The sequence below is a fragment of the Gasterosteus aculeatus genome, chromosome 17 (genome assembly GCF_964276395.1).
Source record: "Gasterosteus aculeatus chromosome 17, fGasAcu3.hap1.1, whole genome shotgun sequence".
NCBI lineage: Eukaryota > Metazoa > Chordata > Actinopteri > Perciformes > Gasterosteidae > Gasterosteus > Gasterosteus aculeatus.
In genome coordinates this window covers 19,743,416-19,851,187 of record NC_135705.1, presented here as the reverse complement: position 1 = coordinate 19,851,187, position 107,772 = coordinate 19,743,416, and the positions used below count along the sequence as shown (strand labels likewise).

The 107,772-nt window shown below is 44.2% G+C and overlaps 2 protein-coding genes across 20 annotated transcripts; one reads left to right on the top strand and one right to left on the bottom strand.

Moving 5' to 3' along the window:
* Nucleotides 1-6,252: 6,252 nt before the first annotated feature.
* Nucleotides 6,253-92,565, bottom strand: cadpsa (Ca2+-dependent activator protein for secretion a). Of its 19 annotated transcripts, none has more exons than XM_078092329.1 (31): nucleotides 90,485-92,565; nucleotides 80,585-80,698; nucleotides 79,006-79,338; nucleotides 68,830-68,910; nucleotides 68,143-68,379; nucleotides 67,288-67,409; nucleotides 66,156-66,267; nucleotides 65,933-66,072; nucleotides 64,505-64,571; nucleotides 57,941-58,049; nucleotides 56,992-57,204; nucleotides 51,132-51,268; nucleotides 50,336-50,535; nucleotides 49,833-50,003; nucleotides 45,978-46,079; nucleotides 45,840-45,903; nucleotides 45,486-45,609; nucleotides 43,104-43,172; nucleotides 40,647-40,753; nucleotides 37,293-37,449; nucleotides 33,822-33,963; nucleotides 33,221-33,355; nucleotides 30,347-30,502; nucleotides 29,904-30,051; nucleotides 29,665-29,679; nucleotides 28,909-28,983; nucleotides 28,314-28,397; nucleotides 27,755-27,787; nucleotides 26,397-26,504; nucleotides 9,463-9,567; nucleotides 6,253-8,832 (listed from the first exon to the last, which is right to left on the bottom strand). In XM_078092329.1, exons 1-31 carry the CDS (start codon nucleotides 90,875-90,877, stop codon nucleotides 8,662-8,664), a joined length of 4,224 nt encoding a protein of 1,407 aa, XP_077948455.1. In that variant the 5' UTR covers nucleotides 90,878-92,565; the 3' UTR covers nucleotides 6,253-8,661. The 19 variants fall into 19 exon arrangements, with proteins under 19 accessions (XP_077948455.1, XP_077948456.1, XP_077948457.1 ...); XM_078092330.1 differs by having other exon boundaries at nucleotides 50,348-50,535; XM_078092331.1 differs by lacking the exon at nucleotides 29,665-29,679.
* Nucleotides 92,566-93,490: 925 nt separating this feature from the next.
* Nucleotides 93,491-105,839, top strand: nampt2 (nicotinamide phosphoribosyltransferase 2). Its single transcript, XM_040203147.2, has 11 exons — nucleotides 93,491-93,836; nucleotides 95,565-95,700; nucleotides 95,881-95,984; nucleotides 96,063-96,191; nucleotides 97,179-97,337; nucleotides 98,585-98,715; nucleotides 98,795-99,020; nucleotides 99,927-100,046; nucleotides 100,468-100,608; nucleotides 101,710-101,835; nucleotides 102,617-105,839. The coding sequence occupies exons 1-11, from the start codon at nucleotides 93,789-93,791 to the stop codon at nucleotides 102,776-102,778; spliced, it is 1,482 nt and encodes a 493-aa protein (XP_040059081.2). The 5' UTR covers nucleotides 93,491-93,788; the 3' UTR covers nucleotides 102,779-105,839.
* The last annotated feature ends 1,933 nt before the right edge of the window (nucleotides 105,840-107,772 follow it).

The following is a 107,772-nucleotide window of genomic DNA, read 5'->3' as shown; positions in this document are numbered from 1 at the left end:
TCGAGCATTGATTTAAGGGACTCTTGCTTCTCGCCTGCAGGCATGCAGCAGTCACAAACCTTTCCCTCACAATGTAAGGACTCCTTTTCTTTCCCAATCTATTATACAGTACCTATACAGTCATTTGGTGATTTTATGACCATGTGAATCTTCATTGAGTCACAGACGTCCTGTTTCTGTCACACTTGTATAGATTCTTTAAAAACTCTTGTCCTTTTCAGGGTGACAAGAAACCACAGTCCGCGCAGAAATAAAGGGTATGTTAGCATTTCATTTATAAAACGCTGTAATCAGCAGGTTTTTTTTTTTTTTCTAAGAGGATGAAGAAAGCTGCTCTTATTGTGAAAATCCTTCAGTTAACCTAAACAATGGATGCCGTTAAAAGCCATTCGACAAACACGTCTGATGTGTTAACACGTGACCTGTTCGTGGGAACATTTACGTTTAATCACGTTTCCATTTTTATCAATACTAATTAAACATTGCAGACATTTTACTCTTGGAATGTAAACACTTGGATGTGTAAAAGAAAATAAAGCACAGTAGTTAAAACTGTCATTTTGCAAAGAGGGCTGCAACGTGCCTCCATAAAGCGTGTCAACCCCTCTGGGGACCACGATGGCTTCTTAACAGTTAACATTCACACTTATTCAGGCATTTAGTCCCGGTGGAACGATTTCCCTGATAAACAAATAGACGTTCACGCGAGACATTTTAACAATTATAAATAACAAATTATGATGGATTCCATTAAGCTGCTTCGCTTTGTAGGGTCCTGGTTTTGTGCGTGCTGCCTCACACTCGACTTGATGGTACCACGGGTCATGTCGGATTATTTGTTACTGTCTTTTAAAGTCAAGCTGCCTGTTGTTCGGAGTAACGGCTCGCGGTTTGTAACAGATATTGTCATTGATTTGAGAAGTTGGATTCGTGGACGTGTGTTAATGGTCAAACTGATGATGGGACTCTGTGGAAGTGGATGTTTGGAGAAACGGGCAGTCAGCGTTTCACCCCTCAGACTTCTTTCAGTACCGTAATATTGAAATGAATACCCATCCAAGCGTCTCCAGTCCCGGTCACCTTTAAAGACATCAAATCTCTCCATGTATCCCTCGATAAGTGCAGTCGGCGTCTGCGTGGAGCTCCTGCCGGTGACATAACGTGCTGATTATGTCCCCCACACATTTCAGCACAGGAAATCACAGACAGTTGTCCTCACACTTTCCCATCGTGGTGACAACTTTCACTGATGTTAAACCTGAGGAAATGAGACGGGACGTGTGACGAGGGAGGGAATTCTCCCACGGAGGCCGCTCATTTCATCTTGCAAGGGTTGCATTGGATTCACCGAGCGTTTTAGGGGGAAATTGTGAAAACTATTTGTAAGGTTAGATGTTATTCTGCAGGCCTGTCTGATTATTATTCCGCCGTGCACATAAATTGTGTTGGTGGACTTTCATTTTGCAATTTTAATTCCGCAAAGGCATCGTTCATCAGGCGAATCTGTTTGAATGAAAAACGACTCTGTTCTAATTCACGTTAAACGTTCATTCATTTTAAAGTTTAATTTTTAAAGCCCAAATGTGTGTAACGAGCAACAATTGCAATGGGTTGCTCACTTAGGAAAACAAAGCAAATTTGAGTAGGATATCATACAAAGGAGAGTAAACCACAGCACTGAGAGGTTTGACTAAAGGTTGATGAAGCAGAAATCAGGAATCAGGAAATTTATTGCCAAAATATGTTAGACTTTATTCCTATGTTAGGAATTTGTCATGGCGGTTGGTGCACGACATCGGACAGTAATACAATCAGACAACAAGACAAATAACTAATACCTCACACGGACGGGCGGACTGTCGAAGTGTGACATGTCACATTTGAAAGAATCAGTTAAACCCACATATTAAGCGCTTTCATATCAAATCAAACGTATTAATTATATGCAAACCAGCAGCAGAAGCTGTACGTGCTGCTTTCATCAGCAGCACACGCTGTCAGCACGCTTCCTTCCTCTGTTCTGAAGTTTTTGGCGACAAAGAGTAAAACCTGTGTGTGTCGAGGCGATGTGGCGTGTTGGTGCTGGGAACAGCACAACTGACTGTTTGACTGGAGTCTTTTTGTCAGCCCGACCTTCCGTCCTGAAGCGCCGTGGAGGTTTTTTTCAGCCTGTCATGTCTCCACCTGGTCTCCTGAACCCCCCCCCCCCATCGCCCCACAGCTGCCATGTGGTCCGTCACAAAGTCTGACCTCACCACCCTCATGCACATCGTATTTCATCTATTTTATTATTTGCATGTTACCTTACTCTAAGCCTCAATTTATCGTTAATTTATTCCAAAGAAAAGTACGATTGTTTCTTTAATAAAACACCTGCACATTCAGTCATTCAACTGTGCAGAGTAGCATTGTATCATGAGCTTTTAGCATCACATCATTAAGATAATGGATTTTATGTCTACGTGTGTCCACATTTAGTGAATCCAGTGAATTGCCTCCTTGGATCATCTACCCTTGGATACACGTGGATACTTTCTAACAATGACTGTAGCTCAGAGGTTACAGGGACAAAAGCCTCACAGCTACAGTCTGAATATCCCACCGTGTCAATGAAGCTTAACAGTTCCCCTGTTTTTCTTCTGATTTATTATGTCAATTTAACCAAACAAACATCTTGACATCAGCTTGTCAGATGTAATGTTTTGAGAAAAATAGGAGACTTTTAGGCCGTTTGAGAATTTTCTGCCGGAGGGAATTTAGTTTGAATATTTACGATTGCAACCCATTTTATTCATTTCTGCATCAGTGGCGGATTGAAGCAGCTCCCCGTGATTTATTTAGCTGTATACAGTTCTTACAGGTTAACATAGGTGTGTGTGTGTGTGTGTGTGTGTGTGTGCATCCTCTGGCTCAACAGTCACTCAGCGCAGACATGCCTTACTGAGGAGTCCTTGGGCAGTAGTGAGGGACAGAAGACATCCTTGGAGCATTAGTGCATAAAGCCAGCAGTTTACTGGCTTCATGCACTAATGCTGAATTCTGGGGCGGGTTCAAAGGTTCTGGCTGCAAAGAAATATCTTTTACAAGGATTAGGGAAGTATTGTGTTTGTTAGAGAATATGCAGATGATTCAATCCTGTACAAGTTCATTCTAATGTAACAAGGCAAATCTATTGAAGGGATCGGCAAAGGTCTCTCCTGAGCCCCAAAGCTGTCATTATTCTCTGAGCAGGTATCGTTGGGCCTGCATACGATGCAGGCAGAGATGGAAGCAGATAGGTGTATAGAAAGGGGTCCGGCATGGTCTTTGGTTGATTGATAGCAGGCTGGGAATTAGGGGGGTTTGAGCTGTCGTGATGCACCAAAGTAAAAAGCCTCGCAGCCAAAGAGAATCCTCCCCTGAGCCAACCTCCGATCATCCGTTCTACTCCGCACTAGGAGCTCTATTCCAATTCCCATGCAAGCATGTGAGGGAATGGACGAAGCCAAAGGTTCGTCTTCAAACAACTGTCCTGGCTCCATGAACATGGACATGGTTTGTAGTGTCAGTGCAGTGACTACTGAACATGAATCCAGACACTAGATGAGGCAACAAGTTCAAATTCAGTGATTTAATGCAGATATTCTTGTCTAAATAAAGAACAAGGTCCAGGTTATATTATATATTATATTTAAAAAGCATTGGAAAAAGGGGGGAAATATCCTTCCAGAAGAAAGGTGTGAAGAATCCAATGTGCTTGGTTGGGGAGATTACCTCCTGACATCCATCTAATAATAACAGTGGCCTCAGCAGTCCCACTTTAAGACTGTGATATTGTTGATCCCATATTGGCTTATACTGTACGTGGCCATGAAACAGGACTAACAGTTCCGTGTAATATTCATCTCGGAGGTAAACCCCAATCTGTCCTCGTGTCTTGCCTGCACACTGAGTGAGATTGCTTTAAACTGTAAGCTTTTCAAGGAAAAGATCTAAAATTAATCAGTGGGCTTGTTGTCCCCTCCTAAGGCCACCATAAGAAGGTTTTGGTGCACGGGGAGTAAAAAATAAGAGGCTTTGGGCGCCGCTTCTATTAGATGGATCTGACATCTACCTGCCCCTTTCAAACGGTGGGCGATTTTGACACTTCTGGCATGCAACGCATCCACAGGAAAACAAGCACGTCTCTTGGCCTGCAGGCCTCCTCTGTTCTGATGTCGGTTACCTTAAAGGACGACGTGAGACACATTTTGAATTGAAATGCCTCTTTACACGGACCAATTCATTTGGCGGCTTGAATGTCTACACACGGGCTGATTCCTCCCTTCATCTTTTCATTCCCCTGTTGTCATTTTCCACACGTATCATGTCGGAGACGGCTGGATGGACTCAATGTGTGGAAACGGCTTGTTCTCACATCCGCGTCACGGCAGGACTCCCCATACCGCAGCGGCGGCCCTTCATTGCTGAAACTCGGGGCCCAGTTCTCACTGTGACGGTCAGTTGGATATTCTTTTTATTTTGATACATCTATCATGTCCTATTTCCCCTCCTGATTGAGGCTTTAGAGGCGAAGCAGATCAGATCGTGCCGGCGTAAATCTCCAGGCCCATTAATCCGTCCTGGTGTCGTCGCTCGCACAGAACCGCCCAATCATTGTCTGCTTGTTCATGCGGAAATTAAATGAACGATACTCCGAGGCAGCTCACCGACTCCGCAGATTGGATGTTAAAAGAGGAGGGGTGCTTTGATTGTTCTCATATGCGTAGGATATGAGGGAATGGCCTCTGTGGAGACGCAATGTGAGGTCTCTGGCACATCACCTCCACTGGCACATTCTTTTGTTCCATCCTGCCTCTCCCTCCCCAGACATGTTGGAGACATCTTTATTTAGAGAAATGGCACTGAATGCTTAGCGGGTCAGAGACCGATAATGACCACAGAGATGTGGGGGAATTTAACTATATTATTCAAAGGAAAACTACATTTCATTGACATACAGTTTCATGCCGAGGAATTAAACAACCCCTCTCCTGTCTGATGTCGAGTTACGTGAGGATTTGGGTCTCGGAGTGGAGCGTCGCGATGAGAGTGTCGGGCGTAAAACGGGTGAGAGCCGCTCCCTCAAACAGAAGTGTGGTGGTTTGATACCTGGCTTCTTGGCTCAGTGATCTGGGCAGAGACTTCACATCATGCTTAAGGTTGTTTTATTTTTGTTTTATTTTTTAATGTCTAGAATCAGTTCAGCTTAGAACAAAACCTCCTGGCCAAGAAGTGACCGCGTTGCAGTTGTTGTCAGTAGGTTTGGTCCCTTTTGAATGAGCGACCAGCCGGGGGATGAATGCTGTGTTTCACCGTATTCTATGTTACTGTTTACATTTGATTTAGTTCGTTCAGCCACGATGTTCTTCATAAACAAACGCATGTGAGCATTTTGTGGACTAACTTTCACCTTAAAATGAAAATGTTACGAGAAAAGCTTCCAACCTCCAAAGTCATCATATTGCTCATACAAAATCTCCACCGTCTAACGGAGCCTGCTGGGAACGTATCACTGAGCAAACGTTTCACCATAGGCTTTGCCAGTGAAAACTAAATGTGTGAATTTGAAAAACTATTGCGACTCAATGGTGCGAGTGACTCTGAGTGGAGGAAAGCAAAGCGCATCTTTCTTGTGTTCATCACCAGCAGAGATCAAAACATTTATCGATAAAGGGAAAAACGATCGCTAAATTCTAATTTAATTATCATGCTGAATAATATACAGAATTGTGGGTTTGTCACTGTGTAACCGTAGCATTTCCATCAATCTTCAGTGGCAGTTGGATTGACCTCATTTCTATTTTCCTCTATTCTTCTGAGAAGGATTTGTTTCCCCCTTCTATGACATAATTAAAATATATCCCCTCTCCTTTTAATTTGGACTATATTATATCTCCCATTAATCCTCCCGACTTTAGTCTTAGTTTCCATCTTGGGGTCTTGATTTGATTTCTGATTTGATCTCTGGCAATATCAACTCTTAAGATGACTGATGCTTTAATCTACAGCATTAATCTGACTCCTTTCCTCAAGGAAAGGCTTCTGTGGGGGACGGAAGGAGGCCACGGATTATCAATATGTATTCATTCTGCAGTCTGACACAACCTCGTTAGCAGAGATGTTCTATCTCTGTAGAACAAACCCAAAGGCTTTGGACATGTTTGGACATTTCGCAGCTGATTTCACATTCAATCAATCCCCGACATCAAGAATGAACGAGCGGACACAGTGTTTCTGCACATTTGCCATTCCCCTTTATTGGTCCTCTAGGAGGTAGAAACATGATGAACCCAGCGGCAACGTCACACAAGGAGCGAACAACGGTGAATACTGGGGACATGTAGTACCTGCACGACGGGCGACACACAGCTCAGGCCTACAGTGCAGAAAAGAGAGGGAAAGCATGCGCACACTTCACCTCCCGTCATCCACTGGAAAAATGTGGATGGGACCCGTCACACACCCTGGGGTGAAGTGCAGGGCACAGAAAAGAACTGATGGCAACGGATCTTTTGTTCAACTGATATTTTGACTCCAATAGAGGATTTGTTTTAAATAGAAAATGTTGAAAACTATTTATCACTGTGATAAAAACCAAACTGTAAAGACGGCAGAATTTCAAAGGTTAGATCGATGTGGGAATGAAAGTGCCAACATTTGCAGAGGCCTGCGTTGCCATCGAGAGATTCATATGCAATGGTTTGACAAATATTCTTCAGTTAGTAACACAGTATAACCGTCTTGCTTGAGGATTCACACAGCTTTCTCACTCTCTAATGGAAGAACAAGTGGCATTTACACAAGCGAGTAATATGTATAGTCAGAGACCGAAACTGCTGCTTTAAGATTCTTAAAATCCCTGCTTTCAATTTCACTGCACAAAACATTTTTCACTTTTTTTTTTATACCTTCGCCTGATGTACTGCGCACAATTTCCCCTCATGAAAGTAATCGTGATGTGCTTACGGGTTAATGAGAGCACGTCTTTGTGTTCCTTATTCAGGCATTACGTTAGTGAATCCACTGTTAGGGACCATATTCGGCAGACTGATCAAAAACATTTAGCTGCGGGCAAAATTAACCTCTCGCTATAATGAATTGTCGCTTTACTTTACTGACCTCGCAGACTCGCAACTGAGTGCATTTACCTGAAACAATTTAGCTAAGCGTTAGTTGTGCCTCAATACTGCAGATCGACTTTAAAGAATCCATGTAAAGTAAAGATCAAGAGCAGTGACAAAGGGAGACATATCAGATGTTGCTTCCATCACACGTGATCATTAAATCCAACCTTCTTTGTGTTGCTGTACCTTGTGGGAAGGCCAATACGGACAGACGGTATTTGGGGCATCAACAGCAACTTGCAACCCCAGACTGGAGTCAAGAGACGATCACGACGAGACTGTTTAAAAAGAAGCCAATTTACAGGCCCGGGAGTCTGTGGGTTCCCAGAATGCTTTTCAGCCTCTGCGTTCCGCCCCCGTTGCTCTCCACACAGGCCGCTGAGCCGCTGGGATGGAAAGCAGAACGCTTCCGTTCTTCTGCGATGATCTGCTCATGGAGGTGAGCTACTGACAAACAACACGCCAACACCGAGAACTATTCAGACGGCCTCGCGCTAATTCAAAGAGTTTACAGCTGACAGGCGACCGATCTGTACGATCTCCTGGTAAACATTGGCTGAATCACTTTCTCACCTTTGTCACTATTTAAGCAGAATGACTCAATAGTTGACGATGCCTCGGATTTCATCCGACTGTTGTTGTGACGGTTTGAGAAACGCGCCTGAGAACGTACAAAAAACGTCACTATCACGTCATATCACAGCACATCATTTTAAGCATTCGGTTCAGGCACGATGCAAAAAAAAAGTAATAATAGACAATATGCACATCTTTTACAGCCAGTAACTTCACATTGTTTAGCACAACACAAAGAAATAGCCACGCCCAGTTGAGTTGAGAACTAAAGTCAACCATATTGCTTGAGAACATTCCGGGGCAATTTTGGAAATGCGGATAATAATATTATTTGTTGATATCTTAACTCTGTTGTTTGTAGCGACCATTTGGATCAATCACAATGGGACTTCAGCAGTGAAATGTTCATCAGGCATTTGTTGGCTGGCTTAAAAACAACGACATCTACATCATTTCAAGATTTCACTTCACACTTCATGCGAGTTACAGGAAATCTCCTGAAATTCAATAATGTTTTTTTATGCCTTGAAAAGACGACATCCATGTAGATGCGACCTCCTGCCTGTTTTTAACTTCTTGGTTCATCTAATTTTGCAGGGTGTTCACATTCACATGTCTGCACTCCTGTCACATTTTAGCTTCTTTTGGACATTCAGTTATTTGTTGATGTTTCGGTTTTAGGTGGTCGATGAGTCGACGTGGAGACCTTCGGTTTGAATAGCGTGGATAACAAGCCCTGCAATATTGAAGCTGATAACAGACACACAATGCACTTCATCCTCAATTCTGACAGAATGTGGACCCGCAACAGGAGTGAAAAAGGGAAAGAGCAGATAATGAAGGGATGGAGTTGAATGATGTCTTTTGACTCTCAGAAAGGCTGCGTGGGATTTCAGGCAGTGTTCCGCTGCAACGTCCTTGTAGTTTCAGGCTCTTTGATCTAGTTATCGTCATCTTCGTCACTGTCCCTCATGGAAATGCCTTGCAACCCTCCTTCCCTCACTGAGGCCGTGGCTTCTTCCAACGTCAGCCGGTTTCTCACCGTCTCGTACATCTTACTGTTCAACGTAGAGTCCAAAACCCCTTGAAGGCGGAAGTCACGGTACTTTTTCTATAAGACACAAACCAAATGGATGAATTAAGGTTTACTGCGTCAGTGACATTTTTTATTTTTTATTAAACTCAACCGACCCTAATACAATAATTTGTAATATATATGTATAATTCACTCCTCATTTTGTGCGTTTTCCTACCAGTCCAGCACCTCATTTGTCTTTTCCACTTAATTCATAAATTTAGTCTTTTAAAAAAAACTTCTTTTTGCAACAAAACTACTGCTACAATTAGTTTTGTTAAAAATTTGACACAAATAAATCAACACGGCATCCTTGTTTCACTCAGGGAAGATTCCTGTGTGTTGTCATCTGTACTTTGTGAAGTGTTTAGGTGTCAATCACAGGGTACGTGTTGGCAGCACAGAGGCTCAGTAGTTGGCTTTGTGTCTTACTTTTAGTATAAGAGGCCTTCCTGATGAAGAACAGTGTCCAACCCCAAAAACCTCACACAGCGTATTAATAGTGGAGGCATTTCCACTATAACGACAACAAATACCAAATCCAATAGGAAGCAGCAGTTAGATGTTGTGAACCTGTCAGTCAAGTCATGTTAGTGATTATTGACGATGTTAATGATCATACATTCTTCACGCATTTAGCCGAGTGGTATAGAAAGCCGTTCTCACCTTGACAACCCTGATGAGAATCTTGAGCTGATGGAGGTGGAGCTGCAGGTCCATTCGGTCTGTCAGCCATGTTCCTAGAAGGTTCATAGTGCTGGTGTACCATTGCTGGAGAAACACAAGAATACAGTGCGTTCAGTTTGTGAGTTTGAAAACACTCTTTTTCCACTCTGGAGTCTGGAGCGTCGACCACAGGGAGATCCTGTAGGCAATGAGGCCTCTGATCCCAATAAGTCAGCAGGTGTGTGATGATCGTGGTGCACAGCACCATGTTCAGTCATGAGCACTGGTCAAAGTTTATGATAGCAATGCTTTAGGTGTCACTTCATCTCCCAAGCCCTGTTGCCTTTGAGCATTGCAGTTTCTATTAGTGCGCGTCTCTGGAAATGGAAAAAGTCTTGTGACTAAGTGAGTAAAAAAAGGTGATGATGACCCATCCCAAAGTACATGAAAGGAGTGTTTGTATTCTCAGTTGAAAACACTTCTGCACTGTACGTGCACTGTTTCACCTGCGCTACATTTCAGCTCACTGAAACCCTCAGCTTTCTTCCCCTTTTCCCCCATCCAAGGGTTTTTTGGGGGAGCTTTACCTGTGTCAATGTGAGGGTTTCGGGACAGAGGGTGTTGCATGTGACTGTTTGGACAAATTTGGGATCTGGGCTTTTGGGCTATACAAAATAAAACGAATTGAATTGAGTAATAATTGCACAGTTTTTTTTATTTGGTTGCGTTTTCTCACTTTACGGCTCTTTTCTGTATTTATTTGTATTTACTGCTACATTTAGCACATTTTTGAAAATGTCTACTGTCTAGATTCACCATTCATTGCTATGTTTTTGCACTTGTCTGTTTTGGGGCTTTGTGAGCTAAGGAGCACAAGTCAGTCAGTACTCATGAGGTACTGAGGTACTGTCATCTCTGCTCCTGATACTTTTACACAGGTGCTAGAAGCCTTAACTTTGACATCTGCTTTATTTAGACAAGCCCTCTAAACAGGATGCTCTGCAAGGCACAGCGAGCTCAGAGCACAGAACCCTGCCGAAACACAGCCGAAAGGGTACAGATGTTTCTCTAAGGACGCTGACTGTTGCCTGACTAATTGATGGATAATGACGAGCGGCTATGATACTAATCGAAGCCGACTGACTTTCAACAGTGAGGGTCAATGCAGAATGGATGTGGGCTAGGGAAGAATGTGAGGAGAAAAGAAGGGGGAGATTGTTGCGGTGTTGTTTGCCTATGTTTGTGAGGCATAGGATGCTCAGGGCTTAGTTGTACAAGAATAATTGTATCCTTGAAAGTTTTTGATCATAATGAATTAATATGAGCTCCAATGTCCGTCCAAATTTTAAAATGAAATGCATATTCTGCTCATCAGTTACAGGATTTTAGATGAAGAAATGTTCAAGGAATAACAGAATAACAAGCAGCCTCTGTGTTTGATACGGAGATAAAACACGGACAAGGTACAGAAACAATGACAAAGTCATACGGCAGCCTTTCACTCAATCTGAACTAACCTTGTAGTTTATGATTGCAGAATTGTGAATTTAGCATAAATGAAAAACCTGAACTACTCACAAACTCTTCCGCTGGTCATAAAATGTGTTCGGGAAGCGATGTTATAAATTACAGTAAATCTGCTGTTTTTCTAACAAATTTATGCAAATGTATACGTATTCACGTCAGCACATATTTGTTCCCTGATTGGTTAAAGGTTGAAACTGCTGTGCATATAAACCGACTGTGTGACACTGATCCCACAGTATCTAGCCCTAAATCCTTCATGTAGTGTGATGATATCAGTCTGTGTAACACAACCTTCTCATTCAGGCACTGAGGCCACAAGAAGAGCACATCTAGATGCACAGTCAGGTCCATATATATTTGGTTTTCCCATTTGCCTCCCTACACAACCATAAAGTATTTGAAATGAAACAATCAATATGTGCTTGTTGACTTTCAGGTTCAATTTATGGGTATTTACATTTACACGACAAATTATATACATGGTCTCCCCCTTTTGAAGGGTTCAAAAGTAATTGGACAAACCAACTTAATCATGAATCAAACCGTCACTGTTATTATTTGATTGCAAATCCTTTGATGCATTCAATGACAGCCAGGAGTGTAGAACCCATAGACATCACCAGGTTCCTTTTCAGCAAGTGAATGATGGATTCAGGTCAGGTGATTGACACGTTCATTGCAGCACACTCCATTTCTTTGCCAATGATGAGGTGGTATGCTTTGGATCCTGAGCGGTTCCTTCTCCTCTCCACACTCTTCTCTTTCCATCATTCTGGTACAAGTGCACCTTTGTATCATCTGATCAAACTCTAATCTGTTCCTGTTATTGAGGCTCTCCAATGGTTTACATCTTATGGTGAACCCTCTGGGAAGTCTTCTCTTGATAGTTGACTTAGACACTTAAACGTCTCCCTCCTGGATAGTGTTCTTCACCTGGCCCACTGATGTGAAGGCTTTTTCTTTACCTGTTGAATAACTCGTTGGTGTTTTCCGTGGTCTTCCAGATGGTTTGGTGTCGCTGAGCTCATTAAGGCCTTCTTTCTACTTTCTACGCCCCAAAAAGTGGATTTGTCCACACCACCTTCTTGCTTCTTGTTCTTCTGGGTTTGTATCCTCATGGTTGAAATGCACTTCTTGCAAGTCGCTTTGGATAAAAGCGTCAGCTGAATGACATGTAATGTAAAATAACAATACGATTTGAAGCGGTGTCTGCACTCTGAGCACAGCCCGATTGTCTCATTCCAAATGGTTATGGATGTGTACTGAGCCAAATTGAGGAAAATGGTGTCAAAGACCAAATAATGATGAACCTGCCTGTGGGTCAAGTTGCGTCAGTGGAACATGGGTGAGGGAGAGAAAGTGGCAGTGCCGGAGCGGTGCTGTGGTGAATCAGCGAGGCGACCTGGTGCCAGCAGCTTCCTATCTGTCGCTGTGTGCCTGTGAAGGCTTCGGCGTGGCAGCAGGCCTGTGATCTCGCCCCGAGCACAACCCCCCGCTGAGAGGCCAGGCCTGGAGTGACTGATCCGCTGACTGGCTGCTCTCCCTCTTTCCATCGTTCACTCCTCCCTCGCTTCTATTTTTCTTAAGACGTTGCGCTGCCCCACAGCTCCCATCTGCGGCCATTTTTGCAGCAGCCATTTTGTGTCCTGTTCTGCTTTACTCCTCTTCGCTTTATACCGAAAAGAGGCTCTGACAGCTATTTCACAAGTCTTCTTGCTGCCACGACTGGCATTTTGGAGGTCTGTCAGGGACATCTTGTGTACACATAATGCCTGTGATATTCACCAACTTTAAGATCTGTTTAATGCCAATTTGAATGCAATGTCAGTTTCCTCATGAAAAAAAAGTGTCTGTTGATCCATCCGAAGTTCTACATGGCTACTTTCAGTTGTCACACAAAGAACAGGACTTAGAGACATTAAGCTTTGCCTGAGTTCAGGAAATCATTCTTCATTGGCTTCTAGAATAGAAAGGGGTCTGTGTTGTATGGATTGGGAAGCCTTTAGCCACAAATGAATCAAAATTCAGTTTTAATGAACTGTCGTGTGAATTGAACCTATTGTACATATTTTCCGTTGTTCATTCTGTACACATGACATCCGTTGTTCCTCCTCTGCCTTCTCTTTCTTCCTTTCTTCTCCACATTGAAGGTTTTTTCTGTGCTGTTGTGAGGATTTTGTTACAGAGGATGTCGAAGACCTCTGAGGCAAATATTTAATTTGTGATTTTGAGCTGTACAAAATTAAATGAATTATCAATTAACAACCATTGCCTCACATTGTTTCATCTTTCTATGATTCTTTGGTTATTTCCTGCCTGTCCACTGTTCTGCACATCTCACATTTTACGTGAACATTTCTTGAGTTCCTCTATCATCTTTTTACTTTAACTTTCTGTTGTCCTGACTTTTTTCCTCCTACGTTCCAAATAGTAATCTCAACCATTTCAGGGAAGGATTAAGATTAAGGTTTCCACTTGTTGAAGTTTGTCAAGCTGGTTAAAAATGAAGAGTGATGGTCCTCCTGCTTTGTTCCTCTTGGCAGGTATTAGCCAAATAAATTCATCAGAACAGTCAAATTCACCCAAGCCCTCTTATTCGGGGCTGCACGGGGGATCAGCAGGGGGCTAGCGCTTGTTGACAGCCAAAACAAGCGTAATATTGCTCTGAATACATAATGCCATAACCCGATGGGGATCAAATCTGTGACATTCTAACGACTTCCATTCGAAGGAAATTCTTTGATTCTTTCAACAGGGTTATCTGTGTGTGTGTGTGTGTGTGTGTGTGCATTTGTGTGTGTTTTGTCACCTCACGACATGCTGATGAACCCCTACCTATACACAGGCGACATGCACGCCCCGCACAACACAACACACACACACACACACTCCCACGTACACACATGTGCATCTGCCGGTCCATCCCCCCTTCAAGCGAGAGTTGGGAGACGAAGCGACCTCCTGCCCCCATCTGACACCAACCCACCCATCCCAGCGACGCCCCCCCCTACACACACGCACACACACGCACACAACCTTGCATCAGAGCCAGTGTTCACACCCGGATCTTCACATGGCGCTTGGCAGGGGGGGCTTGCCACCAGCAGGATGTGATACAAAAAATGGCACACCTCTCTTCTTCGCATTCCCATCCACCTACTCACCTCTGTCATGACCCTTTTGCATACATCTTCTGTGGAGGGTAATGGGAGGGAAGTGTCCTTGTTTGGTTCAGAAGGGCAAAGAAGAATGCTTTAAGTTTAAGAGGAGCGTTTACCATCTGAGGAGACAACCGCGGAATGGGGAGCAGAAACACGCATCAGAATGGATTCATTCAATCGGTCACCTGGATTTGGGAGGAACATAGTGGATCTGTCACGGTTTGGGTTTGTTTCCTGTCTTACTTTGTAGTTTTCTGCCTCTTGTGTCCATTGGTAACTTCACTTCCTGCCTTGTCCTGTCACCCCCTGTGATTGTCTGATTGTTTCCACCTGTATCCAATCACCTGCACCTTTCCAGTGTATTTAAGCCGTGTGTGTCTCTTGTCCCTGGTTGCGTCATTGTTGAATGTCTGGATGTCCATGCTAGAGTGTTCCTTGTTCTTGTGTTTTCGCCCCTTGGCCTTTTGCTTTTGGAAGTTTGACTATTAAAGTCTTTTTGTTTCTCGAAACTTGTGCGTTTGAGTCCTGCCTTCCCCGTCTCCCTGACAGAGTCCTAAATGCAAACTGGACGAATGTCCCCTTCTGACATTTGGTTCCAGCTACTAATAAACCGCAGAAACTAAGGTCGGAACCCAAAATCCATTTTAGCATTTGTACTGTCCTGAGAGTCCATGTAGGGTGGGTAGACAAATCCATTAAAGGAATAGCAACCATCCATGGGGAATATATGCTGAGGTCATAAACATGCGCCCTTCAGTGGTGACACGGAAAATCCAAAGAGAGGGGAGAAGTTTAATGGGGGGGCCGGATTAGCGTGAATGTTAGAAGAGGGAAACAATACACAACCATGAGCAGGGTACATCCTAGAGTGAGCGGACACTTGAAGGGTTTATTAAAAATGAACAAAGTCATGGGTTTTGCATGCAATGGAAATGAGAGACTCTTGGTTAAAGGTAGGACAAAACTGTCATTACGTTTGTGAAAGGGGCTAATAGGGCATGCAAGCACACACACACACACACACACACACACACACACACACACACACACACACACACACACACACACACACACACACACACACACACACACATACCCAAATCCCACAAAAAGCCAACTGATTTGTAAGGTCAGAGGCCCTCTTTTGTCGGGCTGCTCAGGAGCTTTTGTGCTGCTGAGAGCCAGGAATGTTGGAGCTGAGGAGAAGCTTCACCACAGGAGGTACACGGGGATTACAAGCAACCTGGGACTCTGCCTCTTTCTGCCTCTGCTGCTGCTCTCGTGTGTGTGTGTGTGTGTGCTTTTAAAAGTTACAATAGGGCTGTGGAGGAAACCATCACACTGAGTGGATTCTGGCAGCAGAGGTTTAGAAACTGCACTGAATGTTTACAAATGTACTTATTTCAATTACAATTTAGTTGGAACTGTTGTACATTTGACTTTGTTGTTCTGCATTGGTTTTAATTAATGGACCAATGTTTGTACTTTTCCCCTGAACATCCTGCAGTTTATGATCTTATGCTTTCAAAAACATTGTGATCAAGTAAATCACGCTACACTTCAAGTGAGTTGAAATGTTGTCTTGATGAAAAAAAGAATCAATCCCAGAGTGATAAAACACGGTGACATGTTGCTACTAAATGTTTGACGCGTCATTGACGTGGTTCAGATTACAGCTTGAGGTTCAGTAAATAAAGTTTCATGAGAGGAACGCGGGTTCCGTTGTGAATCGGCAGTGGAAGTAGTCACACAGCCGAGCCCTCGTCCGTGGGACACGAGGCAGCGGCAGAACGGGGACATTTCGATGAGGGGACGCTTGTCCACCTTGCTAGCAGCAGTTTGTAGCTAATCCACTGCAAGCGAGAAAGCCAGCGCATTGGGACGTGTTGGAAAGACTATTATGCACCGAGAAGTCACTGCCCGACATATTTGTCATATGCAACGTTAGACGTTAGTTGTTTTGCCTTTTTTGTGCTGTGATGAAACATCATGTCACATCCTGGAGCGGCGTAACTGTTTTTTTGTAATGTCAGATCTTCTTTAGTGTGAAAGGGGCTTGTGAGTTAAGACAGATTTACTGTGCTCACTGCTCTGTAATTTATATTCATATGTATCAGTCTGGATGGGAAGTCAACCATATATTTAGAATTCAAGCACAACCCCTTTTGGAACACACACGTTTTAGCCAATGTATTTGGAACGGAATTTAAATGCAGACGGACAGACAAGTTAAAACCGTTGCTGTGTTTACTGTATTTCATGAATTGGGATAAAAAATGACACCGGCGAAGACTTGTCCTGCTGTTTCATCAGGAAGCTATTTTTATTGCATGCACCATTAAATATTTCCATCTACCTGTAATACACCGCTAACAATAATCATTACTGAGGGTCAGAAACATCATCTGTGATTTAGTTTACGTTTCTGCTTCGCAGTAGAGAATCGAATAAGAACAACAAACACTGTCCTCATTTCAGCATTTGTACTCAAATTTGAAAAATGATTAAAGACGATCGTGTCATTGTGAATATATGAATACAAAATAAATCACACAATCAGGGAAGTCAAATCACTCTGCGATCGCTGTACTAAACCAGGTTATGCCAAGTCTGTATCAGGTGACAATATTTACCATTTCATGTCTTTACTAGTACCAGTTTATGTATCTGTACACATCATTTATCTAAAACCTCATCTTAAAATTGTGTATGTTGTTTAGTTGCAGAAATTGTGTTAAGAAAACCCTCTTCAATACGTAATTTGTAGCTTAATTACTTGTAACTACCAACCACACATAAAATAACAAAGGATATCAATTGGAATCCCTTTTTCATGCTCAGAGGACCATTTAGCTGACAACCTGGTGCCTGTGTGTGTGTGTGTGTGTGTGCGTGTGTGTGTGTGTGTGTGAGAGAGAGAGAGAGAATGTCCTGCTGAGACCCAGCTGTGTCTGCAATTAGCAGGAGGCATGGAATGATGATTGCTGGTGTGGCAACACTAATGCCAAGTGGCAGGCTTCATTGTGAAGGAGAAGGAAGGCCGCTGAGTTCCATAAAGCCACACTACTTTTTCTTTGAAAACACACGTGGTTACGGTAGTGTACACACACTATATGCACACGGACAAAGACGAGGAAACAAATAACAAATAGTGTGTGGAAGGGAGGAGGGGGGGAGGGGGGGAGTGTGTGGTACATCTGACTGCAAGACATTATGCGCCGTGGACAAAGGGGTTGTCTAATCCTACCTGCTCGGCTTTTCAGGGCCCACCGCTGGCCTATTCTAGTCTCGCCCGCGGGCTCAGCCGAGTGGGCCCATTGACGACGACACTCAATTAACATAGTAACTCACACAGTGAGTCAGGAGCCCCCCCCCCCCCCCCCTCCGGCCCGCACCGCCAAAAACCCCAATCTCAGCGCCACAACCGGCAGGCCCTGATCCCGCCGCGTCGCCTCGTCACCTGACAGCAGGACCTCAGAGAATAAACAGCTTTTTTTTTTCTCCTGGAGATTAATGGAGCTCAACATCTTAGGCTGGACGATGTCCTCGTCAAGGCCACGTTTACTGTCCGGACGTCTGTCCCCCCCCCCCGAAACCAGAGAGAACCACACACGTCCTACCGGTTCGTTGCCATCACCACTGTCACACTTTTGCACGTCACTACATTTGTTTTGGTTCATTGAAAAATTAGAGAGGCAGTCAGGCGCTGCCTCTATACTACTGGAGGGGCCGTGTCATTGTTTAGAGGGGGGGGTTGTCCTTTAATCTAAAGATTGACACAGATCAAATTTGACTATCTGTGCTGGGATTGTATGTTACCACAAAAAGAAAGCATGCGCTTTTTCTAATAAAAACAGACTCTCTTTGTCCTATTGTTTGGTCATCGGTGTGTGGGGGCCAAACTAAAAAAGAAACTGATGTCTGAAAAGTGTGAAGTAACATCATCAAATGTATTTTCCTCAGTGTGCACAGCGAGAAAAAGGCTTTTCAACGAGGCTCAATGGGGCCGAGCATGTAGTTCTACATTTTGTCATCTCTCTTTTCTCTCCTCTCCCCTCTTTTTGTCCCCCTTTTCTCACTTGAGGAAGTGGGTACGCTGGAGGTGGAGGAAGCGCCGGGAGGACTAAATTCAAACTAAAGTAAATTTTGGGCTCAACAAGCTCACGGGTCTCAAACTGTTTGATTGTCCCGGCGGCACAAAAGCCAAACTTCAGCTGACCATTGACCGCGCGGCCCGAGCACAGCTGGCGGGGCAAACGAAATGGGCTTAGTGGGCATTTCAACCGGGCAGATGGCGAGGAAAGGAGTGCTGAGGAACAGCGTGGCGGTCAGTAACACAGGAGAAAGGTAAATGTTTTTCTCAGGTCCGGCTTTTCCTTTCAAGCCGACAATCTGGGTCTCTAATAAAACCGCCGCCTCCTTCCAGCTGCAAGTGTCGGTTCAGTGGACAAGAGAGAGGAAATAAGGAGCAACTTCATGAGAATATGGTGGTCTGGAGAAGGGATGGGTGTACATTGGGGGCGGTGGGTGTAGGGAGTTGGGGGGAGGGGGGGGGGACATGTTTTGAGGAACCAAACAGTTGGTATTGCGGTCAGCGACCAGTCATTGAGTAAACATACAATGAGCAACAGAAAAGCTCTGCGGTGGACAATGAAAAAAGAAAAAAGCCGCCGGCTTCGGGCCCTGAGAAAAGTGAGCCATTCTACTCACAAAGAGCCGCTTAGGCGTGGATTGAGGGAAGGGAAAAGGGGGCTAAAACACTTGTGGGCTCAGGGAACTCTATAGGGGGAGTGAAAATGGAATAAGCCAGCAAGCACTTGAGGGTCCCGCCGAGCACCTGAATAGGAGAGAGGGGTGGAGCGGCAGAGGGGGGTCTGGGGAAGGTGAATGGCCTTCTTTTTGGGTCCAATTTGTCTCTTTTCACCCCGCTCGCCCTGCTCCGGCTCTGACAGATGTACAAAGAGGGAGCGGCGCTGGGCCACTCGTCCACATACGCCCGTGAGCAGCTGTCACTTTTGTCGGACGAGTTAATCAAACAAATGCCACCATACCTCCCTTTTTAACAAGGCCGAGCAAAGGAGGGAGGGGAGGGGGCTGTAAAAGGGGTGATAGAGACCTGAGAGATGACATGCGTGTCCTCGATCAATTCACCCCGCCGGCCCCAATCAATAAACGCGAGGGACCGGACAAAGGAGGGGTCTCTATTAAACTAGCATTTCCCTCCTCTCGGGGCTGGGAATGCTCAGAGGATTTAGACCTAAGAGAAACGGAGCGGGGAAACAAAATGCTCTCGCTCAGTAATTGTTGAGGACTCTAAGCTGCTTACAGACTTCATTAAACGGAAGTGAGACCTTTTTCAGAGCGCGTTTTGAACGGTCACACTGTCAATCTACCACGCTGCTCAGCCGGCCTTTCTCATCAGTCCCGCCTTCATTTTCCTACCTAATACCTGTGTCATCTTTTCACTGATGTTTTCGCTTTGACCTAAACAGAGTAACTGACCAGAGGACACCAAAGTATGTTTTTTATATTTGTATATGTTATAGATAAAAAGTAAAGGACATCTCCTCGATAAACTGCTACTGTAATGTTGGTTGAGATAAAGACGATCAGATTGGGATGTAAAATTATACCTGGAATTGTTCCTGGATTTGATTAAACGTCATTTTAGAAAGTTGTCTTGTACAATTTAGTAGTTTCAGTAATTTCATAACAGAGACGCATCACAGAGCATTGAAATAACAATGAACTGTTTCAATCTTTTCAGCAGATAATTTGACTTTGCGGTTTATTTTATTACCTCCATTATGACTCCATGTTATTTCTGAAATGTTTTAATCGTAGTTTCTGAGTCATTTGAGCGGAGCGAGACATCCCACCGGCCACCGGAGGGTCTGCGTGTTACTCGAGCTCAGTGTCGATTAAATTGCTCACTTGGCGTGGCCGTGGGGGTCGGCGGTTCACGACTGTTGAATCGCTCCGGACAGCCAAGTGGTATGACGGCAGCTCCGTAACCCGGTAGTCTGCTGCCTTTGCAACAGCCCCCCCCCACACACACACACACACACACACAGATCCACGCAGATATCCATAAACCCGCCCGCCGTATCCAAATTACAACGGCAACAACTATCCGCAATCCCCCAATCTGCGGCTCAACGTGACCCCTGCCCCCTGCCCCCCGCTCCATCACAGCCACCAGCAGTTGGTGAAGGCAGCGAGGACGGATGAGCAGCAGCAATTAAAAAGCGCTTTAACTTTCGTCACACAGAAGTGCAATTTTACCACGCGTGTGAATCTGATAACTACCCAAGGTCAACGGAAATACCTCAAATCAATCAATGAGCGACGCTCCTAATCCCCTCCGGGCAAAGGCAGATTAAGTGTATAATTGACCTGCGTAATCCCAGTATCTGGGAGGAGCCCTGGGGGGGGGGGGAGGTGGGGGGACAGGGAAGTGGCTCCAAGAGTCGGCAGCATCACTCCTCCCAACCTGGTAGATGCTGGTCGCCCGGTAGGGTTTGGTGTATCAGTGCAGGGCTGGATTTGGCTCAGGCTAAAGACGTGGCTTTTTTTAATCAATGATCCCCCGGCTGTGCCGTGCTAAGTCCCCCCTCCAGTATCATTTAAGCACATCTGTCTTAATCCAGGCCTCTTCAGCCATCCTTTCAACAACTAAACCACGCGGGAGGGGGGGGGGGGTGCAGGGGGACGAAATTAATTTCTCCCCATTGCGTGTACGCACACACATCTTCCAAATGTCAAACTGCAGGTCGTTTTCAAGAAACGTTAAAGGCCAACAGATGGCGACGCTCTGAAACGTATCAAAACCGGTCGAGACTGAGCGAAAACACAAGCAAGTCCTGAAGCATCTTAGACGATGTAACAACAAACAGGACGACCGTGTCCGCTTCCTTCATTTGTACCATTAGGATCCGATTCCGCACAGCGCATCCCGTGGTGGTCCGTCTGACGTCGACAATCTCAGTGATGTGCGGACAGCATGAAGACACAACGCGACAAAGTGATCAAACTCCCGTTGTCCTTTACCTCCATTGTCTTCCATCCACCCCAGTTCATCTTCCTAGGAGAGCAAAGGACTCGGCGTGGAAAAGTAGAACTGCTGTTTATGTGTTAAGTTTCTGCAACGTAGAAACTGCAGTTTCAAAATAAAAGCTTGTATGTAACAAAATAACAGGTGGTCTTTGGACTGTGAAGAATTATCAGTAGCTGTGTTTATTCCCTAATTTGCTGGAGCTCCGTAACCCCCACAGTACAACGCTGCACGCTGGAGCTCAAAGCCGACATAGATTTTATGCAGACAAAGCTTTCAAAAGCTCTCACGGAGCTACGACATGTGAGGTAACTGCTGCGGTAACTCCTACTCCTGCTGCACCCGCAAGAAGACGGACGCTGCGATATTGCAACCAACATTAAAGTGTTTCGCTGTACAACCTGAATGGAAAGCACTTTGCTCCTCCTGAACTCCAGCTTTGAGGCTCGCTGGAGAAGGGGGGGGGCTAGTTGGGAGGCCTCTGAAAGAGGGATCTTTACAGAGTGCTGTTCCCCACGTGAAACCAGGAGTTAAAATGGATTAGTCAGTAACAGCACTTCCATTCCAACAGAAAGTTATTATCATTTTCATTAAAAAATGATTGCTTAATCTAACTAAGTAGGTTTATAATCATGAACGGCTCCATCACCAAGAAGCCTCAGCAGAGGCTGTTCTCCCTGAGGCAGCTGAAGAAGTCCAACCTGCCGAAGACCTCTACACGGCCATCATTGTTCATGCTTTATGATTCCCGATGAGGGGAAACTTTGCGTCAGGGAATATGTTGGAGCTAACAAGAAAAAGTGTGGTGGCTTTACACTCCATGTGGGTAACCAACATCCTCCCTTTTCGACCCCGGCCTGCGGAGCCAAATAAACACCCTGCAGAGGCCACATCTGCCGGTGTACTGTGACTTTGGCCCAGTGGACGCTCTCCTCGGATGAGGCACGCACACGTCCAGCTTAAGTGTGCGTGCGAATGTTTTCAAATGTATCCGTTCGAAAAAAGGTCAAATTCTGAGGCAGCATCAGGTAAGAAAATCAAAGCCACTTGGCCAACCTCTCCGTCCACGGCAATTTAATCCTGATGCCGCAGACACCTGCCTGCACAGCAATTTTCAAAAACAGCAGCAGATCTAATATTAAAAAAAATCCATGATTGGATGCTGGTCAGTAAAATAGCATGAAGTAAATCTCATTTAAAACACCAAAAAGTAACACTCTGCTCATGAAAAAGCAAAAACAACAAATGGGACGACCCGCGTCCACATGTAGGTTAAACATCAGTTCAAAATGTCCTGCGTTGACAAGCCCCTCCCCCATACCTGCCAATCTGTGTGAGATGATGGGGATTAACACTCGTTAATCTCAATTTAGGAATGATTTCTTGAGATTTTGTTGTTTGTTCAAGATCATCAGCATTGGACCACATATGGACCAGCCTGACACATATTTAGAAGTTATGAGGCCGTAGTGAAATAATCTGCTTACTGCCACAGATATTAGAAGGTATCTCAAGATAAATGTCTTGACTCCAATTAAAATGACAACCCACAAACACGTGAAAGACCTAAATCACTTTGAGGTCTCCACTAATCCTGCTCCGTCCCCTACCTGGGAAGACGGCTTCTTATTCTATTCCACTCTGGACACATACTGCCGTCCATCCTCACATCTGAGAGGGATGTGTGAAATGAAACGCTTAAAGGACTTGATTTGTTGGTGTGATTTGAAATGTAATCTCTTTTACAGTCAACGGTCTCCTGGATTCTTTCATTCTGCATTACGGCCCGCTGAGAGATGTTAAGACTTTAATCTCGTCACCCGGCATAGAAGGATCTTGTCCTGCGGGTCACCAAAACATCATATAATGTCCCTCTTGTGACTGGAAGTTACTTTCCCATCTTTTTGTCTGTTTATTTTTGCACTTTTTTTTGTTTTTTGAAAGAATACAAATCAGGACAAATTCCGTTGCTTATTATCGATTTGTTAACTACAACACTGCCAACTTTTCCAATACGCGTTTACAAACTCGTGGTTAAGCTTGATTTTAAGAAAGCACATTAGCATAACCAATAAGCCGCAATATTTCATGTAACGAGTCGCCTCATTTTCGTAATCCTCCCCAGCGGAGACGGACAGGACTGATGAATAAATGAAGTCAGCGGCCCGCCAAGGAAAGGGAGGGGAGGGGGACAAAGCAAAGATTAGGGGGAGTCCATCCTGACCTTATTTCTGGAGGACAACAAACCCGGAGCCCAACACCCCCTCTTTGCCCCCCCCCACACACACACACACACTGGGGTCTCTGCTCTGTTGGCCTGTACGAGCGTTTGCTTTGAATGCTTCTCTATAGAGTTGTCAGGAGTGTCTCCCTCTACAGTCTGGACAGTTTGCTGCTATAAACTAATCCAGCATATACAGTCGTAAACGTTTTCATCTGCCAACATTTGAACTTTTCGACAAAAAATGGGCAAATTATTATTGTTTACAATCCGTGTTTTAGGACGAACCGGACATCACTTACTGCATTAAGCTGTTTATTAATCCACCACTAAATATTACTTACTTCATCCCGGAGGAAAGTATTGAACTTTTCACTTCCATACATTTCAAAACCAAATTAGAAACACAGCTAAGTTTCTTTTTCAACAAAAGGTGCAATGCTGAAATCCTGCAGTTTGCGTCTTCAGCATCACCACAGTGCCAAATGTGCATAATACGCTTACATTCAAGTCAAACACCAACGTTGCATCCGTCAGAATATAAAACCCGCCTAGAAAGAGAGAGTAGTAGATGAAAAAAAAGGGTGGAGTGGCAATAAAAGCACAACAGGGCTGCAGAGAGCAGCCAGAGACACCTTCGGTGCTCCTCGGGGACGCCGCGGGGAGACCTGACACGCTATGACAAAGGAGACAAGCCGGGGTGAGACAAACGCCAGCAGAAGCGCCCTCGTGGAGGAAGCGCGGATACGCGGCAACGATCCAGCACCGGACACGTCTCTGTCGCGCCCTGTCAGCACCGCCGGAGGAGGAGGAGGAGGAGGACGGGAGACGGGTTACACCTCGAGGCCTCCGTTCAGCACAGCGCCGCGCACGGAGACGCCGCTCATCTGCAGAGACTCCACCAGCACGCACAGCGCAGCGCAGCACTGACAGGTTGGGAGGTGATGAAGGACCGGAGGACAAACACAGAGATGGACACGGCGGTCCCCACATTAAAGATGGCCGATTTAAAGGATCATTAAAGTCTACACGGGTCTTATGGGCATCACGTCCATGGTCACATTTCACATTCACTCAATTCTAATTCAAATCCACAGTTGAAGTGAGCTGCTAAAAATCCTTCATTGTTAAATTAAAAAGTGTAAAGTATGATGGACATTTATAAAACAAATGTTTGGCACTTCGGCTTTCTCTCCAAAACGTGTTTTTCCTCCACGGGACTGACCGAGTGACTAATGTGAGGTTGTGTTCCCAGACGCAAAATAAGATATTCTACCAATTGTGTTTTGATTAATGCTTGAAAGGAATCTTCTGTCTGATTCCTGGATAAATAAAATCCCCCAAAATCCAACATGACGTGATGAAGGCACATGTTCGTAACAGGATCAAGTACAGACGTGACTTTTTGGACTTTGCCTGAGAATTGGAAAAAACAAAAACAACTTTGAGATTCCAGATGATTGTCTGCGCAGTAATTCCAGATTACTGTGAGACCGTCTCCTTACTGGACAGTGTGGTGTCCCCCCAGCAGGGCATTTAGCTGATGGGGTCAGACGGCCCACCCCAACACTGTACATCTCCTCTCCCGACCCAACTTAGGTTCCTTCAGCTATCTGGCACCTTGAATAAACAACCCCGCTGAGCACTTTACTGCGAATTGTTGCAGGAACTGCTGTGGCCTTCTGGCTGGAAGCCCAATAGAAGCTAATGTGCAGTGGATCAGTGTAAACCTTGGCAGAACCCCTCGTGTTCTACACACACTCAGGATGCATCCTAATGAGCTTCCTGCTACGTTTTCTCCATCAACACATTCCAGCTGCTCGCCCTTACTCCTTCAGTCCGCACAATGTGTCTGTCTGCGGTGTGGCACTTATGACCGAAAGGATTGAATAACCTTCATTTTAAGGCGGGGGGGGGGGGGGGGGGGGGCGACGTCTTCGTGAGTCCGCTTGCTGCTGAGCCGTCTTACAAAGTGATCTTTTGTGCCCCTTTTTCAATTGATTATGGGTTGTTTGCTGACTCAGAAAGAGAGAGCACCACTCGGGATAATCCCTCCTCGAGACCAACACAAACCGCACACCAGCGCCGCGGGACAAAGGGGTGAGCGGCGAGGGACGGGAATGCGCGGGACTTTGAAAGGAGAAGCGGAAACGCAATTGGTCCAGCGGCAGGGATCGCTTTAGCCCATTTCCAGGAGAAATCCTCCCGTTTGACCCGGGAGGAGGCTCAGCGGCCAGGCTTAGGGATTTACTAATTGTTTTGGTGTTACTCAGCTCGCGGGTGGAGACAAACAGCGTCCGGGGGGGGGGACTGTTGTGCAAGTTGATTACAGCTTGAGTTGATTAAAGTTTGTCGGGACACTGATGCGTAAGAACGGCTTCACAAAGTGACTCACAAAGACCCCAAAAAGACACGGGTCTGAGCGTGAGGTGTTGGCCGGAAGGCGGACAGGGAGCGCCAGCGTTACCTGCCCGCGAGCACAATTAGCATTTCTAACCTCTCCGGACCTTTTGATCCGACATTACAAACACAATTAATTCGTATATTGTACCAGAGATATAAGATACCAAATAAACCAGAAAGTATTATCAAAAATTCAAACATTGCCATTGGTGAATATAATCTAGCCCCTCAAAATGATGTTAAATGTTTAATATTGCCATTAGTACCGTCACAATTTAATGGGTTTCACCAATATTATCAAAGAAATTCTCACATCCCGGACTAATATCTTCCTTTCGAAGCTGTCTGAAAAGGACAAAGGTACAAACTGCGGCAGAGTTGCACCCTGATCAAAGCTCACATGAACATTGAAGATGAAATCAGTGTGATGGTTTGATTTTGGTTCCTCTCTCGCTGGGATTTGTTTTAATCTCCTCTTGCCGATGATCACAGGTGGCGTAAAAAAATGAAACCGCGTTGTCACTAAATCGGCCTCTGATGGAGCAGGAGGCGCCCGCGGCTTACTTACGTCGAACAATCTCTCGATGTACACCTCCTCGTTGACCTTCTCCCTCAGCATGTCCTGTGAGTGACGGACAAATGTCACGTAACCGTCGGCGACGTCCATCCCTGGTTTCTGCAAAGGACAAAAGAGAGACGCTCATCCAACTGATGTCCAAATGTTACTCGACCACGATAAACTGAAATTACTATTAACTCAACTTTATTCATGGGGGCTTACTTTAAAAAGAACTGGATAACAGGTCTCATCTATAAACCGTCAGGTTCGCTGCGTTAAACATGTACTAATATATTTATAAATAATAATAATTAAATAATTAGCTTCTAAGGATTTAGCTTGAAAATGCTGTGGCCGATCCGTCAAATCCTTTTTGTGTTAGTGGATGGAATTAACATTGAGCACCTTTAACTGTACTGTGATGAGTGAAATAAGTCAAGCTGAATAATGATGTAGAATTTGAGGTAACCAACACGGGCCCTGGACATGCTTAGTTGGGTTTGAGTGGCGAGAGCAGATTACAATATTCACTAAGGACGATGTGTTGTTCCCCTTTCTCTTTCTCAACATGTATTATCATTTTAAAGAGGAGATGACGCACTTTGTAAACTGTTTGGTCCTTTTTTCTCCAAATCCCGTCGCTCGTCTAAGTCACAAAGAACTCACGTGCTCACGGTAACTGAACTTAGTTAACACATCTGCAGTGACACTTCTAATGTGTAAATGAGTGTCTTTTCTACCATCCAAACTCTCATTTTGTACATTAACAACACAATTAGCGTGCCGGGCTGGAAGCGGCGACCCCTGCCAGCGAACACAGTGCCCCGCCACATTCACTGACAAGGCATTAATTTAAAATTTGGCGTGTTACTGCAGCCCAAGTGTTGGCAACTAATACAGATCTGATGCGTACAGCCACGCATACACAGACACACGCAAACGCCGCCGCACTGACAGCAGAACGGGCATGTGTTGTAGCACATGGACTCACAATGCGTGCTGCATGGGAGCGAGGCACGGCTGCCTGTCAGTGTCTGGCCACATGCAAATGAATGGACATTTGGGAAAACAGGGGGACATTTGATGTGGAAATATGACGAGCGATGCCATCTGGATTAGGGTTCGACATGTGAAAGCATGGTCAAATATTTGTACATGCGAGAGAAACAAACACACGCAGCACTGGGGAACGTGAGCCGGCGTCTTCCCCAAACAACCAAGTGTTTGAACGATAACCACACATTTGATGGAGGCAATGGTAACATCTCCAAAACAAAAGATGAATGCATATTGTAGTGAGGGAGGGATATATTTAGACTTTGGTTTGCACACATGAAGAGACAGACGGAGAAATGACTCTCACTTACAGGTACATCCACATACTTGGAGGCAGCTTTCACCTTGACATAAAGGAGAGAGAGGTGGGTGAAACAACAGTCAAGTCTCCAGCTGGGGCACTTTTTTGTCAGGACAAAGGCTGCCGTGGTGAGAATGTACAGCCTGTGGATTAGTACCCGCCGAAGTGGCAACAGTGACTCATGTGGTGATTTCAGCTGCAAAAGTGCACCCCGCAAATTCAATAACAGGCCTTTTGGAGTTCCTCGGGACACCAACTGAGGTGTTAAGCTATTTGGTGCTCAGGATTAATTGAAAAAAGGTCAAACCGTAACAACCTTTTCATTATTCATTCAGAATTTCATCACTGAAGTTACAGCTATCAATCCATTTGAATTGTCTCGGCCGAGAACACACCGAAATGGACACCAATGGTTAGCAGGTGTGTTAAAAAGTGATGGCGAGGGTCCATATGGGACCATTTGGGAATGAGAGTAGTCTCATGTACTAATATAGTATTGTTTTAACTCACGGCCATTTGGTCAAAGGCAATATGTTTAGAAGTGTTGGAAGTGTGTGTGTGCTACTTACTGTGAAAGACAGGAATGAAGAGAAGAGTGTTCCCTCATCATACCTGGAGAGCTTAGCTAACACACTTTCTAGGATGACCACAAACTGAGGAAGAGAAAAAGAAGAATTACTCTACATATGTAAATACTACAATAAAACCTCTTCAGTCAGGAAGTAAAAACGTTAGTATCAGTATCACACACTTCCTTTCATTTGTGACTAGTGCTGAAAAATTCAGCCGATGCCTATTTGAATGTGTTTATTCCACCGTGCTGCACTTACAACACGGCTGTAAGTCACATTTTTCACGTCGGCCTAAAACTGTGAATCTCTACTTTTAGAGTCTTTCATCCTCTCTTGTCAGATGACAAGTTTGAGAAAAAACTCAAAGAACAGCTTCACGAATGTGTTCAGCCTCTTTGTTTTCATTTGAGCCACTTTTCGGTTGCTTTGGGTCGCGGTCGCTTAAAGCAGTCGCCTCGTGGACATTGTTTGTTGTCGGTTTCCAGAGGTTCGAGGTTTCTATTTGTCACATACTCAACACAATGTAACAGAAAAACGCTGCGCCTGTTATACATACACGGTACAAATTTCTACTGTGATATGAAGTTTGTACCTTTGCCACTAAGAGCGTAATCATCTCCTTCACCGTCTCTTCAATTAGATCATTGATTTGGGAATGATATTGTCTCTGGAGAGGGAGGGAAACAGAAACATGTCACTCTTCTCGACCACAGGCCGGTACTTTATACTCATCGTGTTCATTTACTGAAACCACATTCTTCAATCTGAGAATTGTTCGTTGTTTGAACTTTGGATGGTACTTCAGGGACTCTGCAGGACCAACTTGTTTGAGAAGATTTCAGTACAAATGTCAGAATAGAAGAAGGCTTCTTGGGCTTCACCCTGGATAAATGCAGTAAGTAATGAACCCAACGGAATCCCATTTGCAGTGACAAGTATGCCAATCAAACCCCTGGGTCGGATATGGAAGGCTTCTAGCAGAATGCTGCGGGGATCAGAGGATTACAGCAGAAACAAACACACATTTTACCAAAGCACACAATTCATCACTTTTATATCATATTTTACATTATCTCTACATTTATTTTTTCATGTTAAAGACCCTCCTGGTTCCCCCTGCTGCCATGGATCACTTCTTCCTTACTGCCAGGAATCATGATGTTTAGCCTTGTAGCACCAACAGGACCGCGGAGGACAACAATACATTCACCGCAACGTCTACCAGTCACTTCTACCACATGTATGTTCAATACCTATATGCTAATGAAAACCAAACATTCCAAGAGGAGGAAGAATACATTTGGATACTTGAGGGTGATATTTCCATTGAATTCTTAGCCACACTTACCCAGTCGCAAACAAACTTTGACAAGATAGAGAGAAGGGAAAGCAGAAAAGCAGATGGATAGAGGTGACATGAAATGATTTGAGTTAAGGAGATACTGAAAAAAAGACAGAAAGAAATCAAAATTGAAAAAGACGTTGCACTCCGATCTGGGAAGGCCATTCAAAACAGAAACATGCATTAAGCCAAACATGATGATTTCCCCCTGAAACAGTCAGGAAGGTGAATTTCCATGCACATACCTCCTGGCCCAGGTCTACGGCACACAGCTTGGCGGTCTGGGCCCTGGCATCCACCATGACGTTGAACATGGTGCAGATGGACTGCGGCACGCGGAAGTCTGTGGCCCGGCTGCTCTTCTGAAGCTTCGCCTCAAACGCCGCCCGTGTCCTTAAAGAAGCACAGGAAGAAACAGGGCTTCAGGATTTAAGAAATACCACAGTATTCTAACAAGCCACTGAGAGGTAGAATATTACTCATTCCACAAGGTATTGCATTTACAACTTGTGTCCATGGAATCCTTTTCTTTCCATCTGAACCTCAGCGTCACGCAGCGCTACCTTCTGTTAAAGATACAAAAGCCTGCTGGATCTCAGTATCTGTACCAGTACTGACCACGAATCCACACATACATGAATGACTGTTTGTTGCTATCAGGCACGTGCACATACTGACAGTATCTTACCGTTTCACACATGATTCAATCATGTCACTGGACATCAGCTTCAGTCGGGTCTCCAGGTGTTTGCTAAACTCCTCCTCTGGCCAGTGGAGATCTCTGATGAAGGTCTGCAGAGCATCCAGCTTCCAGAAGAGATCCTCCGACGTCCCCGAGCCGTTACTGGAGGGGACCCACAGGGGACAATTCAGCGTTCACAGATGAAAAGGGGGCAAACAATGATTTTTGCTCTAAATCAAATGATTGAAATGCTACTTTGTGAGTGTGAGTCGATAAATCACTGGTAAAGGAGAGACGCAGCAGAGTTTTTTTTAGGCAAAAAAATGACAATTACATACATTTGGCAATTTGTATTTAGTCTGTAGACAACAGAAAAATGAAAGAGGAAAGGAACTTTCTCACTGGATGCATTCAGTGTTCCCACCGAGTTGATGAAATCCTGCTCACGTTATTTGTGAAGCAAAGAGGCGTCAAGGACACTGGTGTGAAGCTTTTATCGGCACGTAATATCCAATTTAATCATTTCAACTTTTTGTAAAACCGTGTTGTTTTCCAAGACCCTTTCTGCATTTGAAGCACAGGTTTTTCTTGGTCGGTGGGAACCAAAGTCTGTTAATGCCAACTGAGGAAAAGGGGTCACGCGTTTGGGTAAAGTAGAGGATGTCATCGGGAAAAACGGCTGCTTAACTTCACAAGACCAACACTTCCTTCAACAGCACTAAACTCAACGTAAGCTACATCCACACCACTACGTTTTAGTTTTAAAACCCATTTGTTTTGCTGCGTTTGCACTGAGCATCCACAGCAGGACGAGGTTTCCGAGTACTGAAATCAGACTATTTTGAAAACAGTCACGCCGCGTTGACGCAGATTATGCTGAATCGCCTGTGTGGGCGGAGACTGAACAGAGTTGTGTGGATGTGGCCTTCGTCCTGAACCACAGGGTGGGGGGAACTCAGACACAAAGGGCCCCTCCTTCGCCATCCACCGGCCCCAGCAGGCAGCGGGAAACCAGGCTTCTACAACATCACGGAACTGGGAGAGAAAATTAGGAATGGAAATATTTGAAAAAAATGCATAACCAGCATAGTAGCTGCCACTGAGGTCTTGTTTTTTGTAAGTGTAAATACTGGATGTTTTGCTGGAAACTTCTTTGTTGAAACATGCTACCAAAGTAATGATCATAGAATGCATTGACATCGGTGCCTTGTTGTGCATTTGAGCGTTGCTGTGAGCGCGTCATTGCACAGTTCCTGCTGTCAGCACCGTTGGCCGCTAAATGACAGCTCATCTCTTCGTTAATGTCAGGCACTGTATTTGGAATATAGCCCCTTAAACTCCTCAAATATCTTAGTGTAAGACAAATAATGACAATCCCATCAAATGTCTTTCTATGATCATTATGGTAACACTCCTTTTTTAGGAAGGTGGCCTCCATAACCTTCATTCTCAGTCCAAATGCTTTTTGCATTTTTTCCCGTCCTCCTCCATCCATTTACACGCCCCATGCTGCAGCTTTGGCATGAACGTGGCCTCGAGTCTGTATGTAAGTATGTAAACACCGGACTGCCACCGCTGTGCAAGCACATCCGTGTTTATGGATGCACTCCCCAACTCGGACAGCCAGGTCGGGCTCTTTGAGGCATATAGACAAGCGCAGTCTCTCTGTTGGTAGCTTTTTTGGGGAAGTGAATAAGTTACTGAAGATTAAATTAAAAATTAAAGGCTGAAATGCAGATCTCATCATTTATTTTTAACAATGGAAACTTCAGGACTGCTGTTGTATTTCCTGATGAGGGGCTGGGGATCGATGTGCTGTGGTGACAGCGTCTCACTCTGCAGGATGCTACTTTACACCTCTGCTTCCCGTTTCGGTTCGGTTTTCAAAGTGCTACAGATGATGTGTCAAGTTGGCAGAGATATGCAGTGTGCTTTTAATGATAACGCTCACAGGATCACATACATATTAATAGAAAAAACTTCATTGAAATTGGAAGCTGTTACACATTTTTTCAAACTAATAAGTAACGTGCGATGTGTATTTATTTATTTAAGATGTGGCAAATACACAATCTCAAAAAGTATAGAATATAAACAATCTGTAAAAAAAACTTAACATTTTACTACTGTATCACTTTCTAGTGAGGTTTTTTTTTTGTGCCTTAAATATTTTAGAAAAGCTTTTACTTAAATATTTATATTTCATTTGTTACATTTTGGCATTCATAAACCAAAATTACAAATGTAACAAACTTATTTTAAAACAGCTGCAAAAGTGTCTATCTTGTGTACAAATTAGGATAAACTAATTTAGAATATATACAAAGAAACTGTGTCTGGGCAAGCGGACGTGTTATTAATCCGTTCACGCAATTAATTAACTAACGACAACAATTATTTTATTGCACGTTAAAGCATTTAAAAAAATAATTGGTCAAAAAGGGCTGTTGATTCTCAGTATTTGCTTGGGAAAGACGTTATCGCCTGTCAACAGAAAACAATGACATTTTCATTTTAAATCTCTTCCAGACGGGTTAGTTGATTTAACCAAAGTTATAAATAACCTGCTACACTGAATGTGTGTTTTATTTCTCTTTTTGACTGCGATTCTCCACAAAAATGTGACTTCAAGGTCCCTGCACAGTAAATCCCAGATGTGCACTCAGTGCTGGAACACTTCACCAGCCGCGGCACTTGAATATAGATTAATAATCACAGACGGACAGTCAACACTTACAAATCAAATTATTTTTAAAGTAGCCGATTTTGTCTTTTTGATATGTAAAAGATATGTAAACTGATTTGGTGTTCAGTGCCAGATGCCACGTTCTTGCCAAGAGCGTGTGTGCATGTCCCAGGCGGCACAAGGCTGGTACACACTCTGAGTCAGAATTAGCTGTCATCCAGTCGGGTGCAGAGAAGTTGGGCATTTGTGGGAGGTTAACACTTTGCACTGTTAGATTTGGTACTTTGGGCATTTGGAGATTGACGTTGGGCAGATTGCTTGTTATACTCCTGTGGACAGAAACAGAACAACAGAAAACAGAGATTCTTGATGCAAATAAGTTATAAAAGTGGATTTGGGGAACAAAAACACAACCAGTTTTTCTTTATGGAATGAAGATACTGATGCTATCGGAAGTGATTCCTTGATAATTTTCCAAGTAGTCAGGCTTCAGCACACATCGGACCCTTCCATTGAAAACAGTCCTCCATGTCTCGTGAAGAGAACTCAAGTAGCTTCTCAGGCTTCCATTGCAATATGACTGCTGAACGGAAAGCTGCGCGTTGCCTTACAAAAGCTTGTTTCAGAAAAAGGGAAAGATTGTCTGGCGGACATTGTTAATGACAAATATACTCAAACATATAGATCCTCGTCCATCTCTGGTATAAAATATGACTCAATGTCCTGAATTATTGTAAAGATAGTAACGTGGTTATGGGTCATCAGTACGAGTCAAGTACATAAAGGCCTCCTTACTTGACAGGTTCCCAGGATTCCCTTTGGAAGCCTCTGTGAATGGACTGAGCGATGGACGACTCCATCAGGTCCACATATCGCACCACCAGAGGGGCGTACAAGTCCTGCAGGTGTCTGTGGAACTTTCCGTTGCACAGGTTATCTGAAGGAGGCCGCGTGAGGAGGAAATCAGACACGTAAGTGACAAAGCAAACGCAGGCACAGACAATGATTACTTGTGTCCTGACAGTCTTCTTTTAGAAGGGGATCAGCGTGTCAGCATTCAGCGTTATTTAGTGACAACACATAGAAAGTATCGTGTGATCCAACCAATTATTTGAGTTAATGTCCTTCCACATTAAACATTTGTCTTCTTAAACATGTGGTATTTATTTTGTATTTTCACTTCTCTTCTTCTGTCTTCCGTACATTTAACAGTTTCTTTGCCAGTTACTGCCACCTGTTGATGAGTGGAATGGTGTGAAACCATATAGACAGAAATGTGCAAAGAGGAACGTGGCACCACGAAAACAACTCCTCTTCAAGCCACGTTCTCATTTATTTTCGGCCCTTGAAATTCTTGTTTTGCACCATTACACGTCACCAAGTTATGCCGTCTCAGTAAATGGACTGTCTTCTGTTTACTGAAAGCTGTTTAAAACTATATGGCATCATTCACCCTTTCATACCCGACCACACACTGATGACAGGAACTCCTATACCCAGTGACACCTGTCCATCAGGAAGTTCCACTGCCTTCACACACCACAGGCACGGCTAAGCTATTTGGTATAAGGTGTCTTGCCCAAGGACACATAGACTACCGGGGACAGGGATGGAACCACTGACCCTCGGATTGAAGGACGACCACTGAGCCAAAGTGACGGCGAGTGCGGAAAGTGTTCGGTGGGTCAATAAATCATATTATCAGAAGGTGCCTACAGATCTTGCGAGCTGCCATTCGGATGATGGGAACGATATTCAGAGGGAATCAGCTTGTTGCAAAATACCCAACTGACATCGGCATCTGACAAAGGAACCTGCCACAGAACACTTTTCGCACTCGGCGCTACTGCTAAGCCACTCTTGTGCCGTTCTCATCCCCAAGCAAAAAGGTAGAAATGAAACACCAAAGGACGGTTTACATTTTGAACTACCTTGACATTTACAAGTACCTTCATCCTGTCAGACTTTACTGAACAGACACATGTCTGATCTGATTAGTAGAGATATCCATATAGGCTTGGCATTACAGTTCATGTTTCACTCACGCTTCATGTGTTGTAAAACCCTTAATGTGCATGTTGTGTCTCAAAATAATTTTGAAAGGCAGCGAGACAAATAATAACTGTGCCGATGATAAACGATGCCAGAGAAGTGTTTGTGGCGCTTCGTTAGCAGGTGCGGCCGTTTCAATCTTTCTAGAGAAAAGAACGGAGTCTCGGGGTATTTCTAAATCCAACCCGTCACACACATTTCCCCAAGTCTCCGCCGGCTCCCAACTGGTAAAAAGGCAACACTGACAAAGACCACAGGAGATAAAATGGAGGCCAGTGTGTGCTAATGTGATGCCTCACGGCTCCATGCAGTGTCTGCTTTTCCTCTCCCCCTCTCTCTCTCTTTGTTTTTCTCTCCCCCTCTGAGCATGTATGTGTTTGTGTTTGTGTGTGTTGGCATTGAAGTCAAGGTCGATGATACACAGTAGGTGCAATGTTTGCTGTGTTCCCTGATTACCACGCTCCCAATTAGCCACTTCAGCGGCTGCTGTCCACTTGAATGTGTTGTGTCCAGGAGTGTGTTCGCAGGGCTCGCCGTGGCCCAGCTACCACTGCTTTAGACCTCATTAGCTCCTGGGATGGCAGCCCGACTTTGGCGCCTGTCTACTGCTAAGGCTATTTACTGCTACAAAGTGCACAGCCGTGGGGCAACAGCGCAGATGACCTTCTGTGGAAAAGATGTCCCCATGATATTACGCTTTTCTTTACTTCAAGTGCCCCGCTTGATACACTGAGCGGGCGGGGAGGTCCCTGCTAGGCCTTAGGTCGGTACTGGAGACCCTTGGACGTTACTGTGTTGCACAATCACTCCCATTTTTATGCATCAAAACTGCAAGTTCGAGGGAAGTGCGCACTCCTCCGCCAAAAGAGGAACCACGGGTGACGTACAGTAGTGGAAGGCAGCACTGGCATCCACCGCTTACACTTACACATAAAAGCTCATAAAAAAATGTACTTTTGATGAATTTTTGGTAGTTGACTTCGGCTAACCTAACTAACCAAGACTAACCAAGTAGCACAAAGGCTAACCCGGTAACGTAGCACAGAGGCTAAGCTAACAGCACAGAATAGGTAGCACCGATTACAGTTATAGATTCATCTGTAACTGACAATAGTACTAATAGCGGTATTTCTCTTCATTAAGTGATGTTTGCTAATAATTGGAGTAACTGGTTGTTTTAGAAAGTTAGTTGTCATAAAAAATGTATTACTTTAAATAAAATAGGGCTAAATATTTCCCCAAAATGATGTGATGGGAAGTGTTGTTTGGTTGCGTTAACCATGTGAATAAATTAACTACGTTAGTAGCAGATAAGGACAATGTAGGAGTCACAGTGTGGTTTATCCTGGCCTCTGTTACCTCTGCCTTGTGTAGCTATGTCCACTGCAATGCACTTCAATTGCCATTTCAACACAATTGACAATATGTAGCAAATGAGAAGGTGGCCAATTTGATGACACTAACAAGTGAGCATAACGAGATATTTGCAGTAATGTCCATCCTGGCAAATAAATGGACCACTCTCTGCCTTCTCCTTGACGCCCGAGCGACACACTGAAAAGGGGAAGCATTCCCTGGAGACAATTAGCGCCCCTCAGATCGGCTCTGCATTGTGAACACTGAAGTGTTTCCTTTACAGGACCACGGACAGCTCAGCAGTGTTCCCGCAGGCAAGTGCATGCAGTTCATTAGAGAGATGACTGGCCTACAGCAACCAGCAACAAGACCTGACTATTATCTTCAATCAGACACTGGCTCTGCTCACACACACACACACACACACACACACACACACACACACACAGTTCAGGACGTACACGCGCTGCAGGCCCAAAGCAGACAAGGATTTCAGAGACATTTGAGGGATGTGGAGGATGCAACAGCAGCTGTAAATCCTTTTTTTTTGTGTTGTGCTGAAACCAAAACGAAATCAAGTTTGCAAATAATGATACTTAACTTCTTTACTGTTTTAAATGGTACATAATGCCATTCAATTATCAAATGCATGTGTTTATGATATGGAATCATTTTATGTTAATCATTCATATTGGCAAGTGGATAATTTGACTTTCTCTTCCATTTAAGGCTTCATCCGCAGTGCCTAATCACTCCGTCGCTAATCAAACCAGTACAGAACCTACTGAAACAGCTGGCAGTCACTCCTGTTCCCATGCTGACGTTCAAATAGGTTTTTTTATTAGCCCTGGAACTCACAGTCCATCCTCAGGAAGTCATTGAGCAGCTGGAAGAGGGGGAAACTGTCCCAGCTGTCCGGTGGCTGAACCTCAAGCGCTGCATCCATGTCGGCCGAGTAGAGGCACAGGAAGGTCTCGGCATGCTCCACCATCAGGTCTGACCACCACGCAAAGGCCTGCAGACGGGGAGAGGGAGAGACAGAGAGCAAAGGGAGACACGCGGTGGCGGGAAATCAACAGGGTGAGATTGAAAGAGAGAAGAACAATTGGACAAAGATGTGTGAGTGTTCCCTAGAGGGCAAACCGTTTCACTGCTAACTTTAATCTTATTTACCACGCCGGCCGACAATGTACCGTAACTCCACTGATCCTTTGCAAGTGTTATTGCCTCTCTCTCGCTCATTTCTTTTACCGTACGAAATCAAGTTGTTGCCACCGCCTGATCTCTGGGGAGGTTTTCTTCGCGACTCAAAGCAGTAAAAACAGCGCTTGGGCACGGAAAATCCCACACTTTTCTGCTGGCCCACTGAGGACACAGCAGCAGCTCCTTGACAGGCTTGGCAGGGAGCTACTTAAACACTCACCCACAGCTCCTTGTGCCAGTCAATCAGAAGAAAGGAGCTAGCGAGCTGCGTCGCGCTCGTATCCCCCCATTGAGGCGACGCAATGGAGTGACTGTTAGGACTGCGCTCTCTCATGCACATCAAAAACACTCACTTTCCTCCATGCACCCGCACTCTGGCCAGGCCTCTTTAGATGGACCCCTGAGGAACCATGGAATTTGCTCATTCACATCAAGCTTTCAACGCTGTAATGTGAATGTACCCATGGGTTTCGTGGTGGTGGAAGGGGAGGGGGCATGCACTTGCCATGGGAGCCTGTAGCATTGGCTATAGGTGTGTGCTGGTTTGCAGAAAGGTCCATCTCACCAGTGCCAATCATGTAATCATCACTTTTACATTAGGTAAATAAGTGGTCAAATAAAAACATGTAGCCCACCAAGCATTTCAAAAGAACTTCACCAACTTCGGGGGCGATTATCAAATCTTCAGGGCCTTTCAGTCTTTTTTTGACTCCAACAAATTCCTGTGATCTTGAATAAGGTTCTACTGTATAAAGAGCGTCAACCTCGAAGCAGGAAGCAAGTTGGGAGGATGGATCAACGGAGGTCCCACGTGAACCCCACGCTGTGATTAAGTCCATATTTCAGGACAAGTGCAAAAGAAAGACTCGAGGAAAGAATCAATCAACGCAAACTGGTTGGTTAAAGTTACACACTGAACATGTCATGTGGCAGTGACGTAGATTGCCAGAAACCATAATGTGTAACTTGAATTGATAACCAGTAATTCGAGGCTCTGGCGAGCTACAATGTGAGCAACGACTTTCAGAGATGGAGAAAAAAATAATAGTGGATGAAGACAAGCCCTGGTTTTGGGTTTATTTAGGGAGCCATTTGCTACGATAATTCCGCCCTACACAACGGTCCTTACAGACAACGGTACCACTTATCTGGCGACAGTAAAATGCTGTATGTATGGGACTATGAACATACATCTTTTGACTAAACTGTAGATCATGTGCATAGGTTGAATGTCGTAATTGACAGTGCTGAAGTACATGATAGGCACACAATAAGGCTTGTAAATAAAATGAGCAATAACCAGCTTTAGAGCCACACAAGTAAAAAGTTAATACAAGTACATTGAATTCTGATATGCTTAAGTTCTGAATGTTGTTTTCATTCTGAATTGACCAAAACACAAAAGGAATTGATACCAATACGCACTCTGGCGTGAGTCTAACGCTGGTTGGAATTGGTAAACCAATGTGCTCACGTTATTTGTGCAGCAGTGCATTTCATTGAGAGATCATGTCATCTCTGATCACCCAAAAGCATGCCTCGCATTTCCTCCATTGCGTGTGCTGAAGGATCCAATGGAGACAAATGGGTTCCTTTAAGGGAAGGAAAGGTGACACAACACCTTCTCCTCAAAAACAAGTCACAGAGTTGTACGCGAGAAAATACATTGCAAAAAATCACAACTCTGCACTTTGCTTTCTCAGAACGGCACTTCAAATGCTCAAAAAAAAAAAAATCATTGTTAAGGGTGCTTGTTTCTGTTCTCTATCACCAAAGGCTTTTGCTAGCTTGGAAGCTAAAAAGCATTGGCAAAGAGCACTTGATTAGCAGTGACCACAAGCCAAAAGGGGTTCCTGGTCATTGTTGAGTAGGGAAAGAATAATGATCCACTACAGCGCATCATCAAGTGCATGCACAGAATGTACAGAGCGGGTCGGGTAGAAGACAGAGCGTATGGCACTGGGACAATCAACGTACCTCTTTTCCCTGTTCAAACATTTCCCCGAAAACCAAATGAATCATTGAAAATAAAAAGCAGAGAGGGAATAAGTCAGCTTTGAATAAGGAGTTGCATTAGTGTAGACAGCACAGCAGTCACAGGAAGCTGCTAAAAAGAGAGGATGGATTAAAGCTGTGTAAATTCAGGTTTTCCCTTCGCCTTGATCATCAGATGCTGTGGATTCTACAATTTTAATCTGAATAAACATCAAATCTTTCCTTTTGTGGCGCGAACACCAAGCTTTGCACGGATGCTTCTTGCCTACATTTTTATTCCCATAGTGGTAATTAACAAACTTCCTTCCACTTTTGTGTCAGAAGACAACACATTTCATGTTTTGGCTGCTGTTTGTGTGCAGGTGGATATCACAGTGAATTCATTACTGCAAATAAGTTATTTAAGAAGTATTTTGCAATAAAAGAGACACATTTTCTTCATTTTCAGATGACTGAATGAGGTAAATATGTTCCAAAACCCAAACCAGCATCCTGCATACTACATACTCAATCCATGTGCCCTCCTTTACACTGAAGTATGCTCAAACGACGGGCCAGGTCCGGTGTCAATTTACCACGCCAGTAGCTCCATCACATCTTTGCAGAAAACATTGCAGTAAATCATTTGGATTAACTTTGGTCATCTTAACATTTCCTTTGTTATAACAGTCAGTTACAGAGTTACAACAGCTCTCATCCCGCCTCTGACATCTAAAAGGATTGGGAGTGGGAGAAGGTCAATATTTAGAGTGAGCGCAGGTCTCGTACTTCACCAATAACATCTTTATTACACAAAGATCACGTGCAGTGCTGCGCGGTGTAAATGCTCCACGTCCTCAGCTGTACATCATGCTTACTGTTGAGCAGTAATGAGGTTCATGATATCAGCAGAGGGACAAACCTATTAGCCGGTTTCAATCAGGGCCACTTGTACCGTCTCCTTAAAGGCCAAACGATCACCGCTCCAAACCAGCCCGTGTGTGTGTGTGTGTGTGTGTGTGTAGATGCACTGACCTCAGCATGGTGTTCCTCATTCTGCTGAAGCACCTCAATCACCAGCTCGGCGAGACGAATATTGTCCTCCAGTTTTTTAGCAGGGGTGACTAACCGGCCTACGTTCTCTGGAGCACAAAGATCAAAGGTCAACGCCAACGGCAGAGTCTGACCTTCTTCCTGTCCCTTGTTACTACTGAATGCATGCAACCCAAAGATTATAAACGGAGATATAAACGAGTGTATTGCTTCACTCAGTGCCCAGCGTGCATGTTAAACACTGCATTAAGTCGCTCCCATAATGTGGGTGTAGCTGTAGAAGCTGAGCCTAAAACACAAGGTCTCGGCCGTATTCCAAATACAGGCACGAAATACCGACGTCATAATTAGGGCTGGAGATAAAGACTGCCATGTGTTTGTGGCCTCCTGAATATAAAAGCTTAAATAAAACAAAAGGAGTTTGAAGGGTTTAGTGGCATCAAGCGGTGAGATGGATTTAGAACATCGGTCACTTCTGATTATTAGACTCAGGAATAATAAACAGCATTTAGCGGCTACATTGTGAAGCGCAGGCTGTGTACACACTGTAAAGCCCTCTGAGGCAAATTCGTAATTTTGGGCTGTTCCAAATAAAATGAATTGAGTTGAGATGAATTCTTCTTCTGTCGCTTTAACATTAAAACGCAAAACAAGTCACCTTCTAAACGGCTTAGAAACATTCTTAGTTTCAGGTGAAAGTACACGTGTGAACAATCGTGCACACGGCTCCTCACTGCTGGTCAGATTCTGGTTATTGAAATCATACCGGAGTTAATAGATACCGTGTTGCATACAATCGAAAGTATGCAACACCTTGTATGAAGCCGCAATCACAGTTCTAGGATCATTGCATCTTTACAATCAACACATGGGAGTGCTGCAAGGCTCGTGGTGGTGACGGTCCATATTATGCAGTGAATGATGTACATTTCTGTCACTGTGACGGGACAGTGATGATGTCATCCAGAGGAAACATGTGCGTGATGAGGGATGCAAACATCATGTACATTGAACAGTCATCATGCAGCAGTGTTGTGTGACGTCGTACATCTGAACGCACAGTCCGGTTGGTTAGAATGAACTTAAACTGCAATGCAAACCTCTTGTCTTTTATGATTTGACCTGCGAGAGGGTTGAATTGATACCACATCCAGAGAATGTGCCGTTTTATGATGACGTTCGATGTTTGCAAGAGTGGTTGTCAGAAAGGTGCAAGCAGCAGCACCTCAGCGGGCCGAGGGACAGGCCCGTTTTAAACGGGTCTCGAACACAGCAACATAGTGAGTGTGTCGTGATCCCGTTTAACACCAGCAGCATCCTCCCGCTGGAAAAGAACAGCCACAGTGCTGCGCGGGGTTTGGAAGTGGCCACGTCAGAGTCAGCACTGGTTTCAGCGGGGGACAACACAGCGCGCTGATGCAGCGTCGCCTGCTGTCATGCTAACATGGCTGGAAGCTTCCGCAGAATGGGACTTGTGCACCGGCTCAAAGGGGCCGACTGTTTGGATCTAGCAATGTGTGTCAGCTTTTATGGCAGAGTATAAACGTGTACTTTTGGTAACAAAAAGAACTTTATTTTTCTTACATGAATTAAAAAAAAACATTTGATCAGCGTGGCAAGTGGACAGAATCATGTCACTGTGAGACAAGACAGCTCAAGTCGTGGCTTTTCATCGTGAACTGTTTCTCTGGAATATTTGACTTTTCTTGACTCTCTTTTTTTTTGGTCTCCAATCCAGAAAAGAAAACTAAAATACTTTAAATGTCACCTGCATGTAAACAGTGTTTTCCTTCACAGTTGTATCTATAAACCTCTGTGAAGCTTGTGTGGTAGTAACAGGGTCTACGGTCGCATGCTTTAAGGCAGATGTACAGAGGTTATACAGGAAAACGTCACCTGGATCCTTCAGATTGTTCTCAGTAACGGTCGATTTGTTTAAAGTATGAATAGAAGGTAGTGAGAGGTGGTAAAGAAGAAAAAGTTATTCAATACATGATAAAAGCTATTCAAATAGTTGTAATAAATGCCATTAGTGTGGGCATTTGACTGTGGAAGTATTCAAAGAGGTTTCACTCGGGCAATAAGAGGATGTGGGGTCTCGTCTGAATGTACCGTGATCTTAAACACTCAAAAGGTTTTACACACAAGCAAAGTAAAAATGCATTCAAGTCGCAGACAGACAGGTGGTTTGGGAAGGACAAAAAACAAGCTCAGAGAAAGATTAGAAAAGAGGTTTTGGTGGCATCGCAACAAATTGAGCTTGAAACAAATCAAAATGCTGTAACTGTAGACTTTACAGACGTAAATAAAAAAGATACAAACAAACTAAAGGACTTCGGGGACGACAAAAAGGTGAGTTTGCTTGTTGTTGTTGCCGTGCGTCCCGGTGGTGCAGGAACAGAAGGGTGCAGAAGGGCTGGGGAGGAGGAAGGTACTCACGAATGGTTAAATCCATCACTTGAGACGCCAAGCAGAAGACAGGATGCTCATACATCTCTCTCTTTTTCCCTACAGAGGAGAGGGACGATACCGAGGCATGCAAGAGGCCGGGGTCAGAGAGACGAGCACACAGGGCACCGGGGTTCGACCAATGAGAGGCCTTCAGGGCCCGTACCTGCATCCTCTGTGCTGCTGTTTAACATCTCACAACCTCACACGTGCCATCAAAGCATATTCATGTATCAATGTTCAATTAAATCCAATCTAGAATGTGTTTTATCAAAGGTGCAATATGTTTCATTTCATATTATTTAACATTATCTAATAAGAAATATAATTATTATTAATATAATGATCTTCGCATTTTCAAAGGTCCTGATATATGTTTATTCCTATGATTCCTAGCACATCATTAGGGAATAATTTCAGTTAGTGGCTTCGTGTAGTAGAACATCAAGCATTTTTTAAGGGAAAACAAACTTCTTTGGGAATTTAAAAAGTAATTACATAAAATGACATGTAGAAACTACTATTGGTTTCCACATGATCATATATGTTACAATGATAGATAAAAACAATTCATTAGTTAATTCATTTAGACTACATATGCTACCTTTTGAGAGCTAACAAATATGTTTTCATAAAAATGCCATAATCCATTATCCATAATTTAAATTCCTGAGCCAAACAACTAATCTAAACTAATTGAGGCTGCTGTGAGTTGGGGAAAGGTAGCCGAGCTCTGGCAAGTTGGCAGATGTTGGCAGATGGCCTCATACAAGGGTTCAATCAGACTGTCCGCGGCTCGGAGAGATTAACCATTCGTTCTGCCAGGCAGAGGTGAATCGCTTCTACCAGTGTAAACGAAAACAGTTCTGGGGATATTTAACAATCACAACAGAGAAACTGAGGTTGAGGTTCCAATGAGGTGATAGACATTGTCTTGAAATGATCAATCTTAAATATTGATTTGACTACCAGCATATTAGGTGATCTGGCCTGAACACAACCAAACACTACTTGGCTTTGATCAGCAATGGTATCAGTTAGCATTTATATTTATTACAGTTTTTAAGGTAAAGAGGGACAAATATGACATAATGTACTTGTCAGAAAGAGAAAAATGCTTGACCCTCTTTTTGGTGATATTATTCTTTTTAATAGAAAAATTTTGGTGATTAACCTTTGACAGCAATTCTATTCAAATTGATTTAAAAACAAATGAGTGGAACTTGTTAACATCAGCACTTGTGAATCGTTCACAATGGAGCATCGATACCGTCTTTTTGGAACATTTAAAGCCTTGAAACTTTTAGAAAACACCAATAGTTTCAGTGTCTAACGCTGCGTCTCAAAAGGCTGCTACTCACAGAGAAGGAAACAGGAGAGAAATTTGGGGAATTGTCGTATTTTTGTAAACACCCGAAAAAAAATCTGACCTAAATGGGACCCGGTGAGGTCTGCAAAATATTTATGATTCCTACTAAAGAAAAACCCTGAACTGCCACAACAAGCAGTCCCATTGTGTCTGTTTTAAACAGCAGCAAATGACAAGAAGCAAAAGCCAATAGACAAGGAAAAGAGAGGAAGTGGGAATGAGAATAGGGAATAGACGGATCGTCACTTCAACTACCGGGGAGGTCAAAGTGGGACACAGCTAAGAAGAGGCTGAGGCATGGGGGCACCAAGTCAGCATACGTATTGAATTGAATGCATTTTTACTTACTGTAGACTACATTTGCTACTAGCATAAGCTGAAGATAAAGCAAAATGGTGTTAAAAAAAAAACAATCAGGCCATTGAGAACATGTGACAAGGAAGAAATTAGGTTGGGCTTTGATTTGAATTTCTGAATTGAAACTTCAACGCAAAAATGTAATCTTAAGTATTGTATAGCTGCTTCGTTCTCTATTAAAATGCACATCTGTTGCAACCAGCTGTGTATCAGTTGTATAGAAGGCAACGCTAAGCCAACCAAGGCTGAGGTCAATTGTCATTTAAAACAAATAATTAGTGAATAGGGTTTTTTCCCAAAGTCCAATAATGCTTTAGAGATTAGAATTGTACTGGATGCAAAAAGAAATTCCCCTCCGAGCGCGGCTAAGATAAACTTGGCTGACCATGACGTCTACACACCTCGTCCTGGGAAAACTCCACTTCCTCAGGTGATTCATCGGCGTTTCTCATTGGAACTTCATCGTCACCTTGCTTGTTCACATTTGTAGAACATGCATACTACTTTTGAAAGACTCTCCCACAAAGTTCTGTTAGCTTGTTTCACTGACAACCACCTGAAATAGGCCCATTTCATAAGCTCCGCCCCGCTGGGTTTAGAACACGTCACTGCACTGTAACAGGGAACACAAAAGAGCAGCGACTTACCTTCCAGTTTGGCGTACTCCGACAGGCGCTGGTAGTTGACCAGAGCTGCCTGCTCCAGACACTTACGGATCACAGCCTTGACTTCCTCTTGAGGAACCGGAGTAACGATATCCTTCATCAGGACCTACGAAGGAAACACGCAGCAAAAGTACGGTCAGCGGACGGCAAATGCATATTATTGCAAGTTAAACTTTGACAAACGTCGGCCGGACGGATTATTCTAGCAGAAGGATTTTCTGCCGCTTTTTCAGAAGATGTATTGGCGTTTTTTTAAAGAGCTATAGGGAAAGGTGGTTTCACAAGGGAAAACGAAGAGGAACGGGACAATGGAGGAGAACTTTAGAAGCCACTCACCCTTTCGAGCAGCGACAGAGTTGCTTTCAGCGCTCCCTCTGGCCGCCCAAACGGAAAGCAGTACCTGGAGATGGGATTTTACGTGTGAAGTCCAGCTCGGCCTGAGATCGGCAAACGGTGCTGGTACACGGCTCCTACCTGAAGTGTGTAATCTGGTTCTCTAGAAGCACCCGTAGCCTCTCCTTGATCTCCTCAAAGTGCTCCTTCTCCTCCACGGTCACCGTGCCGATACCATCAGGCCTGAAAGTCAACAGCAGATACAGAACATTAAAGCTTCTCCTGAAGTCACGTAGAGAACCTTCAACAATGATAATGTCTCTACTTTTGAGTATGAATGTTTTAAATACATGAAGATCTATCACAAGCTTCAGATTCTTAGGTTCTGGGAAGCTGTATATGAGGACTGGACGTAGACACGTTGGTTTGTAGATTACGGTTCTGAATACTTGATGTCACCATTTTGTTTTGTGCAGCCAGAGGTAAATCAAGAGCTCGGAGCTAAATACAATTCTTTTACATATTATGCATGAAAATGAAATTCCTCCGCATTTGAAACAATCAGGAGCGGTGCATGCGAGTCATTTAGGGTTCTGTGTCTTGCTCAAGGACACTACGGCAAGGGAACCGCCAATCACATGGTTACCGGATGATCCCTCCCCATGACCCCCTCCGAAGAGTTCCCTGGTTCCCTGGTTCCTTTGACTCTAAATGGATCTTTATAAATAAATGTATTGCTGTGCATCCTCTAACATCAGTGCTGCGATGGCTTTGATGAAGTGTCAACAAATCAAATCGAAAAACCTGTTTTCTACACTTAAAGCAGGAATGCAAAGAGATGAACATGGGATCACTTTCTTCTGTTCTTCTAAAGAACCAGATTCGGTTTGAAGTAACAACATGTTTCCTTAGACATCAATTCATTTAGTTGAATGACAAGCATGCAACATTTCACATGGTAACATTACTTAATGGGCTGAGGTCTCCTGGAAATAATTGTTCGTTTTTATTATTATTATTTTAACTATTACATTCAAGTCATTCAAGCGGGCGTGTGTGTGTGTGTGTGTGTGTGTGTGTGTGTGTGTGTGTGTGTGTGTGTGTGTGTGTGTGTGTGTGTGTGTGTGTGTGTGTGTGTGTGTGTGTGTGTGTGTGTGTGTGTGTGTGTGTGTGCGTGTGTGTGTGTGTGTGTGTGTCCAATGTGTTTATCGCTTGTGACATGGTTGGGTCTGGGTGGAGTGTGAGCAGAGTGCATGTGACAGAAGAGGCGTTGGACTGGTGGCCATGACAGCATGATGAGAAGCAGGAGACATGACACTCTCCTTCTCTCTCTATCCAAGCCCCCCCCCCCCCTGCCCCCAACACACACAGACCCACACCTCCCCCTTTTGACATGTCATTTCAGCAGACAGTGAGAAACTGTCCCTGTTTGTGTGTGAGTTTGAGGGGGGGGGGCGGAGGGGTATTTGCTTGTTAGATTTACAGAAGTGCCAATTGTCTGAGCATCATCTTCTTCTGGGTTTTCAAGGCTATGAGCCGCTGCCGGTGTGTCGCGGCCACCTGTGGGGCTCCGCTGCTGAACATCAGGGGGCCGACTGCACGCGGCGCCGGTCTGCAGGCGGGCGATCTCAGAGCCCATTGGCTATTGGCCTCGACACCCCATCAAACCCAACTGGTGCGCTTTGTATGAACACGAATGAAGCTTTGATTCTACATATTTATACAGTATATCTACCTGTATATCATTTGCCATTCATACACTATGAACTGCTCTTTGCATTATTCTGTCTGAATAATAAAAAGACGCAGTTCGGCCTGTAGATGACGATGGACCTCCACAACGACAAGAGTTAATTAACCACGAGTCCATATCTCACATTCATTGAAAACATTTAGTTTTAAATGTGAAAAGAAACAAAGTTGAATAACCTGTAAACTATTCAATTAAGACTTTTAAGACCTCCCGCTTGAAGAGGTAATTGTAATTATTTGTATGATCGTCTGAAATGTAAATAGTGTTTTTATCAGTGAGCTATTTGTGTCACGTGATCGTGAAGTTACATTTATCTGGCATCCTTTTCTTCTGGCTTCACCACGGTGAGTATTAACTGAGCTTGAATGTTTTGTCCCGGTGGTGACCTTCATCATGTAAAAATAAGATTATATTTTGCCTTATTTTCGCCCTTGGTTCAGTTCCCGGTGATCGCGTGCATTAGAAAGACATTAGCGTACAAAAGCTGACTCCAAAAAATGGGAGAGGAATGCAAAGTAAAAAGCCACCTAACCGCTCACACAGTGACAGGAAATAAAAGAGGGAGATTTCACACTAATTAAGTCCTGCAGGGCTCACTTTCTATCGCAGAGCATTGTTTCTTGGCAGCTTCCTCATGTTTGCTTGACCTCATGACTTCACAGCTCCGATGACGACAACAAGCAAATGAGCCATCAGTGACAGACAGGCGGCGAGCCAGCAACACATTCACTTCTCCTTTAAATAAGCAGGACACCTCCACATTGAGGCCTCCAGGTAAGATACCACGTATCTTACCTTTTCGTAACAGCAGCTTTAAGTGGAAACAGGCCGATTTTCTAACCTGGCCACCTGGTTCCAGTTTCCCAAAGGTGAGTTACTCATCATGTGAGTGACACGCCGCTACTCCTGACATTTTATGAATCCTCAAAAAACGATTGTCAGATTAGGTGATTCATTGAGAGATAAATATACAGACTAAACAAGTTATTTTCCGAAACATTTTACATTTTTTAACTGACTTTGAGATTAATTTATTTAGTCAATGTGGGTTTTCCGTATTCATTCCTGTGCCGATGTGAGGACAGGGGATGCCGCGTGTGTAAAACCCTCAAAGGCCAATTTGTAATTTGTGATTTTGGGCTACAAAATAAAATGAATGAATTAACACGTTTCTATCATTAGTTCTTTTTGATCTCACACACGTTAAAGAGACGTTTGCACGGACATGTATTAAAAGAAAATGTACGTTTTGCATAAGATTCCAATCCTCTGACGTCACAGCTTTTACTTGGGCAACTAGTGAAATGCATATTTATATCAAATACATCCTCTCCGTTTATTTTAAAGCCAAACAGTGGATGTGAATGGAGTCGACATTTAGCTGGACAGAAGTCCAACCCTGACACTTTAGCAGGCGGCCGCGCGACCGAGTCCAACTCGGAGCGCCCGCGCCTCCAGGCCAGCAGGCTATTAGGAGGCAGGGGTGGGGGGTGGGGTGTGGTCCTGCATGTTTGTCTGGGTGGAGGGGGGGGTCTGAGCGAGGTGTGTGCACTGGGGCACACGCAGCGGCGGCGGCAGCGGAGACATTCGGCCGTCGCACATGACAACCTGTCAACCTGTCATGCTTCGACCTCCAGGCACGACGGCTGGACCGGCGGAGCAGGTTCTCGGTGTGATGTGTGTGGATACGTAGACAAATAGGACTCATTATTTTGGGGCTGGATTCAATGAGAAATGTGAATTTGGACCTAAACTCACAAGGATGTGTATTTATTTTTATAACTATTAATAAACTGTGCGTCATAATGAACTGTCCTCTGGCAACAAGACACAACTTTTTGATGGCTGAGTTCAGACCAAAGAGCGACAGCCTTCCCTGACCTTTGCCCTCAGCGCCGGAGTGGCCCTCGTCTATCTTTGTTACGCATCAGCCGCAGACAGCCAACTGTGATCTTGACAGTTGTGATGTCCGAGCACATCACAGCAGATTAGACAGGAGGTAAATACTGCAACTTAGATAACAGGCTACGTCGGGGATCGAAGGCCAGACGACTCCTGCCCAAAGCTAACGAAACTAATGTTGAACCTGACATTTTATCTTTACTGCAGTAGCACTTGTGTTTTCATCAGCTAGTTTCCTGATCTCACAAGTCACAGTTACACGATAGTTACACTTTCTTAAAGACACGTTTCTGTCTTTCTTTTTAGTTAGACTTTGCCACACAGACTGGGAAGTTACTTACCTCCTTGTTGGTGAGAAAACCTGGGACCTGAAGTCCCTTTTCTTCATGAACTCAATGATTCTGAGTTCTCTCTTAGCAGTTTGGGCAGGAAGCTCAGGGGCCCAGAGGGACAGGGCTTGTTCGAGTTGGGCCTCAGATACTGGCCAGTTTAGCAACTCGGGCACGCGCTGACTAAGTGGGATCGCGTGGACATGCAGGGATTTGGGAACCGTGTCGGGAAGGGCGGTGCATGAAAGTGAACAAGGTAAAGAGGTTGTACGGGGAAAATAGACAAGAGCAAAAAGAAAAATGAGCGTGCAAAACACATGCAAAAGAACATGCGAGTGAAAACAAATAGAAATGTTCAAAAGCCTAAAAAATGAGAGTGGGAGTCACATATTGCGTCCTATGTGTGGGTATGTATGTGGACAACATCAGTTCTGACCAGGAAAAAACAATAGCAATAGCATTCACGGCTAGTCATTGGTTAGGTGTTACGTGAAGGACATGGGAGCAGCCAGCACCTTGACGTGTACCTGTTTCCATGTGCGTGGGAGGCACAGAAGGCAAAGCTGTAGTGCAGCAGGGTGGGGTCGATCATGGCTCCGTTCTCCGCCCTCTCCAGCAGATCGCTCAGGTAACACAAGTGCCTGTGGCAGCCTCGAACGCCGTAGCGAGCGCAGTACTCGTCCAAGACAAACACCTGCCCGGGACTGAACCAGCCCTGAGGGGGGGGTGAGGCAAACAGACGCCATTAAACACTTACAGTGGAAGCCAGGCAGCACCTTTCACGTCATCTTGTACATTTACCTGTAGGCACAACAGGTAGGAGGGTGACCCCTGGGTCTTTGACCGCCCCCGAATAAGGCGATTCATTGCCATGCTTTGAGTTGGCCTATCAGTCACAACATGCCCTTCTCTGGTTGTCACACGCCTGTCCTGTAACACTTTTATTATACTGCTACTACTAACTATATGTACCGGAGCAGTGATGTCACCTACAGAACCGAGTTTGGAAGAAAAAAAAAACTAAACAAGCAAAGCATGAATGTTGTTCTCAATGCAATTCATGAGTGCGAGAACAAACAACAACGAACTTAAAAGAAGTGAGAAGTGAATGTTTTTCCACTCATGTTGTATCCAAACTTAAAACTTAAAACTGCATTTACATGTTCTGCCCTTTCTGAAGGTATGTGTACAAAATATCAAACCAGGTGTTTTATTATAGGGAGTGCAATAATACTTTGTACCACCAGATTTCTCTTCACACAGAAAGCAGGTTGCACATTCTCTTGGTTACATTAGAAGGTCTTTGCTTACCAGGCAGGAGTACGAGTCGTTGAGTCTGTGGTCCAATGTGAGGCGCTGTACCAGCTCAAACAGCGAGCCGTGGTCAAAGTTACATGGGTTGGCTGAAATAAACTCGTCCATCCCGTGCTTCTGGGCTCTGTCAGCATCTGTGCACATGCATTCACCATCCAATGAGGGCGAGACAGGGAGACAGAGGAATGAACAGGGGACAAACGTCAGTGCCTGAAAGGTAAAAAACTGTATATTGTAAACCATGGCATTCAATTTATTCTGTCTGGAACAGAATGAACCTTTAAAGTAACAATGAAACGCAAACGCACAACCACTAAAGGATACCTAAACTGGTTTTATCTAATGGTGGTTTTATCCAATGGTGGTTTTATCCAATGGTGGTTTTATCCAATGGTGGTTCTAACTGATGGTGGCTATATTTAGTGGTGAATGGAACTGAGTCTATTTTGTCTCCTCACAGTTTTATAATGAACGGGAAATAGTTGAACACTTGTCTCTCTGCAGCTCAGAGACTGGCTCACCGCTCTAGCTATGTGAGCTTACACTTCAAACTCCAAACTGTCCCCACTCGCAAATAAATACCTCAAAATTGTACTTGTATAGGACTCTTCCTCGAGTATTGTATTACTATCTTGATTTTGATCAATTCCTCATTAAAATGAACAGTGGCAGCTCGCATGATTAAAAAACCAGAATAACAGATAGCAGTGAGAATCGGCTATTTATAATAAAAAGTGGAAGGGCAGGTTTTGAAATGTAATCTTGTTCAGAGGAAGATCAGGGGGAAATAAAACACCAGGAAAAGATTAGAGCATATCAAATCTCATACAATGTCTAATATGTCCTTTTAATTGTTCCATAGTACGATATCAGTGTGTGTGGATGGGAAGCAGCCGCTGAAACCATCTCAGCACTGCGGCACGTCGTGTGTGAGCCGCCCAATTGGTTTACAGGGGCACCGAAGGGACGCAGGCAGTGATGAGGGCTCCGTTATTCACCCAGTGGACTCAATTTGAAGAGGCACTGAAATAGAAGCCTTCAAATTCTGCAGTTACTTTAAAAGTTAATGGACAGCCTGCACAAGACAAAGACTACGACTACTCTGCCCGACGTCCACTGCCCGGTAAATCAGAATGTTGCATTGGTCGCTCATCGGGCAGCTACATGTTACCCCACGCACCTCAGCCCGGAAGCTCAAGAGTAACCCGGCTACAAAACTTCCTTACCCACAAAACAATCCAACGGTCGCTTCACAGCAACATTCCCGTTTCTAATTCCACTTCACCGAAGTGTCAGTGGCCCCTAGTTAATATCGCTGTGCTGAACATGTCAGAAGGAGCAGATTGTGTGGTGTGGCCCCACACCACACAATCTGCAAGTAGGAGGATTAAAGCACATGTGTGTTGGCTTTCCTGGTGGTGGGCTGTACCTACAGCAGGGTTTAAAGGATCGGGGGGGCATATGCAGGGCTTCTGTGGGCTGTGAATCCATATATACCTCCGAGCTGGCTCCAACAGATTTGGCTGGTGGGGTACACAGGGCACCTGCTCTGAATCGGCTCTCTTGGACTCAATGCAAATCTTATATAATTATGTGATCATATGTGAGCCAATTTTGAACCTCAATGCCCTGAAGTCCAAAGAGCTAAAACAAGGTAAGCGTACACTACCTTCTGGGACCTCGGCTCTAATAGGTCTCCTTGCTATCCGGTAACAGCACCTATTGGTTTGTGCAGATTTATTTCACTTTATATTTTAGGATTTGGTTTATGCTGCAGAGGTATCTACGTTAAACTCCTTTCCGGCCCACACAGTAATAGAATACACAAGCTTATCAGATTCAAATCAACTCTGATCTTGAATATGCAGACGAGTGGACTGTCCTGTCAGTCAGGACAAACCTGGAACACGTGTGAATGAAGGTTATACAAGACATTTTTCAACCAAAGTCCTCTTCACTGCCCAACGAAGGCTCCCCAGCTGTCAATCAACAGACAAAACAAAGAGCGGGATGCTGGGAGCTGATTGTGTCCCCTCGACAACTCCCCCCACCCTCCCCCAAATATCTAAAAAGGTGACATTGTGGTGCCCCCTTGGTCTGTAGCTGGTGGCCTGTCAGGTCTGTTTGATGTGAGTGAGCGGGAATGGAGGCGGGAGGGCTGGACAGTAACAGGCAGTGACACTAGTCACCCTCGTCCGTCTGGGCTGGGGAAGGACGGCCCTGACAATGATTGATGGCTGCTATTCATTTATAGATCCAGAGGAGGCAAATGCTGCTGCTTTTGGGTTCGGGTCGTCAAAATCATTTGGGGCTACTTAGCACACGGCTGGCTTTTTTTTTTTGTGGTCCGACCACGAAACAAACCTAATGTCCTCCTGTCATTACGGTGGCTAGGATGCTCATTGATGCCCCCCCCACACCAAAACTCTCCAGCCCGTTACACTGCACAGCTAATCGTGAAGATACGCTTCTGATTTGGTCGAAGCTTCTCACTGAAGCGAACTCAACACAACTCTGTGTTTTATTTGAGCCACCCGTTCATCCCAACCTCCGCGCTCCGTGCTTTACGTTGCTGCTCTTACAAAACAAACCCAACCACAGCATCAGTGAGGTACCAGCGGCCTGATTTAAGAATACCAATACTGGAGATTGATGTTACCTTTACCTGGACCAGTTGTCCTGAAGGAAACGCCATTGTAATAATCACGTGTGGACACATTATTTCAGTCACATTGAATTGGAAGGTTTATCCAGTTTTGCAGATTTTTCTAACGTGCAGTAACTTGAAGGATCGTATTGGTCGTGCCCACAATCTTTACCCTGAGGTGATACACACTTCCACATCCATCTGTTGGTGAGTCCACCAAGGCGTCACAGCTAGCGTGAGTCAAACTGTCCCTAACTGAACTTAAATATTTAGTCAAACAAGTGATTTCAGAGCGAAACAAGCAGAAGGGTTTGTCAGCAGGGAATATTGTATTATCTATTAAATATGGGAGCTGAAGCTACAGGTCAGTGGTAGAGAAGAACGTTTGAGTCCTGATGGGCTGGTGGCACCTGGCAAAGAAGCCCGTGTCGTTAATGTATGAATCAAGGCTAGAAAAGCGCAAATTTACCGTTTAAACGTGAACCAGCACTTCACCCGGTGACAAAGAAGCAAACGCTGTCGCTGTAAATCTCAAGCTGGCTTCTAAAGATTTCAGTGGTCTTTGGACAAACAACGGGAGCCGGCGTCATACACTGTTGGTGTGTGTTGACCTTTGACCTTTGTCAGAGAATATAGAAATATATTTCTGAGGTTTTTCCTCATCTATCTCTTATAGAGAAATACGTGGACATTTTGCATCATTGAAAGTGTGTTTATTTTCTTTTTTTCACTCAGATTCTTCAAAGGAAATTAGTTAGTTAAATAAAACGTTATCACCCTGGCAGTGGAACATAGCTTTGGTTTTATATTTGATTTAATTTCAATAATTTAGTTTGATTAAGTTTAGGTTGAGATTTACAATAAATATTTTAACTGCTACTGCGTAAAAGGGTACTACTGCTGTTAAGAAGCACCTTTGAAGTGTTGGCATAAATAAACGTGTGCACTACACTTTGCATTCATTGATGATTTTTGCGCATTCAAATTCATGCATTTAAATGCAACTGCTTCATATCTTAAAAATATTTTAGGTAATTATACCGTAAGTATATTAATTTCATGCTATCTATAATAATGTCATATTCAGATATTATTTAGGTGGAGGCTTGGAATAAGCCCAGTCAGCGTCCTACCTCTTCCTGCACTGTGAATATATTTTATCTTTGGTTCTTTCTTTATCAATTAATTGTGCAAATAAATAAAACTCAAACCTCAAGATGTCTGCGTTTAATTGCGATTTCAATCTGCCATTGTTACCGAGCACTAATGTACAGTATGTACAGTGCATAGTACCAGGTGATGTTTGGCTAATTAGCGGCGTGGTCGCTAAGCTCAACACATTGAGAAGCTAAACAGAATACAAAAACCGTAAAATGCGCATTCGCTGCTGCAGGAAGATGCTCATCTGATGGAACATGTTGTCAGTCAATGTTTTGCAGATAAGGTTTGTTAAAGGCATTTTATAATTTTGTGTGCAGAAATGTATGAAAACAAAGGAAATCATCAGTCATCTTTGATTAAAAAAAAAAAAGCATTAACTGTGAAGCTCCGTTTCACCTCTTAGCAGCTGGAAAACAAAACTTTTAATTGCGTCTTTGTAGTCACAATGTTTGAACGTAGCTAGATTTGAGTCGGGGGTTGGGAGGGCAGGGGGGGGGGGGGGGGGGCGTGATGTTATAATATTCATTGCGTTGATTCGGGTGTGAACTGACAAGTACTTATTTGGTAACATTGACTGATTGCTGCTTGATTTAATTGTGCAGTAACCACACTGTATAATTCATTGGTTGGCACTTTTAACTTGGTAATTACCCGCTGCTGGGCGCAGTGGGACGCGGTGGGACGCGGTGGGACGCGGTGGGACGCGGCGGGACGCGGCGGGACGCGGCGGGACGCAGTGGTTTTGTCAAGAACAGCTCACTCAGTGAGTTCACCTACAGAAATGCTCGCAGAAAGCCAATTTTCCTTCATTAGGTGTTGGTCTGCGCCCATGTTTCAGTCAATTATTCTGACTTATGAATATTATAAAAATATATTTTGTGCTTTTTCCAACAAAAGCCAGCAGCATCAACTTTCTACCTGCATACAGTCTTTTTCAGATAAACATCCGTCTTCACAGGAAACATTTTATGGAGGCAAACACACCTACTTGTTTTCATTGAGAAAATGATTTTTCTTTGGGAAAACATTTATTTGGGTGTTTGTTGGACCCACAACGTAACACACCAGTTTGACCCTGAGTGACATGCAAATAAATATTAGTAACGTCAGTGTCGTAGCAGCTCACCAATGTTCAACCATCTAAACGTTGTTGCATTTTCCACCAACGAGCAAGTAAACTACGGGCGTCACACAAACACTGCTGCTTTTCTCACGGCGTCCAACCCACATACTGTTAAAAAGTGAGCTTTTCACCTATCACGTCCTGGTGAAAAAAGCCATATGGCATTTAACCCTGACCTACAGTGTGGCACTGTTACCATGACACACTGTCAGTATCGCCGTGTTTCTGTCCTCCCCCAGAAAAAACAGACAGGACGTCATCACAGAGGACGAGCGATGGACAACGAGAGAAAGAAAGGGGGATGAAAGCACTTACCTTTTTATTCCAGCTAGGCGATAGCGGAGTTCAGGGTTTAGACGATAAGGATGGAGAAGGAACAAACAGAGAAACGTAAAGACACACAGCGAAGCCACCGACACTTTAACACCAGCAGTTATATACGACAAAGAGCAAAGCATCGCACAGGGTGACGACGGGTACAGAAACTGAGCCGGAAGTGGACAAACTAAGCTGATGTGTGACAGATGATGTGAGGAGAGCTACAGCAGCAGCACAAGAAGAGATGAAAAGCGCCTTAATGAGGCTACATGTGAATATGTACGTCAAGGTCGGCAAACGGACGTTGAGGTCTGGACGTATGACGTTCATATCTCAGGACGTGGGAGAGGAGCAGAATAGAAGTAGGCTTCGGAGGAGACAACAGGAATGATCGTCATGTGAAAACACAAAGTGGGGCTCCGGTACAATATCTCATTTCACACCAAGAGTTTTGTGCTACAAAATCCTCGAAAGACACACCAGCTGCAGAGAAATATAAATGAAGGCTTAACTAAAACAAAGAAAAGGCCGCCACGGCGCCACGTTAGCGGAACGACGAGTCATGTTAGGACTGCATCTCGTGGCGCAGCGAGACGTGGCGGACTTACAGAACTGAGATATCGGCGCGTCGAGCTGCGGCGCTGTGCCGCCCTTTGAGTTGAGCTTCTGGACCTGAGTGGGAGGAACCGGCTTGTGTGACTGGCCCGTGGCTCGGTACATGGCCTGCACCCAAAGGATCCGGTCCTGCTCGTCATCGCTGGCGAATATCACCGTGTCGCCCTCCTTCACGGCGTTGAAGAAGGTCCGGCCGCCGTCTAACCCTGAGGCACGCGCCGAGGGAGAAGAGGAGGAATTATGTGGGAACAGGATATTGCTTGTAAGGCTTTTTTTTGTCTTCCTATTGTCCTTAAGACCTTGAAGGTTTGGAGGTGCTCTTCGTTTTAAACAAAGTGTACTTTGTACTTTGAACTTCTCTAAAGCTGAGCTGAAGACACGATTGCAGCAGTTTGCTTTGACTTAAAGCTCCTCCAGAGCCAAGGGACAAATGATGTAATGTAACATGTTTAATCAGTTTTAGCTTTCCACTACAAAACAGGGTTGCAGACTTACGGCCCCCCCGTTTCATGCTCGCCGTTGAGCTTGGATCTGTATTTCCATGTGAGTGGCGACAGGAGTCTGTACTTTTGTAATATGGAAAGTTCTCAATAATGTTCTTGAAATAAAACAATTCAGAATCTCCCCGTGCGACCCACCTGTAATACCACTGCGACCCACTAGAGGGTCGCACCCCACAGTTTGAGAAGCCCTGCTCTACGTTGATAGAGAATACCATTTTTATTTATCTATAGGGTGAAACAGACATACCATATCACCAACACGTGTTTGAAAATACTCTGGCAATTTATACCTCAGTCGGGTTAAAGGTGGGGGAGAAGTCAGACACCCACCCGTGTGAGTGGACTGCAGCTGTGCAGAGACTTCAACAAAACATTTCTACATCCAATTGGTTCAACTGTGAATCCCTGGCGTTGGTTGCTGCTGTGTGGCTGCTGTTACCTGGCTGGGGGTCCGTGTAGTCCACTGTGTAGCCATCCAGCTGCAGCAGCTCCACCGGCTCGGCCTTCTTCTCTCTGTAGCTGCACATTGCAAAGGTGTACTGACTCACCTGCGCCAATCACAGAGAGAGGGGAAAGGATCATTAGGCATGAATCCATATGCTAGTTAGTTAACTGTCAAACACATCACCCGTTTGACGCCCATCAAATTCATTAAACATCAAAATACGAAATAACAATAAGCTCAGAGGGGCTGATGAACCAAAACGCTGCATTCTTAAACGGCATTCAGTAAAGTAATGCATTATGAGCTGGACTGTTTAGACAATGTTCTCTAGCAATATACAGAGAAACGGTAATTCACAGTAATATCACATACAAAATGCCCTGAGAACATGAAGGAACCGGAAGCCTTGAAACACTTGTCCCAGCACACTGTCCCACAACAGTAAAACTGTCACTCATCACTAAAGCACCCGACAGGAAGCATAACAATATGTATGACTGCATGTCTTTGCTTTTAATGAGCAGCACCCATGGCTCCATTAAGACAAAAAGGACACTTCTCTGTTACCAATACTGTGAGATAACAGATTATACACGTTTTAAAGAGAAACTTTCAGTCTTTTTAAACTATTTTTGCGCAGATTTGAGTGAGTGCTTGAAAGTTTGGGGTTTGGTGTTGAACATTGAAAAATACGCCAATGTATTCAAAATAAAAATAAGTGGACGAAAAGTATTTTTGGGTTGAGTGAAGTTTTGACTTTTACATATTTTTTGATATTTTCTCTATAATATTTTTGGGGTTGCAGATTTTATATTTTCAGATTCAAATTTTATAATATCTCTATTTTTTTCAATTTCAAATTGTTTTTTTTCGCAATCAGACTATTGATGTGGCGTAGGGGGCGGGGCATCAACTGAGAGGGGCGTGTAATCATGAGTGACAGCTTGACAAATAAGGCAAAAAACCTTCCTCAATTGCGTTGCCTTCAGGAAACGTAGGCACCATGAGACTTGCTAAATCAACACTTTTCATGTAGAACAGGACCCTACTTGAATCGCGGGAATAGGATATAATAATCAACTACCTCAGATGGTACCATTCAACAACCACACATGAATCTCTGAACGCAGCGTAGCATCCGCGCGATGGCGCCTGAGTTCGGTAAAGGTGGCAAGCGATTCACAGATTTGGACTTCTTGGTTTAATAGCCGGTCAGCAAAGCACACAAGCGACACCTTTCTGTAACCGTGGTGATGCCGCTTTGCAGACGGTCCCTTCGCTCTCGCCTCACGGCCACATTGAGACCAATGCGATTCGTCCGGCTCGCAGACCAGTCTGTATCGGTGAAATCAGGGTTATTTAGGGTTGTAGCTGGTTGTCGACATCCAGCCAGTGGAGCAGCTCCATATAACCAGACCCTCAAATCAGTCTGAACATCAGTCTGAAAACAGAGTCCTGCTAACATTCTCTAGAAGAGACTAGAGCATCCTAACGGTGTTGAAACATGTCAGGGATGCGGGTGGAAGGCAGGACTCAGATGCAGACTTGCAGGAAACAAAAGGACTTTAATAGTCAAAAGGTCAAAAACACAGGAACCGGGGGCAAAAGCACGCAGGCAAGAAACTACGGAGATCCAAGACGAAAGACAAGAACAAGCGTGACAAAAGAGACACACGGCTTAAATACACAAGGGAGGTGCAGGTGATTGGACACAGGTGGAAACTATTAGACAAGGGATGACGGGACAAGGCAGGAAGTGAAGTTACCCGGGGACACGAGTGGCAGAAAACTACGAAATACAACAGGAAGTGAACCACACCGTGACAAAACATCTCAACATCTCAAACTTCAATTGATATTTAGAGTACCACAACGCCATGTTACATTCATAGAACAGGGGGATGGAAAGGATAAATGCTGATGATATTGTAGAGAGAGAGAGAGATAAAGGACGGGTTAATGTGTGTGTGTGTGTGTGTGTGTGTGTGTGTGTGTGTGTGTGTGTGTGTGTGTGCTATATTAATCACATTACAATTAAGTTAAGTGGCTGAATTAGGGGGTTAACTTGAAGATGTGTGTACATGACCAGCAATAATGAGTAATAATGAGGGTCCGTGTGTGTGTGTGTGTGTGTGTGTGTGTGTGTTTGTGTGTGTAAAGCCATATCTTCTTCATACAAATGCAAATTAGTCCCCTTGTGAAAATGAAAGGGGGCCATAAGTGTCCCCTGTTGAGAACGAAGGCTTATCCCGTTTTCATGTTAGATAAAAGATGCATCAAATGAGAGAGATTCTGCTTTCTTGTTCACAAGGTCTTTCCTTTAGCGCGACGTATAGAGGGACACCGTCTCATCGGGTGCGCAGCGATAGCGGCGATCGCTCCCGTTCATAAGGGGCCCGAGTTGACCCCGGTTATCGGGGCTTTCTGTGTTGGTAACAGTGTAGCAACTGTTGCTATAGACGTAACTGGACTGCTGCTACTGTAGCTGCCAGTCATACTGGACTGTCGTCACCAATCAGCCGGCCCGGCCAATCCGCCGTCGTGGCCACCTCCGCCGCTGCAAGTGGCAGCTCTCACTCTGGCTGCAGCTGTATTCTGTGTGTGTGTGTGTGTGTGTGTGTGTGTGTGTGTGTGTGTGTGTGTGTGTGTGTGTGTGTGTGTGTGTGTGTGTGTGTGTGTGTGTGTGTGTGACAAATGAGATTCCCCACAACAGTGCTGATGAGACCTGAGGCCAAGAAAAGGATGGAGGGAAGCGGACCCACTCCCCAGCAGCTCCCTGGCCTCCAGGACACCACAAAGGCAAATCAGAGTCTAAACTACCGCCTGCCACCCCCCCTCACCCTCCTCCTCCCTCCACCCAAACCCCAAAACACCATCTCTCTGCCTCTCGCTCTCTCTCAGCTGTCAGTCAGCAGAGGGGAGAGGGACGGGGAGAGAAGCTGATGAAGAATGAGAACTGAAGAGTGAGGAGAGTGAAGAGGAAGGCTGCAGTCGTTTAGCTTCACGTCATTACAGGAAACACATGGACATGAACACGGGAGATGATTTGTTTGTTCAGAGACAAAACTTCACATGCAAAATGAAAACTTTTGCATCAATACATCCAGTATGTAAATATCCACATACTACATGTCTATACATACACACAGCCATGTTGGAGTGGATCATTCACAATGTTGCAGTTATCAAAAATGACCACATTATATTTAATTGAAACTTCAAAAAAGAATAATTAAAGTGAATTCAATTGAATTGAGACTAACTGAGCTGATTTAAATTGAACTGAAGTGAAATGAATAAAGCCTGAACTGAAAAATAACAGCATTGAATCAGGTGAACTGACGTATTTGAATTGAACTGAGCTCTCTGAAGTGAAGGAGAATACAGTTAGAAGTGGAATTATTATTCAAACTGAAATCGAGTGAGGAGAACAGTGAAAATAACTCGACAGGACTAAAGGGAAGTGAACGCGTACTGAACTGCAGTGCGCTAAGCCGCAGTGAAGTGAAGTGAATGGTAAAACACATCTGGGTATGTGCCCATCTGTAATCTGCCTGGAGGCTTTGGTGGAGGGAGGGACGCGGGGGGGGGGGGGCACAAGCACTGTACTGATTATGACCTCATGGAGGAGGAGGAGGAGGAGGTGATATAAGGACAGAGAGGAAGTGTGCTGGAGGAAGAGATGGCGATTGTTAAACAACAGGGAGGAGGGAGGGGGGGGGGGGGGCAATGGGGGTAAAGTAAGAGAAAAGGTTGAAGAGAGGATGAAGATCAGAGTCATATTTCAACCTTTTATTCAGCTGGAGGGTCACTGCTAACATCATGTACACTCAAGTCCATTAATTAGTCAATATTCTTAAATTAGTCTGATAGTTGTTCATCAGCTATTCCCTTTAAGATAACATGATGAATTGGAAAATATGTATTTAGACTAAATATTCAATTCGAAAGAAGAAAATGTAAAAAGATATTTCCATATTTTATCATCTTTTATCTTTTATCTTATTTGATCATTTTAATGTAAAATGTATTTGGCTATGAAAAAGCACTGTACAAATAAAAATATTGTTATTGTTATTTTTCTAAAACTGGCCTAGTAGTTTTGTTGATTTAATACATTAAACATATCAGTTTTTTTTGGTTTTGTTTGAAATGTTCAGTTCGGTGGGTGTGAGATGTGACTTCATGAATGAATGAATGCAGTTGTATTAAATGAGGACCCAAGTCCAGCACCGACATGGAGCCATGTCAAATTCCACATCTCCACGTCACTCAGCTAATGCTAAGCTAAGCTAGCCTAAATTTGCATCTGCTTATGAGCCTGCATCTCTCAGTAGTGGGAGTCAACGGTACGGCCCTCTCGTCCTTTTAGATGAGACATTTTCTACGTTTTTTCTTAATGTTTTAATCCTTACTAAAACAAACATATTTGCTAATCTTTGCAATAATGTAGAGACTCTGGTTGAAAATGTGATTATCAAATCGTTCTGATATTTTCCAAAATATTTAAGGTGTGATAGAACGTATTTTCTCATCATCTAAATCCCCCAAAACCAAGAGAAGGAAATAAATATCACATCTGATTGATTGCTTTTAAATACTAAGTGAGTCAAAGTCCATTTCACTCAGTAATACTATGTAAATTGCATATTGGAACACTAACTATTTATTAGTTCCTAGAAATATACAAAAACAGCCAATGTTACAGATTAATTACCTCTTCTCTCTCAAGCAAGACGCTTTTAATTGTTGAAAATATGACAGTAAAATGAATATTGAAGAGTATCATTTTACATAAGCTGTGACATGTGGCTTTAGCAGCTGCTTCATTTTCACATTTAAACAGGAGATACATCAATGGCCCCTTTGTGTACAATAAATACTGATAACAGCTAATGACAAGTTGAACCTCAAAGACGTCTTTCACATTCATTGGCATCATTCAATACATTTATTCAATTCATAAATTCAATTCAGTCATTTTAGCTGGTTAAAAAACAAATACTAGAGGCAAAGGACTGTGTAACATTATGCACATAATATTATAAGAAATGTGAAGATTATTATTTGTGCAAATGTACATCAAACTAGTGTAACTATAACCACAGTATAAAAAAAAATTCGATTCCCATCAAAGTCTTGACTGAAAAGAAGACAAAAGAAGCCCACATGTGAAGTGTGCAGTGGCGACGGCGGTCAGAAGCTGCTGACTAGACTTTGCATTGAGAGCAAAAGAAACGAAAAATACACAGCAACGTGTGTCCAAAACAGCAACGGCAACGTGCACGCAGACACACACTCCTCGAGACAAACAGCCAATGGTGCACACACGCACACACGCGTAAACACAAACACAGGAGTGCGCAGTCTATTGACCAGTATTTGTCACTTGCTATATATCTCGCTGGGAGCGAGTGGGAGGCTTCAAGTTGGCGGCGCTCAGGCTTTTCTAGCTGCGAGTGTTACGCCGGCTAGTGTTCACTCCACTTTGTCAATCCCCTGTCAACTTGTAGCTCTGAGACATATCCTCTGCAACGCACAAGAGACAGGCCGCCCCCCCATTCCCCCCCCACGCCTCCCAACGCAGAGCCACCAGGAAATGGCTGCTACGCCCCCCTGCCTCCCCCCTCTCCCTCCCCGTCTCCTGACAAAAGCCTGCTTGGCCTCTCCATCACCGCGCTGACAGCCGAGGGAAGACAGCTTGGCTGCAGCATCTCTCGTTCCCGCTGCACGGGCGACCTGCGGCGGGGAGGGGGGGGCAAGAGACGGGAGGTTCTGCTCCTCGCTGATGGAGTCCAGATTTCATCTGTTGGGTTTCAGAGTTCTGTATGACGGAAACATGTATTTCCTGCAAGCTGTGTGACTATCGGTGCTCCAAATATGAATTATATTACTGATGTGCAACGCACTGGGACACGGTCATCTTGGTTGGGCCTTTGACCTAATTGACTCCGTCATGCCGGGTGAGCAGATAAATTGAGACCACACTTCAATAACTGTTTAAAATAAGGGCGTGTATGCATTTACACCTCGATAGCCTCGATAGGGCTGCAGCCAGGATTTATTGGCGTGATTGGTTTCACTAATCACTAATGAGTCTCGGGTCAAACCAGCAGTCCATAAGCCAAACATATTCCATTAAATATCTCTGAATGAAAATGCAAATGCATTATCTCCTTTAAAGGTGCAAGTGATTTCTTTACATACATGTACTGTGGATGACAAAGGCAGAGCATGAGGGTTATGGCAGCTCACATTTGGGTCTTGAGCATGACATCATATGCTCCGAAATGAATGCATGGGCACTATATGTACCATTTCACAGTATTTCAATGTTTCCTTCCCTGACAGTACATGTTGTAGATCCGATGCCCTCAGGTGGAGAGCGTCAGGGTTCGACGCCAACACGGTTCTACAAATACATTTCCTTTCATGACTGAGTGGCAACTGTACGACATCAGAGCTTCTGCTGCCGTAGATCACTGATAGTGGACCGTTGGTTGTGATGGTTTGTGTTTCACAGGACAAAAAGAAGTGGACAGCGTAATCCGAGCTTACCTGAACCAGCACAAAGTACCTTTTCTTCCATCTTTTCCACAAGATTTTGCCAATGGCCCAAAGGTACCTGCGGGGTATGAACAAAACTCACGGTTAGAAAAGTATAACTAAAGAGAGATTTCTCAGCGTGGACTTTCTGCAGCTGATACAGAAGCAATGAGTTTGCTGGTGTCTGTTCTGGCAGGTCGTTCCTCCGCAGAGGGCTGGTGTGGGGCATCACTGGCCTCTCCTGGATAAACGTGCACATTGCCACCAGACACGTGGCAGTGGAGCGTGCGAGAGGGCAGCGAACAGCAGTGACTAATGGCACCGGCTGCACAGGGATCATGTGGCTCGTTATAACTAACTACTTTTGGTGCGTTTTCCCTTTCAGCCAAACCAGGGAGAGTAAATGGACTTTACACTACATTCATTTATCCACAAAGGGAAGCTGAAGCATTTGACACCAGCGACCAGACAATATGCATAAAAATAATGACTTTGCTCACTTGTTGGTTTTAAATGGTGGATCATAGTGCCAGATTTAAATCTCTTCGCTGCAATCTGCTTGTTCTCACTGCAGATGTGCGAGTCATTCTTGTCGAAAAGAGAGTTTTATGGCACATCGATGTGCATGAGATGTAAAGTCAGTATTTTCTAAATAAATTGAAGGACTAAAAGGCTTTGGGAGGATTATTATATTTCCTTACATCTGATATTCATTGAGCGAAACTGTACAATGTGGCAGCCAGCATCCAAATGTAAGAAAGGGGGGGCGGGTGAGGGGGGGGTCTCCTTTATGTGACAGGACAAAGTGATGCGGAGGGAGAAGGACGGGCAGAGGGCTTTTGTTGTAAAAGAACATCTCAGGGTGAGGACCCCAGTTTGATCTTCCTCCGCTGCTCCCGGTCCAGCTGTGGGTCCGCCTCGGTGCGCCTTGATGTGCCTTTCCCCCCGGGACCCCCCCAGGGCTGCTTCTGCCCGTTGTCCTAAATAAAGCACACATGAGGCGTCGCCTGTTGTGCAGAGCAGAGGAACCGGGGAGGCAGCCCAACAGCCTCCTCCAAGGCCCGCCACAACAGAGCATATGCAGGGGAGGGAGGACGGGGGAGCAGCTTCCGGCTACCGAGGGCGGAGCGACGAGCAAAAAGCAGCCAGGGTGCCCACGACTCTGCTTTGTCCGAACGGCCTTGGCGACAGCAAGCGTCGAAGCTAACGGGCTGAAGACGTGAGCTCTAACCGGACCTGGTTGAGCTTGGATTGAGACGCCCGCTGGGAAAAACGGTGAAAGCCACATGCGGCTGTGATCACATGTGCTCCTCATTCGTGGTCAAACATACATGTTGCAGATGTTTGGAGGAAAAGAACTGTCAATCTGAGGTATCAGAATCCGATCTGATCTCAGGGACACTGCAGCTACGAGCAAGTAAAATCCCACACATCACTTACCCACAATGCTTCATGTTCTGCGGTTTGTCCATGCGAATGGCCAGTTTGATCCTGAGGTCATTGTCCGGACAGCCTTTGGACACGGTCATCTTGTGGAGCTCCGACTGCTTGGGACTGTTGGGGGTCGGGTGGAGTACGACCTGCGAACAGCCACATCGTAAAACAATGCGCTTGTGCGCCGCGCAGCATTTAGAACCCCAACGCGGCGCCGTCAGTCGCTCACCTTCCCCAACTCTTTGTCTTCCAGAGCCAGAACTCCTGTGCTCTCAGTGAACAGCTTCACCTTCACCGCAGGGAGCGGCTGGGTGGTGGTGAAGTCACCCTGGGTACCCCAACTACGCACAGACACAAGACGGCACAAGATACTGTTAGCGAGGATGGGTCTCTTCTTCTCCAGCCGAGGAATTCTGCAGTCCTCCCCAAACCCTGGAACAGCCCCTACGGGGGGTCTCAGGAGGCTGTTTCAGGGTCCCCAAGTAAATCAGCAGAATATCTTCCCTGTCTCTTGTTTAACAGTCTGCAGTACACTTTGATCCACTTCGTAGTGTGGGGTAATTGTAGTGTGCAAAAGAGAATCTGATATGAAAGCCTGGCATTCATTCTTTGTTTTATTGGTAAGGAAATGAAATAAGGGAACTTTTTTAAACCTGCCTGAAAGACTTTATTTGCTTTCATTTATGTGTTGATACATTTCAACTATGCATTTATGAACCAAAGTTCTGGCTTAGTCAAGCTGTGCACATGAACGTTTTATTATTATATTGTTTTGTTTGTTTTATTGTCCACTTGAGAGAACCGAAAGCTGGATTTTTGTGGATTTAGTTGGAATAAATACATTTTGCAGCCAGAACTGTGTCTCTCATGCTGACCATTTAACCCCTTTTTTTACTGTTAATATATCTCGAACTGGTGAACAGTAACAAACAAGACTGAATCCAGGGAAACAGGGAGTGTGAGTGAGAGACGAATGAATGAGTAGCTACTATGGTGCGAATGCTGCAGGGTGCTGCAGAGGTGGAGTGAGTGAAACTGTGTTGGAGTACAATAAGCACCACCTGATTATATGGAATGTTAAATCAAACAAGGTTATGAATATATACCGTATACAATAAGACGGTTCATGGAACACCCATAAAAGTACTTTCACACATGTCCTGCGTGCACCTCCTCTGACCAGCAGGTGGCAGTGTGGAGTTATTAAAGATCTGATTACTAAGACATTGTCCACACAGTGTGCTGACCTGTAAAGCTCCGGAAAGATGGTGTAATTGTGTGTGTGTGTGTGTGTGTGGGTGTGTGTGTGTGTGTGTGTGTGTGTGTGTGTGTGTGTGTGTGTGTGTGGGTGGGGGGCGTACGTAGGTTTAGAGGCCTCAGCCTGGTCTGTCTGCAGTTTGTGACCTCCCTCCACCTCCATGGTGCAGTAAACAATCCTGTTTGGAGTCAACGACCTCAGACCCTGAACCTCCATGATGACAACCTGCAACACACAAACACACACACACACACACACACACATATATTAGCATACAAGGAGATGGAAGAGAAACCCTGAAAAGATGAAAATAAAGCCACCATTCTGCCTTCACTTAGGTTAAGTTTCTGTCTCTGTATCTTTATGCTGTCACGTACGGATTACATATATATATATATATATATATATATATATATATATATATATATATATATATATATATATATATATATATATATATATACACACTGAGAGAAAGAGCTTTGGCTTCAGTGAACAGAGCAGACTCAGAGTAAACGTGTTCACATCTCTACCACTTGGTAGCAGAATAAGTGGATTTGTTGCCGATCCCACATTGTCAGTCATCTGCTGGACGGAAGCTGCTGCCAGGTCAAAGGTCATTGAACAAAAGATGGAATTCATTCTGCCTCAGCATGTTTAAGAATCTCAGAGAGATGGAAAAGTGCACATAGAAGCACTATATTATTGCACGTTCATGCTCTCAGCGATCACCTTTGTGAAGTGTCCATGGAACAACAGACTACTTCCTATTGTGTTCTAATGTTTAATTTCTATCAAATATGAAATATTCCATTACATGTCTGCTGCTCCGAGGATGAACCCTCATGGAACCTGTGACAGATACTCACACCTAACTAGAAAGACCACATACTAACTGACGTCCTGTAATGGAAAGCAATAGCCAACAATGTTAATAAGTCCATCTGAGTCCACCGACCTCCAGTGTGAAGGACAGCACCACGTCAGACTTGGACAGCGTATTCTCGTCCTCCTGGCCCATGTCCATAATGGAGGCGTTGTGACCTCGCTTCAGCTTCTGCAGCTTGAACTCTCCTCCCTTGGACACAGGCATGCTCTCCAGGTTGGCCATCAGCAGGTTCACCGAGGACCGCAGCTCCTCGATGAACATGGCCTCCATCTCTCTGGAGGCGAACCTAGGAAACCTTCCACCGTGCTGATCCAGAGCGGGACGGCGGACGGGAAAGAGTGAAGGAGCGTGATCCACTGAACGGCAGAAATATTCTGCTAGGAAAGCAGCAGCTGTAACATCTGGGGTTGAATTCGCCACGATTTAACGCGCGGGTTAGGAAACAAATACGCGGCCCTGAGACCCTTCAGGCGGTGTAGCGCGTGTGTGCATTGAGAGATTCTGTTGTGTTTCTCACTATCTCTGTGTTTCATTACGCTGGTGTTCAAAACGCAATTTTGTACAAAAGACGACGATGACGACGATGATGATGATGATGACACTACTTGGTAATTAAGGGTGATCTGCAATCTCGCCCAAAAACCCCTCCTGCCCCCAATAAAGAGGATTAATGTTAAGTGTTTGCTATTCACTAATCATTTCGGTTTCATTTATTTTAAATGAGATGAGTCCGTCCATCACGCCGGCGTCCGTTACCCGAGCTATCTGGTCTGCCATCTGCAATCGTCCGTCCAGCTCTCTTCTGATCTGTGCTGCCTGCTCGTCAGGGTTGTCCAGCTGAGGAAACACAGACAGACACAGTTTACACAAAAGCAATACTAATAAGGGTCAAATGTATGGTGAAAGGGAAAATGTAACTTAAAAACAGCATCCTAACTCAATCTACCAGTCTGTGATGATCAATCAATACATGTGACTCTTTGATCTTTGACAATATTATTAATAATTGATTATTTAATTATCCAGAAACAAGGTGACGGTTCATGAGTTCTTATTGGTCAAATGGAATAAAGACATTTATTATTATTGTTATTGTGAGTGTAGCAGGAAAGGACCAGGTACACCTCCATGTAAACAGCCATGTTGGCCGTAAATTACAAAACAAAGGGGAGATGTGTAGTGATGGATGGACTGAATTAAGACTAAAGGCGTAAAACAGAATTGATGGACAATTTATACTGTGATTTAAATAACAGGCAAACCAGGCAAATTGATTTTAGACCCCAAAGCACAAAACGTGTACGACATCATTATTTCCCTTCTCTCCTGAATCCTCTTCATCCGTTGATTCTTCCTCCTCATTGTGTTCATCACTGTCCTCCTGGTCGTTATCCTCCACAACATAGTGTGAAATGAGCAGCGAGGCGCTTCTGCCTCCTCATTGTGCTGCCGGTCTCTTTCTCAAAACGTGCAACACCCACGAACATCTGTGAGAAAAGACCTGTTGTGGTGGCGTGTTTACCGTGAACACATGTTTGACCCAACGCATCAAACATGTGTTTGAGATGTTTTGCAAAGCAAAAATTATTAAATTAAATAAATGATCCATAATCAAATGTATCCTATATATAACATTACACTGAGGCTACTGCTCCATCAGTGCATTATGTAACAGATGTACTTATTTAACCCCAACTACAACCTACACAGCACATTTCAGAGAGTTAAATTGACTCTGTGAGATTCAATTTGACCTCTAAGCTGGTGTTTATATCGTCCCAATCTTGTCAGTGTTAAATCAACAAAGTGTTAACAAGTTAACTCGGTATACGTGTCAAAAATAAATGTGTTGAAAACATTACAGGTCATTTAGCTGACGCGTTTATCCAAAGCGACTGACATTGCATTTTTAACCCACGGTTTTTACATTTTAGCTTGGGGAGCAATTAGGGGTTTAGGCGTCTTGCTCAGGGACACTGTAACATGGAGCAGCCGGGGTTTGAACCACCCACCTCGTGGTTCCCGGCTCTCCCTCTCTGCTCCACGCGCCACAGTACGTAGAGTTAAACCGATCACCAGGAGGTGTGACACTGTACAGTCACATTCCAAACCAAATTAAAGAGTTCATTCAACTCTACTAAGTGTCGCAAACAAATCGGATCTGAATAATGACTCCGGCTCTTTCGTACAATTGACTCTGTAAGAGTTGAATCAACTCTTTGCAGTGTGATTTCAACTCATATGATTGATATGATATGATTGGTGATTTCAGCCTTCATATGAAACGTCTTGGGAGTCCCGATTACTTTGTTCTTATTTTTCATTCAAAGCAAAACCTTACAACAGACCAGAAACAAATATTTACTCAATACCCTGTCAATCAAGCAACTGCCACCATTATATTGGGGGGGGGGGGTGCTTTTATTGTATTTTCTACTTATCATCAGATCACAACCAAGGTATTTAGGGCGACCTTAGAACAAGTGTACACCTTCGTCTTTTATTGAACCTTATTGAAAGAAAGGTTCTAAAAGAAGACAAGGGATCAAGGTAACAGGCGTTGTGAGGGGGTGAGAGGGTGAGGAGCAGCGTGGAGGAGTTATTATTCACCGGGGCGAAGGGGCCAGATGCAAAGGCTTCACTGAGGGGGCTGAAGGAGGGACAATTATCCCCTGAGGACACGAACCACAGGCTCAATGGGGACAAAGAGAGGAGCATCATTGAAACAATATCGCTGCATACAAATCATTTCCAGTTTAGTGTCCATGTTGTCCTGCTGTCAGGTCTGACTGTGGACGCAGCAGCAGGTCGCCGGTGCACGTACGAGGATCCTCAGCGCAGTGAGTCAGACAGCGCAGCCGGAATTGGGAGTTTGAATGCTGTGTTGGACATTGTTATACAGACTCTTAATGGATCTCTTCTGGCCGTCTAAACATCCGTACAGCGTTATCTTCATGTATCTATGGCGTCTGTTGTGTGTATGTCTACGTTTCTGCGGCTGTTGTTTGATTAAGGAGAAAAGAAGGAGAAGCAGGAGCTTCAGTTAAGGACCCAGAACGACTCACTGACCCAAACACTGTCCCGATCGGCACCACGGGGACGCGGTGGATGGACGGTACCTGTACGACCACTCAAAGCTCTTTGACACTCGAATGTTTCACCCATTCACACACTGATGACAGGAGCTACCCTGTTCACGCTATTACCACACCGTGGTCACAGTGACAGGCAAAGTTTTCATTAATACATATTATCCATTGGTTCAGCTGTTGAACGATAAGAGGATGAAGAAAAACAACCTTGGCCGTCGCTTGGAAGAAGGAATGTTAAAGTCTGACGTTTTGTCGCCACCCTCTTGCCATAAATATGGACGTTTCTGCAAACAACTGGATCGGAATTATGTTCTATAAATACTTTTCCTATCAGCTTTGTATCAACACAGAAACTCCTACAATACCAGAAGTTCAGGTTTCAGGTTTCACGGGAGCCTGGAATCGAACATCTGCTTGAAGGACGACGTGCGCTGAGGCAATAAATGAAGACAGAGAGAGACTGAAGCATCGGCCTGCACCGTGCAAGGCGTAACCGAGAATATTTAGAGATCTCCAATATCAGATCAAGAACACGACCACTTCCTCATCCTTCCTTCCACAGCCCCCCTTCCTCTCTCCTAAATCCTCTGCTTCCTCCTGTGGTGGCGTCGATATCTCTTCTGGGGGGATTAACAAGCCCACGTCCCTGATACTGATCACAGAAAAGCAATCACTTGCCGTTTCATTCAGATGAGAGGGGGGATGGGGGGGGGTATGAGCGGAGGCCTCTGTGTACAGTTGCCATGGTGACCACATACAAGAGTATAAAGGGCACTGGGGAGTGTTTACACGTTGTGTGTCTGTGCTCATGTGTGTACAGCCGTCCGTACACCCGGGACGCAGTTTGAGGTAAATGTTAATCGTTGGTACACAATTCATATCCGTCTCACACACAAACAAACACTATTGAAATGGACTTCAAAGTGGACCAGGACAGCAGCAGCAGCAGCAGCTCTTTGATGGCGGCAGATCATTTGCACAGACAGAAAAAAAAAAACACCCTCCACTTCCAAAGTGTAACAAAACGCAGTGGAAGATTGTAACGGCGGGTTCACAGGTTCTTCTGTCACTCAGAGCAATGAGAAATGCTGCTGGGAAATGGAAGACAAAAGGGCAAAGCATTTGCAACTGCATCCTGACTCTAAATGTAATTTAACATACGTTGAGTCAGCCATGTTTCCTCATCAGACCTGCTGCACAGCATCTGTAAACACAGTGGCTGCCCCTTTATTAGAAAAAAGCTATTTCCGCTGCCTAGATTAGAACTGCCCTTGATTTGCACCTGGGTCGAATTAATGAATGTTTAAATACTTTGTTGGATGAAGGAGGGACGATAATGCTTCTAAACATGAAAGTGAATAAATATGACATAATAGAAGGTTTTTTTTTAACCTAACGGCCAAGATTTAATTTGTTATGGCTTTAAAAGGATGTGATCGACCAACCGAATGGTGGCGCTGGAGGAAAAGTTGTTGGAAGGGGATGTGAACATCTGTACAAATGTCGTGCCAATGTATCTTGGTTGAGAAGATTCACTCAAATCTCAAACGTCACAGTTGTGCTGGAAGAACGACTGCCAGAAGGTCACCAGAGTTCATCATCAAGAAGCTATAAATGGTAGTAGAGGTTGAGCTTACTCGACTTTGGTTCATTCATTTAACCCTGTGAAGCTTAACATGAGAAATAATAGTGTTTATCGGACCTTTAGTTAAATCACATTAAAAAAATCTTTGTATTACATTTGACACAAAAGGCAAATTGGTCATTTTATTGTTGTTTTTTTCATTCATTTTAGGAACAATAACAAATGATATTCATTGTTTTTGACACATTTGGAACATTTCAGTTGGTTCGGTTATGTTTGTTTGCATCTTCCCCTAAGGCAAGACAAGGCAATTTTATTTGTGTAGCACATTTCAACAAAAAGACAATTTAAGTGCTTCACATAAAACCATTAAAAACATCCGAACATTAAGCGAGGAGATTTAAAAAAACGTTAAGAACATTGATTGAAACATAAAAGAAGAGCAGTGATTAAAAAGACGACATTAAAACTTTAAGGACTTGCAGTTTAGTTTAAGAGTACCAAACTTCTGTAAAGAAGAAATGGTGAACTAAAGGCATCAGCCAACAGAAAGGTCTTTAATCTGGATTTAAAGGAGCTGAGGACTCAGCAGACCTGCAGCCTTCTGGGTGCTTTGTTCCAGATATGTGGAGCAGAAAAACCGAAGGGAAACGTGAGTGACGTGTTCCGCTTACGGATAGAGACACGTAAACACACGGTTACAGGAGTCGAGTCCACTGAAGTTAAGTGCATGGACACGTTTTTCAAAATCCTGTTAAGACAAAAGTCCTCTTGATACATTCTTCAGGTGACAGCCGGCAGATTTTGTGACTTTCTTGATATGGTTCAGATATTGATATTGGAGATTTCAGTCTTGGTTTGTGGTTTTTAACATCAGCGATTGAACTGCTTCATGTCACTTCAATTGTCATCAACAACTAACGCTGCGAACATTTGGACCAATGTACATGTTTTCCATATAAAAGTAAATGACTGTTTAGGTTTACATTGATTATATACCTTATGTACCTGCTCTACTATACTGGATACCACTGTTTTTCAACTGGATTTTACCGTAAGATAAGGAACAACATTTTCTATAATTATAAGTTGCTTCAATACAGCGAATGTTCATATTGAACTATTAGAAACAATATAAATGTTATTTTTACTGTAACTTTGTGAAAATGAACCCGTCGCTTTGCCCAGGCTGCCATTTTGGAAATGGCATTTGAATGCGATGCAGCCACACCTCCACCAGGAGGCAGCAGACATGGACAGGATGGAATGCAACAGGTTTTTCAGGAAATAATTGCTAATGTCAATCACGCGGAGGAACATGAGAGAAAACAGCGGTAAAAGGTTAAAGAGTAGTTTTGTTTAATTAATTGTGTCGAATCTGGATTTTTCTAGCGAACATCTCACTGAAACATTCCTAATGTATCAAATTCAACGGCGTATCCTTCACCGTCTCTGGGTTCATTTAGACACAGTGCGAGCACAGCAGTGGACATAGCAGACACGGCCAGGAGCCAGAATACGGGAGATAAACACACAGGAAACTAATCGGACAGCGAGACACAAGAGGGCCGCCTGAAAGCTTGTAGTAACACGGGGGAACAGAGTCAGGCTGAGCAGACTTACACGACACAGCGGATCCCAGAAACACACAAGGAAGTCAAACAATCACACAAGAGGCAAGAAGACCGAAAATAAAACGGAAAACAAGCGAAACTGAACTGTTAGACCCCCATCAGAGTGTTTCTGTGAAGGGAAGTAACTCTAGAACTCACCCTTTAATTGATCATTAAATTCATTGTTGGTTATTTCTATACATCGATCACAGCTGGAGTGTATCAGCACTCAACATGCTTTCTGCTTTGCTGGTGGAGTCTGGCTGCTCTGACTCCACCACCAATGACTAAAACCCATCTGATGAAAGGAGAAAACACCCACTCTGTTTTCCCCTCATTCCACATCCGCTGTAGTGGCCTCCAATTAAATTGGTCTCCGGCTGCAGCCGTCATTATGGCCAAAGGCTCATTCATCAAAAGAGATGTACCTGGCTTTCTGACCCTGCTTCTCCTTATATCATGTGTGCACTTTGTTGGACAACAATCTTCTCATCTGCTGCTGCAGCGTGTTCACTGTCCCATTTGAAGTAATGCTTCAACCAGCAGGGCTCACAGACAGAGTCCCATTGCAGCTGCAGATGTGACCGTGTAACCGTGCATCAGGGCGAGGCTATCGGCCGGAGCCAAAGTCAAGACATGAGCTCGTGTGGCGATGGATGGTTCAACATCCCCCTGGAGGGATTTCCAAGCTCAATATGAGGATTAAAGGATTACATCGTATGATATTGCTCTGGATTTGAAACATGTTCGACATGTTTGTGCGGACGCTGCAACTGATCACATCACCTTTTTATTCAGCATGCCATCTGTCTGCACCTACATAGCAGGCAACGATTTCTTTTTCGGTTTGAAATCTGTGCCATTCCCATCCTGGTAGCCATATGCTTTGTGTGACATTAGCTATTTAACTGTGGCTGGGTACTGTTGGGTTTTAATTAGCAGTTATTAGCCGTAGAGTGCAGCGCCTGCACCATGAAGCCAATATTTACTCCCCACACTGATAGCTGGAAACTGCTCATTTAGTCGAAATGTCTTTGTTTGCTGTAATAGCCTGGACCTCCCTTCCTGTCTGCCTCCTTCTAATCACCACCACCACCCCTGTTTAAACAGTTCAACTCTCTAATCCCCCTCTTGTTCCATTTTACACTCCTCCAAGACCCCAATCCTAATTTTCCAGCGTCGTTCCTCTCTCCGTCTCGTTCTTCTATTCTGCGAGAGTTTTCCTTTCTCTTACGTTCCAAAGGATTAGAGGGCATCATTTGACCTTTATACTGAGTCCTCACACGGCGATTATTACCTACTAACTAAAACAACAACTTCTTTGTCCTCTCATTTTGGACTAAGAACCGATGAGATGCTACAGTGACTCACTTCTCCGAGAATTGATTTGAGTGGTTTACAGTATTGGTCAAATAAACATAAATACTATCTTTTTGTCTGCAGTTGTGCAGTAAACGATGCCCTGATTTTTTGGAGCAACATCTGAACCAAAACCAGTTTAATTCACCTCAATTACAAAAGCGCAAGAGGAATCTTTGAGCACACAAACATATGTTTGAACAAGCTGGGGGAGCTGATGTTGATGATCTGGGACGTCAGCATTGAGCACCGTGATACGAGTGGGGAGATCTCAGGACTACCTGCTGTACGTTAGAACCCAATGGCCCAGACAACTGGAGCCACGCTGGACATTAACTGCTCCTTTCAGCTGTATTGCAATGTTAGAGTAGATATATCACACATGTTGTCGTGTCATATCATGTGTAAATGACGGGACATTCTACAACTCATCCTTCCAAATTACAAATAAAAGACAAACAACAGCATTCCAGGCAAATACGGACACTGCTCAGGTGGCGGCTGGATGGAGAGAAAAGGCGTTTCACGCAGTCATATGTATCATTAATGGAAATAGCATGAACTAAAATGATAACGTATTTGGGATAGAAGAGTAGCATCATGAATGCAGAGTAACAGCCAATAAGACCCCCTATTATCCCTCCCCCCATGTCTCCATTCAGAGCTGTATTCGAAAAAGACAGCAACCGATTTCTCAGCTTGCAGCTCATTAATTCAGAGTGGTTACTCCAGAAATGGCAATTGTCCATGACGCGGGCAGATTAGAAAAAAAGCTTCCAATTTGGGCTTCAGTCTGTCATGGAAAGAGCTTTTTAGGATTCATGAGAAAGCGTACGGGATGACCAGAAAGTAACAAATTCTACCGCCGTCCACAAAAATACTCCATGATAAAATGATTCATTTATAAAGTTGTTCATTAGTGTTCACAGCGTCATGATCTGAACATTGTTTCAATTAATGTTGTTAACTGTTTTTAAATCTCCTCGCTTTATGTTCTTAATGGTTTTATGTAAAGGACTTTGAATTGCCTTGTTGTTGAAATGTGCTATAAAAATAAAAACGCCTTGCCTTCGAAACTGGTGGTGGTGTTTTGTTTGATGATATTAAAGTTGTCTGAGTTTATTCACTTAACTGACGAGTTTATTATTAATTTACTTAAATATACATACACTTTGAAGAATTTCCATCAGTTACGACATCCTAGAAGTTAGTTTGATAAAAGCAGGATTAAATGAAGGTGTTACTATGCAGTTAGGTTGTACGCAATGTGACCTATTGGGAAGGGAACCATGCTATATAGACTCTACTCTTGCTGCTTCTGCAGCTTCTGGAATGCTTATTCCTTGAAAACCAAATCCAAATAATGTGTATCGATAGTAACAGCCAACACTCAAACAGAAGCTGGCATTCAAGGATTAAGCGTGTTTGTAATCCTAAAATGAAAGCAGGTATTTAAGCCTTTGGTTTTCCTGCCAGATTTCCTGTGTTTCTTTCCTCCCACAAGCTTTTCAGTTTGTGCCTCCGAACATTTCACACATTCCTGTGTGTAATATTAGTTTTTCTAAATTTGTTGCTGATGGTATTTTTACCACAAAATGTGTTGTTTCTTCAGAGATCATCTTGTTCATCAAATATGAGTCTCTCTAAGAACAAGATTTTTTAAATAAACTAAATTACAAGTGTATTTTCTATGAATGTAAATTGTTTTAATTCATGCACACATAAAACACCATGGATTACTTGGACAAAGCAAAGGGTAGTTTTCATTGCTTTTCACTCAATTTGGGGCAATTTCAATTATCTTCTTGAAGGTGGTGGAAGTAAGTATTAATAATCAGTTCTTCAGTCTTCTCTTGTGGTCTGCGTATCACTTTAAGCGGATTTTCTGTCCGTGAACACTCTTCAGACAGTTTTCAAACTGCTCTGTTTGTCCAATCACCTGCGTCCCCTCAGTGCATTTAAACCATGTGTATCTCTTGTCTTGCTTTGTTTGTCAGTTCGGACGTTCCTGTGATCTTCATCCTGTGCATTTTGTAGCTTAGTTCAAACTTCTGTTTGAAAGATGGGTTTGGGTTTGAGTCTTGTTGAAACCCTGACAGTGTTCTCTGCTGTGCTGTGTGCACGGGGTTGGAAACCGGGAGTGTGTTTTAGTGCGTGTGTGATTTAGCACCCACGCTGGGTAGTTGAAGGGCATCCCCCTGCGGCTAGTTTGGAATTCAAGCAGTACAAGGCAAGATAAAAGGATAAGACATAGACATATTATTATCACATCAATCTGCCTTTACAAGCCTGGATCTCTGCCCTCTTATTATCATTAAGCTCTACATTTATAGGTAACTCATTTTCTATTCATGCAATACCTGGCGCTTGACTAATGGATGGTCTATGTATAGCAGCCTGTCTTATTGTTCCTCCGCTGTGCTCAGGCCATTCTGCATAAGAACAAATATTAACAGTCTAAACAGCAATAATGGGTGTATGACAGATCACGTCTACGGTGGCCCTCAAGCATACACTGCAAACCACAAGGCAGTGGTCAGTCTACCGCTGTGCAGTTACCTTAAATAAAGTAATTTTACAGTAACATACTGGGAAATCACTGAAATATTCTGCCATACGCAGTGTGAAGTCACAGCTTATTGCTATTTTTAGCACAATAACTTACTGTGAAAACAATGCAGTTAGAGGTCAGTCATTTTGTGTGAATTCATAGTCAAATAACTAATACTGTGGTTCCTGTAGAGTTTTGTCAAGGATTATGTTTCTTTAAAAAACAGCACTAATTTAGGTCAAATCAGTGTCTTAGGTGAAAACGTATGGACGGAAGGAAGGACGGAATCAGCCTTTGGGCAGTTTTCTCAAAATGCTGAATTGTCCAAAAGTTTTGACTGCACAAAGAACAAGTTCCATGACAGAGCAAAGAATAAACGCCTCATTTGATGAACCCAAACCAGTTGCAGTACATTAAGCTCTATATTAGATTCTTGTGCGGTTTAAACGTACTTGCCAAGCAATCATGAGTCTAAAAGGAACCGTCTTAAAGCTGCATTCTCTCGTATGTCCACCAGGGGGCGGCTCCTCTGGTTGTATAAAAGTCTATGAGAAAATTACTTGACTTATCTTTTATTTTTCTTTCCCTCAGTAAATATTGTAAACATTTAGTGTTAAATACCCCATAAAGCAGGGGATACTTTAGGGCATGGCTACCTTGTCAATAACAAACAAAAAGTTAAAGAATGTATGAATATATGAAATGTTGAACACCATACTATTGAGGACTAACCTGGCAGGCATTATAGAGGAGCTGGTGTTCAAACTTCTTGATGCCCAGGATCTGCTGGAACATCTCGTACAGCTGGTCCTTGCTGAGGATGAGCTCGGAGGCGGCACTGGCCGTCATTCTCTGCTGGTGCTTCCTGGGGTCTTCTTCTCCTCGGTAGATGGTGTCGAATTTGGCGATCCAGGAGCTCAGCACCGTCTCTTTACTCAGGCCGTCAATCTCGGGCAGACTGCGTACTCGCTTCTCTATGTGCTTCTTAAAAACCTCCCGGGAATCGCTGGCCGAGCAACCGCCGCTCTGCACCATCCGGGACACACGGTCACTTTTCAGGAAGATCTGCAATCAAATAGCGGAATGACAGATTGGTTGTTTTATCCAAAAGATTACTAGTCTACAAATGATTTGTTTGGTAGGAAATTACTGCCAGTGAGGCCAGTGGATTCTTCACGATTACAAGGACACCACTTTCTATTTGTTCTGTCACTTTCATTTAGGAAATGTTTCTGAAAACCACAATTTTTTTTTCTCCAGTGGCCCACATTGTATTGAGATATTCTAAAGATCTAAAAACTAAAGTATTAAAACGATGTACACTGCTGATAGCCATTCTGTATGTTAGCCTCTTTTATTCATTTCCTTTCTACCAATTAAAAGAATCGAGGAAGGTCTTCAATCACAACATTTCTTTGAAGGCCGTAGCTCGTGATTGTCGGGTGGTTAGTTCCAGTCACCTGCTGTCGGGCTCCTCGTACCCTTTGTTTCCTATTTTTAGCTGTTTCTCTCGTCTCCTTTCGCTTTGCCTGCGTCGGTTTGAGCCTCGAGCTGAAGCCAGTCTGGGACCTTTTTGGTTTTAATTGAATTGGATGACCTGTGCCTCCAGCTTCACTCGTTAAATATCAGGCTATTCTTATTTGGCTTGCTTGTGCAACCACCTTACATGATAAGAAAGGGCCAGTCAATGTATGGACACCTCCAGCCCAACAGACCCTTCTGTTCAACCCAACGGATCCAATCTCCACCACTATTACTATTTACCCCATTCTTAAAAGATGGAGGACTACTGAGATGTACAGGTACAAGTCAGCACAGATAGATACCTTGAAGAAACTTAACAAAATCTTTGAATAGATAATCTCTGACGGGTTCCATTGATAAACAAGATATTTCTATTTCTATCATATATGTGCTTTACTCCTCCACTGGTAAATGGGCCGGGATTCTAAGTTGTAAATGAACAGTTTAACCCAGACTGTGCAGTGATGATTCTAGCTCATCTGTCATCCTATTTTATTTCCCTTTTCTATTCTTGGTGAATCCGGTCCGCTGAATCCGGGTGGTATGGGAGCACATTAGTAAGACAGCGTGTGCAAGCTCTGCATCATTTATCAGACACATTATCTCCCCTGAGGTTTGGACAATGTTCTCCACGTTATTAGTGTTCCTGCTTGGACAAATTCACTTTAAATACCTTTCAAGGGAATTAGGCTACTTAGCAGGGTTAAAAAAAAGACTATATGAAATATTCTTTTTAGTATACTGGTGACAGAATGAAACATTCATGCAACAGGTAGTACAGACTCGCCTCGTAGTAGCTCTGGACAGCGTTGATGAAGGCTTCATCAGCAACAATCTGTGTTTCTCCGTTGAGGAACGCCTGAAAACGCTCTTTGACGGTCTGCAGATGCTGCTTACTGATCTGAAAAAGAAGTAACAGGAGCCAGAGAGGATGTAAGATGTGGAACTTAAAAACTCAACAACTATGCATAGATGATGTTATCTGTAAAAATGGACTCAAAAGCTATTGCAGTGGTTTTCAATCTTAAACATTGACCCGTGAATGAATCCTTTTAATGTCTAATAATCTGAGCGTACAAAGCACCGCCTGAAAGGACATAAAACAGTTTCCCGAGAATCATTGCACACCAAAAGAACCGTAAACCGAAACTACCATAACATTTGACGAAATCCAATTTTACAGTGCTGTGAGCTTTTATTTTGAATTATTTGGTTTGGAGCTGCGGTGTCCAAAGTGGTCGGCGGACTTTGTGTCTTTATCCCATTGCTATTCTACTGGTGTTCTTCCCAGTTACCATCTACACTACCCAAAGACAAAGTGGCGGTCATACATGTGTTATGATTGAAGTGATCCAATAAACATTACAATATGCAGAACTGAATCCTCCTTCAGCAAATGTAATTACAGTTCCATCAAAAAACCAATGAGAGCCTCCCTCCCTGCGAGCAGACTGGCCGGTCTCTGTCCGCAGCCCTGGTAACCGTTACCATGGACACTGCAGCAGGATGAGATTAGAGCCTCCATGATGGGGGTTAAAGGTCACAGTTCAGATTTACCACAGTTATGCCAGTTGTGTACCAACGTATATCCATAACATATCGGTTGTGGGTCAGCGTAAAGTCTCACTCGATTGAAGAACTAAAAGACGTCATATTTATACGCTAGCAGTTTTATTCATTTTCAGACAGCCAGTAACATGATTTAGTCGGCTTAGACTTAAACTTTTTACACTCCGCCATTCATCTTAAAGTTCCCCAACAGGGTTTAAAGGATAAACCTCCCACGTCTTTTATTCTGAGAGACCAGCCTAATTATTCCCTGTTCAAATTGGACTACCAGGAAAACGCCAACATAAGTCATTTTTCATGTTCCTGGGAAGGACAGTTTTTAAAACATTTTAAAGTTATGAGTTGTTTGGGTGGAGCTACATGTTAAAATGAGGTCCACTACAAGCCACAAGCGAGTGTGTGAAAGAAGGGTCTCTCCCTGTCAGTCAAGACTGTGTATCACCGTGTGTGTGTGTGTGTGTGTGTGTGTGTGTGTGTGTGTGTGTGTGTGTGTGTGTGTGTGTGTGTGTGTGTGTGTCGGTGTGTGTGTGTGTGTGTGTCGGTGTGTGTGTGTGTGTGTGTGTGTGTCGGTGTGTGTGTGTCGGTGTGTGTGTGTCGGTGTGTCTTGGGATGTAACAATGATTCAAAGATCATCATTAAAATGCCACCAATGCAATGTGAGAAAATTGATACTGAGCTTCATCTTTAGGAATCAGCCTGTATTTTGACATGTCCATCCCCCTCCTTTCTATAAAGCCCAGTAATACAATTGCCAAATCCTATTTGAGTTGCTTTTATTGAGCTATTGTCAAAGTAAATTGATATGTTGTGTTTTGTATCCATGGTGAACCCTTGAATGGAATCGAATTGGAATCTTTTCATGGGAGACTTTGTGATATAAACAAATCAAAAATCGTATTGTTTTCCAAAGAATCAATATAATATGGTATTGTTGTTTATTTATTAATATCGTGGGTACTGGGTATCTGAGAGGTATATTCAGACAATGGGTAGAAGGTTAGTAGGTATGCTACAGACCAATGCAAGTGTAACGGTAACATATAATGAGGCCATGATGTTTTAGAAGGACCCGTTCTGGCCTTGGATGTTTTTTGGCCTCTGCCCCAAAAATGGCATAGTAGCATAATGAGAAGTGTAATAACTGTAACTGCTTTGTCTATCTGGACTTTTTGTCAGGATAAAGGGGAACCCCTATGAGTGTTCCTATGAGAATCCGATTTTGAGAACCCCTGGTACGTTATTACTACTCATGATATTTATCATCCTTATATGATCGGGCCTAATACTGACTTCCTCTGCAGCGTTGCCATTGCACAACGTTGGTAATAGAATAGAAAAAGTGATCCTGATGACTGTAATGTAAAGTAATGTAAAGGCTGCTCATATAACCTGAGATTTACACATGTTTTATTGTCATTTAAATGATGATTAAGGCAAAGTATAATGACACACACACATGTTGTATGGAGATGCTCTTTGACCATTAATGATTTCCCCTTAGGTTTTCTGCTCTTTCCTAAAGATATCGTTCCCCTCCAGTTGTGCATGTGAAGAGCCATCTGTTCTCACCACTGCTACTCCAGGGACGAGAAGACAGAGAAAGAAGAGTGAGAGCAATGACAGGAGCATCACAGGGAGGGGGAGAAGAGGGACACCAAAGGGAGAGGAGGGATGGGACGGAAGGGGAAGGGGAAATATTAATATAGATAGGAAAGATGAGATAACTTGTCGCAGCTCGACAAATACCAGTCCAGTGGTGAGCTTTGAGAATGTGGAGTGAGGGCCAAGCATGTAAATGTTTATTAGACAGAAGGAAAAACTGCCAAATATGATATATTTATATAATGGCATATGTTCCTCTGCCTTAAGATTACAAAATTACTATTATTAGCAAAAAGTACATGGTTCAACAAATTTAAATTTAAAATGACCTGAAAATGTTCTTCTCTCAGCCTGAAATATGTCTCATCCAGTATCCCTGCCGGTGATGGATGTCTTCCAAAAGCACATGAAATAAGACAAAGATCAGAAGAAGACCATCTCTTGCTCCATTTCTAAGGCTTTTGCAGTAATGCGCTGCTGGTTGCTAGGCGACGGGAGCGGCAAAGGAAAAGTCGGTGATGCGAAACAGGAAATCCCCTGTCAGACCGTCTCATTTCAGAGACCGTTCTGTTCAGCTTCTGCGGCCTTCAAAGGCCGCGGCCCACGTAGCCCATGAAAGGCAGAGGATGCAGGATCAGGACACGAGAACTCACCGCGTGAACCGTTTTTAATAAGAGGCTAACTTGTTTCCTTCTTCCAAACTTGACTTTTGCACACAGAAAGACATACGGACGTACGGATGGACACCAGTGCATTGTGTCAGCAGAGTCCTGGTGTGAGTGCAGGAAGGCTGGATGTGGCTCACACTCTTGTCTGACAGCGGTCGGCATTCCAGGTCTTATTCGGTTTATCAGATTTTGACTTTTCCAATATCGCAGTGTGATAGTTATCTGTCAAATGAATATATTTTGCTTGGACGGAGACGCAACAAAAAACAGGTGTTCTGACAAATGGGATGTGCGCGTGTGTCGTGAGTTCCAGAGGCCACGGCCGTAGTTTCACGTGCTCTTACGGAGGCAGAGCAGATGGGTACGTCCTATCCGGAGGTTCATCTAGTGGGATACTGGTCCATGTGTTCGGACACCAGCAGCACAGGTGAGCTGCAGAGGATGAGCCGCTGTCCGCTCGCTTCAAACAACGCGCTGGCGAGTTTATTGACTGCGTGTTGATTTGCTGTTCAGGCTCAGGCTACACAACGTGACGTCAAGGATCCTTCGAAGGTCACACTCCTTTCTCCCTCTTCCAAAAGGGAACAAGCTGGAGGTCCGTGGTGATGACGTAACATCAGATAGACGGTTAATCCCAGATTACACACAGGCCAACAAAGGATTGAGAAAGTGTTCATCGGGGCGCGACACTCACACACAGGATTTGCACATGAATGCAGGGTGGCAGCCAATGCTTTCCAGCTCTCACACACACACACACACACACACACACACACACACACCTTGCCTCATGCTGTGGCCTTATGCCGAATAAAGAAGGGAAAGTATGCTTTAACTCTTTTGTTCAGAATTCAATACCAACACTTGTCCTGAACCTCACAGCGATGGCACGGTGTTTAACATTGAAAGGGATCCTGTATGAAGACAGCTTCACAAAAAGCCGCCCACTCGCTACTGGCACACGGATCCGCAAAATTTGAATTATGACCAACTTCCTGACTTGCCAACAAACTATTAGTGCCAAAGATACTGTACTTCACCCATTCCCTGGCTTTAATGTTCTGTGATACGTTTCTTGGGCTGTGTAATACTTATGTGGAGCATTCCATTAGATGAATTTCACTAATCTAGCATTGGAAGAACACAGATAAGTCCTGGGGGAAAAAAAGCTTGGAGACCTTCATCTGGGTCTGTTAGTCCTCTGAAACCAGGCATGTTGTGGATCAGTGGCTTATGGGCCTGTAGATGGCTGGGCGGCTTGTTGTGCTGACGCAAACCTTTCGGTGTGCCAAGCGTGTAGAAGAACTACAAAGGCTGATGCAAATGACTCCAAAGTGCCATGTCCCCTTTTTGGAGATACAAACATGGCTGACCTCTGTGTGTATCTGTGAATGGATCATTCTACAGAAACGATCCCCCCAAATGCTGCACACTGAGCATGTTGAAGTGTGAGAACAGATTGCATTCGGTGACATCCTACATGCATGTATATATGTAAATATCATACATGTTACAGAATGTGCAGGCAACGTGTGAATGGGAGGAGGTGGTATGGCCCTGCGCTCTGTGGGGAATGTTCCGGTGGGCTGCCTGAAAGGACTCATGCTAATTGCCCCGTGGCCCTGCACACCGCGCTGATGAGGATCATATTAGAGTCTGGATCGGTACGATGACTCAGCCACAGCCTAATTACACCTTCTAAAAGTGGACGTGTCACAAGACCTCGGCGCACTGTAGCCCGTGTACGTTCATGCTGCGCGTGTGTGTGTGTGTGTTTAACCGCGTGGGTTTGTGTTGGTGTTTGAACACAACTGACAAGGCTTTTATCATAATAAGCGGTGTACGTGCTGTCCTCTTGAATTATGCAGACCCCATTGATCTGTTTCTACAACACACACACACACACACACACACAAATGTGCTGCCTACCTTTGATGGCATAATTCAAAAAGGTTTTCCTATATTAACACTGATCTGAACGCAGAGAAAACTGGTTAGTTTTTGGTAAATGTTTATTCAGTGACACATAGAGGTGACATGGGTGTTGTTTCTGCTGTATTTTAGCGGCCTGCGTGACTGGACAGAAACAAACATCAGACGATGGATGTTTTTTCAATAAATAATCAAAAGTCATCTTGAACCTTTTTAAAACCTGACGCTCATATTACCCAGAGTGCAACTGGGCCACCGACCGGGTGAAGACTGAGTTGAGCCATAACTGCCCCCCCCCCCCCAGAGATAGCATTTCTCTAGAGATGTTTACTTGATCAATTAAGAACTAGTATTCCTACTCTGGCTACTTACAAGGTTATAATTTGTTTTGTTGATTTATTATCACTTTCAATAAACTGATAGTAAATGACCACATGCTTTTGGTTGGGGCTTCCATCAGGGGTATGAAGGGGTTCAATCAAATGAGCGGCTGTTCATCCGACCGAGCAGCGGGGTCGAATTCAGCTGCGGACCTCAGATGATTTGGAATATGTCCATATTGTGATTTACCAACACTTCTTGTTGCATGCCGCTGTGCCATGAGGCACAAACAAGTCTGTGTTTCACTAGGATTCTCTCACAGAACCCGAAGGATTATTTCAGAGTACAGTATGATTGAAAGTTACATAACACAGGCAAGTGACATGACAACGCCTGTATTGACTCTGTCCCATTATGACAAATCACACGAGAAGCCCAGATAATACCACGCTGACCCACTAATCGCGCTTCTGCTTAATGATGGACTCCTCTTCATTCTGGCTCTGCAGCCAGAGCCCTCTGACTAACACCATCTTACATTATCATGTTGTTTTTTGTTTGTCTCTGTCTGTGGTTTTATGTTATTAGTTATTTAGTGTTTTCTGTTTGCTCAGCTGTTTCCTTGTTTCATGTTAATCTCTTATGTTTATTGTAATTTGCCCCACATGTGGCATTTTTCTGCTTGTTTGGTGTTGCCTACCTGGTTAAGAACACCAGCCCTCGATTGGTGTGCCTTTGGTCTATGCTGTTTTTATCGCCCCTTGTTTTGGATGTTCCGAAAAATGAGGAGAAGATCTGGTCTGTTCTGCTTTGGTTGAAAGGAGTGATGAAATGTGTTGTATTGATCTTGAGACCAGGGGCCTCCCTGTTGCTCTAGTTTTGAATCTGTCCTTTGTATGTGATTGATTGATTGATGCCTTAAATTACAATGCCAAAGGTCATACACATCGACCTCACTCTTGTTCTGAAGGTGCTCACGAAAAAACAACCGTTTGAAAATGGCTTTGTTGGATGGAAACATGCTAAAATCTCTATCTGGTGTATTTAAGAACCAAAATTATGTAATGAATGTATGAACTTGAAGCCATCAGGACAGCAAGAACCCATAAAAGCTCATCAAATGTGCTGTCAGCAAAATATATAAAACAATAATGATATAGATTATTGGGCAAAGGTTGTTGGCAGGTATGAAAAATTGTGTAAACTAAGAATGCTTCACAACAGGATCCATTCCTCAGGTCCAATTGCACACAGTCTGGAGGAACTCGGCTGGTACACTGTTCCAAACATCTTGGAGACCCACGAGACCCAAACACCCACGGATCCTCTGTGGGTGAATCCTTCATGTCCCTTCATGTAATCCCAGACAGACTAGATGATGTTGAGATCAGGGCTCTGTGGGGGCCATACCATCACTTCCAGGACGCTGGAGATAGTTCTTAAGGACATTTGGGGTTGTTGTCCTGCTGCAGAATAAATTTGGTGGTAATCAAACGCCTCCTTGATGGCATTGCATGATGGATAAATATTTCTTCTTCCCCCCGGTTCCTATGTTTTGGTCGTTGGTTGAGATGCTTGGCCTTGTTTCCATGTCGGAAGTTTGGCTTTTTGGCGCCAACTTTTCCATGAAGACAACCTCACGTCAGACTTCTTCAGACAGTACATGGATGTCTCTGGATCCCACTGGTTTCTGCCAGTTCTGAACTGATGGCACTGCTGGGCATTTCAAAAGAGCTGGAACAAAACATCTTGCTTTGGAATCTTTGTCGAGGAGACACCAGGCTGATGCACTTACAACTACCTTGTGACATGAACTGGCTTCCTCAACCTCACCTTGGTAGCAGAGTCTGGTCAACCTGCTGATCTTACTTTTTTTTTCCAGTTTCTCTCCAGTATCCCAAAGAAGGTCTCCAGCACACATCCGTCACAGTGAGAAGGAAAGCTCCACCAGTCAGTGTTGGCTCTCAGCAGTTCACATTCTGAAGAGTCCAAAACAAGAACACTAGACGGGACTAGACACTAGACTTCAAAGCAGCAACAAATGTCTTCATAAGACAGGTCTAAACATGAAGGAAACCTTTCAAACAAGGGACAGCCATGGCGTTTATCTCTTGTCAGCCCACAGCATCTTAAGCCCGGTGCAGTACCACCCACTTCCCAGCTGACTGGCAAATGTGTTTCAAGTAGGCGTATGAGCTCCAATGTCTGATCTGAACAGGGTATGTCAAATGACCTTCTAATTCTCTGCCAACCTGTGCGTCTCCTCTCTAGCACACGGACTCGTTGTGTAACTGGGTCTGAGCCGTGACGCCATTTGTGTGCCTTTTACTCCGTCTCTGCACTCAGAGCAGTTGTTTGACTCGTTTGATTTTGCCCAATCATCTTCTCTTCTTTTCTTAAATCCAGATCACTCTGTTTACTTTTTTTTCTAGGGATGAATCTTGAGATGAGGAATGAAAGCTTCTGGTGTTTGTATCGTTCGTTTTACCGAACGTTTTGTACACATACTCGTAAGCTTTTCCAACGACTAATCCTAGCAAGTTTGGTGCTGGAGGCAAATGATAATCTACAATGATGGAGCAGATGTCGTGGCCCCTCCTCTCCTGGCAGGGGCGGTTCCTCCTGCAGGTAGAGGAGGGTCGTTGGTGATTGGAGCCACCTGGGCTCAGGGTATTTAAACTGCCTCACTAACCATGTTCTCTCTCTCTCTGCTGCTCCAGGTATGATCCTGTTTTGTTTGTTCCTTTGTAGTTTTACTTAGTTTCCACTCAGTCATTTTTACACACACAGATTCACGCATCCCTGCACTTTACATACACCTTACATTATGACGTTTTCACGCCTCATTCCTTTTTCTTTGTTTAGAGTTAATAGTTTTTGGATAACAATAAAGAAAACCTTTTTTATTGGCCTGTACCTGTTGTTCGTGTCCTCTCATTTTTGCCACAGGCTATGAGCCGGCCTGTGACAACTTGTACACCCATCAATCGAAGCTAGACACTAACAAAGAAACAGCATAAAGCCCGTTCCACCCTGATTAAGGAGATAACCGTAAGATTTCTCTCAGACAAATCTTCCCAGAGTTACAACACCAAACATCCCATTCGATCGGTTTAGGGAGGTCAGCGCGGGATTTGGGAAGCCGAGCGTCACAGTGGAACGTCATCCTTCGCTCTACGTGTTCTGGCTTCCCAGGGAACGGCGCTCTTCTCCACATGCGGATACTCGGATCCAATAGGCGCTGATGTTTAAAACAAGGGGTTAAACTGAAACTGCCTGCCTGAGTTCTCAGAAAATTCAGATTTCAATACACGAGTTTCTGTGCCATGAGGCCTGTACAAACGCCTCTCTGGATTTGTGCTTTTTTTTTTTTTTGTTCATTTTTATACCCTGAATATAACGTGGGTAAGGAAACACATGCTGAAATAAATAATGGATCAATAAGCAAACAAGTGCTTCTGTTACGTCTGATTGTGGTTGCTGAATCCCATCTTCACTAGATTATATGCATTGTGCAAACCAGGGAATTCATTACAACCAACATACGTGACTTATGTGAATGACTAAGTTATATACCTATAGTGGCTGATGGAGGTCTACTGACCTGCTGCTACTGACAAGTCTCTCAGTATAGACCCAGAACTCATTGAATCGCGATTCTCGTACAGTTTTGTCTTAAGTCATCATAATTCTACTTCCATCATGTGTTATGTGAAGCACGACAGTGGCTGGCTTCTTAGCGAAAACTTTTCCCTCTGATGATGATCAAACGACTTGTTGTGCAAACTACTGGTGCCGTCGGAGCCTCGTCCTGTCTTTTGATACCGGCACAGACCACAGGGGGCCTGAGCAACAGTAGAAAAACAGACCTACATCCAAGTCACAGACTGTTTCTTTGAAACTGGCATGTTTTAGTTTTTCTTTGTCTTTTTGAAACCTAGCGAATGAACCTCCACGAAGGACCAGGATCAAAGCTGAGAGACATTTCTCCGTAGGGGATGTCGTCCACTGGTGAGGCTGCATCAATTTCTGCTGTGCAACAGATTGCTTAAGAGCTGGTTCAGACTAGCAGGAGGGGTGGGGGCCAGTGGGTATACACGCATACGCTCTGTAATGTCATGCTTCAGCTGCTCCTTTGTGTTGCCAGCCCCGTCCTTCTTTAGTCAGGATTCAGCGCATCGTGTTGTGTCTTTACCCGTCTGGCATCGTGGTTCCATGTTCATATGTTTTCAAACATATTTTTAATCAAAGTGAAAATGTGCTGCTGACCCTTAATGTGCAGTGAGATATACTAACTATCATCTCAGACTGCACTCCCTCCATCACAGTGCACGCTCTTTAATATCAATAAAAGGGTTTCTGTTTGAATCCTCTTGCCGTGCAACTAATAAAATGTGTAAAAAGAATCCTCTCTGAATATAACGTAAACCGAGTCATATTTATGCCTTCTTATATATTTGACCAAAGGCCGTCCAGCAACACGGTGCAAACGTGGAAGCAACAGTTGGTGTCATGTAACTCTGGCATGTCCTCCAGCAACAGAATATGTATTTAAACCCCAGCGGGAGGTTCCCCGTCCGTTGGACGGATCTTACCTTCTGCTGCCTTCTGGCCATGTCGGTAGGTTGCTTCGCGTTAAACGGATATGCGATGCAGCGCATCACAAACACATACAGCTGGAGTCTCTTCTTCCTCTCCTCCTCCTCTCGCTGCATCTTCTCCAGGTCCTCCTTCTCCTTGTCGCTGCCCACTGACGGGCTGGGGCTGGAGGGTCGGCCGCCGCCGCCGCCGCCGCCGCCGCCACCTCCGCCACCACCGCCGCCGCCACTCCCACGGCCCCGGGGCTGGAGCCCCCCACCGGCGTGGCCGTCGGAGGCTCGGCCCGGTGACAAGCGGGCTCCTGCGGCGCTCTTCGGGGCCGCCACCTCTTTGCGCTCCACCTCCAGTATCTCATCCCCTTCCTCCTCGCTGGAAGACGGGTCCAACATTGTGTCCGAGGTCTGGATGGAGGATAACGGCTACCTGCCGCTGCAAAGGTAAAACTGCAAAAGTAGGAACAGATGCAGATCGGCGTCAGGGAGCCACACAGAGGGAGAGAGAGACCCGGGGGAAGCAGCTGTGGAGACGGAGACCTGACTGATGATCACCTCTGGAGGAGAAAAACGCCGCCGTCAGACTAATCAGTCTCGGCGAGAAATAAAGATGAAAGTGTTGTAGAGTCTGTTTGGTTGCCTTTCAAGTCCAGCAGCCAGTGACACATAGGAGGGGTTTATCATTAGAGCCGATATTAAGGGGGAGGGGTCGCAGGGAGGGACAACGGGAGGAAGCGTTGTGTTGCTGCTCCGCCGCCCGGGGAGCAGAGGAGGAGGAGGCGGGGAGCTGGCCGCGGTGCTGAAACCCGATCCCCGGCTGCTCTGGGACCAGTTTGAAGAGGCTGCGAGCGCAGTCGGTGAATGGCCACCTGATGATCTATCTGAGTCAAAAGTCAGCAGGGTACAATAGCAGACCGGAATCAACGCGATTTGACTTTCACAATAAAAGCTTTACCGCTCACTCAATATAATATAATGCATGATCAAATGAATGATAGATTGAACTATTTAAAATATGACCCAACGTTCTTCCTGCAAGGCTATACCTCAAATCAAACAACAGTATTACCTGCATTTCAGACATTTAAAAAAAAAATACAACAAAATTCATTACAAAATGAAAACGCCTCTCAAATACCTTGTGAATTGAGTATGTGATCTTCTAATAGACGTCTGAATAAACACTGCTATGAGTCCCACATCTAATCCCATACCATCAATTGTGTCAGAATTTAAAGCCTTAATTGCTTTACTATATAGCACGATATCAAACAACGGAATACATTAATCCAACACACCAGACACTAATATGTTTGTATGATAGGAGTGTAGTAAGTCACTCATCCTCTTAAAATACTTTTTTTTTAAAAGGAGCCCATGAAGATGTTTTTATCGCCTGTACCAATAGCACAATATAAAATGCACTATAGAAATTAGGTTGACCTTACTTGTATACCTTTATTGTAAAAAAAGACATCTTACTTACAGAAGAAACATTACAATAGAGGTTAACAATAAAAAGATTAAACCACAAAAGAAGTGAGAATATTAAAAACGGAAGTGATCTTCAAAGGCAGAAAAATGAATATGGAAGTGTATGTTATCAGGTAAATGCTTCTCCAACACACACAAAGGACACAGCTGAGACCACACCTGAACAAAGCCTGCAGCCTCCATTCAATGCAATTTGGCCGGTGACAATATGTGATCTATTTGGTTATTCCCCTGCCGGTAAAAGGACATATTAGTGTACATGTGAGCTGACATTGTATCACTGCACCAGAAACGCGGTGTGATAAAGCTCTCCGAGTGATCCAATTAGCAACAAAGGCAGTTAACTTTATCAGGATTAAACAGTTAAAACACCGCCGCTTTCTGTCTTTTCATGAGAAGATGGATTTGAAGTGGTATTGAGGGAAAGTGCTGAAGGCTTTTTTTGTTTTGCATGAGGAAATCTGCCAGTTTTTGGAAAGCAAAGGGAAATATACCAACGAGCTATAAGGCAAGGTGGCGATGTGAGATGATAAACAGAGAGCTCTCACAGCGAGCTGCCTGTGGGAGACGCCGATGCAGCAAGTCGGCACTTTCTGTGTGCAAACACAAACAAACCAGTCTCCACGGTGAACAACGTAAATAAAATAATGTATCCTACCTGAATATGTTTTTTGTTTGCACTTTTACCAACATGCGGCCAATCCTGTCTAAGACATGTTGACCCAGTTTGGCCCTCCACACAGGTCTCTAGCTGTCTTACATGAAATGTACCCATAATCGAATGACATACCAAGTATTTTGCACTAAGGTTAAGTGTCATAGTAATTCATAACTGCTGTTCACTCACTTATTATTATTATTATTTAGCAAGGATCATAATGTAATATAATTCAGTTGCAGGGATACATTACAATGCATTATAGTGTGATTATGCATGTATGTGGCCATTATTTGCTTTAAGTAAAGTGAAAACAATATTGTTAAATCCATGCAAGAATAACACAGAAATTCAAAGATTACCATTTGCTTTACTTGAATGACAGATCTGTTTGAAACACTTCTGTAGTGTTTTCTGAAATAGCATGCTGCTTGGATCACATAACAATTATGCGTGGAACAATTGAATCATATCAGCAACATCTGTGTAAAAGTTCACGTCTGGAAGTTGCAGTCTTGAGGCTTGATGAACTTGGGAAATATTAGCAAAAAGGTTCAAGCTTATAGACCAAAGACTCAACGTCCAGTTGGTTTCCTATGACAAATACATACTACTGTTGTGTTAGCTTATTACAATATGTGCTGAGTTATTTACACTAAATGTCGTGGTGAAATGTCATGAAAAAAAGTATTTACTTATAGGGGTGTTATTTGTGGGGGGGAAGTACGATTAACATGCTTCATTGGGGGGAAGCAGAAATAGACGCGATTGCTAGATCGTGCTGGTGGAAATGGCGTAATGCTACTTTTTAATCTGCTAAAAAAAACTACTGTCCATGAATGCAGCATTACGTAGTCGGCCCGGGAGGCGGGGAGAAGGGAGGACGTGCGCCTGGCCATGCGTGCTGGAGCCCCGCCCCTTTGCGATAACCCCCCCCCCCCCCCCCCCCCAACCGACAAAATGACTACTGCTTTGACTGCTACACCGGTTTTGTAACGTCCGTATCCGAATACACCGGAGAAACCACCGCGGTTACCGTCACGAAAACTCGACGTTGAGCTCGATTCTCTCTGCCGCCCTGTTGGCTCCTGTCTCGCGCTCCGGTCGAGTCGCCACGAACAGACTGAAGTGACGGTCCATTCATCCACAACAACAATGGCAGCGCAGGAATTTAATTTCTTGCTGGCGACCGACTCGTACAAGGTAAGCGCACCCGTCCTTCGCGCCGAAAGCCTCTTTCTGTGCGGCTTTTGTCTGCCCGGCGACGCGAAAATGAAATCCGTTTGTTTTGGGGATTCCTGCCGGGCTAACGACGCAACGCCTTCGGTCGGTGGTTGTCACTACGCGGCGTCGCGCGCGACGAGCGCCCGCTCAGCGCGCGGCGAAGTTCCCTCGGCGTAACGTTCGTCTTTAGCCGTGTTGTCAAACCGAAACCGAAGAGCCCAGCAATACGTTAGCCTCAGCCATGCTACGTGCGACCTTGTTGCTAAAGCGCGCCGTGCGCCGTGCATTTGCTAAACGCGGTGATCTTTTTTCCCCCTGGATGTACCTGCCCGGTGTCAGCGTTAGCAGAAAGTTACATCCGAACGAGCGTCCATGACGTGTTTGGTGCCAACCTTGAGTGCGGTATTTCGTAACACTATGTGGGGTCGTGCACGGCCACATCTACCGTGCGCGCTCAGGGGCCCTGTAAAGGAATCGGGTTTGTCCTGTTCTCTCTCTCTCTCTGGACGATGCATTTTAATCACGGAGCCCAACCGTCGCTGTCAGGTTAACTTTCAGTTTCCTTTCGGTCCAATCGAAACTGCTGAGAGGAGTTTCCAACGCACCCCCACGGCGTGTGCCAACGTGACGTAACTAAATAAATGCCATTGTTCAACAGCATTTGGTGTTGTATTAGAATGCCTGACGTCACTGTTGGATGGCCTTGCACTGGAGCCAGAGGCCGAAGGTCTGGATGGTGACCAACTAGTGCCGGCGACCCTCGGTCCAAAATGCTCTCATCACAATCTCGTGAAATAATCTAGTTTGTGATGAGCCCATGTCAAAGTCCACTTTGTGTACTGGCAGGTGTTGGCAATGGAACCAGAGTACACATACGCAGTAAAGTTGGGGGGGGGGGGCTCCCCGGGCTCCCCTGGTAGTCACTCCTCATCCAAGTATGTTGAACTTCAATGGTTGCAAAAAAGCCAAGACGGCGACGGCCAAATTCCCCAAACTCTATTGCTTCAAAACAACAGGCCAGGTGCCCCTGAGCAAGGCACGGCGCGCGGGCACCGCTCCGAGCGCACGGTAGCTGCCCCCCTAAGACGATGGTGGTTTATGCCGAGGTCACGCTTGTACGTGTATAAGAACAAATACTTGCTTCTACGAGTCACCTGACGTGTTCTGAGAATAACCGCATGTGACGCGTGTTGTGAGCCTGTAAACACTCCTCATTTTTTTTCACTCGTTCGGGATAATCGTACTTCCAGGCTAATCTCAGAATAAGACCGTGCCTGTTCTGTTCTTCGTTCCTTTAGGGACTCGCGTCATTTTTAGCTTGTTTTCTTGAAGCTCGATTAGGGGGGAAGCAGAGGGGATGTAAATAAGAGGCGGGGGTGAGGCAGAAGAATGTGGAGTGAGGGCCTCTTGAAGCTGTTCCTCTCACTGACTGCCTGGTTGTTGCTGGTAATCATTCAATTAGTTCTGCAAAAAGAGCACAAGGAAAGATTTGTTCTTCAAGCCGCCATGATTTCTCACAATATTGATCCAGAAAACATGTTTACGTACACGCGAGCGTCACGTCGAGAAGCTCTACAGCTTCAGTGTTCTTGTTGGATTGATGTGTCTAAGCATGATCATTAGAATTACATTGGGACACGTTTAAAATGTGTTTCTGGGACCCACGAGCTGCCTGTGCTTGACTTCTGTCCGTGTCTTGTCTTTCAGATCACCCACTACAAACAGTACCCTCCAAACATCAGCAACATCTACTCCTACTTTGAATGCCGACGCAAGAAAGGCTCCCAGTTCAGTGAAGTGGTGTTCTTCGGTCTTCAGTATCTGCTGAAGAAGTACCTCTTAGGTACGGTCGCGGTCCTACCATCTGATCTAAGGGATACATGAACATATATATATATATATATATATATACACATATCTAAAGACAGATGGAAACAGTTAATAGGAAATCTGCTGTTGAAGACCATATTGGCAGATGAAGTACCTTTGTACTAACCCGGTCAGTGTGCTTTGTTGTCTGCAGGCCAAGTGGTCACAGAGGAGAAGATTCAGGAAGCCAAGGTCTTCTACCAGATGCACTTCAAGCAGGCCGTGTTCGATGAGGAAAGCTGGAGGAAGATCCTCGAGGTAAACAAAGGGATGTTCTAGCGGATCCCTCTTCATATGTATCCAACCTGAAGCTTACTGTGCTTGTAACCGTCTCAGAAACACGATGGGCGTCTTCCCATCCGGATCAAAGCCATCCCAGAGGGGACCATTATACCCAGAGGCAACGTGCTCTTCACCGTGGAAAACACGGATCCCGAGTTCTACTGGCTCACCAACTACATTGAGGTAAACGGGACGAGACCGGGTGATGTGTTTGCAGGTCACTGCCTAGTCTCTGCACGCCCGAGTCATAAGGTCCAAAGCCTTAACTGTGAGTTTCAAATCCCCATAATAGTACGTGACATCCTAAAATGTATTTATTTGTAGGGGCAGCTTTGTTAAAAGAAGCCAATCACTTTGAAATAGCCTTGTCCATTTATGACGTGCAGATAATTACACTCCTTTCCCTTACACTATGTGTTTGATTGTAATAAATAATAGCCAACCATCAAAGTGTTATTGATATTTAATCGTATTCAGCCGGGATATCGTTAACCATTACCATTAACCAGCTTCCTCATTCTTTTATGTTACGGTGGTGCAAAACCCAAGTTAGTTTTGTCTAAAATGGGGACCTTTTTAAAACTTAAAATGTTAGAATGATGTCACGATGCTGTAAGGATCCTTCCTTCTGTTATACATTAATTACAAAAAACGAGTAAGTACGGGTGCCACTAGCATTGCGGTTAGATTGTAATTGTGTGTAATCCAAATGGAGCCCTCCCTATATAATGGTGGAGGGAGACACTGGGCTCTTCTCTGATCAGATCATAGGAACTACAGTCGGATAAGTCATACGGCTCCAGATATCCGAGTGTCCTCAATGAGGGACAACAGCTAATGAACCACGGCACTTTTCCACTATGAATCTAATTTTATTCCACTCGAGGCTCTGCGGTGGAAATGAGAGGCAGATAAAGCTAAAGGCTTCTCTCTCCAAAAGACGGAGAAGGTCACTTTCCATGTGTACTTTAATATGTACCAAGGCGGCACAGTACTGCTCTTGGTAATCCATGGATGGTAATCCAGACATTTAAGTTTAAACTGTCAAAATCTACCATCTCTGACGTGACAGAAGATCTGTACTGTAGCGCTTTCGCTTCAATAACTGTCCTTTTGTTTGTCTTCTGCCATCTCTCACACCATCTTTAACCACCTCCACCTGCTGACCAGACCATGTTGCTCCAGATGTGGTATCCCATCACCGTAGCCACCATATCCAGGGAGTTCAAAAAGATCCTGGCCAAGCACCTGAAGGCCACGTCTGGGAGCCTGGAAGGCCTGGACCTGAAACTGCACGACTTTGGCTACAGAGGAGTCTCCTCGCAAGAGGTCAGCGACACTTTGGGGGGTTTTTTTGTACTTTGTGAGGAAGCAGCGTTGAGGCTGAACGGAGATGCGTCCGCACCAAAGGACGTCTTTGTAATCACTGTCACCGCCGCATGGATCTGTGAAATCGCTTAACACACTCGCCGCCTGGCGTTTGTATAGAACATGGAAATGTCCCACGCGCGACGCAGTCCGTGATCCTCTTGTGAAAGCTGCTGCGTGGACACAGCTGTCATGCCGACGGTATCGCGTCTGGCCAAACACACGGCCCATTAAAGGCACAATTCTCTCCCAATTACACGCGCTCGTCTCTCACATTTCCCAAGCGTCACCCTGGCGTTTCTTTTGCCACGCGTAGCAAAGCTCCCACGTCCCATGACGTATCGGGGGGTGTGATAATAGCGCAACGCAGCGAATCCATAATGAAACGCTTTCAATAATCCGGCTTTATCGATTGGTTGTTGCAGCCCTAATCTTAATCGGATCATCTTTTGGTCAGAACGATGGAAAAGGCCGTGGCTCTAAAAGCTTGAGGCTTCATCACACGAAGGGCGTCACCTTCACCCTTTGTGAGTTTGCAGGTGTGAAGGTTGATTCAGTCATTCCTCTCTGGTAGAGCTGAGCATGTAGAAGAGGATTCTGACATAAATATACTAACACAAGGTGCCACTTTGAATTGACAGATTGCTGTAAAGTCTTTTTTTGCAACCTGGTGGCAGTGGTGTGTTTATGGTAACATGAAGGCAGAGTTGAGTAGATAACTGGCCGCCTTTAGGAGCTCTTCTCGCTGGTAACTTCAATGGATCTATTCGTAGTCACATTAGCTGACCCATTAGTTCCTTTGTTATCATTGTTAATCTACTACATCCACCACAGCTGCTACTATTAATAGCAGAAGTCATTTTTTTATTCTGCTTACTCCTCAATATTTAAATCATCTCTGTCACATGCTTTGAATGTTTCATTGTGAGCGTTCGGTAGAGAGGAGCTCGCGTGTGAACAGAGGCGTGTCCGTTGGATGAGACAACGTGCGGATTGTAATAAATTCCCCAGATGGAAGACGATCTTGTTCGTCACAAATGAGGCGTGGAATCAGGTCGAGCGGGTGTAACGTGGTTTGGTGTCGTGAGATCAGTAGTCCCACGTAGACCAGCAGACCCAACAACTACCAAGCCCCCACACACACACGGGGCTTCTCTGAGGTGTTTGTGGTTTCGGAGTGATTCCCAGCGTCCACCTCTCCTCTCCAGTCTGCAGCATTAGGTGGAGCAGCTCACCTGGTGAATTTCTGCAGCACGGACACAGTAGCGGGGCTGCTGATGGCTCAGCGCTACTACAGCTGCCCGATGGCCGGCTTCTCCATCCCAGCCGCAGAGCACAGGTACCACACGCACACACCATCTTTAACTATTAGAATAGCATTACTAGCTCGGTGTTGTAACCTCCTTCCTGTCGCCCAGCACCATCATCTCCTGGGGGAGGAGCCGGGAGAAGGAGGCCTTTGAGCGGGTCCTTGAGCAGTTCCCCTCGGGGCCAGTGTCCGTGGTCAGCGACAGCTACGACATCTTCAACGCCTGCAAGAACATCTGGGGAGACAAGCTGAAGGAGCGAGTGATGGAGCGCAGCCAGGACTCGTGTCTGGTCATCCGGCCGGACTCCGGAGACCCCGCAGAGACTCTGATCGAGGTACGGGACGAGGCTGGGGGCTCCGCGTGGGGCTCCAGCAGAGGACATACCTCTTGTTTCCATTCGTATTGGGGTCAATAAGGTCACTACTATTATTTTGTTATATTTACTGTGGATAAAGTCACTCTACTTGTGGTTAGCGAGTACTCTATGTACTCACGACTCCCGGCTGAAGCCACAGCTGGAGTTTATGTGTATTTCAAGCAGCGCTAGCAGCTAATGGGTCGACTGCTGGTGAGACAAATTATGCACACAAAAAAAGACAAACTGAATTTGAATTCATGTGGACCATCCAGATAGAGGGATCCTCCTTCCTGGAGGGTCCTTCTTGTCTTTCTCCTCGTGATAGCTTGTTTTTTTCCTGTACTGATACGAGTCCTGATAAGACAATGTCACACGTGTAGACATTTTTGATGTGTGATATTAGGCTGTGCAAAATAAAAGGAATTTGAATGAGAAATGAAGCACGACTCAGTTCCAAATGAAGAAGTGAGCCTACCCATAGTTAATAAGATGAAACATCATCTCCTAATCGGCCTGAATGCGTCATCCAATATAGATAAGAGACTGAAGTGTCCACTTCTCTAATCGTATCGTCTTCTGCTGATTGGAGTCAACTGGGACTTTGCACATTTATACTAAAATGATGTTAAGGACAATATGGCGTACTCCATACAATTCCTTACTGTATCATGCACATGACTTGAAAATAGAGAATGTAGATAATTAGTAGTTCTTGTTAATCTTCTCTGAAAGTGTGTTTTAACTTCTCTTTAATGTATTCAGTATTAAGGGATGATTCAATGAGGCTGGAAGATGGTCAGATTGATACACCCTGTCATAGATAATACCTACATGTGTAAATTGAAATCCGTCCTAAAAATTGTAAAAATGCGCCTTCTGTAGGTCATCAAGATCCTGGAGGAGTGCTTTGGCTGTTCTCTGAACGTCATGGGATACAAGGTTCTGCCCTCTTACCTGCGAATCATTCAGGGAGACGGCATCGACCTCAGCTCCGTGGACGAGGTGAGAGCCGGTCTGGCGTTACAGATTTACAGTACAGGACCAGCTTGGTTTTAATCCCCAGTTAGATGGGAAGGAGAATCTGGTTCAATAGGCGTGAGACCCTGACTCTTAAACAAGTCACTATCTGGGTTGCTATGGTTATGAGATGCCAAGACATCAACAGCTATTTCCCAGGTTTGGAATATATTTTAGTTGCTAGAGCATGTTGAAAAAGATCCTAAAACATAATGTCACGCACAATAAACAGCGTGACAACGTGTCATGTGAACGTTTTAATGACTGAGTTGTTTGGAATCTCTTACTGTGTTTGTAAAAAGTAAATATTAGCAATACTGGTTTAAAACCATCATTAACATGGAGGTTTGTATATTGTATACGTTTTTTAATGCACCACATTGATTGAAGTTGTTCTCCTATGTAGATTCTCCAGAAGCTGGCTGACGAAGGCTGGAGTGCTGAGAACGTCGTCTTTGGCTGCGGCAGCGCTTTGCTGCAGAAACTCAACAGAGACACTCTCAACTGTGCCTTCAAGTGCAGCTACGTGGAGAGTAACGGCAAGGGGGTGAGTTGGGGGGTCGCCCGCTTGCTCAAGAGATTTGACTAAACTGCAGACTTCAACAAGTAAAATAAAAATAAACAACATTAACAACAATTTTTAGTGTTTCCCCTGAATCCTCTTCGTCGGCGTCGGGTTGAGGATTGTGGTGGTTCACAATAGCTCGCTGCATCCTTTGCACAGAAGCACAGCGTGTGCTGCATTCCATCCATCCATCCATCTGCAAACCGCTTACCCTGCAGGGTCACGGGGGGGGGTGGGGGGGGGTGCTGGAGTCTGTCCCAGCCAGCTTCAGGCGATAGACGGGGTCCACCCTGGACTGGTAGCCGGAAGAGAGAACCCACGCAGACTCGAACCCAGGACCTTCTTGCTGTGAGGCGGCGGTGCTCAGTGCTGCATTCCTTCATCATAAAACATAGTGACCGAGCTCACATAGTCGTGTTCTCTACTGCAGTTAAGATCCTTGTTTTATGCTTTTTAAAATGCTTAACTCGCCATTAAACGTTTCTGGAAACTTTGCTCCCCTTTGCAACCCGAACAATATATGTCTCATTCAGCTCAGACATTTAAGCGACATATAACAGCCCCATGAACACAAATGCCAAGCTGATGTAATGCCCCGCCCCCCACCTTAGCTGGGCAACTGGGTCTCAGTGGAGAGCAGAGTCGCTCTTCAATCAGAGGCCTCGGCGGTTTGATCCCCGGCTCAGCTGGTGTCTATTTTGATGTTTCCTCGCAAGACCCTTGACCCCAAGTGGCCCCCGTAGCCGTGACGACGTGTGTGAATGCTTGTCCCTGATGGACAGGTGGCTCCTGATTAGTGTGTGAAAGTACGTTTGCCTTTCACTTGAGTGATGCGGTCTAGATGTTCTTGCCTTACTGAAGCGAATAGGAATGCCGGCTGCAATAGCCGGACTGTGTGTGTCGCACGGCACCGTAACAGACACACACCTTTAAACCACACCACAGCATGGAAACCATGTCTTTCTTGTGCCGTTAATCGTTACGTCCGTGTGCGACGCCTTGATCAAAAATGAATTTAGAAGAAAACGAATAAAAACAGGAGGCGCTTCCTCGTTTCACAAACAATTTTTCTGTTTCTCACAGATGGACGTGTACAAGCAGCCGGTTACCGACCCGTCCAAAGGGTCAAAGAGAGGACGATTATCTCTGAGGAGAAACTCTGATGGCTTCCTGGAGACGATAGAGAAAGGCGCAGGCAAGCCTGAGGAGGTTTGTCCATGCATTTCATCTTTAATACACACCTTCTCTTGCTGGGCTCTTTCCGGTTTCTAAAGGTGGATCTTATGGTGCTGTGAGGAGTTCAAAGCTTGCCGTATGTTTTTAGAACCTAACATGGTTCATATGGAGCTACAACTTCCTCCCCGAGCTGTTTGGTGGCTCCTCGGTCTTCATGATGCTCTTTGTTCGGTCTTTAAGAAACTCTGAGGCCTCCACAGAACACGTGTATTAAACTGCAGACAGGTGGACCCGATTTACTAATGATGGGACTTGTGAAGGTGATTGGTGGCACCAGCTCTCTGTGGGGGGGTTTCACAGTAAAGGGGGGGGGGGTCAGGTTTTTATTCAAAATAAATTAAATTAATTTTTTTCCCCCGACTTCTAGATGATGGACTATTGGTCCGTTACATAAAATCCCAATGAGAAAATGTAGAAAGGTCCAACGTTTTTTTTCTGTGGATCAAGAAATGCTTTAAACTGATCTTTTAATACGATGATAAGGGTTTTTAAAAGTTTGATTATTTCATTTGGGCATTAAAGAAGTTGTTTTACAACAATTCTCCATTCCCACACTGCACCCGGACGGCGTCAGTCACCCTCCCTGCCTTGTGCTTGTAGAAGCGGCTGTTTCCTCAACATGTGTGGTCACTCCCAGCCGCTGTGAAACACTTCATCAATGCACAATGAGAAACACTTTAAACTTAAATGATATTAGTTTCTTGTATTGTTTGAATGTGTTTAACAGTTCTTCAATGCACTCTGCGTCCTTTAGGATCTTCTGGTGACGGTTTTTGAGAATGGCAGCCTGGTGCTGGACTACTCCCTGGAGGAGATCAGGAAGAACGCTCGTCTGAGGGACGAGGAGGTGAACCCCACTCTGCACAACCATGAACAGGAGCTGCTGCACAATCACATCATCAACGGCATTCGTTAGAGCAGCCACGAGGAAATGCACCCTGAGCAAGTCCAGCTCCCCCAGGGTGCAGGGGAGGGAAACAACAGCATATGAAAATCGTTTTATTGATTGCAGTAATCATCGGGTGTGTGTTACTCTTGCTAGTGCTGGTAAACGAGATGTGATTAAAAGTCAGCGCACGGCCTAAAAATGGCATCAGGTTTAGAGAAAGAGAGAAGAATCTCCTCCCGGATGACGTCCCATTGGACGCCAAAAGTCAATGATGATTTAAATTATAATAATAACGATTATTTTAAGCTAAATCATGATTGTTTTACAAGACAGAACCAAGTCATTTGGTTGCCTTTTTGTTTTACGTACATTTTTAATACCAGGAGAAGACGGGGTCGCGGTGTCAGCAGGATATTTTCTCCCTTCCGCCCCACATCCCTCCTCCCCCCTTTTTAGTTTGTGTAAGAAACACAATGCGTACACGCGTTCAGGACACGAAAGAAGACGCCATAAAAGTGACCAGTAGTGCAAAAGAAGCAGGAAGCCAGAGCCCGGTGGTCCTGAACACATTGAATATACATCTAAATAAACTGTAACATTTGTCACTGAGATGGATGAGCTGTCAATCCCTCGGCACTCTCGCTCCTACGGGCCGTTTAAAACCACCAAATTCACCCGCGAGCGTGTTGTTGGCCCGTGGGACGCACGCTGTTGCTGCTCACCGCTCCACCACCAGAGTCCCCTCCGTCACTCATGCGTTTTACCAGGTTTTCTCTTCTCTCTCTTTTTTTTTTTTAATTTTTTTTTTTTTTATGTTAAGTACTTTTCCAAACCGTCATAATAATAATCACGTGACGAGAATCCCTTCCCCTGACGGTGCTCGATGGTGGTGCAGCGGAAGCCTCCTTTACTCTTTGCACCCGGTCTCTTTTGCGCTGCCGAGTTAAACAAAAGCTACCAAATGTATCCTGTCATCCGGTGCAGACAAAAGGCTGACGTTGTCATGCTGCGGTAGATGAACAGTAACCACAGCTGAGGCGTAACACGGTTCGCTCTCTGGGAAGGAGGCGGTCAGCTGCTTCATGTGGGAGCCGCTGCGGAGACTCGATTAGGAGTTTGTGAGAATGGAACCTTGTGTTCTCTCACATACCCTAAAAAGTATTAGTTGGATCATATGGTTTTTAATATTTTTGTGTTGAACATTACATAATTTCAGATAATTTGTTGATATTCATGCAAATTACAAATAGTTAATGTAATTATGTTTTTGAAAAACTGGCGATATTTGGCATTGCATCTTTGAAGGTGGACCAACTCCAATAGAATGCTTCTTGTGTATCTTTTGATGTTTGGTACAATACAGATTTTTCCCTATTGAGTTTTTTGTTTGTGCAGATACACCTTTGAACACAGACTGAATTCCTAAGTCAATATTTATACGATATATATATATGTGTGTGTGTATTTCCGGTTGAGGGAACCGCTCCACGGAGCGCTCGTCATGTGCTGGCGAGGCGGCACACTGAGCGCATGCACCAGCATTAAGGCTGCACTCAAAGAGCACATCTGGAAGTAGTCTATTCATCCAACGACTAACTCAACTAAGTCAACTATTCTATTTTTTTGAAACCGCTGAATAATAAAACAATTCAAATAAATATCAAAAATATGTCTGATTAACAATAATATTACTTCTCTTAAAATAATTTAAACTGAGCAACATAATAGACCCTATTTGTAAGATGAACGGTAACAGCCTGAAACAACAGCTGCAGCAATGACTCTTATCGCTGACAATAAGACGCACAATGCAAATCCAACTATTTTTTGTAAATAATGATGTTCTAGTTGTGCCCTCGTCCTCGCTCACGCGCACAGAGGAGCTCGTGCTACGACGCACACGGAGGGACAGCCGTTTCTCACCAGCACACTACATGTGGTAATAATGGTTATCACTTGATACCAACTTTCAAACCGCTTTATTTAAGGGAACAGAGGCCTGTTGTTGTGCCCCGCTGAGTTCAGTCCGTCATGTCACCTCGTGTACTGGATCCTGGATTATGGGGAAGGCCTGAATCGTTAGATGGAGAAATGTACTGCGAGAGGCAGGATGGGTTTGTTCAGTGTGACTGTTCTATGGACACCATGGAAACAGTGATATTCTCTTACATACAGTTATTATATAATAATAATTTATTTTCTTTAAAAGGCACCTTTTATCAACAGATGTCAGAGTGCCACAGAGCCAGCATATTGGAATAAAACGTAGAGTAGAAAACGCCTTCCTGACGTTTGGGCCAATCTTAAGAGTCAGTGACTGTTCATAGATCAGTTCATTCGTTACCAGCCTTCCTACTTTAGTTCAGTATTTTATTTCCCAGACTTTGTGTAAACGGTGTTTCGGGGCAGTCGTTCACAAACACGAGTGGGTTGCGGGGGATTTCGTTTGGGTTGCCAATTGAATTCGCTGAATTTCTTTTTTCCAACATTTCTTTCTACAGTCTCTTGAGCCTCATGACGTTGAAGTTGTTCGGATAACGGAATCGCCTTGACTCTGATACGAATGGCCGAGGTTCTTTCACGTTTGTCCATTTTACATGCATTCATTTTACAGGTCTACCATTTGTAAATGTTTCCAATAACACATTGATAACAGCGTTTAGATTCATCAGACTTGTACCTTTATCTACATAGTATGAGGAGACGTGGAAATCAGGAGCCTTCATTCAGGCACAAAGGAATCTCACGTCAGATGTGACGTGTGATTACTGGAGCTACTTCCTGAATAACGTAGAACGGACTCAAAGTGTAGTGGACGGATCAGCTGGTCTGCTGCAGGATCCATATGCATATTGTATGACTCCAAAGATACTTTTACACCTGGCTGTTGGTTTTCTCTTTTCCTCCCTTTTGTCGGCTCACCGTCTCCACTGGACACAAGCTTTACCTTTACATACATGACATTATGTTTTGTAAATAACTTTTTGAAAATAAGCTTTTTAACTTATCTGTATCTTTTAAAACGTGTCTTGATTTGTTTGTGTTTAACGAACCAACCTTTTGTAATATTAAAAACAGTAACACTTTAGAACTGGCTGAATTTCTGTGTGTGACGAAGGACCAGAATAAAGAACCAAATTCTATTTTCTGGTTCTTCTTTCTGGTCTTGTTTTTCTCTGGTTCTATTTTCTGATATGTTTTTCTATTTTCTGTTCCAGTCTCTGGTGCTTTTTCTGATCTATTTTATTTTAGATTGCTAGAAGTCTTCTTTAAATGTTCATTAGAATATATAAATTACCTTGGACTCTTCTAGCAACGATGTATCTTGCTACTATTTTAGCCCAATCGTTTCCTTTTTTCCACAAACTAAGGCTCATCAGAATGATTAGAAAGTGCATTCAGGGTGCTACTAATTTAAGCCATATTTATTTACAGTAAAAGGACTCACACTTGAGCCACTGGAGGGAAGCAGAGTCAAACAGCTGAGAATCAGCGTTTCGTGTTGGTGGGTGCAGATTCCTGAGCGGCCTGAACCGGCCTTAAAGTGTCCGATCCTCCACACTAAACACGGGACACTTAATGGATGATATGTGCACCTGTACTGGACCTCAAGGGCCCAGTCCCACTCACTACATTACCCTCCAGAATTATTGACACCCTTTAGTAAAAATGAGCAAAACGGGCTGTGAAAAAATGTCTTTTATCGTTGTGGTCCTTCACTCACATTCAAAATATTTACAAAAATCTGGCCTTTTCATTGAAGTGAAATTATTGAAGGAAAAAAAGGAGTTTGACGTTAAATAAAGAAGTTTTCTCCAGAACGGCTAGAAAAGCTCATGTTTAAAATCCAACAGAAGTATTTTGATTAGGAACTCTTAAGTGTTCAACCGTGACTTCTTGTTTCACTGGGGTATAAATATGAGGTGACGCAGGTCAAACTTTTCACGATGAGAAAGACCCGAGAACACGAGTGACGATGTTCGGCGACAAGTTGTTGAGCTGCTCAAATCAGGAAATGGACACTATCATCTGTCTCCACACATTTGGAATATGTTGACATGTCCACTATCAGGGCAATAATTGAGAAGAGGACGTGTGTGCACGTTGACCCAGCGCACCGAGAGGAGGACGCTTCCACCGGCAAAGGCATCTCCAAGGATCTCAGATGGACAATTGCAGAGGTTAGTTGAGTCATTGGGTCAGAAGTCTCCAAAACTGCCATCAGACGCCACGCACGGCACATTATACATTTCCTGTACTATTGATGACATACAAGCATGATTTGAAAAATATTGTTGTCGCATTTTTGCTTTTTGCATCTTTGCAAATTTAAAAAAAAAGCAGACATTGGGCAATGCACTTTGTATCGCCCTCTAGAGGTGTGAGTGAAACATAAATCTCACGTTCTGTGATTCATTATTCACACGTGCAACAAATTTGATGATGGTAACATTCTGGAGATCCTGGAAACAGACACGCCCATAACAAGTTAATTGGTCCCCATCTTCTAAACACAGTGAGATGTTAATAAGATCAATAGTGACTCATGGCAAACTTGGTGATGATCGGACACGGCTTGTAAGGGGAATTCACAAAAAATGACCTTTTACATATTCCAATTGCCAGAAGATGATTATGTGCGGAGCTCAGGGGTCTTAGTGACTTTTTTGAAGCGGACGTGGGAACGTGTGTTGAGATGACTTTACCCAGAAATGCACAAATGTTTTTGGTCAGTACTGATATGCATGCCAAAAAGGAACATTGTTTTCTTAAGTAAATCAAGTTGGAACACTTAAGTAGCTCTTATTGCGATCAATGTGTTCTTTTTCTGCATGTGGTTGAGAGCGAGGCCGAGTGGAGGGCTAAACAACAGGCATGTGCTCTTTGGGCGTTAATGCAGCACATACAAAATAATGTGTTATTGCATCTAAATATTATTCTATATTTTATTATTATATAGGTTGACCATGTGCTGCTTCAGTCATATGAATGCATGTCATATATAAAGTTCCCTTTATACA

Excerpts from the sequence above, each read along its gene's own strand:
- cadpsa (XM_078092329.1), bottom strand. The coding sequence starts at position 90,877 with ATGTTGGACCCGTCTTCCAGCGAGGAGGAAGGGGATGAGATACTGGAG. Across the intron at positions 80,699-90,484 it reads TGGCCAGAAGGCAGCAGAAG|ATCAGTAAGCAGCATCTGCA; the intron begins GTAAGATCCGTC and ends CTTCTTTTTCAG. Across the intron at positions 64,572-65,932 it reads CAGAACATGAAGCATTGTGG|GTACCTTTGGGCCATTGGCA; the intron begins GTAAGTGATGTG and ends CATACCCCGCAG.
- nampt2 (XM_040203147.2), top strand. The coding sequence starts at position 93,789 with ATGGCAGCGCAGGAATTTAATTTCTTGCTGGCGACCGACTCGTACAAG. Across the intron at positions 97,338-98,584 it reads GAGGAGTCTCCTCGCAAGAG|TCTGCAGCATTAGGTGGAGC; the intron begins GTCAGCGACACT and ends TCTCCTCTCCAG. Across the intron at positions 100,609-101,709 it reads TGGAGAGTAACGGCAAGGGG|ATGGACGTGTACAAGCAGCC; the intron begins GTGAGTTGGGGG and ends TGTTTCTCACAG.